Source organism: Carettochelys insculpta, chromosome 3, assembly GCF_033958435.1.
Source record: "Carettochelys insculpta isolate YL-2023 chromosome 3, ASM3395843v1, whole genome shotgun sequence".
In the NCBI taxonomy this organism is placed as follows: Eukaryota; Metazoa; Chordata; order Testudines; family Carettochelyidae; genus Carettochelys; species Carettochelys insculpta.
Window position 1 is genome coordinate 20,574,631 of NC_134139.1, and position 144,179 is coordinate 20,718,809.

The window sequence follows — 144,179 nt, forward strand, 5'->3', positions numbered from 1 at the left end:
TGTGGTGCCTATGGGTGTAATCACTGAGCACATTGCAACCCCTGTCAGTTTTGAAAATTGTCCCAACCTTACTGAGGTGTAACTTCATGGAATGCAGCAGAGGCAGAACCGAGCCCAGATTTCTCGAGTCCTATCTCAAAGCCTTAATTGTAGGAATATTCTTGCTTTGCAACAGACTCTATCTTGTTCACTCCGTGCTGTTGTCAGATTTTAGATCCACTTGGATTTAAGGTCAAACAGTCTTGTAACCTTTATTGTATACTTTGAGGCTACATCTACACTAGAGAGTTTTGTCAACAAACTCACAGGGCACCTACGCACAAAGAATTTTGTCAAGAGAAACTGTCAACAAAAAGCCATGTAGATGCCATGGTACACTTTACAGAGCAGGTCAAAAGACTGATCTATTTTTTTATGTGAAGATGTGATTTGTTGACAGAAGTTTTGTTGGAACATCTCTTCTGACAGTAACTTCTGTAGACAGATGCTTCTTGTGTAGATGTAACCTACGACAATGCTATTACCACCTGTGATTTTACATATATATGCAAAAACAGAGAAGGCAAGAAAAGTAAATGATCCAATTACCTTCCATGGGAACAGGATGGATCTTAAAAATCTGGTTTCTGATGTGCTTGTCTATTTTCTTTTCCTGTATTTTCTTCACTCTTCTTGACAATTATCTAGGGTTTTTTTTTTTCCTCTGTTTCCTAACTTTGTGCTTCTTCTGGAGTTTGTTTTTGCACATCTGGTGAAGATGTGGCAAAATCGTCAGAGCTTGGCCATCAGCCTCTGTACTCCATGCTATTGCATGAAGTAAGGGACGTAGACATGAGACTAAAGAGGCTCGGACTACACTAGGGAAGAAAGTCAATTCTGATTTGTCTATTCTAGCGACGTAAATGCCGTAGCTGGAATTGCATACCTGAAATCACCTGTTATGCCTAGTAAACCACAGTTTACTCAGCAACCTATTTTGTGCCTTAATCTATATTTTTCATTTTAAACTCCTAATTAAAATATTTTCATATACAATTCACAATAACTTACCTGATTAAATACATTTTTTTTCTATCCTTCTAATACTCTTATCTGCTTGATTCTAAAGACATTTGTATTCTGTTTTCAGCCCACTAGTTGTCCTCTTACAATTTTTACTGGCTTGTTTTTGTGGCAGTTTGATTTTTATTTGCCAGTGTGTCTTCCTGGGGAGTGAGCATGCATAGCTGATGGTCCATAGAGCTAATAATTTCCTCTTGGCTTTTGTTTTACTATGCTACTTGCACAGACCAAGAATTTTAGAGTTACAAGTCAGTTTTTTTTAGTTACAAACAGGATGCTGCTGCTTTGGCTGACAGTCAGCCAAAACACTTACAATAAGCAAACCTACCTTTATTTATGTATAAAAGTAGATTTGTTTTTTGGGTTTCTTCTGATTTCTTTTTTCCCTAATGAAATACATAATTCACAATAACTTATCTAATTTAATACATTTTTCCAAAGTCTGTATCTGACTAGCAATTCAAGAAGAAGGCCTGTGTAGCTCAGAAACGTGCTTCTCTAGCAGAAGTTAGTCAAATAAAAGATGCTGTCTTACTCACCCTGTCTCTACAGTATCATGGTTGCCATGTTGGTCCTGGGATACTGCAAACAATTCATTGCAGTTTTCTACTATTATACGACTTGTAGAATGAGGTCCTGATCCAATGCCTATTGCAGTCAATGGGAGAGTCTCAGCTGCCTTCAATGAGTATTGGAATTTAAAAGAGGAAGTGAATGTTAGTTTCACTAATAAACATTGAACACTTGCAGGATGAATCTACACTAGCAAGTACATTTGAAAGCGAGGTTGAAAGATGGATGTCTTTGGAAACAACCCGCAGAGTGTCTACACACACCCTATAAGAGAGGTAGCCATGTTTGTCTGTGTCTTCGAGAGCAACAAGAAGTCCTTTGGCTATAAGGTGCCACGGGACCTCTTGTTAAACACACCCTGTGAACGTTCGAAAGTACGGGGCTGTTCCTTCAAAGCTGGCCCTCTGTTCCCGTGGTGGGAAGAGCACTCCCTTTGGAAAAATGATTTTGAGAGAGTGAGTGTAGACGCTCCATGGCCTGCTGTTCCAAAAGGAGGAGTCCTCCATGGCAGCGATCAGCTGGCAGCCAGTGGTGCCTCTCGCAGCACAAGCAAAGCTCCATGGCTCCAGCGTCCACCTGTGTTTAGACTCAGGCTCCCACAAAGCCCCAGGCAGGAAGCTGAGTGCATGCAGGGAGCCCGCGTTGCTACACAGCCTGCTGCCAACCGCAACACCCCAGACACAACAGTGCCCTCCCCAGGGCCCCTGCCCGCACCAGGGCGCCCCCCCCCCAAGGAGACTGGGGAGCCCTCCCAGGAGGGGAGCCAGGCACCGAAGCACTGGGCCCCCTTGTGGATCGAGGGTGAGCTGCAGGACCTCCTCACCCTCCGGGAAGACGGAGGCCCTGCATCAGACAGGGGTCTGGCGGCAGAACGCTGTGGCATTGCAGCGCCTTGCCAAGGGCCTCACTGGTTGGGGTCACCCCACCTGCACCCCAGACCAGGTGAGGTCCAAGGTGAAGGAGCTCCAGGAGGGCTACTGCAGGGCCTGGGACATGGCTGGGCAGTCAGGGGCAGTGCCCACCAGCTGCCCATACTTTAAGAACTGGACCACCTCCTTGGGCCCAAGGAGGCGGGACCCCAGGCCATGAACCTTGACACGGCAGACCCCAGAACCAAGACGGGGACCAAGGGAGAGGACAGCCCTGAACCAGCAGCCAGCACCAGGCGCCTGCAGAGGCTCCAGGGCATAAGTGATGAGGGGGGGCTCTTATCATCGATGTCCCATCTGGCCCATCCAGCCTGGCCCCCTCTGATCTTGCATTGCCCAAGTTCCTGGAGGGACCCAGAGGTATGTGCCGTGCATGCCAGTTGCTGGGAGGGTAGGGGAGGGGATGTGCAGTCCTGCCTGGGGTGGCTGCAGCCCACCCACGCGGCTGTCAGCTCCGGGGCACAGGTAGGCCAGACAGCCGCACTCTCCTGGCCTCAGAAGGCTGATGCGCAGCACTCGGCACCATGGACTGCCCGGCTGTGGAGGGCCCAGGGAGCTGAGGAGAGCTAGCGCTCCCTGCACCCAGATGGGGTCCTTGGGATGTGGTCCGTGCAGGGCCCCCAGGATGGGGTAGGGAGGGGGAAGTTTTACGGGGGGCCTTTGCTGGGGACTAATGGCCTGTTCCTCTCCCCCTTATGTCTCCACAGCTCCAGCAGCTGGACCAGCCCCTCAGTGGTCCCAGGGAGCCAGACTACAGAGGGTGAGGCAGAGCGGCCTGGACCCCAACTGGGGACTGCATGGGGCCACCATCCAGCTATCTGCTGGTGCCACCAGGGCAGGGAGGAGGAGTCAGGGGATGCAGCCCGCATGGTGGCCCTGCAGGACCTGACGAGTGTACTGTGGGGAGTGGCTCACCATGGAGCGGCCGGCCTGGGACCAGGTGGTTGCCAGCCTGGACACCCTGACCCAGGCCGTAGTTGGCCACCTGGCCCTGGCCGCTGCCCCATTGCACATCACTCCCCCACTGTGCTCCCGTCACCTGCCTGTCCTGTCCCATCCCCGTCCCCCGATCTCCCATCTTGCTCTCCCCCCACAGTGGCACCCTCTCATGAGCCTGACCTTGAGTCTCTGCTCCCACTCCACCTCCCCCTGGCCAGCCTGATCTGCCTGGCCTACATGTTACTGGCCAGATGGAGGCCTCCCCCTGCATGTCCTCTGTGCTGACCCCAGTGACGCCACAGGACCGTGCCCCAGCTGTGCCTCTACCTCCCTGTGCTGCCAGGCCTGGCCTGACTGTGATGGGGCCGAAGACATGGGAGGAAGGGGTGGGTGCAGGCAATGGGGATCCTGGCCATTGATAAGTAAAGCCCTCTGCTTCAAACCCAGCCCCCTGGAGCCTGTAGGGTGCCCACTCAGGGCCACTATGCCCCTGCAAATAGTTCTCCCCCAGTGCCCTGTTAGCTGGTATATTTCCCCTCCCCCCATCTTTAAATATTTCCCCTTGGTCCGTTAGTTGTTCCCCCTCCTGCCTGTAAATAGCTCCCTCAATCATGGAGGGGCACAGTTAATGTTCAGTAAACAGTTTATTGTTGCATTTTACCGTGGGGGGTGTGTGTGTGCACGCGCTCAGGGTTGGGGGCGGGGGGGGGTGTCGCCATGGCCTCCACTAGAAGGCCTGGCGCAGGCCCTCCCATACCCGCAGCCTGTTCTGCTGGGCCTGGTGGCACGGTTCATACCTGTGCCCTGCCTCGGTGGCCCACCCCTGTATGAAGGGCTTGTGCTTCACCTCCACCAGGCTGTGCAGTGTGCAGCAGACCTCGACCACTGCCAGGATGCTGGGCAGGCCCACCTCCAGCTTGGTGTGGAGGCATCGAAAATGTCCCTTCAGGTGGCTGAATGTACGCTCTACTGTAGTCTGAACCTGGTTCAGCCGCTTATTAAAAGCATCCTGACTAGGCTGTGTGTGCTGTGTGTATGGCCTCATCAGCCAGGCCTGCAGGGGGTAGGCCGCATCCACTGTGATGCAGGGCTGCAATGTGGCGTCCCTGACGGGGAGCTCCCATCTGGGGATGACGGTCTTGTAGGCCATGCAGCGTTACAGCCCCGAGTTCTGGACAATGCTGGTGTTGGTGGCATGGCCAGACCAGCCCATACAGATGTCCTGGAAGTGACTGTTGGCATCAACAAGTGCCTTCAGGACCACAGAATGGTAGCCCTTGAGGCTTACGTAGGCCCTGCAGCAGTGCTCTGAAGCCCTGATGAAGATGCGTGTACTGTCCAGGGCCACAAAGCAGTTGGGGAAGCCCAACTCCTTGAAGCCCCAGATGGTGTCGTTCAGGTCCCTAACATGGACCAGCTGCTTCAGGAGCACCACGTTGATGGCCCAGATGACCTTCAGGGCATGGGGGGCATGCTCATGAGTGTGGGGTGAGATGCAGTGTGCCTGCCTGTCCCTGCCCTGTCCCTGGCAGGGGCTGCCTCCTCCAGTTCCCAAGGGTGCCCCCTGCCTGGGTGCCCCCAATTCCCCACCCATGCGGTCTAGGTGTGACCTGGACACAGCTTACCTCGTTGAGGATGGCCCTGACGATGGCCCTGCCCACCCCACACTGGTTGCTCATGGGTTGGTGACTGTCCGGGGTGGCCCGTTTCCAGAGGGCAATGGCCACTCTTTCCTGGAGCAGGAGCACCAGCCTCAGGTGGGTGTCGTGGGGCAAGCCAGCAGCACGCTCCAGGAATGTCCCCTTGGTCATCCTGAAGTTCTGTAGCCACCGATTGTTGCTTCAGTCCTCCAGCACCAGCTGACTGGGGGACTGGGTGGGGATGTAGCACCCTGAGGACAGCCTCTGTGAGGGTGGCTATTTAAGGTGACCACCCAGAGCTGCTGGCGCACAGCAGGCAGGACCATGGCCAGTACACCAGCCATGGTCTCAATGATGTGGCGGGGTGCGGGGGGGCCTGCTCAGGGTCCATGGGGGCCCAGGATGCCTCCTCTGCTCCTTCTCCCTGTGTGTCTGGGAACAGGTAGCTGGACCTTGGCGTGTGCAGGCTGGGGGAGCCCTTTAAAGGGACAGTGTGTGGTGGCCTGGAAGGGCTCGTCTGCCATAGGACTCTGCCTGTGGCACTTCCAGCTCGCTCTTCTGAAAGAGCGCCCTGAGATGTGTGGACACGCCTTCAAAAATGCACTGGGGGCCTTTTGAAAGGACGGTTGAACCTTCAGTCCCTGTTTGCACGTGTGGATGCTCCATTTCAAAGGGCCATCTTTCGACGTTCAATTTCGAAAGGCATCCTTTCAAAACGGGGCTGTAGTGTAGACACACCCACAGTGAATAAGGCTGAAATGCTGTCAGCAAGGGTTAACATTTTAAAAAAAAGAGGACAGCCCTGAAAGCATGTATCTGTACCCCTAGCTACCAACTCACATTGTGTTAATAGAGTGTATGTGTGTGACACATTAATACAATGTGAGTTGGTAGATAGGGATACAGATACATTCTCTCAAGGGTGTCTTTTTTTTTTTTTTTTGAGGTAATACTATGTCAGCTCTCATCCGATTCACCACACAGTGCTGCTTCATCCTTTCTCAGACTTGAAAATGAGGATTTCAGTGGGAAAAGTAAGTGTATGATCATGCAACAGAAGACTATATCCAGCCTATCCAAAGGCTAGGTAATTTCCTACCGACCACAGAAGGCAAGTCAGAAAATGAAAACTTCTTTCAAAACTTTTGACTGAAGTATTCAGAGTTTCTACCAGAATTCCAGAAAAGAAATTTCGTTCTGACTCTGAAAAGACCCTCCTCTGGAACCCCCACTCACACTCTTTTTGCCCACGAAAGCTTATGCTCAAAATATCTGTTAGCCTATAAGGTGCCATAGGACTTCGTGTTTCTATAAAGCTGGAATGCTTTCAAGGTAGAACTACTCCCACTGGTGCAATGACACGCCTCTGGTCTTTCATGCAAAGACCCGCTTCGTCATATGCGTGATTCGGGGTTCCAGAGGAGGGCCTAAATTTATAGGCTCATGAAAAGGAGGGAATCCCAGTCAAAAGGAGGGCTGGAGTTGACAATGTCAGTTTAGTCAGAAAGCATGTGGCCCACTAACAGTAGCTAATGTGGAGGTGTGAACATAGAGAGAGGAGAAACTGCTTTTGTAATTGGCCAGCCACTCCCAGTGTCTGTTCAGTCCTTGGTTGATAGTGTCAAATTTGCAAATGAATTGCAGCTCTGCAGTTTTTCTTTGGAGTCTGTTTTTGATTTTTTGTTGCAGGATGGCTACATTTAAATCTTTTACTGCAGAGCTGCAATTCGTTTGCGAATTTGACACCATCAACCAAGAATTGAGCAGAGACTTGGAGTGGGTGGCGAGTTACAAAACAGTTTCTCCTCTCTGTGTTCACACCTCCACATAAGCTACTGATAATGGGCCACACCCCCTCTGACTGAATTGACTTGGTATCTCTTCTTGATTTCACACTTCCATGTTAGCTGCTGATAATGGCCACATCCTCCATGACAAACCTGACCTTGTCAACTCTGGCCCTCCTCTTGACTGGGACTCCCTCCTTTTCATGAACCTATAAATTTAGACGCTCCTCTGGAACCCCCACTCATGCTTCTGACAAAGTGGGTCTTTGCCCACGAACGTTTATGCTCCAAAATATGTTAGCCTATAAGGTGCCACAGGACTTGTTTTTGAAGATACAGACTAACTCAGCTACTCCTCTGATAGATCTTTATAGACTGGTGAGAGATTCTTTCTTTTTCTTTGAAATCTTATTTAGCTTTGTAAAGTTTTAGGAAATACCTTCTGTGTTTGTTTAAAAAGAAAAAGTCTGACTTATATGCTTTAAGACATATAATCACTTGGTTGATCTTTCTTTAGTTCATAAATGTGACTTACTACTTCATCTACACAAGTGTGTTTTTTGAAGTGTTTGGGAAGTATTCACTCAGTCCAGTGGGGCTGAAGCATACTCATTGCCCTATGATTGTATGACTAACTTTATGAGCTTGTACTACTCAGTAGCCTGCTGCACTGTACAAGATTCACATTTACCAGAGTGCAAGGCTGGATCTAAGAACTTGCAGGGTTTACTCCTTTGTATGTAGTTAATGATTGGCTGGGAGAGTGTTCATTTAGCTTTGCTAGGAGTAACTGTATATGCTGGGACTGTGGCGCAAAGCCTGGAGAAGATACTTCTCACTAGCAAAGCAGTGTAAAAGACACTCTGGGTTGGAAAGTTTAGACACAGCATTTGAACAGTCCGGACTGTATCCCGGTAGATGTCACAGTAGTATAAAACTTTCCTAAGACGGTACACTCAGGTAGAACCAGGTTGTAATGTTACTCTATGAAATGTAACACACATGCATACTGGATATTGGAATAACCCACAACTTTGACAAATCATAATCCATTTTCACCAGAGTATTGACGGTCCCTACTCTTGCATATGTGGCGGTCTGAATCTTAAATATTTGAGAATCTATTGCTAACATACAGGAAACATTAAAAGCAGTTCAGGTTTTATTTATGTATTTGAAAAATTAAGTCAAAACAGACAATTCAAACTTTGGAAAACCATACAAAACAAACTTCTTCCTAGATTAAGGAAAACCTGCTGGAATATTTAGACAAAGTGTAATCAGCTCTCTCTTATAATATAAATATTCCTGCAACCTTTATTTAAATGAACTGATGTACCTTCCATCTATAATGTACGTGCATGGTGTGTATTCACAGCTCAGTAACCCCTGGCACACGTGCCAATAATGGCAGATGAGGCCGGGGCTCAACCCTGCCCCTCCTAGCTTGCTGAAAGCTAATTTGCTTGTGGATTAACAATAGACTAGGTAATGCTACCAACCATCACCTAAACAGTAAAGTTCTGCATCTTAATTTATAAATGAAGCAGTTGTAAGTAGGACTGTTAATGACTTTATGTATGGTCTGAGTGCCAGTGATGCTTTTTAGAGGTCAAAAAGTCAAATTTCAGCACTCTGTTTCAGAAAGTTTGCTGACCCCTTGTATACAGGGTAAAGAATTGGCTATTTTCATTAAATTCTACTAGTCTTTTATGTGAGCACAGCATATTAAGTCCACAATTTAAAAGGGGCACCATCCAGGAAATGTACACATTACACTTCTCACGCCAACGTTAAGTCAACCACAACAGATTAAGTGTAACTTTTTTTTTTTATTATTGGCTAAGCTGTTAAATGCGTATCTTAATACAATATTGCAAAACTGTAGTGCATTTTTCCAGCTGAGGTATAAAACCTACTCGCTACTTTAAAGTATTACTAATTTTTTCCATTAAACTCTTCACCTGCTAGAATACAAATCTATTCTTCTCAAGAAAATGTGTGACTAGGACTCTTGTGAGGGTGTAGTACTACATGCAGACTTTGAAATGTAAGTAAGTTAAAGCTGTGGTGTGAACTTTTTTGCTTTTCCCCAAGTTTTTAAACTTAAGTTCTGTGTTAATGACTCAAGATGGTTACATACAAATCTTATTTCATCCTACTTTCCTTCCAGTCCCATTCCACACAGGACATATTAACTGTCAGTTTGTCACTGAGCAGGTTGGCTTCAAAAAGAAAATTGTAAGGAAAGCAGCATTTTGCAGGCAGCTGCATGCATGTCAGAGAGAGATCACCAAATAAAAAAGGGCATCTGTGCTGTAGTGCCAGAAGTAGTTTATGGCATGGAACATCCCAGAGGGCATGAAAAAGCCAAACTGCCAGTATGCAACATGCTTGTTAGTTGTCTGACATCCGAAAATTAGGTCAGAGTATGCGATAGAGCAGGGGTCAGCAACCCCCAGCACGAGTGCAAGAGTGGCACCTGAGCCAATTTTCATCAGCGTGCAAAGTGGAAGCTCAGTCCCACTGCTCCTCCCTCACTCAGGCAGGAGCTTGCTCAAAGCCATGTCACCTTTGGATTAACAAAAGCCCAGCTATAGTGCTACCCATCGCCACCTAAACCGTAAAGCTCTGCATATTCACCAACGAAGCTGTTGTTAAGCAGAACTACTTGTGACTTTAAAAAGGATCAGCAGCACTTGGCCCTTACGCAGGGGTCAAAATGTCAAATTTCGGCACTCTGTCTCGGAAAGGTTGCTAAGCCCTGCTATAGAGATACTCATTCTGTTGTCTGGTGCATAGTGCCTAAGAAATGAACATTAGAACCATAGAATTGTGTTAATACTCCCAAGTTCTGTTCAAAACAGACCTTTGCTTGAATGACATGGCTTTGCAGGTTCTGTGCTTTGAACTTTAGTCCCATGGTCCAACTTCTTTGAAAACCCACTGTCCAGCCACCTAATCTAGCCAGTAACAGGTTTTGACTTCGTCCTCTGCAACCCTATGTGCCTCTCAGTGCTTTGCTGCTGTTGTAGCTCACAGCCTGGTCTGCTGGCAAACAGCCAACGGGATGCGGGTGCAGTGATGTTTGTGTACAACTGTAGCCTTTAGTTAGCAGCCTGTCCGCAACACTCAGTCCTACTCTAGCTCCCACCAGCCTTGGTTACTACAGGTCGAACTTCTCTAATCTGGAACTCTGTCATCAGGCATGATTTTATTTAGCTCGACAACTACTCGCCATGGGTGTGGCCAAGTGTCCCATGGTCCCATAAAGTTTGTTTACAGTCACCAGTCCTGTGCTGTAATTTACTCAAGTGTCTTTTAAAGAGCCCAGTAAGCAGCAGAAATGTTGAGAGGTCAATATTGTCTAGTACATTACCATCATCTGGAAAATTCTCTTGTCCATCAGTGGTTAGGCCCTGAGGGTGCTGGATGAGAGAGTTTTGACCTGTAGTTGCAGGAGGAATCCAACATGCTCCCAGTACTGGATTTTCCCAAAATATATGTAGTGCACTGTCCAGCCCTTGCCTTGACAGTTCAGATATTAAAGGGTAAATATTCAACATTTTGTTACTTTAACTGGAGGGACCAAACAAACCAATTTAAACACAATATTGGATTAGTTTTAGATTAAAATTAAAGCAAGCTTATTTTGCTCCAAGAAGTGACTACAAGGATAAGGTGTTTGAAGTCAGAAACCCATTGCTTTACATATAATTTGTAAACAGGGCCCTCTAGACAGCCAGGATAAGAAGTGGCAGGGGACAAAGCAAGATATGCCATCGTGTGCCAACAATGCCCAGATGCTTTGTATATTGGACAGACTTCAAACTCTCTGAGACAGAGTTAATGGGCACAAAACAGACACAAAAACACTCATGATCCACAAACCTGTTAGCTGGCATTGTAATGGAGTGGACCATTCTGTTAATAACTTAAGAGTTTGTGTGTACTGAAGAGGAATTTTCACAACACTCTTGAAAGAGAGACTGCTGAACTCCTCTTATATTCAAATTTGACATGTTAACATGCGGTTTGAACCGGGATGGGAATTTTCTAGGTCACTATAGGGGCTCGTTTGCATACTTGGCTTCATCTAATTCTTGACTCCCCTGCCCTTCTGCCCTTCTACTTTCTAATTTTTATTTCTGATTTGTCCACCTTGATTACTGTTTTTGGTTCTCTGTGCCTTAAATATTGAGTCTGTTCTGGTATGGCTATAGTCTGAAGAAGTGGGTCTGTCCCACAGAAACTCACCAAATAAATTATTCTGTTAGTCTTTAAAGTGCTACTTGACTGCTTTTTGTTAATCCAGTATTGTGTTTAAATTGGTCCGTTTGGTCACTCCAGTTAAAGTAACAAAAGCACACAGTGAACCTAACACTGTTTATATATGGGCATATGATGAAAGAGATGTGACTTCTGTCATGAAGCAGCCTCTTCAGTCTCTTACTGCATGGGAAGTGTGAAATATTCTTTGCACCTAAAAACGGCTCTTATTTTAGTCAGTGTCAGGACTGCAGAATCCACTTTCAGTATGCAATGGATCAGAAATGCTCCTTTTTGACTAAACACCCAATTTGGAAGGTTTCTTGATTTAATGAAGATGTTTGCTACCCTGGACCGAGGCTAGCTGTGTGCCACAAGATAGCAGCATCCACTGAATTATCATTTCTATGTGGAATCTTTTTTTAGTCTTGTTAAGAACTGCTCTTTTCTGCTATGTTTCATTCAGTGAATGACTAGCATAGAAATTCACTACTTATTCTCCTGTCCTGAATACCTGTTACTTCTGTGTATTGCTCCTCTGTGGCAAGTGGAAACAATGACTTTTAGACCTGCATTCTGCATCACCGAGGAACAGCCCCTACTAGCAGCCCTCTCCTTGGAAATTAATGCTGAGGTAGAAGAGTCATCGATGAGGCAAACGCTACATTAACCACATGTCAGCTGGAAACAGGAAATTAGGGCAAAGACTCATACATTCATCAGATACTCGTCAACCTCTTGGCAGCAATGCGTGACACTTCTCTTGGAGGACTGGAAGCTCATTGACTTCCCCACCTTAGTGCTGTGTGTGTGAGAGAGCTTATTGTCCCTGCCCTCCCCAGAAATAGAGTGGAAGTTCTCCCCATATTCATCTGTGTAGCCTTTTCCCTAGAGGAGGGAAGATAGTGGGGAGGATGGGTTTTCTGGAACTGCTGTTGAGAGAGGCTGAATGAATTATTGGACGAAGGTCTAGGGATGTGATTAGAAGTATGGTCAGAAGTGCTCAGTGATGAGAGAGGCATAAGGGTTTTTTGGGAGGTGGTGAGAGGCACCAAGAGAAGCTCAGCTTAGAGGTGTCTGAGATCATGGGAAGTTGGAATGCCTGGGCTATCCCAGGGAGGTTGTGTAGGAATTCCTGTTGGTGGAGATATCTTCTTCAGGTGTGAGAGTTGTTCCCATAGCTACCACCTCAACATTCTTGTTTGTTTGGTTTTTGTTTGCTCTTCTGGCTGGGAGTGGCAAGAGAGGAAGCTGAGAGGCCACCAAAAGAGTGCGCTCCTGCTCAGCTCTTTGCAAAATCAGGGTGGCAGAATGAGGTTTCAAAGTTCAGCTAATTCTAAGTTTTCAGACCCTTTCAAAATTTTTATTTAGTAGGTTTAATAGAGGAACAATTATTTTGCCTTTTCTTCATTGTTCATTGAATTTTATACTGGAATGTTAACATCCACCTTCTTTGTCTATTTTTATCTTGCCACTTAAAATCAAGTAAATACCCCAAATCTGTACTCACATTTTCTTTGTCCAACAACCCTGCTCTCCACCTCAGAAAATCTGAACTTTTTGTGTGTGGGGGGAGGGGGGAAATCACAAAGCCATTTGGCATAAACTTCTGAAAGAGAAATTTTGACTAGCTCTCCCCGAGTGTAGAGCTTCAGACCTTGTCTACAAATCAGTATTACTGGTGTAAGTAAACTACTGTAGTTAGCAGTACAATCCCATGGGGTCAACGTAGCTATATTGGTACAAGAAACCCATAGACCATTAGATCTATTCCTACTCAGAAAGGGGAATAAGCTATATTGGCATGAGGTATTGTTATACCTGTATAGCTACATCCAGGCTCAAGATTGTATATTTGATTTTTTTAAGGATCGCTCCCCTAATTGACATAGCTGTACCTGTGCAAAAACTGTGTGGTTATAGACTAGGCCTCAAATCACTGTGAAAGGCTGTAGGAATGAGATACTATACAGCTATTGGGAAAAGGGTAGAGATGGGTTGGAGTGGGCTGGATAAGGAGCAGGCAAGGAGGACTAATTTATGAAAATCAAGGCATTACGAGGGTGCAGAAGTTGTGCGCTAATTAGTCTGTGTTTACACACAGGCTAATTAGTGCACAACTTATTAGTGTTTTCCTTTCTCCTTCTCCCTAGTGTTAAGGCCCACGTTTTATGTCTTTAAAAGTGGGTTGGAAAACCTTGGGATCAGAGAGCGTGTTTTAGTTGCACAGAACTGATGCACTTTGCATGGCAAGGTCAGTCCTATGCTGTCCACCTCTGGTTGACCATGCCTGGCTTGCACTGCAGTAAAACTACTATTTACAGTCTGACAGCTAGCACGTGTGTGTGTGGTGGTGGTGGTTTTTTTTGTTTTTTTGTTTTTTGTTTTTTTTGAAGGAAAAGGAAGTTTGTCTCCCTGTTTCTACAGCAACTGGCACAATATGGCCCTTATCTTGAATAAAGATTCCAGCTGCTACTGTATGACAAATAATTGTACATGTATGCTGAGAGTAGTCAAGTTTTAAAGTGTTGTTGTAAAAACTTCTAGAAAACATGTATGCCCAATAACATGCCATGCCAAAGAACACTGTTGGACAGTATTAGTTACGGAAGTGACTATTGCACGTGGTAACTAAGTAAAAACTTTGAAGTGATCAGTATAATCTTAAAGACTATTTTTTTTAGTTAACTGTAAAAGTGAACAGATCTATTTTTTTAAAAGGATTGGCCTTAGTTGTAAGTACTAATTCTTATTTAATAGTAGAAGTATTGGATGCCTGAGGCCAGAACATCAGAGGGCATTTCAGCAATAAAAACCCTTTGTATTTTGAGGCCTAGGTTCTGTGTTACAATTGCTGATTTTTCCAATTTACTCACGATTCTTGCATTCTGTTGATATCCATAGCTTGTATAAGCCACACTGGAGCGTAAAGTCAGAGTACCCTAAGCAGGGTGAAAAGAGAGCCTGGTCCCAGTCAATGTTTGTTTTAAACTATTTTTCTTAATATTCTCATGCTATGCCATGTGAGAGGGAGAATGCAATTATTGAAAAATGCTCAATATGCACTGAAACTACTGGGTATGTTCAGAAAAGCTTGTGCAGCTTTGTTAAAAGCCATAGCCCCTATTACTGGGACAACACTTCTCTGCTCCATTGGGTGATTAGGGATCAAATATCCCTGGGAGTTAATGATAGTTTTCTTTGACATTGAAGGGCATAGGATCAGGCCCCCTTAAGGAAGCACACACCAGAATCAGTCTTCATAAAATATTGTAACACTTGTATTCACCTTCAAATTACAGTCTGTGTGAGAGAGTCCCATTCATCTAGGAGAACAATGAGAAGTTTTGTGGCACCTTATAGACTAACAGATATTTTGGAGCATAAGCTTTTGTGGGCAAACACCTGCTTCATATTTGCCCACAAAAGCTCATACTCCAAAATATCTGTTAGTCTATAAGGTGCCACAAGACTACTTGTTGTTCTTGAAGCTACAGCCTAACACGGCTACCTCTCAGATACCATTCATCTTGGCAATTATTTTGGAAGCACCCTCCAGCCCCAAAAAACTGAATTTGTATTAGCCACCACAATACAATTTTATATAAAATATGGAATGTATTTAATCCCCCAATATTGTTTGGGTTAGAGTGGCTCTGAAATTTGCTAAGAATGAAATAAAGTAGCAGATACATTTTTATTGTAGCAAGAAATCAAATTTCTGGTGCTCCAGGCGTCTTAGGAAATCTGTGTCCTTATGTACATTGCACCAAAGTTCATATGTTTGCCATAAATATTCAAGGTAGAGTCCTGTTTAGAAAGAAACTTGATGCTGCTCTGTTAGTTAATTGGAAAGGAACAATCGTTGTCCTTCAATTTTTACTTTTCTATTTGTCTTATACAAGAAATCTACAGTAGAACTTATAAGAGATGGGACATGAATGCAGTAAAAACATACCCCTTTTAAACTCAGTGCTAAAACTGTATCAGCCTCCAAATCAGCAGTGTTCAGTGGGAATTCAAAGATTGCCTCACTTGTGGTTGTCCTATATTCGCCACAGCTGCCCACTTGCTCTAAATAAATGACCTCCTCCAGAACCAGGCTCCCCCACCCCCTTCTCTTTTCTAATTTAATGCTGACAACTCATCAGAGCTTCTGCCATGGCTGGAACCAGCATGTGCTCCTCGTACTAAGTGGCGTGGCATGCATGGAGTGGGCAGACACTATTCCCTGGGTGTGGCTCTAGGAGGAGCCACATTTAAAGGCTCCAAGACCTGCATGGGGCTGCAGAGTGGCGTCCTGTTTGCCACACGCTGAGAGGCAACCATATTGGACACAGCAGCTCTAAATCATTGATCAATGTCTTTGGGACTGCAGTGAATTAATGCACTTAAATTCTGACCTCTATGCATTTCATTGCTAACACACATCACTTTCTTTGTAATCCTTTTGTAAGTTGTCAAGATATTTTATTACTAGGCTTGTCTTTCCTCCTTCTCCCCCACGTAACCAGTTAACTTAAAAAAAACCAACCAAACAAAAAACGCACCCTAGCAATACAAACTTAATTCTCTGTATTTTCAGCTTGTACTGTAGGTGATATTAGAGCTGCTTTCATCATGAAAGACTTTCCCAACCTAAAGCTAAAGGTCCATTCTGTTCTTTTGCTGTTTGTAAGCTGGAACATCCTGCAGTGCCTGTAAACTGGAAGAAATGGAACCTTGACAAATACTGAGCTCTCAAAAGACAGCATTTTTGTGGTAAAGGCTTCTTGTCTTCAGGTCCACCAACTACTAAAGGTTGTCAGGGTCAAGCTCTCATCCAACCCGTAAAGGAACTGTGAGGAGAGGATAAGGAAAAATGGATCTGTCTGGGGATTATGGTGAGGGACAATCAAAGGAATTTAGAATAGGCCTCTTGCTTTCAGGAGTCCTGAAGCATTGGTGAGTTGAATCTAGGCCCCATTAATTTGTCTGGATCTTCCATGGGCCTGATCCTCAATATAGTGGTGTCCCTGCTGGTCTCATTCTGGTCCCTCACTGTTGGTTGCCTCCTCTGTATTACATCCTCTGTCCAGACCTTTTTTCTTTGGACTGGACCAACTGTTTTCATACCTCACCCATTGTTTTGCTTGGCTCTCATTGTCAAGCATTTTACAAAACACCTGCATGGAAAATGCTGTTAGGGCTCATCTAAATACAGTTTCCAGACCATTCTAGTAATTTACAACCTGTGTGAGTAAGAATGACACACCCTCACCCTGCACAGTGCAATGTAATTATAAGCACCTTTATAATTGTACAAGAGGTTGTGACAACTGAACTACTTGTGTTTTTTGTTTTTTTTTTTTTTTTAAATCTATAATAGATACAGAAACTGCATAGACCCGGTGTACAAAAAAGTTTAAGAGGAGGTGGCTTGTTCCACTAGGCTTCTGCTCTTCTGTGCAGTCCCTTTTGTTTTTCATTCTCTCACTACTGCTTCTTTTCCATGAAGTCATATATCCTTTTCCTGAACCCACCTATATGAGGTCTTCTGACCTCCCCACTTCTCCCTTTTCCTAAAGAGTTCTCTAGCACTTCCTTCCTTACAAAGGTTGGATTCAAACAGAGAAAGTAAGGTGATACACTGAAATCTCTTCACACCAGGAGCAAACAGTGAGTGATATCAATGAGCTGGAGGCTGGGTGATGGTAAGAGGATGGATGAATTCCTTTGCCATTATACTTGGGATTTCTAGGTTTAAAAACTATGGCTAAAATGGCACCGGTGAGACACTAATCTGAATTAAGCCATAGTAAACCCAGACTGGTTATCCATATTAGTTTGAGGCAGTAAAACATTAAACTTAACTTTGATTTTGTTGCTATGAGTATGCATTAGGAGCAGCTCAGTGGACTAAGAAGGCAGCACTATAGAATGGTCCCTCTTCTGACCATAACCATAGTACAAGTGGAACTTGATGAAAAAGGTCACTGGAGGAATTCATATTGAGTTGTTTTGATACTCGGACTGTAGCCAACCCTATTTGATTCCCATCCATTTGGTGATTCTTTACCCGAGTGGACTCCTCACTGTCTCCAGGGTCCACTTCATATGAATTTTGAGTAAAACAAAAACAATTTGTAAGTTTTTGAATTTCTTCAAAAAGTGCATAATGAAAAGTCAATCCAAGACTTAGCATCTGTTTAACAGTACAGTAGATCTTGAAAAATAATTACATTGTATAGTTTATATCTAATTTAGGATTTTTTTTTTTTTTTTACAACAAGTTCTGATAAAGTGCAAAACAATAAACCTCTGGTTTTTTCAATGTAGTTTCCACTAGATATTTGCAAATGTCACTGGTGTAAATAGCTAAATATTTACAGTATAGTAGTCAGTTCTGTGCCATTCCTTGTTATTCAGATTGATGTCTGGTTTGTCATCTTTCCAGTTCTGCTTCCAGTATTTCTCCCCATGTATCAGCATCCATGGGATACATGCTTTTTTCTGGTAAGCCACGGCAAGAATGAATGTTGCTATATTTTCCACTAAGCCATTCATGCTTGACTTTGCTCTTCCAGTAGTTTCTCAGTAGAGTGACCTGATAAGAGTAAACAAGTTTAAAAAGCCTTGAAAAACCTGAATAAACTAAGCAGAAGTCAAAATAAAGATTGGAAGTTGAGAGAACTGAAGTTTTACACCACAAAATGTATCAACATTACAACACACTGTTTGGAACCTCAGTGCAATACATAAGTGTTCAAATGCCCTCTAGTGGACCAGGACTTCAACTTCATACTTTTCAGGGTAACAGGAGGATCATTCCTGCTTCTCAAATCATCTGCCTCTCACCCCCACCCTTTCAGAGTAAATATCCACCTTAAAGTAAAATCTTTCTGTTTCTTCTCTATCCTGCATGGTTACGACTCCTTTGGATAGGATAGGGTCAGAATGTAAAATGATCTGGACAAATCGGAGAAATGATCTGAGGCAAATAGGATGAAGTTCAATGAGGACACAAAGTGTTCCTCCCCAAGTGGAGTAATCTGTTTCACGCACAAATTGGGACGTGACTTTCTAGCACGGAATACTGCAGAAAGAGATCTAAGGGACCACAAGCTGTGTGTGAATCAACATGATTCTTAGCTGTATCAACAAGAGTGATTGTAAGCAAGACTGCTCTATTATGTACTTATCAGGCATCAGCTGGAGTACTGTGTCCAGTTCTGGGCACCACACTTTAGTAAAGATGTGGAGAAACTGAAGAGGGCTCAGAAAAGAGCAATTAAAATGATTAAAGGTCTAGCAAATATGACCTTTGATATAAGATTAAAAGAATTAGGTTTGTTTAGTTTGGAAAAGAGAAGGCTGAGGGGACATGATAGTAGCTTTCAAGTACGTAAAAGGGTACAAGAAAGAGGGAGAGAAATTATTTTTCTTGTCGTCTGATGATAGGATAAGAACCAATGGGCTTAAATAGTAGCAAGGGCGGCTTAGGTTGGACATTAGAAAAAAAATCTTGTCAGTGGTTAAGTACTAGAATAAATTGCCTAGGGTAGTTGTAAAATCTCCATCATTGGGAGATACTTAAGAGCAGGTTGGATAAATACCTAACAGGGATGATACAGAGAGTACTTGGTCCTGCTGTCAAGACAAGGGACTGGACTTGATGACCTCAAGTCCCTGCCTGTTCTAGTATTCTATGAAATACCCCAAACTATCTTGTGCTCTTGTAACAGAGTGGCTAGGTTCCTCTGCTCACTGCCTGGGCTGGGAACAACTACAGATTAGACCTCCCCTTGTCTGGCAACATCAGGACTCCACTAGTCCAAAAGTAGGCAGATTGCCAGACCAGGGGAGGTCAGTTCTGGCACCTCTGCTGGACTCCAGGTCCATCAGTAGACATTGCTAGACTCCCCTCCTGGCTGCTGGGCTCTCCAGCCAGCCCTCAGCTCTGCCACTGGGGCCTCAGGGCTGTCTGGTCCAGCAATATCCATGGTCCTATGTTGCTGGACTAGTGCTCTGGACAATGAGTGTTTCAATCTATAACATGTTGACTGTTTGACACACAGCTTGTTAGTTTAATGCTGAATGTAGAAGTAGCTGTCTGGGCGAGGGATCTTGATTAGAGGAGACTTTGGAAATGGCCGTATAATTTGAGACAGCCTGGAGTAGGATTTGTAATGTCCGCCTTGTTAGTAAAGTTGCATGGATTTCAGTATGTCTACTCTCGTCAGATCAGTTTGAGCAGATGGAGTACTCCAAAGTCCTGCCTTCATGTGAATTCTTGCCTCAGACTGAACTTCTAAAACACTTCAGGAAGAAAGTGAGTTAAACTGCTTACGTCTGCTCTACTGACCAGTGATGTACGGAAGTAGGTTGAAAGCCCCAAATGAGGAGGCTGTATCCTCTTTTCCTTTCGAACCTGTGCTGAGTCAGGGTTGTGGTAGCAATATCTGAATCCGTTTGGTCTGATCTGCTAACTCTTGTTTGCTGGATTCTATAAATACAAAGCTATAGCAGCCATAAGAATGGCAATACTGGGTTAGATTAGAGATCCATCTAGCCCAGCATCCTGTCTTCTGACAGTGACCAATGCCATGTGCTTCAGAGGGAATGAACAGTACAGGCAATGGAGTGGTCCATTCACTGTTGTCCATGCCCAGCTTCTTGCAAACAGAGGCTAGCGACACTTGGAACATGGTTTTGAATCCCTGCTGATGCACTTAATTAGCCACTGATAACTTATCCTCCCTGAACTTAACTAGTTTGTGTGTTTGCTTTTTCTTTCGACTCGTGATTTGTCTTGGCCTTTACAAAATCTCCCTGCAGAGACTTCCATAGGTTGACAGTACATTGTGGGAAGAAATACTTCCTTTTAGTTTTAAAACCTGCTATTCATTAATTTAACTGGGGGAGTCTTAGCTCTTGTGTTACAGAGAGTAAAGAACACTTTTTCTCCACACTAGCTGTGATTTTTGTAGACCTATATCGTATACCTCCCATTGTCTGTTTTCCAAAGCTGAAAAAAATCTGCTTTATTAATTTCTCTTCCTACACAGGTGACCAGTGTGGGGAGTGATGGGTGAGGCACTGGCAAAATGCCTCTACCCATTCCCTGGCCATCCTCCTTTCCTGTCTGCTGCTTCCAGTATGTGTGGGGCAGTTCCCCTGACCTCGGTAGCACCACTTCCTAGAGGTAGCCTGGGCTAGGAAGCTCATGTTGGTCTCAGGCTGTGCCACTCTGGGGGAAGACCCTGCACTCATTGAAAGTGAGGCACTGATGGGCGAGGGCAGGGCAGAGGTGATGTGGGTGCATGTGGCCCACCTATGCTCCTAGGCAGTACTTAATTGTTTTTTTAAACAAAAAGAAGAGGAACAGGTACTTGGCCAGCTCCCCACCCACTCTGCCATCCAGCCAGGCATCCTGTGGCTGAGGCTGCCCAGGTGCTGGTACTCAATACTGGCACAAAAAAAAAAACACTGCTCCTAGGGAAGTTGTTCTATATCCCAATCATGTTTGATACCTGTTTCTGAACTTCTTCCAGTTCTAATATGTTTTTTGAACTGGGATGACAACTTCTGCACAAGTGATTCCTCTAACTTTTTGACCACTATGCATCACTTCCATATAGATGCACATAAGTAAGTGACTCTGTACATGGATATGTAGCGAGGACTGGGGCTGAGGGATTTGGAGTATGGGAAGGAGCTCATGGCTGGGGCAGAGGATTGAGACGTGGGTTCTGGTCGTGGGTGTGTAATTGCTGGGGTGGAGCTTGGGCAGAGGGGTTTGGGACGCAGGAGAGCGCTCTGGGTATGTGGTAGCAAAATGGAACAACCCCTTTCCCTTGTCCCCCCCACCCCACCCCACCCCACCCCCAGGGCCAGATGAGGTGGCTCTCCACGGCTGTGGCAGATTGGATGGGGTGCCTGTCCCCTCTACCAGCTGTGGCAGGCCAGGACTGGGAGAGGACCACAGCACAGCTGGAGCTTGGGGAGAAGCCCTCAGCATCTAAGCAGTGCATAGTATTGCAACTGTGTGTCTGCACAGCTTAAAGGGAACTTAGATCTGCCCAATGTATTTCAGGATGTGGGATTTATATGTGGATTTATACAGAGGCAGAATATTTTCTGTCAGCTAGCCGCTTTCCTAGTGATTCCCAATATTTTTAAGCTTTTTTTTTAACTGCTGCTACACAGAGAGATGTTTTCAGCACTCTTATCTACAATGACTCCAAGCTCTTTTAAGTACTAAAAGCTAATTTATATCCCATACTTGTGTCTGAATAGTTAGGATTGTTTTCCAATAGCATTATTTTCCATTTTTCAATCCTGAATTCACTTGCAGTTTTGTTGTTTGGTTATGCAATTCTGTTAGATACTTTAGTTGCTCTTTGCAATCTGCTTTGGACTTCAGTTGTTTTGTATTGTCTGCAAATTTTGTCACCCTTTCTCCAGATCTCTTATGAATATGTTGACCAGCACTGGTCCCAGTACAGATCCTTGGGGAACACCACTATTTACCTCACTCCATTCTGAAAACTGACAGTTTATTTCTAGCCTTTGTTTCCTAAGTTTTAACCCATTACTGACCTAAGAGAGGACCCTCTTATCCCATGAGTGCTTATTTTGTTTAACAACGAAGGGTCCTGTGGCACCTTATAGACTAACAGAAAAGTTTAGAGCATGAGCTTTCGTGAGTTAACTCACTTCTTCAGATGCTGGTCTGTTTTGTTTTGTCTATTTTGTTTAAAAGGCTTTGGTGAGGTACACTGTACTGAACTCACCTGAAGTCTTTGACACTGTATCCACTGGACCACATTTGTCCATGTGCTTGCTGACTGCTTCAAAGAATTCTAGTAGACTGGTGAGGCATGATTTCCCTTTACAAAAAATATGTTGACCCTTCCCCAACAAATCACACTCATCTTTGTGACTTAGAATTCTGTTCTTTACTACAACTTCATCCAATTTGCCTGGTGCTGAAGTTAGGCTTACCAGCTTGTAATTGCTAGGACTGTCTCTACAGCCTTTTAAAAATTGGAATCACATTGGCTATACACCAGCATCTGGTACAGAAGCTGATTTAAATTAGAGGTTATCTACAGTTATTTATTCTGCAATTTCACAAGTTCCATTTGAACTCTTGGCTGAATACCATCTGGTCCTGGTGACTTCTTATTGTTTCATTTGTTCCAATACCAACTCTAATGACACTTGAGTCTGGGACAGTCAAATCTGTCACTAAAGAATGACTCAGGTTTGTGAATCTCCCTCACATCCTCAGCTGTGAAGACCAATCCCAAGAATTAATCTTGCTTCTCTTCAATGGTTGCATTATCCTTGAGCTCTCCTTTATTACCTTGACTGTTCATTGGCTCCAATGGTGGTTTAGCAAACTTCTTGCTTCTCATAGATGTAAGTGTGTGGTGTTTGCCGTTTATTTTTGAGTCTTTGGCTAGCTGTTTCTCAAACTTCTTGGGCCTTCCTAATCATGTATTAATGCTTCACTTGCCAGAGCTTATGCTCCTGTTTTCCTCCATAAGATTTTACTCAACATGTTCAGCTGCACTTCACTGTTTTTTGACTATCAGCTGCAATGGTGGTGATTAAGAGAGTTAGCTCTTTCAGACCCTTACGTGTGTACTAAAGAGGTGCACAAGGGCAAAAACCTATCAGCAGTTTCCAGGAATTCCTCTCTACACAGGAATATACCACAGAAGTAAAATAATTGGGAACATGTGTAGAGCTGTGCATGAATACAAAATTTGTTTTTGTGGCTGCAGATAGCATCTGCCAATAGCTGTATTCACATCCACACATGCAGATATCTTTTGATTTATAAAATGGATATCTGGGCACTTGTGTGTGTAAAACTGGTCCCGTTTCTCAGGGTGTTCAACTGATCACTGCTCAGGGATCAGAAGAGTTCATCTCTCTCTAGGACACTTTGCCCCCTGCCCCAGCATCTCTACAAAGACTGCCAGATGGTGGTGGTGGTTGTGACACCAGTTCACTAAGCCCTGTCTAGACTGTAGACTTATGTTGATGCCAGGTGGCCAATATTAACTTAATTATGTCAGTGTCTACATCCACCAAAGTAAGTCACTTGCTATGCCAAGGTAACTCTACCTCCATGAGAGGTATAGTGCTTATGTTGATAGCCTAATAGCTGTCAGCCTCAAGTGGGAGCTCTCTTCTCTAGTGGTGATAGTCTGACCTGTCAGTTGTGGGTGCTAGTTTGCAGCTGGTTCCACCATGACTGGTGCTGACAGCTGAGTGCCAAGTGTATCCTGTCAGCACTGGGATGGTGGCCTATCTGTGAGTGGCATGTAAGTGCCACCATGGGCTGGTGGGCTCCAGCTCTGTGTCCCATAAAGCCTGACTTCAGTTGGAAGCACTCTTGGGCTGTGTCTACATGGGCACAAGTCTTCAAAATAGCCATATTCCGAAGATTACTAAATGAGATGCTGAATTGAATATTCAGCACCTCATTAGCATTAGGACACTTCTGACTGGCGCTTCAAAAGCGCGTGGCTTGGCGCAGCTACATGGGGGTCCTTTTCAAAAGAACCCTGCACCTCTCTAAAAGGACTTCCATGTAGCCACGCTGAGCTGCATGCTTTCGAAAGTGGCGCTTTTGAAGCGCCACGGCTGGAAGCATCCTAATGCTAATGAGGTGCTGAATATTCAGTTTAGTGCCTCATTAGTAACCTTTGAAATGGCCATTGCATGGCTATTTCGAAGATTTGTGCCCGTGTAGACACACCCTTGGTGAGGATGTGCACTGCTGACTGAAAAAGCAAGTGTAGATGTGACCCACTTCTTTAATTACTATGGGTGGCTTGTACACCATCTTATTACAAAATCAAGTTAACTTATAGACAAGCCTTGAGATCTCTCAAGCTGTGGGTATTAGGTTCTAACAATTTTGAGTTGCTTTTCCCCTTGGATAGATCTGATTTACTGATCAGCAGTGAACCTATCTTATGAATGAACCCAAAAATTACCAAGGTTCCCAAAGCTAGATAGTCCATGCTCTTAAATTTACCTTCCATGAGTATCCATATCCTCGATCACAGTCTATTTCTCGCTGACATACAGCTCTTACACTTAAACAGTGATGTTTCCACAAATGGTCACTGTTCTCAATTGCCCGATTCCAGCTCTTGCAAGTCATTGCAGCTTTGCATAAGCTCTGAACGTCCAGTTCACTGAAAATTTTAAAAGTGACTTCTGGGGGCAGCAGCTCTACAAAGTCCTCCTGATTTTCCTCTTTCTGCTTGGATGGAGGAAGGATGGTCAGGTCCTTACATGAAGTAACTGCCTGTTTGTTCTTCTTTGAGGCTTTCTGCATAATTTAATGTCACACCACATCCACCAAGAGTAACCCTGGGGGTGAAGAATTGCAGGGATCACTAAACATCACTGATCTCCATTTACAGGCAGTTAACCCTCCCAGGGTTGTCCCCTTTTTTTGAAAGGTCAAATGTGGTAACCCTATGAAACTTTCCCCAAGCTAACAGTGAAGGTTAAGTGTGTTAACGTTGTGTTGTGTGTTTTATAGCAGGGGCTGACAATCCCTGGCATGGGTGCTGCTAGGCACATGCAATCCAATTTTTAAAGAGGGGACATGGTGGGGGATAGGGGTAGGGTCAGAGCCCCCATGCACTAGGGGAGGGGAGTATGGGGTCAGGCCAGAGCTGGAGCCCCTGTCAAGGACCTACAGTTCAGGGCCACAGCCCCAGTCCTGGGTATCCTGCTGTGGAGGTTGGAGCTGTCCTTCCCTACTGAAGCCCCTAGGGTGGGGCCATGGCCACCCCCCACATTGGTGCAGGGTCAGAGTCCCTGAATTAATTTGATCTCATTGTTCTGAATCCCTAATGATAATTGCATAACCTTCCATGGGCAAAGAGCAACTTTGTCAGATGCATAAGTGGGGGAGCAAGCAGAGTTCAGAGGAGGCTTTAAAGAGGGAGTCTGAAACCCCACCACCACCTCATGTTTCTGATTAAAAGTGGGTCTTTGCCCACAAAAGCTTATGCTCCAAAATGTTAGTCTATCACATGCCACAGGACTTCTTGTTTTTGAAGGTACTATCTCAGCAACATCTGATACTAATTATAATTGTGTATTTTTACAGCATTCATAAGAATTATAGAGCAACCAGACCTGTCACTGATGGGCTTTATTAATGCACCTGTTGGAAGTAGGACCATTAGTGACTTTTTAAAAGTGTCACCAGCACTCAGGTCCTACAGGGAGGTCACAAACTTGGTATTTGGCCTTGGAAAGGCTCCTGACCCCTGTGTATCTACAGCACAGTAATACAGTGGGAGGGGGTAGACAGCTTGTCACAGAGGTGTCCTCTTTTTCATATGGTCACCTTACAGTGATGTTCCGGGGCGCAGGCATTACATGGTGTGAGCATGAGGGCAGGAGGCCCCTTTGTGTTTTGTCCTGCTTTCCTCTGTCCCTGGAGCCTCGCCTCCAGAGCGCTGGGCTCAGACCGGGCTAGCCCAGGTACGAGGCAAGGGCGTGCCCAGGGCGGGGACCCTCCGGCGCATCTGCCTTCCGCTTGCTTTGCTCGGCCGCTCCAGGCTTCCTCTGCACTGGGGCGAGCCCGTGTTCCCACTCCAGCCCCCTGGCAGTTCTCCAAGCCTCGGCGCTCGCCCAGCTGCTGGGGGAGTCCCTGAAACGGGGGCACCCTGCCCCCTCCCCCCGAGGGCGGGAGTGTGAGCCGCGCCCGGAGCGGAAGCGAGGTGATGGTCGCTTGTGGGTGGGGCCTAGACTGGCTTTTCTGTGGGGTCAGCGTCATCGCCTCGCCGGCCGCTGCCAGACCGAACCGCAGCCCGTGTGCCTCTCTCTCAGCGCCCAGCCACGGACGGTGGTGACGCCCCCGCCCCTACCTGGCCTCGCGCTGTGGCGCCCAGGTGCCGCTTTCAACGTCTCCCCCATTCGAACGCGTTTGTTTACCCTCAGTGAGACGCCGGCTTCCTGGGCGGGGTGAGCGCACACTGCGCATGCGGAGCGGAGCGAGGTACGCCGGGACTTGTAGTTTCCCAGCGGCACGGCTCGAGCGCGGCCGCGCGGAGCGGGAGGGAGCTGGGGACTACGGTTTCCGGGATGGGCGGAGGGTTAAAGCCAAACAACGGTCGCCGAACCTGCCCACTCACCGCTAGGCCCACAGGGAAACGGAAGGGCGCAGCGCCCACTTGCCTGGCGGCGCTTGCGGACCCTCTAGCGGGCGCTTCTCAGAGAGTGACCCGTGCCCCGGCCGCGTCCATGTCGGGGTTCGAGCTGGCACCCGCGGACGGGGGTTGCACGGTGGCGCTGCCGCCCGGCCAGACAGTGCTGGGAAGAGGTCCCCTGCTGGGAGTAAGTCTGGCTCCTCTGGGGCTCCCTGACACCGCCGCCCAGCCCCCGCCTACTGCCAGCGAGCCCGAGCCCTGCTGCGCTGCTGGCCCGGGCCTGGCGCTCCCTCTGCGGGAGCTTGCCCGAGTCACAGCCCCAGAGCTTCGCGGGCTGGCCAGCTCCCCAGGCGGAGCTCTGGCACTGGGCGGCGTCTAGGCCACCGGTGAAAGGAAGCGGGGTGCGCCCTGGTGCGCAGCTCGGGCAAGAGCTGGCTGAGCTGCGGCAAAGGCCCGCAGGGAGCTCAGCGACCTGCTTGCAGTAGGACAGTACCTGTAAGTTACTTTCATCCCGGCCAGAAGGGACCATTGGCTCCTCAAGCCCTTGGTATAACCTGGTGCCCAGAGTTCACCCCGGACCTTTGTGCTGAGCTGGGGCTGGCAGAATCTGAGCCAGTCAGCTCCTTGCAAGGGTTTCTCTGCAATCCCATCCATAGACACTTTTATGTTAGTCACTGAGATTCTCCTTTAACGTGAGCCCGGGAGCTGGTGCTTTGAGAAACTCTATAAACATCCCCACTAATAAGTCTCCTGGCTTGGGAATGCTGCTTTGCACTGTCCTCTTTTGTGTAAACACCTCTATCCCGAGACTCCCAAATCAGACGAAATCAGGGGTCAGGCTACTGCTGCGGGCATTCTGTGGCAAAAAAGTTTTGCGTGTGGAGGAGCAACTCTGATCGTGATAGTCTAGAGTTCTATAAAAAATTCTGCTGGGTTTATTTGTCAAAATAACACAACATAATCATGCCAGTTCCAATTATTTTGGTTGTTTATGTAAACATACCTTTAAGCAAGTAAGTCTGTAACAATGCAGACACAAGCACACCTGTTCTGTGAAAAATTGTAAAGGACTAAAGAAACCCCTTAACAGCACAAGTTCCTGTTTTTTCTGCCCCCTTCCTCAATCACAACCCCTTACCCCCTGCCCAGTCCAGTTGTGCCCTGGGACCAGATACTTGTATCCTCCTCCATGTCCCTTCCCCCATCCATTCTTGCTTGAGCTCAGAGATCCAGAGGGAGAAACAGCTTGATGCTTGCATAACATGTCCTGCATGCCACCATCTCCTTCCCTCAAGGCATGCCAGGAACTCCAGCTGTTAGGGGGGCATATGTTCCTGGCTCTGGGGAAAGGGTGGGGGATTGCGTTATAGTGGGGAGCTGGGAGTGCCTGGTTCTGGAGGAGGGGAGAGGGATTAGGTTTTATATATAAAAGGGGTGTGCTATGAAATGAGTGCTGAATTGTGCCATGAGGTGATAAAGGTTGCTGAGCAGTGATTTAGAGCCTTGTATCATGAATTTTTGACTAAGGTGACTTACCAATTGCATTTTGTCTCTTTTGGAATTCCCGAAGTGTCCAAATTTGCATGTTTGCAGGACCCAAATTGTAGACTTGTGGTGTCATCAACTGCACGATGACTGAGCTGTCTAAGGTACTGGCTTTAGGCCACAATCGTCCATGGAGATATGGGTTCTTGCTCTTAGCAGCAGCTGCAGGTTTTTTGTGATCCTGGCTGGCTTAGTTGGTAGAACACCAGACTTCAAATTTGACGATCATGGGTTTAAGTCCTTGGTCAGGCAAGAGACTCTTTTCTCCTCTGCTGGGTGCCCTGGGCCTTCCAGAAAACCCTCTCCTCTACTATATTACTTTTGTGATTCATTGGAACTCAGTTCCAATGATCCCTTCTCTAAAAATGGGAGAGGAGCCTTGCTTTGCTGCACTGAGAGGGCACTGGCCACTTGCAATAGTAGAACATCACTAGAACATCTGACACTGCCTTGATACTTCACCCTTAATCTCAGCCTAGTGCAGAGAGGAGGCCTTGCCCTCAGAGGAAGTTAGAGAACAAGCCTGTGGCAGCAGTGATTCCAGTTCCATGGGGCAAGGCCTGGCTCCCTATTGTGGGTGTTGTGACCCAGTGCATTGGGTCACCACTTGGGTTTGGCCTGGCTACCTGGCTGTCCTAATGGCTGGATGAAATGGAGATACCACTTATGTTTCTTCTAATTTTTTAATGGACGGAATAATTGTATGTGCACCAAGGAATGTGCAGATGTACACGCCCTGTAGAAATGCATGCTGCTGGCTGTGGTGGGCACTCTGCTCAGCAGCTGAGTGGCATTTTCTGGGTGTCTTCCCAAGTGCTCAGCTTACAGGAAGCCCAGGACATGGATGAACTAGGGCAGGTGCCCCAGGCCCTGCAGTTTTGGAGTCCTACAGTGGCTGCCTCAACCATCCTAGCGATTGGGAGTAGAGGTATTACCTGGGACCAAGGATCTGGCAGTAGAAGCAGCAGAGATTTCTTTCCCTTCTTCTCCCCCAACTCCCCTCCGCACTCACTATGTGGGCTGTGGGAGCGGCAGCCTGCTTTGCACTGCTGCGCTGTGCTGTTCTCCCGGCCCACAGCACCTCACTTCTCCACAGGCAGCAGGAAGAGGAGCACCCCTCCAGTTCCTGCCTCTTGTGGAAAAATGAGGTGCCACAGGTATGAGGGCAGCACAGGCTGCTGCTGCTCCTCCTGCTACCGATTATGAATGGCAGGGGTTGGGGAGGAGAACCCTCTTGCCTCTGCCACTTGGCCCTAGGTATCCCTCCATCCATTCCCTGGGGGAAGGGAATAAGGGCAAGATTGGGGCACAAGAGGTGGAATGGGGCCTGCCATGAAGTGGGGATTGCCTTGAGCTCCACATGTGTGGCATTGGGGGTGTGGGGGCAGCGACCAAGGCCTTTTTCTGCCCCCTCTTCCTTCTGCTTTGGGACAGCATTGACACTGGTTGTCACCCATGTATTAGCTCTTAATGCTGAAGTGGGGAGTCAGACTTTTCCTATGAGAACAGGAGATGCTCCTGCTAATGAGAGCAAGATAGGCTCACTTTTCAAGCCTGCCCTCTCCTGTGGCTTCTTCTTTGCATTGGGCCCACACCACTACCCATCATTTGGGATATGCTGCTTTAGAGCACAAGAGGTAATGCTTGAGAAGAATCACGTCTCTGAAGCACTGCATACAAATTTAAAGTGTAACAATTTTCTCAACAGTAACTACATAGGTTGGTAATAGCATTTGAGATGTGACCTAAATTGACAGTATTCCTTCATGATCTCTATTGCAACAAATCAATCTTTTTTGCAGGTAGTTTGGAGGTGTTCGGTATGTCTATACTATGGGTGCTATAGTGATGCACCTGTACTGCTTTACCTCCATTGTGTAACTGTTTCCTTCATCTGAAGGGGTTTTCCCCATCAATGTGTATGTTCTGCTTCTCCTGGTGGCAGTAACTCAGTTAGCAGAAGAATTCTTATGGTTGGCTTAAAGGGTGTGAATTTCTTACACCTTGGAGCAAGGTGGTGGTCAGTCTAAATGTTAAGTTTAGACCAGGACTTGTACTCCACTTCACTTATGCATAGCTGTAATTAGTGCCTAATCACAAAGGTATCTTCCTGTAGTTGGCAAATATTGTGGCATTCATCAAAAGGTTTTGTACAAATCTGGTAAGTAGTTTTAGGTATGGGAGAGAGTTCAGAAGTCCTCAGTTACATTCTGCACAAGCCAGTGGATTTAGTCAGGGGCATATTTTGATCAGCTGCTTTCCGTGTTTTAATTTAGTTTTCTCTGGTGCTATTGCCCCAACACAGCAGAATAGATGCCCAAAGGTGAAAAGGATGAAATTGACTTAAAAAAAAAAAAAAAAAAGGGTTGTGAAACTGATCAGTGTGTTTTTCATTTTACTAGTTGTAGAATGGAAAAGGTATAAAAAATGGAAAATAAATACCATTTCAGTTTTCTGTACATTCTAATATACTAAATTACTTAATACTCCCTCTCAGAGCTGAAGAAAAAGGGTACATGTCCACATAATCCCAATCCAGAGGGCTAAGCACCATATTAAGTACCTGGCTGGAGATATAAAAATGCATTGGCTGTTTGCAGTGGTGGGAAGGATGTAGTCAGGGAGGGAGTTGGGCTTTTTAAAATATCATCTGGTTGCATTGAAATGACACCTTTTTCATGTTTAGACTGCTATTATCACCTTGGGGTTTTTGCACTGAACCATTATTTTGTATTTGTCTCTTTAACGGGTCTTTACTTCTATCCCATTGACCGCTCTTCCTCTGAAGAGGTCAGGTACATTTTTTTTCCCCCCACTTGGCATGGTGGCTCTTTCATGGTCGGCATAGTTAACATTACATTAAAACGAACAAGGTGGCCTATTCTAGGTTTCTGTCTAGCAATTTGGCTCTATAAGAAGTGTGAGCTTCCTGAACTTCGTGTTTAGCTTGTCCAACTCTGCTGACCAAACTTCAAAGATTGCTTGGAGAAAATCAAGCAGGGGTGTGTGTGTGTGTGTGTGTGTGTGTGTGTGTGGGTACAGTACACAAACAATCTGTGTAGTCTTCGTGTCAGTGGACTAGTTTTAAGATGATTTCTTGGCCAGTTCAAAGAGTTGTGTATAGGACAATGTTGTTTTATGGGATAAACAGTATTTCAGAATTGGAGCAATGTTGTTTGATTTGTGCTGTTGAGTTGTGTTTGACTTTAGTGTAACTGAGGTATTTTTTTCATTTTGTAATGTTTTATGGCTTGAATATATTCATTGCTAATTCATAGAATATCTGCTAGCTGACTTCTAATATATTTTGTTAGCATTTTCTTTAATGAGAACTCCTTCATTTGCAATTGTTTTTCAATGATTAAGCTGGGAGCTATAGAGTGGAGGAGGACTACTTCATGAGGCTTACAGAGCTGATGTTGAAATACATTGGACTTGACTGCTGTACAGTCTTTAGATTTCTAAAGAGCCAGGAATGTTAACTGAGGAAGGCTTTATTTGGGAGAGGCAGCTTATAAGATCTTTGCATGCGATGCTTTCTTTATTTAAAGCGGGGATAGGAAAGTTGTAAAACTACCACATATGCTATCCATTGGAACATCTGAACACTGTGGGCACCTGGAAAATTAGAGCTGCTTCAGAAGGAGATGGAGAGGTACCGATGCGATATACTTGGACTGGCAGAGATGCATTGGACGGCATCAGGAGAGATGTGGTTACAAAGTCTTTTGGTCAGGAAATGAACCGAAGCATGAAGCAGGAGTCAGATTCCTTCTTAGCAAAACAGCTAGAAGAGCATTATTAGGATACAAACCAGTGAGTGCAAGCATGATGGTAGCAAGATTCGAAGCAAAACCGTTTAACATCTCAGTCATTCAGGTGTATGCACCCACGTCGGACAGTACGGAGGAAGGGATTGGGCTGTTCTATAAAGATTTAACAAAGATGGTAGAGGAGACATTGAAGAAAGATGTTTTGATCATTGGAGAAGATAGGAATGTGAAGGTTGGAACAGATAACGAAGATTGGGAGAGAGTTATGGGAAGGTTTGATATGGAGAAAGAAAAGAACAAGGTGAGAAACTACTAGAGCACGAGATGGTATCCTGCAAAACCAGATTCCAACGAAAGGACTGTAGGAAGTGGACATGGCGATCGAATGACGGGAAGTCCAAGAACATGATAGATATGATTTTGATAAGAAGATGGATAACATCCGTACAGCAGTGCTGAACTTTCCAAGGAGTGGATATAGACTCAGACCACAGTCTAGTGATCTGAAACATCAAGATAAAACTCAAAAGAAAATGTAAGACACAGTTTAAGAAGAGACATGGCGAGGCTACATGAGGAGGAAACAGGGAATGCATACAGAGCAGTGTTCGAGGAGAAGATTAAGAATATCACCACAGAGAAAGACATAGACAAGAGAGTGGCAGGGATAGCCACCGCTATAGAAGAGGCAATTGAGCAGACTGTTCCAGAAGAAGAGATCATCAATAAGTGGATTACTCAGGAGACACTGAAGTTGGATCAAGAGAAGAGAGCGTTGAAGATCAGAAGAGGGGTCTCTGAGATGGCAGAACAGCAATATAGGGTGAAATGTAATGAGGTAAGGAAAGCAGCCAGAAAGGATAAGGAGAAATGGTTAGAGAAGCAATGTGAAGATATATGGAGGTATTACGGCAAATGCAAGACCAGGGAGGCGTATAAGTCTACAGAAACTAAGCCACTCTGTACTGGACAGGGAAAGATGGAAGGAAATAGTGGGAGAGGCATCAGACACCAACGGGCACTGAGCCCATGGTTATTGATGATGATGAAATATGAAAGATTGTTTGTTTGGCTCTTTCTCTGGCACTAGAAATGGTCAGTGAGGTATGAATAGACCATTAACAGAGGAAACACTTCTTGCAATATTGTCCTTCTCTGGAAAGAGATGAAATTATGTCCATTATGTCAAAACCTCATTTGTAGAACTGGAGTATGGCTAAAAAAAGATCAGTAGGAAACATAATGGTCAGGGAGTTTGAGAGGCTCAAAGGCAACATTCTGACAATTCTAGTCATCATACTCACTATTTAGGGTAGAGGAACAGGTATTGGGATTTCTATCCACAGGCTTCTCCACCAATTTTTGTATTGGCTTCTGCCTAGTGGGAGTTGGAAAATCAAAACCATGCCAGCAGCCTCAGTCATGTAATGTCTGTAAGCGCCTAAAATTATAAACCTTATTAATTATAAAAAGTCTAATTTTTCAACTGAATTTATATTGGTCAGATTAATGAGTTTTCCCTTCAGTAATCTTTCAGATACTTTTTGCACAATAATCTCATATACTGCACCTGTATTTTCTCTTATGAACTTTTTTTGTTTAAGTGAAGTAACATAGGTCCTCACTAGAGGTCACAACATACACTTGTAATGCTGGTAGCAGTTTTCTGCCAGTCTGAATAAAGATCATTAAATCTAATAAACAGTGTGAAAGTGCATTATAGTTTCCTTCAAATATTTAATTGGATCTTCTTGTTTTGAATGCCACTGTAACACGTCCAAAGACGCCCAGCCCCTTGGCCTAGGGCGGGCGGCAGCAAAAAGGGGTTAGAGCACCCGCCAGTACTCAGTTCGGGTGGTCAGCGGCTCACCGCTACAACACCATACAGGCCCCAGCCCTTAACCTGGGGCGGGGCCGCAGTTCACAAGAGTAGTATAGTTCTGGGCCCAGCCCTCAGTCCAGGGCAGGGCAGCAGTTCACGAGTGATAGTACAGTTCTAGGCCTGGCCCTCAGTTCAGGGTAGGGCAGCAGTCCAAGTACTAGCACAGTTCTGGGCCCAGCCCTCAGTTTGGAGCGGGGCAGAAACACAAGGTTTAAACACAAGCCCAGCCCCAGTTTGGGGCAGGGCAGCAACACAAGGTGTAACCACAGGCCCAGCCCTCAGTTTGGGGCGGGGCAGCAACCCAAGGGTTTAAGTGCAGGCCCAGCACAGGCTGGCCCTGTCAAGGAAGGAGGGGGTAGGGGGTCGCAGGCCCTCCCACTCCACTGCGACCCGGCCCGGGGCCCTAGGGGTCGCTCACACGCAACCCCAGCAGTGGGGATCCAGACCGCAACACACCGCCATTGGTTCGTGAGCGTCGTTCCCCGGGCCACTTCCTACCTCACCCTCTGCTGGTGGAAGGTCCCAGTCCATCTGGTCGAGGGGTCCCCCTAGGTCGGTCTCCTCCGGGTCATCCACCTCCGGGGGCTCCGGCCAGTCATCCATAACAATGTCGTTAGGGTAGTCGGGCGGCGGTAATACAGGAGACGCAAGGCGATCCTGGGTCTGAGTGCTGTAAGGATCCGCCGGGACTCTGGGGCAGCCCGCTCCTGGGGCATCTTCCAAGGCAGGGGGTCTCCGCCGGCGGGAAGGTCATGGTAGGTCCGGGTAGTCCCCTTGGGGCATATGGACCCGGGATTGCTTGGAGCCTCTGGGGGCCTGCTCCTCTGGCCTGGCCGGGCGGCTGCAGGCCCTCTCCCTTTGTTGCCGAGGAGCTCGTGCAGGCACGTCCTCCCTGCCCGGAGGCCCAGGCCCGAATGGGTCCTGAGTCCCGCCTTTGGCTCTTCTAGCCCTTGGCCCTGCCCTCTGAGGGGCGGGCCTCTGGTCTCCTGGCTCCGGCCCCGCTCACCAGGGCCTCTGCATAGTCTCCCCTGCCTCCGGGTCTGCAGGAGGCCATACTGACTCACTACAGCCACCCTTAAAGGAAACACAAGAACAGGGGAAACTTGCAAATAATAGCAGGTGTCTAGTTTAAGCCTCTTGGTATTTTTTTTTTTTTTTTTTTTTGTTACACATACAGAAAAGCAAGCTCTTTTGCGGTTATAAAATAACTAAAACAGATGATTGCAGCAAAATCTCATTAGCACTCCAAATGAAAAAACAAGAATTAGTATCTGTAATGTTGGATTAAAAATTACCTCAGTTTTTGTAATTTGTGTGTCTCACAAAATGTTCCTTTTAATGCCAGTCCTTAGAGACTAATGGCTTCCGTAAGTTTTTTCCTAAGTTTTGTAAGCCTTTGTGTAAGTTGTTTCTATTTCAGTTTTTGTATCAAGTGTTTTTTGGTTTAATTGTCTGTCTGCTGTCATGATTTTGGTTATAAGTATTGGAGTTACCCAGCAACTTCCTTTATAGAAAACATGATTTCCTGCTCTCTGCATACCAATAGCTTTGAGACAAAGTTTAGCATTCCAGTATGTCAAAACATGCTACTGTCTCTTATAGTAATAGTATTGTGAGGCCTTGAAATATCATGAGATTTTGATAAATGGTAAATTCTGAGTTTTTTCTGCTTGCAGGACTCATGGCTTTTATTGGTCACCCGCCCCCCCCCCAACAGTGAGTCTGGAAAGTTAAGGTTTGAATTTAAAACCATATAATTTCAGGCAACTACTTCTGAAAATTTTGACCTTAGTTATTTAATCTAGTTCTAATACAAAATTTGTTTACTTTTATTTTTTGAAAGTTGTTTGTTGTGTGGAATTACTTACAAGGCATCAGAAATCTACAGCCTGCATAAACTGCACTCAGTGAGACCTGCGTAATCTGCTTATTAATTTATCTTGATTTTGATTTTTCTGTTTGTTTTCTATAATGATTCCAGAGATACAAGTGCCATAGTTTGCTTTTTATCTCAAGTGTCTTCTTCCCCCCACAGATTACTGATAAGAGAGTATCCAGAAGACATGCCATATTGGAAGTGGTGGGTGACCAGCTTCGCATCAAACCGGTAATTTGATTTTTTTTGATTGCTTCTCTAACAGTCCATCTGCAACCGGGGGGACACCCTACTTTGATATCAGATTCTGATGCAGCTCAGTAATTCTTAATGAAATCTACATAAGAAGTAGAAATTGGTCAGGAGTGTCCAAAAAAAAAAAGCAACTGCCCCATAGCGTCAAAAATGTCTTTTCTAAAGGGTGATTGTGGAGCAAACCTCCAAGGATGGGAAGGTGCTTTACAAATATCAAGATATTCATGATACCTATTTAGTATTATCCCTGTTTTTTAGAGACTGAAAGTTGCATCAGTTCACTGGAAGAAAGGAAAAAGATGGTAGAGTAATTAACAGGTGCCAGTTCTCTGGAACTTCTATTCTACACAGATCATCCCTTTTTTTCATTGGCATATCTGTATTCTGCCACCATATGATTTTCAATAATTTGCTTTTATTTTTATCTGTTACAACACTGTAGCACTGGAAATATAAAGAAATATATAGCAATTATGTGACTCCCACAGTTAGTTAAATTCTGCTTTTAAAGTAGGCAACTTCTTCAGTTTGAAACAGTGTACCCTCCCCAAATCTGCAGAAGATACTGAGTACAGAATGAGTTTTGTGAGAGGGTATGATAATTGTTGGAAAATTAAATTTGAGTCCTTTAAGAAAATTACTTTCTTTTCTTTTGACCTCCATGATCTTAATGGAGTAACAGATTCTAAAGAACATGATTATACACATAAGACCATAGACTTATAAATGGCCATGCTGGATCCAGCATGTGGTCCATTGAGCTCAATATCCTGCCTTCCCAAATTGGCTGGTGGTGCTAGGGTATGAACAGTACAGGGCAGTTTTATTGAGTAATTCAATTCAAACCATTATCCTGTTCCAGTGTCTGGCATCGCAGATTGAAGAGATTTATTTCCTTATTTGTTCTCAACCTTCTGTTCATTAAACATATGCACGATGGGGTCATCCAGTAAAATTAGTGTTATTGATCTCGTCACATACTTTCTCAAAACCATTCATGATTTTATCGATCTTTCAGATCCTCCCTCAGCTGTGACTTTTCAGCTTGGAAAAGAGAACCTTTTTTTTGATCTTTCCTCATATAGAAACTATTTTATACCCTTTTCATTTTTGTTGCCATCCTCTATACTTTTCCCAATTCTAATAAATTTTTTTCAGATGGGGTGAACAGAACTGCATGCTTCGTTCAAGCTGAGGATGTACTATGGATTTGTGTGTATATTAACGTTATGATGTGTACTGTCTATGCCTTTCCTAATAGCTCTGTTTAGTATTCTCGTAACTTTTTTGACTGCCAGTGCACATTTAGTGGATGTTTTCAGAGAACTGCATTTGATGACTCCAAGATCTTTCTTGGTGGGGTCTAAATTAGCTCTTAATCAATGAAATTGCTTGCTGGATGTTGATTAAGGAGTATGATAATCAGCGGCACTCCAAAGGATGCTGTGAAGGCCAAAATTATAACAGGGTTTTAAAAAAAGAAAATTGGTGGAACTAATCTACTATTTGTCAGGATGGGCTGGGGTGAGGTCTGTAACCTTTGTTTTTCAGAAGCTGGGAAGGGGCAACAGGGAATGAATAACTGGATGATTTTGTTCTGTTTATTCCCTCTGGGTTACCTGGCATTGGCCGCTATCGGAAAACCATATACTGGGATAGATGGACCTTTTGGTTTGACCCAGTTAGGGTTATTATGTTCTTATGCAGCTGACTGGGGCACTCTGACTGTTTTTTTGCATTGCTTTAATGTACTGATGATTCTACCCTTAAGAGTTAAAATATAATAAAAGTTGATACTAGCTAACATCAAATCATTAGAAGCATTGTGTGATAGTATTTTCCTCTGTACTTCTTGCTTAGTGTTAGTATGTGATGTGTTTGCAATTTAAATAAAGGAAACTCTGATACCTCCATATTTATGTAGGCTTTTTAAAGTTAAATGTATGTGTCAATTTAAGGATAAAAACCAAAGGGATGTTTTAATTATCCCAATTCCAAGCATTGTAAGCTCAGGAAATTTCAAAGAAAAATGTATATTAAAGTAAGAACTGCCCTCCTATGGTAGGGCAGGAATTAATTTTTTCAAATCTTTAAAAAACAATTGTTTTTAATATGGGACCACAAAAACGAAAATGGTGTTGGCATAATCATATGATTAGTATATGGTGTTGCTGTAAGCCAGCGTTAAGGTGGTTTGAATGCCGCAAAGGTGGATTTCTAACTTTAATGTGCTAGGATTAGTTTAACATCGATTCTAAGGTATTAATGCTTCGCTTTGGCATAATTACAACATCCTTGTAAATGTGTTCTATCCTTAAATAATTAATAGTCTCAACCGTAATCTATTTTTTTTTTTATTTGGGGATATAAATGAGACCCAAGATAATTGATCCAGTTTCTTAAAATAAGATGCAATTTATTTTTATCCTCAGTACCTTTAGCTCACTGGTTTTATTTACACAGTTTCTTTTGTATGCTGTACTATTAAAGCATGTTCTGCATACTTCTATTTATTTTTGGAATGACAATTTTATGAAGTCTCCTTTAAAAATGGAAATAGACTTGTTTTTTTTCCCCAATAAGTTTTATATAATGTGTAGAATTCTTCTGACTAGTTTACAGAACAATTGTTGGAGCTGTCTTATGTGGAAGTTCTATAGGATTTAACAGTAAATAGGTAAGCCAGCAAATCTTCTTTTGCTGATCGTGGAAGAAGTCAAAATGGGTAAAAATTAATTACCATGATCTTGGTGTTTCCCAGCAGCAACAGTTCATCTCAGAAAGAAAATGAGCAAATGGCTGGGGAAATTCTAATGAATATTCTTCTGCTTCACAATATCCTGTAGAATTGCTAATAAATTTACTTATTGTAGCAATCAATAAGTAAATAAAGTAAGTTCTCCAGCCATTTTATTTTCTAGAAACTTCTGTTACCTGCACTCAAATATAATTTTGTGTTCCAGGTAAAGTTCCAAGCTTCACTTCTTTCATATTCATAAATGTATCGCTGGATAAAATAGGCTTTGTTGACCCAAATGATAGCAAAATGGTGACCTTGAGAGATGCTCCAGTATGTTTACTGGACCACAGAAATGTGAGATATTCATCATAGCATAACTGTGGAGACCTGATGGTTAAGTCAGGTGTCACTCTCCCTCCCTTCCCTTGGTAGAAGCTGCATAACTCTATTTAAAACTGTCCTGTTGATAGGACTGGCATCGTATCTCACCCGTTCTAAATACTGCATAAATAGGTTGTAGCTCAATGAAGATGGGACATGGCCAGTGTGAAATCCCTACGTTCTCCAATACTTGAAATAAGAAGGAGCAAATGAAGCTCTAGGCAGAAATGCAGTTACTATTGTCCAGGCCTGCTGACACTGGGAGAAAAAAGGGGGACAATTGCATAGAAGTCTAGTGTTTCACAAGGGCCTGGGCTTCTGTCATTGCTGCTGCTCCTGTGGCAGTGACCCGAGCACTGGGCCCCTTTGAACTGCTGTGAGAATGCTGGTGACTGTCAGCCTCGCTGGTACTGTGTCAAATTACTTGAGCCTCTTCAACTAGAGCAATGAAACTCCATATTGACTAACAGCTATGGGTCTCTAAAATGTACTGCATGAATACCCACACAGCACTGAATTCCAGATGTCCTTACCTGCCTACAAAAGTACTCAGGGAAGATTCTCAAATGAACTTCTGAGCAGAAGGAAAAGGCTGCTCCATGAAGTCTCGAGGACAGATTCTGGCCAGAATATTTCAAGATGTGTCCCCCAACTGCTGTAATGATTTGGAATTTTATAGCAGGGAAGGAACTTGGTATATGAGATTGACCTAAAGCATAAATTGTGATGGTCTCTTTATTTATTTTTAGATGTAACCACTTGAAAAATGAATGGCATGGCCAGCAAAAGATTGCAATCAAAGTGTTAATTTTCTTTAAATAATCGTGATGCTTACAAAAAAAAAATAAATCCAAACATACGAGTTTAAAGCTTGTCAACAACTCATGCTGCAGGATAAACAAAATAATAGCCCTGTGGACTTGGAGAATGCATATGTTGTTTGTTGTTGTTACTTAGACTCCAAAACAGGATTTCTCAGACCTGTAGTAAACACCAAGCAAGCAGTTTTGTAGAGGTAACACACCTTAAAACCTAATTATGTAGTATAGCTCAATTTAGTTTGCAATCAAGTAAATTGTTACATTCTCCTTCGAGTGATTTGTTCATGCGCATACAAGTTGGGTGTGTGCAGACGCGTGCCCAGTTGCCAAAAACTTTTTGACCTAGCCATAGGGTTGGTGCAGCTCCTCCCTCCCTCCCCCCCCCCCCAGAGTGGTGCCCATAGGGTGACCAGTATATGTACCGCCCAGCTCACCCCCTGCTCAGTTCCTTCTCACCATGCTTTCAGTTGCTGGATTTCTCTTTTTTCTCTTAGTTCGGTTGGTAGCCATTACCTGTAAATTAGTTAGTAACTGTTAGTGTAAATAGTTTAGATAGTTTTCACTTAGTTGTTAGAGGGTCAGGGCAGGACTTTAACCTCTCTCAGTGCTTCAGTGCCAGGGAATGTCTGGCTCTCCAAGTTTCAAAACTTGTTCAAAATGTGGCAAATGAATGCCCAAGAGTGACCCACACAGGACTTGTTTAACTTGCCTCAGTGATGTACACCTTTGTGAACGTTGCTCCATCTGTAAGGCCTTCAAGCCTAGGACGCTAAAGGACAGAGTGCAACGTTTAAAAGTCTTACTAATGGAAGTGGCTTTTCACCTGGACCTTTCCCTGTGGGGGAGCTCAGAGCGGTGCATCGCCAGTGCAGAGCGCTCCAGCACTGTCAATGTGGTCAGAAAGCTCCCGGTGTCGGGACCAGGCGTCGGCGTTTAGTGCTGCAAGGCGATACAGAAGTCAGTCGCTGGTGCCTTGCAAGGAAGAGAGGCATGAATAGGGCTGGTCCCCGGAGAGGGTAAAGCCCCAAGAATCCTCCAAGGCATCTGCCAGATTGCACCATAAATTGAGTCGTGAAGTGTAGGCATTGACACCAGTGTGAGCCCATGCTCTCGGAGGCTGCCCTCAACATCGGAGGTGTTCAGTGCGGTGCAGGGCCTGTTACAGCTCATGGTTTTGGGGCCGTGAAATGCAGGAGCAGGCTGTGGGACTCCCACCTAGGGCACCTGGCACTCCCAAGGTGCCGAGGGCGGCACTGTCTGTGTCATTGGGGGCATCTCCACCAGAACAGTCACAGGGTCTGACTGTGCTGGAGGCCCATTCGATGGGCTCAACATCGATGTCTGCACCATTGCAGACGGCACCAACCCAATTCTGGGCACTGCCCACCCAGGCACCGCCCACCCAGGCACCAGGACCTACAGCTCTGGTGGTGCTGTCCCAGGTGCCAAGTTACTCCAATGTGCCCCTCACACAGTCTGCATTATATTTGGATGGTCTACCCCAGGCACTGAGCACGGCAGTGCAGGTCATGGTGCCGGGGACTCAAGGGAATTAGGATCCCTCTTGCCAGTGGGCATGGAAGGGGCAGGTACATCTTCCTTGTCCTCCCCAGATGAGGCCTTGGCTGGGTCCTCGGCATCCCCAGTCATGGAGGACGGTAGTGCCTATCAGCAGGAGCTGTGCAGGGTAGCCCAGGGCCTGGGTATACAAATGGAGGGAGTTGGGGATGAAATGTACCCAATGGCAGATATCCTCTCAGCATCAGGGTCCACAGGGGTAGCACTGCCTGTTGTTAAAACAATTGCCAGTATGGCAAAGCCAGTGTGGCAGGCTCCAGCCTCTGCCCTACCTATGGCCAAAAGGAACGAACATTGGTACTTTGTTCTTGCCCAGAGCAATGAGCACCTGTTCACCTACCTTCCCCCTGACTCCCCTGTTGTCAATGCAGCGAATCATAGGGAGAGACAGTCATATGGAGTGGAAACCACAAATTATATTGTGTTGCACTTTCTATGAAGATCTGCACACTTCAAGCTCATAAAAATTCGCCCTCTCCTCCCAATGTGGAGAGAGATGGACAGCTTTTCCCCTCCTTCCCCAAATACGAATTGCACAGACTGGGTTTTGAAGTAAACGAGAAATAAGTTAGCTACAAAAAGTAAACTTCAAGTGATTATAAGCATAACAAACAGCAAAACAGATTACTGAGCAAATAAAACAAAACATTCAAACTAAGCTTAATACGCTCAAACTGATCTGATGAAGTGGGTCTGTCCCACAAAAGCTCATCACCGAATAAATCATTTTGTTAGTCTTTAAAGTGATACATTTATGCTGCTTTGTTTTGTTTGAGTAAGACTAACACAGGTACCTCTCCGTTACACTCAAACTGGTTACACGTAATAAATGCTTACTCTATATGTGGTTTGGACAAGTTTCAGAGGTTTTTATAGCTTAGTTTATTTCTCTTTACAGTCTGGATCCTGTCTCAGCCTACGCCCTTCTTTGCCTATCCTTTGTTCCTTCATGTGTTCTTAGCAGCCTTTCTTATTGGCCAGATAGGCAATGGAGAAGAGTCCTACTTGTCTTGCTTCCCAGTCTTAAATATTTGAACAGGCTGTACATCAGACATTCCTTGCAGTGTTTTTCTTCCAGAGCATTAGTTGTATGGCTGCTATGCAGTGCACCCATAGGTTTCCATCTCAGACTGGTGATTCCTTTTTACTGTTCTTTTCTGCCACTCTTCCTTCAGCCTCTTCTTCTCTCTGATTAGTAGCTCATTGCTGCTGTGCTTGATGGCCTTCAGGATTTGTCTACACTCCAGTAAAATAGAGAAAAAAAGGCATTTCAATAACTTTATTTAAAAAATGTCAGATGTTGCAGTTCTTTTCAAGCAGGGTAATTGTGGAGGACCAGTAATTGACAGAAGACAGAGTATGATTATTGTTTTCAATTCCTTAGATATGTCAAAGACAAAGAGCACATTACCTTTTCTCTTTTTAGTGCCTTTCAGAAGGGTACACTCTTCCTAATATAGGATCAGGGTAGGGATTTCAAATTCTGCACTGTGTTCCTTCGATTTTCTTTTGAAAAGAAAATATTTTGTGTATAGATGCTTCTTGTGTTCTTTCGAAAGAGCCAGATGTTTCAAATGTACTTGCACATGTAGACTCAGCTCTCGTGTTTAACATGCAAACAATTATTCAAAGGTTGCTTTAATATGTGAAATTGTTAGTAACTGAGTCAGTGCTTCATTGTGTGATATAAGCTACTGTGATTGCTATAGTTATCATGTGATGTACCAGTATTCTTTGTTAAATTGACAGGTCCATGTAAATCCTTGTTTTTATCAATCACCTGAGAACAGCAATTTGTTACCATTGGAAACAGATGAATGGCACTCTTTGAGCCCAGGTGATAGCTTTTCCCTGCTGATAGACAAATACGTTTTCAAGGTCCTCTCTCCTCGCTCAGATATGGAAAGCACACTAAGGTAACAACATCTAATATGGAAAAACAGTAGTTATATTATTTGTAATATAAACTTTAATGATAGTTTTTCTAAGGCACAATAGACCTTGAATGAACAATAAATACATCCAAATAAACATCTGCTTAAAGTCAAGTTATATTATTTTATCTCTCTATTAAGAAGATTGGTGTAGGTACTTCATACTGCCCATCCTTTATCAACCTCTGCTAGACTCAGAAGTCCCAGTCCTGAAGCCCAGTCAGTGGATTGTTGTAGCATCTGGCAGGGAAGGAGAGGGGAATGAGAAACCTGTAAGTTTTTGTGCGTTTGTTTTTCACAGGTAAAATTTTTAAAGGCAAGGCACCCAACTCCCATTGAAAACTTTTGTCTTAGAAATTGTGGGAAAATTGAACACAGTTTTCCTCTTGAAATGTTTAACAATGTATTTAAGTAATTTTAATTTAAAAAGCAACTTTTGTTTAGCAATCACTAAAAAGATTCTACCTCCACAGGTAGAGCTCTTATTTTTAAGACATTTTAGATGTTAACTCTTTAGATCTAACTTTTTTTTCCCTGATAGAGGAACAGAAAAATGACCACAAACAGCATCCCTCAGGGGGAGAGAGGGTGAGCTACTGATGTAAAAGATTTAAACAGTTACACTGCTAATAGTAACTGCTGCATAAAAGATGGTTCTTGGAGTAACAAAAAATAATGCAGATCTTTATATTTTTCAATTAATTGTGTACTTTCTTTGATACTACACATTTTCCAAGTTGTGGAGAGGAGAGAGCTTGTCGATGGGCAAATGTTAAAGTGCAATTGAAGATCCTGAATCCTACCTTAAACCCTCAGAAATATGCTTCAGAATTTTTTTTAGAATACAAACACCTACTTTTCCTAAGGGCAATATTGCTGTCCACAAGCCTCACTGGAACAGTTTTTTAAAGCAATACCTATGTAAAGTTTCAAAAACATAGGTATCAAATTTCAGCCCAGCACAAACGTTTGTCACAAATTTCAGCCCAGCACAAACATTTGTCAGTTACCTGCTGTTTTGAGACAAAATAATGTCTGTTGAATTATACAAACATGAAAGTAGAATTTAGACCTATGCTCAAATAACTTGCTGAATTTGGGTCCAAATAAAGTGCATTATGTATACACAGCTCTACTTTACAGACCAATAACAATCTGTATTTTCTATTGGGAATAAGCTAAAATGACTGAAGGAAAAATAAGCTACTGCTATCGGGAATGATAAATACATATTTGTTTTAGATATGAGAGCTGGGAATGAAAGCTTTGGTTTTCTCTTCTCATTTTGTATTTAAAGCTTCTGATTACTACTATAATATTTTGTAGTGTATAGAATTTGAATAGCACATTTCAAAAACTGCATTCATTTTATGATAAAACTATCAGTTTCAGTTACACAGTGCTAGTATTATAAGTTCATAGTTCCTGCAGTTGAACGAAGGCACAAACCAGTTTTTTATGGTTGGTGAAGCTAATCTAATTTCACCTTGTCATATTGGTGTTTTGTATGGTGGTACCCTTAACCTCGGATTTTTCAGCCGTCCTAACTGATCATTTTGTTACTTTTTGGCAGGCATATAGTTGTTCCCTAGACGACACGTAGTGGGGAAAAAAAAATATCAAGAGGCACAATAGAGTTTATTTTAACACCACTAACGTGTAGTACATGTAATAAAGTAGAAGCTTTTATTAGTCTCTTAATATCTAAAACTTTGAGATTTGCTTCTAAGCTATGGCATTTCAGTGAAAGCAAACATTTAGAGTGCAAATAAACCTGTGTTTAAGTCAAAGGAAGATTTTGATTTTTTTTTCTCACTAAAAGATCAATTTTTATTATACTATAGGAAAAATAGCAAGATTGCAGATGAAACAGCAAATACATCCTCTTCAAGTGGTTACCCTACCAAGATGTCTTGTGAGTCATCTTTAACAGAAGTAACATCCTGTTCAAATAATAACATACAAGTGAAAGTGCATTCCCTATTAGAAAGGACAGCAGAAATTCCAAAAAATAAGACTTCATCTAAAAGTTCGGTGGGTTAAATATTTGATTTGAATATTGGAACATATCTGTATTTTTGAAGAGTGGGCTAAGAGTTGGGTAACAAAAAATTTTTGTTCTTGTCTCTACATCTCTTAAAGCTGTTCGTGGGGAGTAGGTTCTTACAAATGAAGATGCTGTTTGGAAATACAGTATCCAAAAGTGTTACTGTTATCACAAATCCCTTCAAAGTCTTTTATTTTCTTAGTTTCTGTGTCCTAAAACTAGAAGAAATAATGTGGTACTTATCAACATATATTATTTCAGCCCTTTTCTGTTAATTGTAAGGAAAATGAAGAATTAAAACCTGTCGGAAGGAAAAGGATGCTTCCATCTTGGATGTTGCAAGGAGACCTCATGGTTCAAAGTCTTTCAACTCCAGTCACTAAAAGAGGTAAGTTTGTCATACAGTACAAAGCACTTTCCTTATGATTATATGCATGTTCTCTGCATTGATCTCTTCTGTCACTATTGGAAAGTTGGGATAGAAGTTGATTATTCCTCCCCCCAGAATCTGCTGTATGTCTTCTCTGTATATTTTGACAGGTGACTAAACATATTTGCTTCTGTTGCCTCCTTTGTCTCATGTTATGGTCTCTGCAGCATGCCTCCAATGCGAATCTCACTAACAGTAATTCAGGGAAGAAGTGCTTGGATGCTAATTGCTGAGAATTTTCCTCTCTCATGGGTTGTATGTGTAAACTGAATGGTATTCACCAAATAGTGCTCCTGTGTGCACTCCACTTATTCACAGCCTGTACCTCTGATCAGAGATTTTTAGGTAGCGGTGGGTGTTTGGTCTACATATGCTCATGCTCTCTAGCTTCCTCTCCCTCCATCTTGTGTTCTGCTTTAGTGCTAAATAGTACAGCATGGGCAGCCATCCTCGGTTCCTTCTGAATTACCTTTGGCCTGAGAGGGAGCCTGAGCAGAGTCCAAGTTCAGAGTTCCTTCCCTGTATCTTAGTTTTTTCCCTCAGTTACACTGGTATTGAGTACTTCGGTCCTGCAAAACACCAGGACAACATCTAATAGTCATTCATTGCAGCTTATGTCAGTGGTATGGACCACTGTGCTAACGCACCACAAATTTTGTTTCACTAAAGATGTACTAGTTTTGAAGGTGCCTGGCTTGTCTCTGTTCAGCACTGACAAGATCTGAGTACTGGTCGCATCAGGGTCCCCTGACTTACATGTGATACCATGGCAATCTTCCCCTGGCGTCAGTGATTGTACAACCTCTGTCAAACAGTGAAGAAGGGGAGGTGGATGATGATTTATATTTAGTGTCTATGAAAGGCTCTCCATTAAAATATCATAAAACTTGCCACGCAAAAACTGCTACAGCTCCACTTTTACCACCAGGGATGCTCTCTGCCCTGTTGGTATGGACACCCTTGCACCAGCTCAGTGGCTGTGAAGACCAATTCTTGAGGACCTTGAGTGCTACTCAAACGGATAGAAGACAGTAGTCTCCTTCAGCTCAGTTATCCAGGCCTTCTGATCCTCAAGAGGAGCTGTTTGAGGAAGTGGAAGAAGGACTAGACAAGAAAGCTATTCCTGCGGCCAACATCTTGTCATCCTCTTCTGATGTAGCCATTATGCCTTCCCCACCAATTCTGGCATGCAGCTTCAAACAGCTTAAAGATCTCCTTAAGAGTTAATCCACTACTTTATAAATACTGCTTGAAGTAAGGGAGTCCAAACACAAGCAACTAGACAGATACTGCACCTGTGAAGTTTAGTAACTAGTGTGGTGCTATAGATTGATGCAGCAGTTCTATACCTTCAGGCGATGATAAAGAAGACTGTAAGCTACTCGAGGGGTCAGCATTTGCGCCTAAATCTGGCTAATTCCAAGATGTTAGACTTTATGATTGTGATCTAGAGCCAGTGGGAAGAAATCCTATTTTATTTCCAGGAATTTTTCTGAATAAAACACATCTTGTTCATTTAAAAAAATTTTTTTCATTGACGATTCAGTATAAAATACACTTAATCTTTCTTCCATTGTTCCTAAAAACCCTACTTTTCCTTTCTTCTCATTTACTTTCTCCCTGTTTTTTCTAACTTGCTGTGCCTGCTACGTTGCACTCATTGTGTGGGCTGGTGCATCACAGCAGGACCATATTAGCCCTGTTTTCCTCTCTTCTGTCTCCCTTTTAGGGTACTGCATACCTCAGAAGTCATGTATGCCAAGCTTCTTATTTTATCAAGCAGTTATTCTCACAACATTGTTTGAGGGTCTGAAGCCTGGACAACCTACAGACGTTTGGAAGTCATTGTGAGGCATCAATAATTCTGCCTCCACAACGTCTTGAAGGTCAAATGAGAAGACAAGTGCTCCAGCATTAGTGTTCCAAAAGAGACTAAGACCATCCACAATTCCACTGAACTGTTGTCCTGATGCCAGAGCATTACCTCCCTAAATAGGTCCTGTTTTCTCCACTGAAAGAAGGGTCTGTAATCTAGAAGGACAATTGAAGGATTAGGAGGACTAGCTGAAAGGTAAACTTGAAGTGCAGTATTGACATTGACACTTTGGAGACATTTGCTCAGGATCGCTCAAAATGGGAAGAAGTGCTGTGTGATGGACCCCTGCATTTTGAACTTACCTGCTGACAAGATGAGGAGAACAAGAGGTGTAGCAGAAAGGAGAGACTTGTCTCCAGGTATGACAGGAGGCTGCTGACCATGCCTGGAAGCATCTGTCCTCACTGTAATGGAACTTGTGGTTCACAGATAGGCCTTATCAACCACCTGAGCATCCACAGCTCCCATGGAAGATGATCATATTCTGTAGCAAGTGATTTCTTGTTGTCATCGTTGTTAAGCTACAATATCAGCCAAATGAGAGTCCAATATATTCTGTATTCTTTAGTCATTCATATGAAGCCCTCCTTTCAAATTATGTATTCATAGAGATTAATTTTGTACATTCAAATTTAAGAGGGAAAACAGCAAGTAAAGATAAAAACTGCAGCAGAGGTATAGGTAGTATGTAACTACTTGACTTGGCCAGGATACTAAGCTCAACACCCCTTGTGTTAGGAAAACTGTTGACCATAGTCAGAATTTTTCATCTTAGAACCCTAGACTTACAGTGACCACAAAGTTCATCTAATCTAACCCCCTGCCAAGATGCAAGATTTGTTGTGTCTAAACCATCCAAGACAGATGGCTACCCAGCCTTCCTTTTAAAACTTCCAGTGAAGGAGCTTCCCAAGATAGTCTGTTCCATTGTCCTACCGTTCTTATAGTTAGGAACCTTTTTCCTGATAGAGCAGCAGCGAAGGGCCCTGTGTCACCTTATAGACTAACAGAAAAGTTTTGAGCGTGAGCTTTCGTGAGCACAGACTCACTTCGTCAGATGCTGGTCTTGGAAATCTAACTAAGTAACTGAGTCACACTAACTCAGGGACCCATCCATGCAACAAACCTCATTGCCAGCTCTGCCCACATATCTGCATCAGCAACACCATTACAGGTCCTAACCAGATCAGCCACACCATAGTGGGTTCATTCAGCTGCACATCTACCAATATAATTTATGCCATCATGTGCCAGCAATGCCCCTCTGCTATATACATCGGACAAACTGGACAGTCTCTACATAAAAGAATAAACGCGCACAAATCAGATATCAGAAATGGCAATATACAAAAAACAATCTCCCGGGCCACACAGTAGCAGACTTAAAAGTAGCTATCCTACAGCAAAAAAATTTCAAGACCAGACTCCAAAGAGAAATTTCTGAGCTACAATTCATCTGCAAATTTGACACCCTCAGCTCAGGCTTAAACAAAGACTGTGAATGGCTGGCTAAATACAAAAGCAGCTTCACCTCCCAGATCGACTGCTGGTAGTAAGCCTCACCCTTGCTGACTGAGCTAACCCTGTTATCCCCAGCCTTGCTCTGGCTTATTTATACCTGGCCCTGCAGATTTCTAAGACCATCATCTGATGAAGTGAGTCTGTGCTCACGAAAGCTCACGCTCAAAACTTTTCTGTTAGTCTATAAGGTGCCACAGGACCCTTTTGTTGCTGTTACAGATCCAGACTAACACGGCTACCCCTCCGATACTTTTTCCTGATAGTTAATCAAAATGTGTGATGATGTAATTTGGACCCATTGTCTCTTGTTTTGCCCTCTGTGGCAAAAGTGAATAACTTGTCTCCATCTTACAAGTATCTGAGGACCATCATATTCTCTCTCTTGCCCCCCATCCCTACCTCCCCCAATCTTTTCTTTTGCTAACTAAACATACTTAGTTCCTTCAGCCTTTGCTCGTATGGCTTGCATTCCATCACTTTGGTCATCTTTGTTGCTTGCTTCTGGGTCCTTTCCAATTTCTCTTCATGCTTTTGATATTTTGGTGACTGTAGTATGAAGACAGCCTGAGACATGACCCTTTGCATTCAAGTCGTAATGTGAATCAGGACCTGCTTATATAATTTAACAAGAATAGGGCTGATAATGCAGAAATACACATTCCTAAGAAGTACTAGTCACAGAGTATTCATGCAAATACAGCCCAATATTAAGTGGGACCAAAACCTCCTGATTTCAAGGATGGTACAAAAATATTTCGCAAGGATAACAGGACAGACCCCTCCCACCCGACCGATAACACTGACCCCTCCACCCAAAAAATATACTGTCATCCTGACCTTATGTAATAGAGATGTTTCAGTCAAACAGCATGTACAAGGTGATGCATGATAAACATTTAAGGGGGCATTAATGATGTCAAAGGAGTATAAAGATGTATCTCAGAGGGAGTGTCTTTATCTAGTCTAGGAATAAATGGAAGTTCTGCCATTCTCTGAGCTGGTCCATTGCTTGTATTAGTGGTCCAGAATCTGTGGGATATTAGTGCTGTGCTTCTTTAACAGTAAACCTGGCCACGTGTCTCTTTCCCTTAACAGAGCTTGTAGTCATTGGATGATTCACTTGAGGTCTGCTGTGCCAGTTGTCCACACAGGGATGAGGTAGCACATAGAGGCTGTGTCTACACTACAGAATAACTTCAAAATTGCTTACTCTGAAGTAGAGCATCCACACACAAAATGCACGTTCCCTTACTTCAAAGTAGGCTTTCCCCTACTTCGAAGTTAACATCCACACGCAAATACTCCCTACTTTGAAGTAAGGGGACAGGAAATGATGAAGGCATGGGGTCACATGGATGACAAGCCTTTCCAGGCTCCCAGCACCCACAGCCTTCACATGCTCAAGGCTGACAGGCTGAAGACAGCAGCAGCATGTACCCAGGGGAACAGCTGGAGACCATGCCAGCTCCCCCCAACCCCATGAGGACGATGCCCTCACAATCCTGTTCAGCCTGCTGGCCGTGTTGCTCACCATGCAGCACCAGCAGCTCAGGCGGCTCGCTCGCTTGGGACCCAGCCTTGAGACCCTTACCACCCTCATGGTGCTTCAGCCCTGCCCCCGCCCCCCAAGCTGGCGCTGGTGGGTATATGCCACCAGCACCAATTGGTGGGACCAGCTGGTGCTGGAGGACTGGGATGATGAGTGGTGGCTGAGGAATTTCAGGATGACCTGACAGACATTCCAGGACCTCTGCCACTGGCTCACCCCAGTCCTCCAGCACTGAGACACCTGTATGCATCCAGCGCTCCAGGGGAAGAAGAGGGTGGCCATCGTGCTATGGCGTCTGGCCACCCCCAACAGCCACAGATCCGTCGGCCACCAGTTTGGTGCAAGCAAGACAATCATTGCAGCAGTGCTGAAGGAGGTATGGCCAGCCCTCACCATGGACCCACGTTGGGGAGGGGATGACTGGGCAGGGGGCACCTGGTGGGGGGTGTGGGTCTCCCAGTCTGGTGGTTATGGATGCCGCCCCCCCGGCCCTTCCCCTACAGGTCGTTCAAGCCATCAACACAGTGCTGCTGCGATGAGTCATGACCCTGGGGGACCTGGACACTGCCCTTGCTGGGTTCATGGACCTGGGCTTCCCTAGCTGTTTTGGAGCCCTGGACAGGACTCATATTGGGATCTGGGCTCTGGACCACAGCGGGGACGCCTACATAAACAGGAAGGGGCACCACTCAGTGGTACTCCAGGCCCTGGTAGATGCAAGGGGCCATTTCCTGGAAGTGTGTGTGGGGCGGCTGGGCAGGGCCCACGATGCCCAGGTGTTATGGAGTTCATGGCTGGGACGCCGGATGCAGAAGAGCATGTATGTCCCCCCACAGGAGCTCCCACTCAGGGACATCACGATGCCCCCCTGTATCGTGGCTGACGCCGCGTACCCACTGCATCCGTGGCTTATGTGGCCCTATACTGGATACACCACACCGGCCCAGGGCATCTGTAATGGTCGCATCAACCATGCCAGGGGCACAGTTGAGTGGGTGTTCGGGAGGCTGAAGGGGAGGTTTTGCTGCCTCCTGAATGTCCCCGCAGTCATTGCTGCCTGCTGTGCCCTCCACAACTTTGTGGAGGGCCACTGGGAGTCCTTCATGCAGGGCTGGGCCACGGAACAGCCGCCCGCTGCCCTGTTCCATGAGGCACAGTAGGATGGGGTCAGGGTCTGGGATGCCCTGTGCCGAGCCTTCACACAGGGCCAGCCCTGACACCCCCACACTCCACCACACCACCCTGCAGCCCTCACCACACACCCAGCCACACACCACACCACACCACCCTGCACCCACACCCCCTAGGAAGCACCAGGTACATGGGCTAGGGTGGGAACGGTAAGCTTTAATGGGGGAAATAAAGTAACATACCATACAGAATGGAACGTGGAAACCTTCGTGTGCACGGGGGGACTGGTTGGCAGTGGTGGAGGTGGGGGCTTGAGAGGGGGACCAGGATGGGGGACCGAACTGGGAGGGGGCTTGGGTGTGGCCTGGACTGGAGAGGGGGGCCAGGAGGCGGGTTGGGTCAGATGGTTTGTGGCGTGGGGGGTGGGGAGCCGCGTTGGCCACAGCTGCCCCGGGACCAGGATCCCCTGCGGGGCCGTGACAGGGTCAGGACCACAGGGAGGTAGGACTGTGGAGGACGAGCCACTGGGGCTGTGCCCCCACGGGGTCTGCAGGAGGAGCCACTGGGGCTGGGCCAGGAGTGCCTGCCTCCATCAGCAGCCACTGGGCCAGCTCAAGGCACTCAGCTGGTGACAGGTTTGCCACACGTTGGGCAGCGGCTGGAGGGGTGGCTGTGGGATGGGCTGGTGAGGGGGCGGGAGACTGGGCGAGGTGACAAGCCAAGGCCTGGACCACAGCATCCATGCTGTTGGCCAGCCTCATCCTCACATCTCTCACTCCATCACCAGCCTTTCCCACAGCATGCTGGTCAGCTCCTGCACGACCGCCTGGTTGGCGGCCACCTCTTCATCTCTCCACCGCTGTCTCTGAGGGCCCCGTCCATGGCCGTGGGGGGATGTGGGCTGGGGTGATGGGGTGGCCCCCCAGCCTTCCGCAACCGTGGCCCGCTCAGGACTGCAGGGATGGCCAGCTGGCAAGGGATCTGTTGGAGATAGGAGGGGACCGGGGGACGGACCGTGAGTGCTGGCTCCTGACCTGGGGCGGGGGGCTGGGTCTCCCACTCCCTTGCCCCCCCGCCCCGCCCCGCCCCGCCCCCCTGCTGCCTGCTGGCCCCTGGGATCCTGGATGCCCAGGGGTTCTCGCTTGGCAAGGATCTGCCTGTGCTCCCACCCCACCTCAGGTGTGTGGACTGTGGGGCTATTCTTGGGGGGGCTGTCCCCATCCCTTGCAATGTCCCATTCACCCCAAATGTACCGGCTGTGACCTCTTGGGGCTGGGGTTGGGGTGAGGCCTGGCTGGATGATGCCTGGCTCAGTGTTCTGGAGGGGAGGGCAATGACGAGTGTCCCATTGCTGGAGCCCCTGTCATTGCCCTTGGTCTCAGCAGGACAGTCTCCATGCGGGGGACTGATGGTGCCAGAGGGGCCCGCCTCCTCGCTGCTGTCCACAGAAGGTGGGAACAGTGGTGTCCACAAGGTGCTCTGGGCTGGCCACCTCCCTTGGCCCCAGGAGCCTGTGCAGCTCCTGGTAGTGGGGGCAGTGCACGGGCTGGGCCCCCGACAGGCTGGCAGTGTCACGGGCCCTGATATATGCCTGGCGCAGTTGCTTGACTTTAGTTTGGATGCTGCTACCAGGGCAGCCAGGATGTTCTCGGGTGGCGAGACCGCTGGCCAGCCAGTCAAATGCATCAGCATTGCTCTGGTGGGTTCCGGTTTGCTGCAGGACCTCCTCCTCCCACCACAGATCTAGGAGGTCTTTCTGCTCTGCTTCTGTCCGGGGGGGCGTCTCCTCCTGGCGCCACCCTTGCCTGGGCCCTGTGAGTCCTGGGACCCCTTCTCTGGAGTCCCCGGAGGGGGAGGGGGATCCTGCCGTGCAGCAATGGTGGGTAGGGGCTGCCGAGGCTGGCAGGTGCTTCAAGCAGGGTCAGTCCAGGGCAGAGCTCATGCTTCCCTGCTTATGGCATGCTCTCAGCTCCCTGCCTGAGGTTGCCAGGGAGCTGCTTCCTTTAAGGCAGCCTGCAGGGACCATAGAGCCCTGCCTGGGCTGGCCAGCCTGTCTCCATCCTCTGGGGAAGTGGGGGGGCCTTCTTGGAGGACTCCTTACTTCGAAGTAAGCAGTGCAGAGTGTCTATGCACATTAACTTTGAAGTTACAGGTCAAAGGAAGCCACTACTCCATTCCCAGGATGTTACGAAGTAAGGAAAAGCAGGTGTAGACGCTCTGCAGTCTACTTCAAAGTAGCCCCTTACTTCGAAGTTGATTTGTAGTGTAGACACAGCCAGAGAGAACATACGCATGCAGCTAAATATCTGTCAACATCTGATGACGGTGACCAAAACTGGACAATACTTCAGTTGAGGCCAAACCAGCTCAGGATAGAATGTCTCCATCACCTCTTGTGGTTTTCATTCTGCTGGTTAATGCAAACAAAAATAGTTTGATTATTTTTTTTAACAGTGACTCATGAATGCAATATGTTGAGGACTGTGATCCACTACAGCTCCTAGATCCTTTTCAGCCATACTGCTGCTTAGTCAGTTTCCTCCTAATTTGCATTTGATCTTTCATCCTTAAGTTTAGCATCTTACCTATGTCTTTGTTGAATTCATTTTGTCTGTCATCCAGGTCTCCAGTTTATCAAGTTGTCTTTTGAATTTTCATTCTATCTTCCTAAGTGTTTGCAACCCCCAGCTTTGTCTTGTCTGCAAATCAGATCAGTATACTTTTCATTCCTACATCCAAGTAATTAATAAAGATTTTAAACAACACCAGATTCAGAAGACCAGATCTCTCTAGTACCCCACTTGAGCCCAACCTCCGATTTAAGCATAATCCATTCATAGTTATTTGTGAACTGTGTAATCAGTTATGTACCCACTTGGTGGTCACACCACCGAGCCTGTATTTCTCCAGCTTTGTTATCAGAATGTGATGTGGGACTGTCAAAAGCTTCGCTGAAGTCCAGGTATATTATGTTCACTGCATTTCACTCCATTCACCAGCCCAGTTATTCTGTCTAAAAAAGAAATCAAGCTGGTGTGCATAATTTGTTCTTAGTAAATCTCTGCTGTCTTCTCGTAATTATCCTTTCATCCTCCAGGTATTTGCAGACTGAATGTTTTATATCTTGTGCTAATAGCCTTTCAGATATTGAAGTCAGACTGATTAGTCTGTAGTTTCCCAACTCCTCCTATTTTAAAGATGGGCACTGCTTTTAGATCTCCTCCATTCTTCTAGGACCTCTCTGGAGGGCTTAAAGGTTGCATTCAAGGTTGGATCCCATAAATGTTCCCTTTTCTTTAAGGTGGTGGAGTAACAAGAGGGAGAGGAAAAAGCAGCATGGAACAGTCAAGAGCAAATGGAGAGGAGAGAAAACGGTCATCTTCTGAAGAGCATTCAGGGGATTTCAAAGAGATCAAACAAGATCAAATTAAAAAATGCAAAACTACTGAAGAGGAAACCATGATTTCCCCCATCAAAGGTAATGTTTGTGTGTGTTGCTAAGCCCCATTATTTCAAGGGTTATTGAAATGCAGTTAGCAGCTCTCATGCCTTATAATTGGTTCATCTCTTGTATTATAACCTTCAGCTTTTTATCTCATGATAAAAAGTTTTTCCCAGATAAAACTTGCCTTATTGGTGTTGTACAAACTAGAAACAGGAATTACCATGTTTAAAGTAAAACGAGGAACCTAAACTAATCAAGTACTGTTAATGTGGTTTTATTGATAGGCTGTCACCCCTACAGCTAACTGCGCTATCTGTATCAACATTTTGGTGTTTTTTGCCAGAGTGTTGTGGGGAAAAATGCACCACAGGTGGCCGTGGGTGTGTGATGTTATCTCAAAGTACACTATCCTCTTTCCCCACCCCACTTCCACCCCCGCTGCCATTGAAAACAAACATCCATTTTTTCCAAAGCCTGCCCTTGAATCAGGAAACTATGATTGCTACCATCAGCGATGGCTATTTGTGCCAGTCCGCCCAGAGCACAGTAGACTGGCAAAGTTGAGGAAGCAGTAGAAGATAATAAAGTTGAGGAAAGTGAAACCCTTGAGAGTATTGTCAATCCCACATATCGAGCTGACTGTGCCCTGTTAACAGGTACCTCAGTTTTCCCCTGGTAAAAACACCTTTCACGGGGCAGGGCAGCACACCAGGGAGCTGTTTTCTCCTGGTAAAAATGCAGCAAACAGGCCACTTGTGAGACCACACGCCTTGGGAAGGAAGAGTACTGTAGCAGTGTGCGTAGGCAGGGGGGCTAGCCCAGAATAATGATGTCCAGGGCTGGCCCCCCGCCCCTGCAAACTCAGCTGGCAGGGAGACCAGTCCAAAATCGTGATGTGGCTGGGGTCAGTCTCCCAAAGCTCAGCTGGTAGGGGCCAGGTGAGGCACCTGTTAACATGGTCCAATCAGCCAAATATAGCTGCTGAGGGAGCCTTCCCACATGTTGCCTTACAGGGGCCAGCCAGCCCCAGAAAATCTTTGCTGTAGCAGGAGCCTTCCCCCGGTGACAGTCCCTGAAAATATTTCCTGCAGAGAAACCTTCACCCCTCGCAGGCCAGGACATGGTGCTGTCTGGAAAGCGTAGTCTGCTCTGAGCCACCACCATGGCAGTGGCTAGCCACGTGGTGTGGTTGGGTGGGAGATAGACCACCCACCTATGACTGCGTTGTGCCTATGGGGGAGAAGGGCTACCCCATACAAATTGGAACCAGAGCACCATCCCTTCCACCTCAGTTTTGTAAGTGGTCTCTCAGTCCCTTCATGAATCTAGCCCAACAAATTCAAAAGTTTAATTTTGGAGATGTTGAATAAAATAGTTTCAGCATTTCTGTGTGTGGTGGTTTTTTTGTTTTGTTTTTTGTTTCCCCCCACCCACCTGAAACCATTTGTCAAAATCTGTGATTTATGAATGTTTTGATTTGACCCAAATCTGCATTTTGGACTGAAAAGTTTTTCAGCTACCTTTTTTTTTTTTTTTTTTTTTGGTGTGCTGTAGTCTAGATAGCAAACAGGGGAGCACATGTTTTACTCACCGGATACCATAAAAGTTACTGAGATGAAAAGGCTATACTATGTGTATACAGATGAGTGTATTTATATCTGAGACACAAAGATATTACAAAATTAAAAGGAAGAGTTTGTTAGCCAAAGATTCTGGCTCTGATCACAATAGCCATTGACGAACTCTAATCCCTTTCTTGATATAGGGTCTTGCACTCCAGGATCCGATTTTAAATTTTTATTAAAAACACAGGAAAGACTTTCTCTTCCTCTGTAGGAGCATACATCCTGAATGCTTATGATGACAGAATTTGAAACCTGATTACATTTAGAAGTACACTACTCATTAGTGGGCCACAGCATTGGTTGCACAGTGAGGCACTCTAAGGCTTATTGTAATCTTTTATTTTCTATTTTGCAGGATGCATCTAGAATATCTCTTACTAGAGCTGTTGGAAAAGTGGAAGAGAATGAAAGTAAGACTCAGTCACAAGGGATTGAAAGTTCTGTTGAGAAAAGTGATTGTCAGCTCCACAGCAAGAAGTCTGATCACAGGCTAGATGCAGAAAGCCAGCTCTCCACTGAAGCAAATAAAATGAATGAAAGAGAAACCACAGAGAAGATTATCCATTCAGCAAGCCAACAGACTCACCAGGACATGCCATCCTGCTCTCATGTTTCCCTAGCTGAGACTCGAGCATTTGATTTAAATGAGGATCCTAAAGCTGAAGATTTTAATTCAGCCAGAAGCATGGATGCTCAAAAGGCTTCTAACCAAAGCAAGCAGAAGAGGACACCCTGTATGTATGGGACAGACTGCTACAGGTAAAGTGGAATTGTAACTAGGTTAGATTCAAAGTGCTGCTAGCAAGTCACTGCTTACTCCAAATGGGAAATAATGGCAAAATCGTTAGCCTAACTTTTTAAAATGTATAAAAGCAAAGTATTAGTAAAGATAAAATAGAGTAGCCATCTTTTTTGAAGAATAAACAGGGTTATTCAGAAAATTCTACTGACCAGTCCATATAACAGCAGGAGGTGAAATAGTTCAGCAAATTAGAAGGCACAGTTCAATAAACAGTAGAACAGCTTGCACCCAGCAGTCTAGTTCAGTAGGGAAAATAAACTGAGTTGGAGAGAATTGCCAGTATGTATTTTATTCACAATTTTTTGAAGAAATTGTGATATTTTGTGTGTTCATTTATTGAAGCAACTGCATGTTCTGCTTTCCCCTACAGTTGATTTTTCTATGAGGAATATGCTGATGGGAGCACCACTCTAGGTGTACTTGCACTCTTGATGAGAGATTTCTCATAGACATGTCTGTTTTGGGTGGTCAGCTCAGTGTGTTGCTGGTGGTGTATAGCCCTGCACATGTGAACTGCTCTTGGTTTCTTCCCTACCTCCTGAACCCAAGATGGAACTCTGGCATTTGTCTTCATTGACTGTGTTCGCAGTTCTCCGTATCAGCTATCTGCCCCCAAAAAGCTTCTGTTCTTGGTGCCTTCAGCTACTTCAGAATTATCCTCCAATCCAATACCCATAAAGCTGCTGGTTCCTCAGGTATGGAGGGCACCACTAGACCAAAGGACAGCAAAGTGGCAGATCTGGAGAAATGATCAGTACTTTCAGCAGATGAGGGCAACAAGAGGAACTCTGTTTGTTTGCTTTCTTGGTACTGTAGAAGGCTGCTCAGGCCCCTACTGCACTTCCCTTAGAGCATCCAAGACTCATTGTATTGTCAGCTCTGTTGGCCACTATTATATCCGTGGAGACCAGGGACTTGATACTTCAGGAATTCTGTTTTTCTCAAGACCTGGGTGTATTTTTGGATGCATGATTCTCTGCTGTTAAGCTGTGGCATATTTTCATAACCAAGAATACTGAAAATTCACCCAGTACTGATGGTTTCACCACACTTCTCTGGGCTCTTCATCATTCTGTAGTGAGTTTGAGGAAGAGAGTCTGATGATCTTGCCTCATTAGCTCAAATATGAGTCCAAGACTGCTCTCCGCATGCTTATAGGGGGTCCTTTTCAGAAGTCTGAGACTATGACCATTTGTGCCCCAAGGTTGTAGCCTTCATCATGCTAGTTTGAGCACCCATTGGTGCCCTTTCTATGCCATACTGTGATCCTTGGATGGCCTGTTACTAGAGGGTTTTTTTTTTTTTGCAGGATTTCAAGCACCACCCATCACAGAGAGAGGCAGCATTCATTGCCTGTCCTCTTTAGGAGTCCTGATCCTCAAGAAGACACTTTTGAGGAGCTGTAAGTTAAAACCTCCTCCACCCAATATCTTCTGAGGTAGCAGTTTGGTTGCCTCCTCCGTCCTTGTTAGATGACTTTAATCAGTTTCATGAGCTGATCAAGAGAATTGCTATCTCCTTGCATGTCCCAGTCAAGGAAGTGAAACAACCTCTGCTTAAGATGCTTAACATCCTTCATGCAGCCTCATCGTCTGGCATAGTCTTAACAGTCAACGAGGTCCTTCTGAACCCTGTAAAGATTGTTCAGGTCATCTGAGCTATTAATCCATCTGCCGGCAAAAGAGCATATGAAAAATACTACATTTCAGCAAAGGACTGAGTTTCCTAGTTCATTGGTGGTTAATGCAGTTCAACTAGGAAGGCAGCCCCATCCACAAATCAATGTCACATGATAAAGATCATCTGCATCTAGGGCCTGCTTGGTAGAAAAATTTGTCAGCCTCCTTACAATTTAAAATTGTGAACTACAAAGTGTTAATGGTGAAATGTAATCATATATAAACTGAACTCTTGTTGATGACCTACTGGTGGAGCATAGAGAGCAATTCCAGGCAATTGGGCAAGGTCAGCTTGAGAGAATATCATCACAAGCAGCTCTGGTGATGTTGTCACCTGTTTGATTTCTACACTGGCAGTTCTGAAAAGGGCTTCTTGATTCCAGGTTTCCAGATTTTTTTAAAGAAGACTTTTATACATCAAAAGGGAGGCCTTTCACTGTATCTATCTGCAGACCATGCATATAATTCCCTTTGTGCCTAACTAAAGAACTCTAAGGCTACTTTTGCATTTGTTGGGATATCTACGCCTGCCTATAAGGGAATATTCAGCAAGTTCCAGATAGCTGAGAGATCCCATTCTACCCAATTCCCAACCTCCGAGATGTTGTATGTACCACATCGGAGTCACTAGAGTAGGAAACCATTCCCTTCTCAGCCTTTGCTGCTTGAAAGTGAAAAGGTGAGAGGTCAATCTCTTTACATTAGTCAAGCATCATACTGTGGTTTGGGACTACAGTCTGGTTCTTAAATGTTTTATAAGACCATCATTTAAACTGATGATTACCTGTTCACTCCTCCATTTATCAATGAAAACTGCATTCCTGACAGCCACCATGTAGGCAAGCCCCCTTTAACAGTATTTTTACCTAAAATCTCCAAGTTCCATATCAATCTACCCCACTTACTTGCCAGTCTTCCTCCCTAAACTTCACCTAGGCAAACAAGAGGCACTGTTGCATACCATTCTTTCTGGATAGGACTAAGCCCTTAAGAAAGACTCCCTAATCGTTTCTCACTCAGATGTATCAAAAGGGTCTGCAGTCTCTAATCAAAGACTTTCCAGTTGGATGTCTGACTGCATTAATTTTTGCTATGAATCTTGTGTTCAAGTACCTTTGCACATATGAACTCAATCTACAACATCCATTTATATCTCTCTAGCATTTCTTAAAAACCTGATATTTATTGAATTAGGTAGAGCTGCTACTTGGACATATATTCATGTTTGCTGAATACTTTGCAGGAACTTATGGCTGCTTCGAATACTGTTTGTCTTTGGTTTTTTCACTATGTACTCTTTTTTTTTTTTTTTTCTGACACCCCTTCCACCTTTAAAGGGAACTGATCAGTAGGTACCTGTCAGGGAGCACCCCTATGGAGGGGACGCATTTCAAGCAATCACAGTGACTGCAGAGGTCTTCATGTACTCTGACATGCTTTTGTTTTACTATATTTGGTGTATATTTGTTATTAACAATCTTAAATTAAAATGGTTTGCATGTTAGTTCTTGCTTAGAAAATAAAATGGAACAATGCAGAATTTAGAAACTCTGAATCATCTCTGGGCTCTCTTTATCTCTTCTGCAATACCAAGCCAAAGACAGCTTCAGGACCTTTCTAAGACTTGTTTAGTCCTGGAAAGCGTATGAGCTGTGCAAAATGTTGGAGTACTTCCTGTTTATGAATGTCTTGAGAAGCCTTTATTAGTGATTCCTTTGGTCCCCCTCGTCCTCTTCTTGCCCAGCTGAGAACCACAGCTTCGTTTTCCTTTATTTCTGCTGCCACCTGCCTTACAATGCCTTAGGAATTGCCCCATGGTGTTCCTTTGTGCAGGGCAAAGAGAAGTAGAGGGCAGAGACTTAACAGTAACAAAAGGCTTGTTCAGCCATGACTATTGTTAAGTTAGACGACAAAGTTGACAACCAAATAGGAATAAGGGAATTTCGAAATGTGCAGCATCCTTTCGAAAAGGACCCCGTGTAGATGAGCCACATGTGAACGAAAATGGCACTTTTGAAGTGCCACGGCTGCCATTATGCTAATGAGGCGCTGCATATTCATTGCAGCACCTCACTAGCATATCCCAAAGTGTCTCATCAGCATCCCCCTTTTGAAGGAGCGGGGCTAGTGTAGATATAGCCTCTGAGGAACTCCCTCAATTCAGTCTTTTAACGTTGCTGCTGACAATAAGAACTAAAGAAAAAAACTTGTCTGTACGACACACTTGTTCTTCCTATGCCTTTGGCCGTTCCTTTTCATGTTAAAAACCACAAACAAGGCAGTTTCTTTACCTAGAGAGCTGGAGGCACTTCAGCTAGAGGGAAAAGCCTGGTGATCAACTCTCATCCCACCCATCATATAATCAGGCTTTGAGATACTATCTTCAGATTCAGGACCAGTGATACTGCATGACCTCTTGTTTGCAATGCATTAGTGCTCAGAAGTGGCAAACGAGGCTCTGTACAAAATATTTTATGTAAATAGTACAAAACTCCCAGTTTCAAGGCGCTATTCTGTAAATAGACAGCAGATAGTGGAAAAGCTGTATATCTTCATTTTCCAGGTAAGGAATGTTCCAAGGTCCAAGTGTATGTGTGCTACACCCAAGTAACTGAACGCTGATCTCCAAAGTCCCACGTCAGTGCTTTTAACAGAGTACCATCCTTTGTCTTGTAAGAGAGTAAGCCGTGCTAGTCCTATACACTATCAAAACAAAAAGCAGTCAAGTAGCGCTTTAAAGACAAGCATAAACTACTTTGCTAGTCTATAAAGTGCTACTTGACTGCTTTTTGTTTTGATCCTTTATCTTAAGTAATCTCCTCTGTTAATTTACTGAGTGGGAGTCTAGAAGCTGTTGCACCCTTTCCTTTATATAGGGACAACAGCCTCACCAATGGTCTGGTATTTCCTGTCTGTGCTTGTTAGAAGGGACAGATATGGAACATGTGGCCTGATTTGACAGACCAGAACCCCAGAACCCTCATTAGCATATTTCGGGCTATGTATTACCATGCCACTTTCAAAGAAAGTGGCCTGTGTAGAAGCGGTCTTTGAGTTCTCTCTTTTAGTAAGCAACCCACACACTGAGGTGTGATTCAATGTCCCACGTATGGCCCCTAGAGTACGCACAGAGAGAGAGAATGTTTTTCCTCTGCAGCCTTAGTTGAGCACAAGGAGGCGTTTATCTCAAACTGTTGAGACACCTGTACTAAGCTGCGGAGGTCCAAGGTTCTAGTCTGCATGTTGGCAGTTACACAATGATGGAATGTATTTTAATAGGTTCATGCTAATATGTCAGAACTTTACTCAATTGCTTCAGGTTTACAATCAATATTGTAATAGCTGTAATAGGAATGACTTTGACTGCATTTTTGTTAATGTGATTTCATCAGTGGTGATTGTGTAACAGCAAAATCATCTTTAAAAAATGTTAGAAATGAGTTTGCTTGCATACCTATCAGATGCCTTCTAGGAAATAAATGATAATGAAAATCCAGTCTACTGACTGAAATCAGCTATATTCAGTTTATAATTGGTTCCGTTAAAGAACATCTAGCTAGTCAGGAATTTTAAAAAACTGTAGCAAATAGTTTATTGTCACAGCAGGAGGGTTTTGCTGATGGTTAATTCCAGTGATTTTTGGTAACTTTGTCAAGTTTGTTCATATGTTGGTTTTGTTTTTCAGCAAATGGGTCTATAATAACTAAATTCTGAAAATGACCATAAAACTTCAGTTACATTAAGTGTAATTTAAAGCTTTTGTAAGACATAGCTTGAGAGTTTTTTGTAAGGTATATAAAATATTCTTGTAAATAATGATTCAGTTTACAAACTCCAAAAAAAAAAATGTAGCTTTGGTCAACTGAACATTAGAGTTCCCCACTGTCCCGAACTTTTTAGAATTCTCATATCTCAACAATATACCCTCCAGGTCATTCTCTGGTGTAATGAATGTGGTGTTCCTTTACTTTTGTCTGAATTTCCTGTGCCTTAGAAAAGTAGAAGGTTAATTGTTAGTAAAGCAAAAGGGAGAATAAATAGGTTGTTCTTTTGCTATGAAGAAGGGAAACATTGGCCTATATATGGTATATAATTTGATGCTTTCACTAGAGCCCTTCATGTATAGAAAATTTGTATCTGTATCTTAATCTGAAAAAAAATATGATCCATGCATATCTGCATCTGTATTAGTGGGTGTAGATGCCCATGGATATAAAGTGACCATCCATGGATTTGCAGGGCTCGAGCTCACAGTATGCATGCTGGGTAATGTTGGGCAGAGCGTGAAACAAAAACAGAAAAACTAGGACTCGATCAGACACAACATGTAACTGCTTCGCACATAGTATGCAATTTGGTAGTCAGTTAAATCAGCCAGTGCGCCAAACTGATGGAACAAAAAATTATCAGAAAAATCTGCTCTAGTAAAAGGCCTATTATTCATTATCCTCATGTTTTGCATAAAGTATCTAGAAAAAAAATCCCTGACATCTCTTAAAATACTGCAATTTCTACAAATGACTACTTTTGTTGTTGATGTATTGGATAGAAACCTACTGTTCTCCAAATCTTGTAGCAGAAATGGACATTGATAGAAATTCAAGAGCATTCATTTTCTTGTGGACCACTATGTAAACTATGGTAATTATAACTTGATGGTCTTCAGTTCACCTTGCTTACCTTGCTAACAAATTGAACCAAATGCCTCTAGAAAGGTTTGCTTTCATCTTATTTTTTTGTTTAAGAATAATTAAGTTGATTCCCTGAAACAACGTCAGTTTGGTAGCTCTGAATGTGACAGAAGGATTAGTGATGATCTCTGAAGATTTTGGTTATAGTTTTAAAAATTAAAATAACTTAAGTGCAACCTAGAGTGTCTTTTTGCAGATTGTCACTTGTAAAGTCTGTATGCACTGTGTGCCAAGTGGGTAGAGGAGACAACTAAAGATGAATAGTAACAGAGAGATGACCGTGCTAGTCTATATACTATCAAAACAAAAAAGCAGTACAGTAGCACTTTAAACACTAACCAAATAACTTATTAGGTGATGTGCTTTTTTGGGACAGACCCACTTCTTCAAGTCATAGCCATACCAGAACAGACTGGATGGACTTTTTCATTCCTGTGGTATAGCTGACAATAACTTACTGTGTGACTTGACAGATCCCTTGTCAGTTAACCCATTTATAGTACAGATACATTTGCATTCTTTTAAAGTCCTTGTATAACATAAATATAATATACCGTTTTAACTTCTGGTCTCAGATGTAGTAGGAGCTTACCAGGTTCAAACTTTTGAATTTCTACTAATGCTTGAGTCCTGGGGCTGGCCTACGATGAGTTTAATATGATAGAATAGAGCATTTGCAGAAGTTACAGCTGAAATCTTCAGATTTCTCAGTATGACAGCATTGATGCACTGAGGTTGATAGTATCCAGTGGCTGTCGTGGTTGTGTAGATCAGCAATTCTCACACTAGGGCTACGTCTACACGTGCAGCCAACATCGAAATAGTCTATTTCGATGAATAACGTCTACACGTCCTCCAGGGCCGGCAACGTCGATGTTCAACTTCGACATTGCTCAGCCCAACATCGAAATAGGCGCAGCGAGGGAACGTCTACACGTCAAAGTAGCACACATCGAAATAGGGATGCCAGGCACAGCTGCAGACAGGGTCACAGGGCGGACTCAACAGCCAGCCGCTCCCTTAAAGGGCCCCTCCCAGACACAGTTGCACTAAACAACACAAGATACACAGAGCTGACAACTGGTTGCAGACCCTGTGCCTGCAGCATAGATCCCCAGCTGCCGCAGAAGCAGCCAGAAGCCCTGGGCTAAGGGCTGCTGCCCACGGTGACCATAGAGCCCCGCAGGGGCTGGAGAGAGAGCATCTCTCAACCCCCCAGCTGATGGCCGCCATGGAGGACCCAGCAATTTCGACGTTGCGGGATGCGGATCGTCTACACGGTCCCTACTTCGACGTTGAACGTTGAAGTAGGGCGCTATTCCTATCTCCTCATGAGGTTAGCGACTTCGACGTCTCGCCGCCTAACGTCGAAGTTAACTTCGAAATAGCGCCCGGCACGTGTAGACGTGACGGACGCTATTTCAAAGTTGGTGCCGCTACTTCGAAGTAGCGTGCACGTGTAGACGCAGCCTAGGGGTCAAAACCTCAAAGTGGGTCATGACCCCATTTTATTGGAGCTGCCAAGTTTAGCATCTGATGTGCTGCAACCCAGGGCTGAAGCTTAAGCTCCTCTGCCTAGGGCCTAAGCCTGAGACCACCTCCTCAGGGCTGCAGCCTGAGGCCTTTGGCTGTGGGTGATTGGGCTCAGGTTATAGGTCCTTTGCCGGTGTTGAAGGCCTTGGACTTTGGCCTCTCACACTGAGTGGAGGGGCTTGGGCAGGCCCAGTCTTAGTTCTTCCCCAACCCCCTTTCCTGGTACCATGTAGTGATTTTTCTTGTCAGAAGTGGCTTGTGGTCCAATGAAGTTTGAGAACCTGATACAGACAGTTCTTCTTAAGAGATCATGACCATTTTGAAAAACATAGAGTTGTTTGTATGGCTTCATGGCTATGTCAATCCTACTCTGTGAATTATGGGCAATTACCATGGAATCTGGCATTTCAGAGGGGTCTGGAGCTCCGGCTGCTGCCTAAGTTACTTTGGCAGTGGTGGTGCCCAGAACTTTAGGCCCCCTTTTGAAGTGCTATGGTAGCACTGCTATGCATGGTGGAGGCAGTGTGTGTGTCCAGTGCCACTGTCTGGGTGGCATTGAGGACTGACTGCCCTAGGCCCCTTTCTGCCTTTGGCCCTGCCCCTTCTGCTGCATGGATCTGGGCTCCCCTCCCCCCTTGCCGCAGGGCCCACTGCACCTGTTGGCCCCACTTCAGATGATGGCCCTAATCATACTATCCTGTAATTTGGGATTTGGGCACTCCTTTTTAGTCAGGGAACAGAGTCTGACTATATGGATTGGTCTGGTAGACTGAGGAAGACGGATTTTTGGCATCTTATATTCCTGTCAGAGAGAGGGAGAGAGAATGAGCTGTGTGAATACGCTTACAGGTGTTTGCATTTATGTATGGGTTTCAGAAGACAAAAATTGCAAATAGGCAACTATGAAAGAGGGTGCAATTTAACTAGTTAAGTAGGGTAACTGCACAGAATTCCGCATCCCCATATGTAGGAGTGGTGAATGTCATGTTAATTACTTTTACTTATGTTCCTCAATTTGACAGGAAGAATCCAGTTCATTTTCAGCAATTCAGTCACCCTGGTGACAGTGACTATCATGAGGTGGAGGTCATAAGTCAAGATGATGATGATGACAGGCCTGAATGTCCATATGGAATTACTTGTTATAGGTAAGAAATATGATCCAATAAAGTTGTCTGTTTATATTTGTCAAGCAAGATATATTTTGACTGAGAGCTGTGCAAGCAAGGTGATACAACAGCGAGTAGCTCTTGAAATTAAATCTTGCATATGGTATACTGTCATGGCATTCTTTTGACAAGATTATGTTTTATTGCCTTCTGAAGCTGGGCTTGAATAGTCTTATTGTATTGTTGTCACTAATGCTGTTTGTTGTAAAGATACCTCTGACAGTGACCTGATTTAACAAGCATGTCAAAAGGATAAAACTTATATTCACAATGGAAATGTCATTGAATAAGTTTCTGAAATTATGGGGATTGGAGATCTATTTATTTATCTAATATCCCTTATTTAAAAGAGAGAGTGATTTATCTGTTCACTACAGCTGATCTTACTAGTTGCTTTTTTTGCATGCAATGTTGTGGCAGTCATGTTGACCCCACGATATTAGAAAAGATGAGTAAAGTAACATCTTTTATTGTCTTGAGTTTTGTGGGGAAAAAGACAAGAGACAGCACTCTTCAGCTCTGAAGAAAAACTAGTCAATCTTTTTGGCTGGCGTAGTCAGCGTCCTGACTTCTTATAGACAATTTTTACATCTAACGAGTCACAACAAATATAAATGTCCAACATTTAGGAGTTTTTTGGTTTGGTTTGTTTGTTTTTAAGAATAACATACATGTAACTTCAATTCATTCAGTGTCCCACTCCTGGTTTTCAAGGACTGCTACACAATTAGCTTTTTCTAATGTTCCAAAGAAGCAATTGCAATGAGGCCACGTCTACACTAGAGATATATATCTAAAGGCCATTGAAATCACTGCAAAGTGTCTCTGTTAGCAGAAAATTCAGTGAAGACTGGGCTACATCATTTAAGTATATTGATGAACAAAGAACTGTAGAAACTATGCTTTTATTACTGACTGTAGATCGAATATCCTACATTAAACAGATTTCATGAAAAGTTGCTGATTTCAAAGATGTACTTTTGAACCAATACAAAAAAGTAGTCATGTAGCACTTCAAAGACTAAGAAAGTAATTATCTCCTAATAAATTATTTTGTTAGTCATTATTCTATCAAAACAAAAAAAGTAGTCATGTATCACTTGTGATACTAACACAGCTGTCTGTCAATTTTGAACCAATATGCTGTTGTAGACTGTATGCTAGTATTCTATATCTCACACTGTTGTCTGGATAAACTTTGTGGCTTCACACTGTTTTAATTCTGACAGGTATCAGAGGGGTAACCATGTTAGTCTGTATCCACACAAATAATAAGTAGTCCTGTAGTACCTTTATAGACTAACAGATTTATTGTTGCATAAGCTTTTGTGGGCAAAGACCCACTTCATCAGATGCATCTGACGAAGTGAGCCTTTGCTCACAAAATCTTATGCAGACGCGCTGACCTTCCCAGCCCATCAGTTACTCCTCTCCCAGTCTTCCCCTCACACCTCCATCTCCCTCTCCCAATTCCCGGGAGAGGAGCTGCATGCTGGCCTGGCTCCTTCCACCTCTAGAGGCTCTCTGTGCACTCCGCACTGCGACTCCTCTGGCTTCCACCTCCAAGGCAGAGTGCAGCTACTACTCCCAGCCTGCCAAAGGGCAGCAGCCTCCATCCCTGCAGCTGCTGATCAGTGCCATTGCATCATTAAGCAGATGCAGCTGATGAAGTGGGTCTTTACCCACAAAAACGTATGCTTCAATAAATCTGTTAGTCTATAATGTGTCACAGGACTTCTTGTTGTTTTAATTCTGTTATTAAAAATAAACACCATCGTCTAAGTACAGGATCCCTTGTGATTCATGGTGCAGGCGTTCAGGATCTTACACAATACTTTTTTTTCTGCAGGGAAAAAGCTTTTGTGTGGAAGCTTTGTGGCACCTGTATTACAAATTCCAGTCAATTGCATGAGTTGGCCATGCTTTATTCTCCTGTTTCTCAGTGTGCATGTTGAGCAAATTATTGCCCCTTCTCATGGTTTCAAAAAAGATCACTAACTTGTAGGCAAAGATTTGAGATGAAGGCAGGGAAAGAAAGAATCATGTTTTTATTTTTTTGAACGTAAGAGGTGACATTTTATCTATTGAAACCTTTCTACATAGAGCTAATGAACCATCTTCTTCCTCCATTTCATTGATCTGTTATTAACACTCTAAATTATGCGTTACTGATGTTAATGGGATTTATAAACAACCTCAAGGGAAAGTTGAGAGCACTTTAGGGAAATTAAATTCTGAACAAAATATATTTCTTAATGTTTTTAGCATCTTGCAGGAATGATCCTTAATTAGCAGAGCACTCTAGTGCTTGTCGAGCAAAGTACATGAACCCAAGTGGTCTCATTGACTTCAAGTTATTGCTGGTGACTAGAAAAAACAATAACCTACCTTCGCTGATTCATGGGGCTGGTGACTGAGATGAAAAAAATTTGTTTTTACAATAAACCCTCGATTGAATGGACCCCAATTTAACAGACTTCAGAAATGATGGGCACTCCAGCTCTCTTCTCCCCTCCCCCCCCACCAAATAAATGCTGGTGACTCATCAGAGCTGGAGGAACCATCTGTGGTTGGGGGGGAAGAAGGGGATATAGGAGATCTCCTCCCACAGCCCAATGTGCACAGTGTGTGTCTGCACCTGGCCACTGCTGCCTGCAGTGGCCATGAGCAGCAGCCACAGCAATGGAGGCTGCTGCCCTCTGACAGGCTGTGGGTGATAGCCACGCTCTGTCTTCATGCGGGCAGCTCGGAGCCGGGAGCTGGAGGAGCCGCAGTGCTGAGTGCACCGAGAGCCTCCAGAGCTGGAAGGAGCAAGGCTGGCATGCAGCTCCTCTCCCAGTGATTGGGAGAGGGAGAGGGAGGTGTGAGGGGAAGAATGGAACAAGAAGTGGGAAGGGAAGATGTGGGGCAGAGAATAGGAGTGACTGATGGACTGGAAAAGTCAGTGCATTTTCATACAGTGTAACCATTTGAGTTTAACTTACTTTTGGCATGGACAGATGCACCGTCCCCCCATTAGTCCATTAAATTGAGGGTTTACTGTGCTTGTAAGTGGAGCATATTTGCATAGAAATCTGTGACAGATTACAAACGTAAAACCTGTGATAGCGTTTTTAGAGTCTGTTGCCAGAATGCACATCCAGTTTTATGGAGAATTCTTTTCCCCTGGTGTGTGCACTTGTGTACTCTCTGAAATCTATAGTAATAGAAATCAATATATTTGGAAATGTAAACAAACATCCAAAATATTTAATACATTTCAACTAGTTTTCTATTGTCTAACAGTGTAATCATGATTAATTTTGAGTTAATCACGTGAGTAAACTGTGATTACTCAACAGCCTTCATTGTAATTGTGTCACAGTGATGAATATGGGGGATACAGGATGCTGCTTTGAGGTACAGACCACCACAAACATGGACATACTCTGCATTTGAGTATGGTGAATGAACTGTGCTGAACAAATGAGATGTGTAGGGGAAGGATGGTGCTGTGGTTAGGGCATCAACCAAAGACTAGACAGAAAACTGACCCCAGGCCTCCCATGTCAGATTTTCTGGATGACCTTGGGAATTCACTTAATTTCTGTGTGTCAGTTCTCTATCTGTAAAATAGGTGTGATAAGACCACCCTCTGAAATAGGACATACTAAATTATTAAAGATTGAGGCACAGTAACGGGGCCGGTAAGTGCTATAGGTAAGCCTATATGAGACCAATTCTAGAGAGCTCTAGTCAGTTATGTTTCTTAAAAAGAAAAGGTTTTGGAAAAGCTGTTTTGTTTTCACGGTTGTTTTGAGAGAGCTTTAGATAGGCGAATTAAAACTACATAGTGATTAACTGAAACTTCATTCACAGAAGCTGGATGATTACTTCCATTGTGCAATGAATAATTCTTGAATGATAAAGTGTGGAATGCAAGGGCAGGAAATTACTTTATTGCATTGTTTCTTATTTTGGCAGGAAGAATCCACAGCACAAGCTTGAATACAAGCACACTGCACCTCCAGGTGAGGACACTTATTCAAAACTTTTAAAAGCAGAAACTGTGACATACCCTTAAAAGAGGTATGAAATGGTTTGTGCTTCTGTTAAGCTTTACTCATGTGTATTTGAAACTTATCATATAACTCTAAAGTTGTCATTCCTAATGATTCATTCACTTCTTTCACTGCAGTTGTCCACAGCAAAGGTGATTTTTCTACTCAAGATTTATTTAGTTGCTAACAATTCTAGATGTATTTTGATCTGAATAACATCACCAGGTAGTTCAAACACTAGCAGTGTGAGATGTACGTGACACTGAAATACCAAGAAGTAATAGATATTGTAATCAGTTGGTGGGTTTTCTTATGCCAAACTGTTGACATTTTCATTATTCTATAATATGAAACACTTGCATTTTTAAAATAGGGCATTCTCAATAAAATGAAACAACTGATGTTCCATGCTATTAACTTTACCATAGTATTTGCTACTAACTTGTGTAGTATGTAGCCCTCAGTACTATGTCCCACCTATATTTTGCTTAGGATTTCACAGTTCCTCTTGGTTTTGTTTTTGACAAGGTATCTGATGAAAATAGCACACATAAAAGAGGAGTTTAAAAGTGCAGAATATAGAGCTTGTGATTTTTCAAGAACTTCTCTATTTTCTACATTAGTGGTTCTCTGCATCTAAGATACCAAGTAGTTGCATGTTTTGTTTGGGGTGGGGTTGGATAGAGTTTAATGAGGACAGAGTCTAAGCTTTTATTAGAAAGCTATATTTTTGTGCTTTTTCATGTTAAAGTAATTAGATTTAGTAAACAACTAGCCTTGGAATAATATTGTCATTCCTGACATTTTTTTTTTGAAGAATGTTATCAAATCTACTTTGATTTTTTTTTAAAGTTTGGTAAGCTTTTTCAAAAGAAAATAAAAATCATCCATCAGCCGCATACTACATTTTAAATATAGTCAGTTATACAAATGTAATACCACTCTGCAGAGTTTCGCAAGACTTAGGAATTATGACAGTGTTACCTAAGAAGGAAAAATGGTAGATATTTCAATAACCCAGACCTGAAAGATAGAGCCTTGTAACAAAAAAGCTTGTCTTTCATCAATAGAAGGTCCAATAAAATATATTACCCTGTCTGCTGTTTGAATAATATAATCATCTAAAAACTAATGCAATCACCCAAGCATATTGCTATATTTTAACCTTTTATAATATGATAACTTCAGTTCTAATGTGTCCCTGAATGATAAACCGGTGTTGCCCACAGCTGGAGCTCTGGGAAGGAGTGTACCTAAGCAACTGGGAATTATGAGGAGCTAGCACTAGTTATGAGCGTCTAGGCAGTTGGAATGTAGGGTCTCAGCTCTCAGAATAGCTGTCAGAGAGAGGACAGTATCATGAGGGTGTGCCCAGAAACCCAGAGCCAGAAATGGTGTCTGGCCACTGTCCAGACTCAGGAAGATTAAAGCTCAGAGAACGCTGAGAAGTGGGACCAAAAAACAGTAAACTGGTGAGCTCTAACAGGGCTGTATTAAGTCATATATACACTTTGCTGGCAAGAAAACATGTGGGATCAAGCCTGGAAAAGATGTTCATGAGAGGGCTACTCTTTAGAGAAGTGGTCAGTAATGTGAAAAAGAAAAGTTATCTCATATATGCATAAATGTACATAGTAAATACTGTATAGTCATCCAGCACTTTGTTGAAATGTGGGAATGTGTATTTTGTGCACTCATTTATTTATAAGTCAAAGATTTCTGCTGTGATTTCCCCAGTAATGGCATTTTTTTTTCATTTAGAAGTTGAAACAAGAAGAACCAGAGGGAAAACTACTAAAAGAGGTTAGAATGTCCTAATTTTCTAAAAGGATCAAAGTTAATGTTGTGATTTTTTTTAAATCATGCACATGAAAGACAAAGCAGGTTAAATGTATTGGTTTCCTTTAGAAAAAGTGTAATCTTGGAGCACTTTGCCATGACTGTTACTTGCTAGTCTCTAGTTGAGGAGAGTGCATTGTTTTCTTGCATATTCAGTAACAAGTGGGGTATTTGTTGACAGTTCTAAAGTTGGGTGATCTATGCAAATATGTTCCAGATAAGCAGACCTAGTTTTACTCTGGAAATGGCAAAGTATCTTTTTAACTTTAAAGATGAATATTGAGTGGTTTAAACCAATTAGTTTAGCAATATTGCCTAGAGGTATAAGACAATAAAATAAGAGTATTTCAGCTCTACCTCCTGGTCCATTCCTTGGTGTGGTGAGGTGACTTGTGTGTCTGAAGGACCCAGAGAGCTATGTCAGCAGGAGCTACAGCTCCTGGAAGGGTAACCCAAACTGGACAGGTCAAAGGGTAGAGACTAGACAAATTTGGATCACCTCTTCCCAAGGTAAAAGGGGTTGGCTTAGGGTTAACAACCCTGTCTGTTTAAAAAAAATGGTTACAGAAACATCTACAAAGAAACCTATGACTACACAAGTCTTGGGAGGAGTTGACAATCAACTCAGATTGAATATGAAGCAAGGCAGGGAAAGCTGAAAGGAAGCTGCCCCGCAGATGATTCTTCTCTCACCCAGAACAACCACCCAGTTGGGTATGTGGGGTATTTGGACCATTATCAACTGGGGAAGATAGAACAAATTGCAGCAGAGATGAAACAGTACAAGCATGTAGTTTTGGGCTTGTGTGAGACAAGAGGGACACAATCTGGGCAGCCATGCCTGGCAACAGGTGAAATTCTCATCTACTCAGGACATGAAGAGGGTCTACCACACACAGGAAGTGTGGGGTTTATGTTATCAAGAGAGGCATCTGGTGCTTTAATGGAGTGAACAACAGGGTCATCACGCATCATCACAGCCAGATTCTACACCAAAGTGCAAAAGGTACTAATTGTGCAATGTTATGCATTAACCAATGAAGCAGCTGAGGAATGTAAAACAGACTTCTGTGAGAAACTACAAAATGTGAACCAGAAAGCAAAGAAGTATAAGTTGAGTTTGATGGGCAGCTTCAATACAAAAATTGGAAGCATAAATACAAGCAGAGAACAGACTATGGGAAAAGAAGGCTGAGGCAATATGAATGAAAATGGAGAGCGCATCAGTGACTTTTGTTCCTTCAGCAGATTGGTGATAGGTGTTAATGCATTCCTACACAAAAAGATCCATAAAGTCATTTAAATTTCACCAGTCCATCAGTTAGAAAACCAGATTGCCTGTATCAGCAGGTCTTTCAGAAGATCGAGGCAGGACGTCCATGCTAGAAGAGGAGCAGATGTAGTTTCAGACCACTGTTTGGTCACAGTAAAACTCAAGTTCAAGCTCAAGAAGTACACCACAAAAGTGACCAAGCTGGGATTGAGATTCAGCACAGAACAGCTGAAGGGTTTGGAGACAAGAGCCGATTCTGAAGTGGAGCTGTCCAACAGATATGCACTTCTGACAAACCTCATCTGAAAGATGCTACCATGGAACAAATTTTGAACACACCAAAACAGCTTGGAAAGAAACCTGCGATAAAATATTGGGAAAGAGGACAAGGCATCACAAAGAATGGATCACAGCAGAAACTCTGAGAAAGGTGAAGGAACAAAAGGACAGAAAAGCAGCAGTCAACAACAGCAAAACAAGAGCAGCCAAGATGGAAGCTCAGAGACTGTATTCAGAAACCAACAAAGAAGTTAAAAAGGCTGTAAAACGGGACCAGAAGAACTTTGTGGAAAAGCTTGCACAGCAAACCAAACAAACTGCGGAAGAGAGGAACTTGAAAGAGCTTTATAATATCACACAGAAGCTAGATGGCTCACAGATTACAGTGCTTCAGCCAATACAGGATAAAGAGGGGCGTGTACTAACAAACCCAAGTGAGCAGCTCAGTAGATGGAAGGAACGCTTTGAAGAGCTACTGAACCGCCCTACCCACATGGAACCTCAGGAGTTACCACCTGCAAATATACCACTGCAAAACAGCAGCAGACCTACAAAAAAAGAAATCCAGAAAAGCCATTGCCTATCTGAAAAGCAGAAAAGCACCTGGTCCACACAACATCCCCATAGAAGCAATCATGGCAAGCAGTGAGACATCAGTCAATATGGTGCATAATCTGTTTTGGACACCAAAGAGATCCCACAAGACTAGAAATGTGGCTACCTTATCAAGCTTCCAAAGAAAGGCAGCCTGAAGGAATGCAAGAATTGAAGAGGCATCACATTCGTGTCTATTCCAGGAAAAGCGTTCAATAGGATTCTCTTGGACAGAATGCAGACAAAAAATTGCTAGACAGCTCAGGGAAGAAAAGGCTGGCTTCTGAAGCGAGAAATCCTGTACTGACCAAATAGTAACCAAGTGATCATAGAACAGTCGCTCAAGCGGAACTCCCCCCGTGCATAATGGACTTTTTGAAAAAGCCTGTGACAGCAGTGATAGACACTTTGTGGAAACTGATGCAGTACCAGGGCATCCCCTTTAAAATTATTAACTTGATTTGTTCATTGTAGGAACCCACAACATGCCAGGTTGTTCACAATGGTGTCTTGACAGAACCCTTCAGCATACTGTCAGTAGTGCCACAAATGTGTCTATTGTCACCTTTCGGCTACGTCTACATGAGCCCCAAACTTTGAAATGGACACGCAAATGGCCATTTCGACGTTTACTAATGAAGCGCTGAAATGCATATGCAGTGCTTCATTAGCATGCGGGCGGCCGCAGCACTTCAAAATTGACGCGCCTCGCCGCTGCGCGTCTTGTCCAGATGGGGCTCCTTTTCGAAAGGACCCCGCCTACTTCGAAGTCCCCTTATTCCCATGAGCTGATGTACAAAAGGTACAAAACACGTCTGTATTTCTTAAAACACTAGGGCTACTGTCAAGGGCATCTTCTTTGAGTAGTGTCCCTCTGTATGCTACACTGTAGGTATATCTGCACCCCTGTACCTCTACTGGAAGATTTAAGGTGGTGGTGTATGTTCAGCCTGGTGGTTTGACTGGAGGCTGTCTACTGCTGCTTCACTGGTGAACTCCCCTCAGTTCCTTCTCTACAACCTTTGCTTCCAAAGGAGCAAGCAATTGATGTAACTCCAGACTGTTCTCAAAGAACAGATGACCTTTGTGGTTCAATATGTTAAAATTGCAGGAAGTTGGAAGGCTTCAGTTGAAGAATGATTCCTCTTCTTTGATAATTTCACAAAAAATCTGGAGTTACAGCAATAGTAATTGAAAAATCCTTTGCATGTCATATTGTTTCAAGAATTTTTGTTTGCCCAGATGTCCCACACTGCTCAACAAATAGTTTTGTATTCTGGTAGGCATATCATGGACTTGAGTGCATTTTCAGCTCTGTCTTGAGTCATGAATATGCTTAATATGACCAGATAGAAGTGGGTCATACTTGCTAAGAAGCTCATGTATACCAAGAATGTTTGTTTCTGTTTGTAGGGTCACCAGTATGTTGACTGGAACCAAACAAAGCCAATCCCTGTTCAGAAAGAAAAAGTGACATTCAATATGCGCTCAAGAAGCTTTTTCCAGATATCAGTTTCTGTGTTTATTTCACTCAGGAGTAAGTTTTCAGTCAGCTAGTGCTGCTCCATTAGTTGATTTCCATGTAACATAGTTATATTTGTGTGATACAGAAGTTTCATATGCAGATATTCAGTCTTTCAACTTCCTTCAACCTCTATTGATGCACCAACTGGATGTATCAGGCAGTACCGATGCATTTGAGGTATTACTGCTAAAAATGGAACAGGGTACCACACTATGGAACCTGCTCTTTCAAGTTCCAGCAAAGCCAGTTTCTTGTGTAGATCTCTTCATTTTTGTCAGCAAACGAGAGGGAAAACTTGATTTTTTTTTGGCATCTTTCAGTGTATAACTTGGAATCCGAAAACAACTAATTTTGCGAAAAGACTGCATCTGAGCAACATTGTTCTTAGCAAGAATTCCAATATCAGGTTCTGATGCCACTGTTATACTGTATCCTGCATTAGTCATAAGTTCTTGCTCTTGCTGTGCAGCATCTCTGAGATCATTTTTTGCCTGCACAGTCTCTAAACCAGGGGTTAGCAATCTTGCAAAGGTGGAGTGCAAGAGAGACCTTTTGACCTCTGTGTACAGTTGGAGTGCCAGTGATACTTTTTGAAATCACTAATACTGCTACTTAAAACAGCTTCTTTAATAAATAAACAAAGATGCAGAGCTTTACAATTTAGGTGGTAGTGGGTAGCATTATCTGGTCTTTTGTTAATCCACAGAAGGCATGGCTTTGAGCAAACTCCCGGCTGCATAGGGGAGGAGGGATGTGTCTGAGCTTCCACGTCACATGCTGTAACTACTGCTTCGCTCGGTTGCTTTCTCCAGCTCTTTCTTACACCACTTTCAGATCTTCACTTCATTTTTATAAGGGGCTTCTTATAAAACACAGTGACAACCTTTAGTGAATTAATTTGTCTTCGGGTTATACAACATTTTAATTGTACGTATTTAGCAGTGCATATTTTATAATAATGTTTTGAGGGTGTTATTTACTATGGATCTTAATAACCTTATTTCAGAGTCTGGAAATTTGACGTACTAACTTGTTCCCATTATTAAATTCATCTAATAATTATTTTCGTGAACATGTGAACCTTTGTCAGTCTAATGGGGAGATATTAGCACCCAGAGCAGAGAAACTACCTTTGTAAGCCTTGAGCCACTCCCAGTCTCTGTTTTTAATCCATGGTTAATGGAGTCAAATTTGCAAATAAATTGCAGCTTAGAGATTTCTCTCTCCATTTGATTTTTAAAATTTTTTTTTCAAGACTGAAACAAAAAATTTAAACAAAAATTTAAAAAAAAATCTTAAAATATTTTAAAAATCAAATGGAGAGAGAAATCTCTGACCTGCAATTTATTTGCAAATTTGACTCCATTAACCATGGTTTAAACAGAGACTGGGAGTGGCTTGCAGCTTACAAAGGCAGTTTCTCTGCTCTGGGTGCTAATATCTCCCCATAAGACTCTGACAAAGGTTCACATCCTGCTGTCTGATCTGACAAGTACTGTTGATACCAGGCCATTTCCACCTTGCTGAATAGACCTTGTCAGCTCTGGCCCTCCCTCTTACTGGGACCTCTTACAGCTTAAATACCCCTCTGAAACCACCCCCCCCACTCACACATCTGATGAAGCGGGTCTTTGCCCATGAAAGCTTATGCTCCAAAATATCTGTTTAGTCTGTAAGGTGCCACAAGACTTCTTGTTGCTCTCGAAGCTACAGACTAACACAGCTACCTCTCTGATACTTGTCATCTAATTTAAAGGCTATACTCACCCTCAGAGCGAGCAAAATCACTTGTCAGTAACAGAATTAATTACAACTTTCAAAACATCTAACATATGCAAGGACTTTAAACAGAATTTCGTAATATAGAATCACTAATCACAGAAGTTACTTCAGTCTCCAGTCACACAGATGAAAACTCAGATGTGAGTGAAAAATTGGCAAAGGCTCAGGTCCCACAGTGATTTAAATGGATATTTTGCAGGTGTGTATGTATACTTTTGTCGCTGTCGTAACTGCAAGGTGTATAATAAATGGTAGCAAAATGTCACAATTTTAGGCCCCTTTGTCTCCTGAGGGCTGGGCCCATGGCTCTCCTGTAGCCCCCTGTGCTGTCCCCCCGCCACCCTGGCAGGGCCTAGGTGTTGGTCTAACTCAGTTATTGTGGAGGTTCTACATATTAAAGATGCAAGGCACTTTCAGCACGCATAAACTCATGTTTTATTTCTTTGTGTTCATATGTCTGTCTCTTACTCGTATTTTGGGTAACACCACTTAATTAAAATGCTGTTGATCATTGTTCTAGGCAAGGTCTACACTAGGCATGAAAGTTGATTGTAGATACGCAATTCTAGCTACAGCAATCACATAGCTAGAATTTACTTCTCTACAATGGACTTACCTGGCTGTCCTCACAGAGTGTTCAATGGGAGAAATTTTCCTGTCACTTCCTGACTGAGAAGTATGGGTCAATGGTTGACCCAGATAGTTCAATATTGTGCATCTCTACTTGGCCTGCAAAATTGAACCCTGGAAGATCGACCCTGACAGGGTGGTGAAGATACACCCTGAGTGGGAAAGAGAACATATTTCATTGTGTCCACTGCTTTTGCTGTGAAGCTCAAAAGCTTGTGTCTTGCCCCTGCTCATTGGTACAATAACAGATATTCTCTTGTCTCACTCAGACTTGGGGACCAACACAGCTGCAGTATTACAAACAGCAATGTTTAGTAGTTGCTAACTCTAAGACTGCCCTGGCTGAGGTTTCCAGTGACTCCTCCCAAGAGTCAAAGCTTGGATCAGCTAGGATCAGCAAGGTCATATTTGAGACAGTCCTAGTTAGCTTTGTGTACTGTATCTGGCAGACAGGGCTCCATTAACCTTTAGTCCATGTTGTGTGGCACAGCTGCAGTGTAAAACAGAGTAGAGCTGACATTTCCATAGACATATATTTAAACTCTGACAAGTAGGAGGAGAAGGGTACTAACTAGATGACATTTGTCGTGTTTAGTTCTTAGTCATTAACCTAATTGCCAGCAGAGGGACTGCTAATTGCTTAGTGCCTGTAGGAGCCAGGGTTTGAAACTTTATCTAAGGTTAGAAGTGTGAGAAGAGCAAAATGGATCAGTAAGGCTACATATATTCTTATCTCTTTATTGCAAATTGTGCCTGTCCATTCTACCCAGATGAGTGATCTGTTTTGGCTGTCAGCTATGTGCAATCCTCTTACAAGCAATTTCTGTGCTATCACAAACAAGCAAATTATCTCATTCCCAGGAATAGCTTTTTTTTTTTTTAAGAGGATGTGCTGCATCCTCTTGTAGCTTCTTTTGTGTATACACATCTTTAAATAAAAAAACCAAAAAACAAAGCCTTCAGGTCATATGGATAAATGGTGCCTGTATTTTATCAGGACAGCTTGCTTAATGAGCTGTCTTAAAAGCCAAGAAGTTGAATACATTTCCTAGAGAGGAGAGAAACACCTATGCTATTCTCTGCTGGAGTCTGAAAACAAAGTGAGATTACAAGACGTCCTTTTTATAATCACTTTAACCATTTACAGGACAGTGGCATGATATCAACAGGCTGATGAATAGGCAGCAGCTACTCACTACACTTCACTCAAAATAAAACAGCTACAAGCAGTGCAGCAAAGTGAAAGGATTTTTCTGTTTCTGGGCTTATTACATCCAAGAGGGCGATCTGCCATCTTTACTCATACTGAACAGCATGCTAATCTGTAAAGATCCCGTAGGTTTCAATGGGACATCTTGAGTATAGACAACAGGTTTAAGAAGCAGCAGAATGTGGCCTATAGCAAGTTAATCAGATAATCAGAAACCTTCATTTTCATTCTTGCCAAATACTCATTAATCAGATAGTTTTCTTACTTGGGCAGGGTATGGGCTGGTTGATGGACAATTGCAAGAGCTTCTTCAGAAATGCTTGAACAATTGCAACTTTTACTAAAATAATTGGGTGTTGCAGGTAGTTAATACTTATGAAAATGATTCCCTTGAGAAGACTTGAGCCTTTCAATGAGAGGGACACAGTGGAATCACTATGTTCTTTTCTTCAGTTTTCTGCTGCTTTCCTTTTTCTCCTCTTCTCTACCCTCCCCTTTGTCCAGTCCTGCATGTCTGCTTATTTCCAATTTTTTCTTCATTTGTCTTGTGCCTTTAAAGGATGAGTGAAAAATACATTAATTGTTTTTTGTGAAATGGTAGTGATTTTGTTTTTACCATATTTAGGGCACCTTCCACTTCTTTGTGCTCCTTAATGAATCAGCTACTCCATAGGCCATCAGTGACTTTTGTAACAATTGATACCATTTTCAGCAGTGAAGTTAGATGGGTTGAATGGAAATGATTTAGTTGTTCCTTTTAGAGCTGGTACTAGGTAGTAAAACAGCAAACAAGATGGTAAATTTATAACCCAGATTGGCAGAGTTGGAAAATATTGGACTCCTTTCTAGGTATAGGTATGATAACTGGATTGTCCAAATCAAATTAGAAGTAGTTAGATCCCGAGGGCTGGGAATTAGGTTTTCTTGGATTATATTCTTTTCTCCTTCACAGGTTGCCACGTGTCTTCCAGGTAGTCTTTTGACTTTCCTATGTCACAGTTCATCCATCTGAAATATGGAAGTCATATTTTGATGGGTTTCAGTATTCTCCCCAGGGTGCAACCTGGAGTTCTGCTTTCCGTTATCTCTCTACGCTCGGATGCCTTTTTACTCTGCTTGGCTAGCAAACAGTAAACCCTTCTGTTCGCTGTAGCCACCAGCATGTAAAGATCCTCCCAGATGAACACATGAATCCTATGCCCATCAGTCTGTTACCCAGAACAACAGCATATTTCAGTAACAGTCATATAGCAAGATCTTGTAGCTTTATATACAGTATTGATATGTACATTTTCAACAGGATAGTCATGTCCAGTAGTTTTCAAATGATAGCTCATAAGGCATACTTAGTACAAAATGTGTCATAATTGAATAAAATGTTGAACATGGGGTGCAGAATGTTAGGGTACAACGTGTCACAGTGATGAGAAGCTTATTCAACACTAGTAAATGTTTTGGGATCCTGGGATGCGAATTGCTGTAAATATAACAAAGTGCAAACTACAATATGTATAGAACAGCTAAGTAAACCTGTAAATAGTTTTGTAATACTTATAATCATTTCTGGTTTTCAAAAAAGTGAAATTACTTGTAACTCTTGAGCTAACTGCATTATAATAAGCCACCTCCGGTGCTGCAGAAAAATTTTGATCCATGAAGTCTATTCATTAACCTCTCTACGTTTTGGCCCAAACAGGAGAAAGTGTTTTGGAGGAAGACAGAGAGAACTACGATGAGCCGAATGAATATGACCTGAATGACAGCTTTATAGATGATGAGGAGAAAGAGGAGTATGACCCCACCGATGAGGATTCTGATTGGGAGCCAGATCCTGAAGACAAAAATAACGAGGATGTTGAAACACTTTTGAAAGAAGCACAAAAATTTATTAAAACCAAGAAGTAGTTTTGGCCAAATGATTTTTTGTGAAGTCCTTCCTATGTACCTGTTTACAAGATTGGTGGGGACTTAGGGAATGACGAAAGCTAACTTTACCCAGGCTTGAGACACTACAAACAGGAGTTTTTGATAGGGAAGAATGAGCACCGGCTTCCTTTTTTTGGTTTTGTTTTGTTTGTTTGACACACATTGTTTTCCCTTTTATTTTTTGTTAAAGATAGTGAAATCAAATGATAAAATTGGGATTATATTGTGGTTTAACTGAAGGCATTTTTAAAAAAATACCTTGTTTTGGAGTCTTTACCAAATTCACAGCTCTTTGCATCAGAGGGAAGATTAATGTGATGGAATGTAGCTGTTAACATTCCTCATGAATATCTTTCTATGCTTGCAAAAAAAAAATAGTAGACCTACCTTAGGGAGGTTTGTACTTTTGTGACATAGTATAGTCTATGCTAAATAAAGACGTAACATTGAATAACTTTTTTTTTATGGCAGATCAGACTATTCTCAGCTCAGGAAGGGAGATTTGTTAAACCAATTATTTTGGTCCGTTTGCTATTCAGCAATTCTCCACTGTCATATTAAGTTTTACCAGGCTGTTAATAGTGGGTGTCTTCACCTAATAATTGTACTCCTCTCTCTGACATTTCTAGTATAAATTGCTAATTTTGCAAACTCCCTGTATAACTTGTGGAAAACCATATTTTAGGAAGTGTGCGCTGAATTTGAAATTGTCTGCAAATCATTCCTTGCACATAGTTCTAGTAACACTCAAGGTTTTTTCGAAGCTGCACAACTCTCTAATAAGCCCCACACTGGGGCTCAAGCCTGCAGCTTCCTGCTGCGCCTGGGGAGTGCATCTCCCAGCCCCAGTAGGGAGCTGCCCTGACTGTGGGGGAGGCATAGTTCTGTAGTCCCTGCAGCAGGGCTGGATTAAGAAAGATTTAGGAGCTGCAATCTGTAAACCCCTTGTGTTCTGGGCCAGCCCTTCCTGGCTTGGGTGTGGGGTGCTGCCATCCTTCCTGCCACTCCTGGCTGGAGCCCTATCACCATAAGCTGTCCTTGCAGTTCCCATTGGCAAGGAATCCTGGACAATGGCATCTGAGGGGACTGGTGCTTAGTTCCCTCTCCCCCACAAATGAGAGCTGCCCCATGTAAGTCCCCTGCACTCAAAGCTTGCTCCACCACCCAATCTCTCGCTAGATCTCACACTCCAACTCTGAACCCCCTACTGCACCCAATTCTTTGCTAGACCTTGCACCCCCACTCTAGCCTCCTTCCCTAAACTTGTTCCTGCACTCCAAACCCCTTGGTCTCAGCCTGGAGCCCTCTCTTACACTCCAAACACCTCATCCCCAGCCTTGCCCCAGAGCCCACATCCCCAGACAAAGCCATTATCCCCCCCCTCCAACCCTGAACCTGCTGCCACAGTCGAATCCCTCAGCCGCACCCGCACCACTGATCATCCATGGGCAGAATCATTTTTTTTATGTACGCCAGTATTGAGATGAGCTTTTCTTTAAACATAGCTTATAGTGTGTTAAAGTTTACACAATTCTTCCCATTAAGACCCTGTTTTCAAATGACTTGTAACTTTTCCCTTAACTTTTAACCTCTTCAGGCTGAAATTTATGATGCCAAGTGCCTGCCTCAGACCTGAATGTGTTTGAAAGTTTCAGCAAAAATGGTTCAGCCATTACTGAGTACGAGGTTAAGAGAAGATACGTTATTTTGCCCATGTTTTCTTTAGGGAAAAAAAGGCATTTTGCCAAGAAGATCCAACATATCCATACTTTGAGCAGGGATTTGAAATTTAGCAGAAGTGTTTTCCTGGTCACAAGGATGTGCCTTTTGCTGTCCCCATGAAAATCTGCTCTAACTTAGTTAAGAACCTTCAAACATCAGACTTTGCACATGCTCAATAGAAGTTTGTTAGACTTTGGCAGCTGAATTTTCTGAAGACAGTATTTGCACTAAGTATGTCCCATTCCCTCACAGTTCATGCATTTGATATGGCTGCTCAAGTGCCATCACCACAGAAGTGACTGAGCATACTCTCTTCTTCAGGGTCTCTGCAAGGCACTCTGCAGTTTCTTTTCCTAGATGCCATGGGTTACTGTGGTGTTGGATACAAGAACTGAGAGCAGAGAATGTTCTGTGCTCCTGCTAACCTTTCTGCAGATGACTAGACAGTGAGGAGAAAGAGGAAGTGGTGACAATTAGGGGTGAGATGCAAAGGGGTTTACAGGGCAGCCCCATGGAGTTCATTATGGCTCCACATGTTAGAGTTGTCTTTTTTGTTTCCTTTTTTAAAAATATCTGTAATCATGTAATAAAGGATTGTATAATCGTGTGTATGACCAATGAGGCTGAATTAAGGTTGTGTGGGCATTCTTTATGCAGCCATTTACTGACTTGGGAAGGCTTGGCTTTGTAAATACAAGGATCTTGCAACCTTGGAGGTTCTTGTGTGTAGTACAATATTTGCATTGGTTTGTATCTCAGTGTCTGCAGAGGTGCTAAGGTTAGTCAGCAATGCTCTCAACCTTTTATAATTTGACAATTTTATCTAATTTTTAAAGGGCTTCAGAGGAGTTCAGCTAACCTGCTGATCTTTGATCTATTGAGGTGTATTGGGAACAACATAATATTTTCAAAAATAGTGCCTTAGAAATCTGCCTCAAGACTTTTTAAAGGTTGAGTATGAATGATCACACGTATTGAGAGTGCAGGAATCTTTTGCTTATTGTTAGTTTTGCTTTACTTGACAATGATTCTAGTCATAGATGAGTTTTCTGAGGTATCTCATTTCATATGTGACCTTAGCAACCTTCATCAAGCAGAAAGAGTCTATTCAGCAGTGTCACTATATGAATGGCCTACTGAGCTGCACCAAAGAGCTGAATTAGAATTTTCTATTAAAATAAAAGTAGATATTTTCATCAGTGGAGGTTATCAAGGTCATCCATATTATCACAAAAACTAATCTAGAAATAACTTCTAGCTTTACACAGTCTGTTAGCTTTTGTTATTAAATCATAGAATCTAGGGCTGAAAGGGACCTTAGGAGGTCATCTAGTCCAGCTCCCTGGCTGAAACAAGATCAATATAATCCCTCCAGGACTGAAACAAATTATATGGAGAGGATAACCAAACCACTGTCTTTAAGAGCCTTCACAGTTGTTATATTATAGTAATCTCTTTCATATCCAGCAGTCCTGGAACTGGGAGGTTGCTGGATAATCAAATTTTCTGGATAATAGAGAGGTATACCTAGCATTGCATAATACTGAAGGAAAACAAGATTAGATATTAAGAAGTAAAATCTATGCAGAGTATTTTTATTTACCAACAACACTAGTATTTTACACTATAAAGTTTTATTTGCTGTATTTATTTGCATTTACTCTCACTATACCGTACTTATGGAAAATGTAACTAAAATTTACTTATAAAGTGCTGGTTATTTGAGAGTTCTGGATAATAGAATGCCGGATATGTAAGAGTTTACTGTATACACTCCAGTTTTGTCTGCTTAAGTCAAGGCTGAGTGCCAATATTTTTTCCTCTTTGTGTCTCTCCCTTTGAAAAGCAAAGTAACTTTTCCATTCTTCCAGTCTGATGTGGGATGGATTTGTTGACTCCAGTGTGTCCAAAAATCAAATAGTTTCTTCCCAACATTCCTGATGTTTAAATGAGATTCCCCAACATAGTTTTATTCCTTTCCCCACAAGCTTTCCAAACACTGTCTACTAGTGAGCTAGATCTAGTCAGTCTGGTGACTGCCTCAGGTTAATAAATGTGTTCACTGTTAACCTAGTAGAGGGTTAGCTAGGGTTCAGTTACTCTTTAAAACTCATTACCATCCTCTGAGCCCCCTCTTATTTGTTTTAAAATCATTAACAGGAGTTGGGTGCATGTGCAGTGGCAGGAGCAGAATTCAGCTTTATGTCTAATTTCCTGATTATCTTCTAAATTTTTTGGAGAGGAGCCTCTGGGAAAGTGGGAGAATGGCTGTACAACATAAGCCATTTTAATGTCCACACTGGGTCAGACCAAAGGCCCATCTAGCCTAGGATCCTGTCTGCTGACAGTGGCACAGGCTGAGTGCTTCAGAGGCAATGAGTAGAACAGGAAATTGTGACCTATTTCCTGTAGTCCACACCCAGCTTCTGGCAAACACAAGTTACAGAGACACCACTTCTTGTTTTAACAGTTGTAACACGTGAACTTTAAAACTTTGCACAATAAAACCATTTGTCAGCATACGAGATGGATGCTAGACTGATTTGCTGTTAAACTTTACAAGTCAAAAAGTTTTGTCCTCTGAAATGTCATGGAATACTTGCTGATGGCAAATGCGCTTGGCTCAAGACTGTGTGGGCCAGAAATATGCAAGAGTATCTCTGGTGTACAATGTGTTGATGTAATCTCAGAACTAATATGGTGTGCAAGTTGTGCCATGTAAAACTACCCATTGAACAGACAGGGCAAGGGCTATAAAGAAGGCTTCTGGCAACATCTTTCATACCAGCCAGGATTTTGCCCTTTGGTACACAAGGACTCATATTTAACTGTGACCTCTCTAGCTATCAAAGGAGCTACAGTCTGGGGCTGTGTCTACACTAGCAACTTCTTTCCAAATATGTTTGGAAAGAAGGGGCCCTTTTGAAATATCCAGCGGAGTGTCTACACACAAAAAAACCTTTCAAAATTAAATCAAAACCACAGTGCTCTTCCACTCCGGTTTCAGGAAGAGCATCCCCTTTCAAAAGAAAACATGTAGATGCTCTGGGGGCCCTTTTTTTCTTTTTTGAAAAGAGCAGTCCTCATGGCACCTGATTTTTTTCGATCCCTGGCCCATTCTTTTGAAAGAGCAGGGCCTGTGTGGATGCTCTCTTTCAAAAGAGCAGATCACTCTTTTGATCTGCTTTCTTGCATGTGGACGTACTCTTTTGAATAACATTTGTTCAGAAGAGATCTTTCAGAAGAACTTTCAAAAGATGGCTGTAGTGTAGACGTAGTGTGAGAGTTGACTGATTTGTGAAAACAAAACGTGTGTATAGTGTTATGCTCTGATTGTGTCATGACCATTAACTGCTAAGAAAATCACAATGGGGGAAAATGTTAAATTTTCTGGGTAAGGACACTGTAATCATGACCAGGAATACTGGAATATTTCTGTACCCCCTTCTAGATATTATACTGTAGCATACATGTTCTCACTGTATCGTGACTTAATTGTTCATAATATAAGACATTTGCAATGGGATTCAATTTGTGTGGTAGGGAGAAAACACAAATTGAATCTTACATATGGAGATGTCTTGGCATCACACGCTTTAGTCCTAGCTTATTAATTTGTCATACTCTAAAGTTAAATATGTAGACTAATACAATCCAGTATTGCACTGAAAAATACTAGCTTACTTACTCAAGGTTTTGTTTGCCTGGGTGAGATACAAAAGAATAGCTCAAATAAGTAATGAAAACGATCAATATTAAAATTATGGGATGCGATGATATTTCTGAAATAATATTTGAAAAGAACTACTTAACAGGGAGCATGGGTTACAGCACATCTGAGGGCCTGAAATCATCTTTTCTGCGGATCTTGCTATCTCTGGGTGATTGTATGATAGCTAACATAATGCTGATTTAAAAAAAAAAAAAAAAAAGGCTAAAGAGGTGATATTGGCAGTTACAGGTCATTTATGGACCACTGAGTCTAACTTCAGTACGAGGCAAATTAATTGAAGCTATAATCAAGAACACTTATTAGACACAGGAGTAGACACACTGTGTTGGAGAAGAGTTAGGATGGCTTTTGTAAAGGGTGAATTTCACCCATAATATTCATATGCAATATATTCCCTATAATATTAATTTCTAATCAATGAGATACCTGTGTGCTAGTGTGCAAATCTTACTAACTCGGGTAAGCATAGTTAGTCCTGGTTTTTAAAACTTGATTACTTGGCAGGATATCTCTTTTTGGAAATTGTAATTACCAGGAAAAAAGTAGTAATCTCCCACGCTGCTGGCTCTTTGTCCTGTGTGTGAAAATGCACTAATTGCCATGTCATTGGACTCTAATCAAGCCCATGCTGGCAATAAATAAAATGGCCCAAGTACTTTGGCAGCTCTGCTTACAGAAGTTCACAATAAGAACAAAAAGCAATAGTAGATTTATGATTCAAATAAATGAGCAACTAGATAATTGTCTAATACTTGGTATAATGAGACCTCAGTCTTGTTTGGGGCCATTAGTACAATATAAATAATACTTGAAAATAATGGCTAAAGCTCAAACATTTGAATGTGTCTAACAGAAACTTTAGAGAAATGCATTTCATAGAAGTATTACAGTCCATTTTCCTAGTAGGTAGAGCTGAGACCATTCAGGTTATTGAACGAGTGGCATAAGCAGACAGACTTCTGGTTAAGTCAGGCAGCTAGTTGTGATTAACAGCCAGGGACACAATCCCATCTCCCGGGTTTTTCTAAACTTCCTTGACTGCCATAAGACAGGACTGGACCACAAGGGGTGATGGATTACCTGACAAATTGCCCTAGTCTATTCATTTTCTCCAAAGCACCTGGCATTGACTGCTGGCAAAAGAGAGGAGCTTGCGTTAGCTGGACCACTGGTATGACTCAATATGGCCAGTCTTCTGTTCTTAAGATGAAAACAGAGGTAATGCTCAGTGTTTTGGACACATCAGATAACTGTAGACATGGAGATGATCTGGCAGACAGGTAGCATGGTAGTGAAGGCACTTGCTTACCATATGTTAAAAAGTATTGGGGCATCTTCTTTAGTGTTCAGAAAGTAGCAAACCACCAGCATAATGTACATAAATGGCATATTCACATGGAAAAGAGTTAAATAGGATTCCTGGGTTATATCAACTCATCTGCTTAATGTTGTAACTGTGACTAAAAAGCTAATTTAAAAAGGATTTTTCTTTCAGCCTAAAACGTTCTGTTTTCTTGAGCTTCGATACAAAGTTTTATATTTAAGCCCGGCTGCAAACAAAGAGCAAACCATTTTAATTACTGGGGCTAGCTACACAAATGCTTAGATAAGGAGACCTTGAAAAGACTAAGCAAAAATCTGAACTACAGTCACACTTTGGTAAATGGAAACCATTTATGCTAATGGACTTTTATTAAGTGAACCACAGAAAGCAATTACTGTTCATATCTGAAGGGATGAATCAGTGACACTTCTTTGTGACTTGTTAGCAGTTGTTTTTCTTGAATTTAGGTAGAAACAAGAAATTAATAACAAATTAGTTCCAATATTTAAATAAATGGCCCTGCACATGTTGATCTGGTGAGCAGGGTTTCTCTATAACTTAATAAATAACTTTCTACAACCAGTGTCCAGTTTTGGCACAATGTCCCTTTTTTATTTCTAATATTACTAGCAGTAGTACGACTAATATTAACCACTTCCTGTAGTCACCCGCTTGGCAGTAGCAGCAGGATCACAGTTTTCTGATGGAAGGCATTTGCATGACTTGCAAGGGTATTGGCATTAGAGAGGGAGGGAGAGGGGGAGAGAGTCATCAGCTGTCATCCAGTTCTGGCTCAACAATGTGATCTGCCAGTGAAAACAAAAAACCCAGGTGCTCTTTTGACTGGAAGAAAAACTCACTGTTCACTGATGCTCTCAAAACCATATATATATATATATAAAAAACAGGGAAAGGTATCCTGCACCTGCATTTCCACAACTCAGACACCTTCGAGAACTGGGCACGTAATGCCCGATATTCAGGTAAATTAGGGATATGGACTTCCCTAATTTATTTATTTACACACACACACACACACACACACACACACACACACACACACACACACACACACACACACACACACACACACAAATGTTTTGTTGTGTGTATTTAGGGCTAAATCTTCAGCCTGGCTTTAAGCAGACCTTGTTTATAAGCACAATTTTGGGTGGTTTCATTTAGATTGCATAGAAGTCCATATCCCTAATTTACCTGAATATCGGGCATTAAGTGCACAGTTCTTGAAGGTGTCTGAGTTGTGGAAATGCAGGTGCAGGATACCTTTGCCAGTAATTTGATCTCTGTGGTGGTCCACTGGAACCAGAATATAGCATAACCCAGGAATGCTGCCTTCTGTTTAGTGGTACTGCTGTAGATGGTGAAGGTTGGAGATCCGTCTTTAAAAAGGAGCGTAGTTTGTGGCTGGCACCCATCTGGAAATACAGGTTATATCTCCCTAGTCCGGCATGCAGGGGATTTGCCAGACCTGGGGAGGTCAATGCTGGCCCCTCTTGCCACTGGCTGCAGGGCTCACTGTGGTGGTAGCAGAGAAGCCATTGACTGAGTGAGGGGTGGGGGCTGGAGTAGGCACTTGGGAGAAGAGGCAGGATGTATTCATAGTGCCTAGAACACAGCCATGTGGAAGTGCACAGAGTCCTATGGCAGCTGGCCTGTGCTCTTACTCTATCCCTGCTTCTCCTCCCTCCCGCCCTGAGCTTGTGACACTGGAAGTTCTGGGAGGGTGGGGAGGGGGAATTGCCAAGTGGAGAACTGGCTTTTCCCACGGATGCTCCAGCCTCAGAGCACCCACGGATTGCTGAACTGCAAATGGTACCAAATCACAGAGCTGGATGGGACCACAGGAGGTCATCTAGTCCAGCCCCCTGCCTAAAGCAGGATCAACCCCAACTAAGTCATCCCAGCCAGGATCTTGTCGAGCCGGGACTTAAAACCCTTTAGGGACAGAGAATCCACCACCTCTCTGGGCAACGCATTCCTGGGCTTCACCACCCCCTGGTGAAGTAGTTTTTCCTAATATCCAACCTACTCCTCTCCTTCTGTAACTTCAGATCATTGCTCCTTGTTCTGCTGGCTGTCACCACAGAGAACAGTTTCTCTCCATCCTCTTTAGACCTCCCCTTCAGTAAGTTGAAGGCTGCTATTAAATCACCCTTCAGTTTACTCTTCTGTAAACTAAATAAGCCCAAATCCCTCAGCCTATCCTCAAAGGTCATGTGTTCCAGCCCCTTAATCATTTTTGTTGCCCTCTGCTGAACCTGCTCCAGCACATCCACATTCTTTTTATACTGGGGGGGCCCAAAACTGGACACAATATTCCAGATGTGGTCTCACCAGTGCTGAATAGAGGGGACCCACCACTTCCCCAGATCTGCTTGAAATGCTCCTCCTAATGCACCCTAATATACCATTAACCTTGGCTACAAGGCCACATTGTTTACTCAGATACAGACTTTCATTCATCATAACCCTTAGATCCCTTTCCGCTGTACTGCTGTTTAGCCAGTCAGTCCCCAGCCTATAACAATGCCTGGGATTCTCCCATCCCACATGCAGGACTCTACACTTCTCCTTGTTGAACTGTATCAGCTTTATTTTGGCCCAATCCTCCAATTTATCCAGGTCACTGTGGATCCTATCTCTACCCTCCAATGCATCTACCTCTACCGCTAGCTTAGTGTCGTCTGCAGCTTGCTGAGGGTGCAATTCAGTCCCTCATCCAGGTAATTAATAAAGATGTTGAACAACTCTGGCCCCAGAACTGAGCCTTGGGGCACTCCACTTGAAACCAGCTGCCATCCAGATATTGAGCCATTGACCACTGCCCGTTGGGCTGAGCTTTCACAATTTGCACACAATGCCTAAAGTACTACAGGCACCCCCTTTACTTCTCTGCATTTGCCTGTCATGCCAGATTTGGATCAGATGCACCCCATTTACCCACACTTATTCATCTCTGTTCCTCATATTCCTCCATTAATATTCAAGGGTTCAACTTTGCACATAGGATGAGGGATCAAAGCTAATGATCTTATCAGCCAGAAACATGCAGGTAACAGACTGGGGTCATTATTTTTGATACTTTCTTTACTAGAAAACGTTCTGAGAGATCTCCCTTTTGAGAAGCTGCTTGCTCACTTTAACCTTCATTGTAGGACTCACAATGAGAAGACAGCTGGCAGTTAACACTGACTCCAGCAAATGCAAAAGGTTCATTTCAGTTTTGCTTATCTAAATGCCACCTTTAATCAGGCAGCATTTGCACCACCTCAGATAGAATCTTTGATAATTTAATTTCCTGGAAATCCCACATGGTTTGCTGCAATGGAAATGCTCTGGGAGATCCAAAATTCTCAAAAGTGATTTGTGATTGAGGCATCTCAGTTTTGTGGTGCCCACCAGCCTGATTTTCAGGAAACGTTGAACCACCCAGCTACTGAAAATAAGGCTTTGTTGAAGTCTCTCTACTTGGACGGTTGTGCAAGTTGAGTACCCCAGATCACTTGTCAGTTTTGAAAATGTTGGCCTGTGGTTGTAACTTGCTTTTCTTTGGTTGAAAAGGGTAATATAACAGACCACACAGATTAACTTCAGATGTAACCCTTCTAACAGACACAACATCTTATTCAGATTCAGCCCCTGTGCACAGAAAGCCAGGGTACTTTGAATTTTGCAATTAGTGCATCAGTTTTCAACTATTCACCCACAGCCATGGCTTTGAGCATTTGCAATTCACTGTTCACCTGGATTTTAGCATTGAATTCACCTGGCTCTTACTCTCTGAAAGTATTGATCTAAAACACACACACAAACTCTCTCTCTTTCTCTCTCTTTTCTAAGATAATGGTGTGATCATTCCTGGTCCATTCTCATTCACATGGGTATTCACAGTATTTTCTCTTTCTGTGAATATGCTGGAATAACATTTGATTGGACTATAAGTATCATCTCAAAAACACATTTTTGAGAACCCCCTTTCCACCTAGCTCGCTGTGTATGAAGTCAGTGGGTGTGATAGTGGGGGAAGACAGTGTCTTTTGGGACAAATTACAGGCTGTCTGCATTGGTATATAGACAGTGGAGCAGGTGATGTAAGTGGAAATTGAAACAGATATAAGTGAGACACTGTAACCTACTCAGTTTGTCATTAAATGGCTACTTGAAAGGGACCCAATGCATTATGGACTAACATTTGTTTTATGATGATGTAATTCAATTGACTTGTTACATTGGCAGGCTTGGGGATCAGACCAGGCGTATTTTGTGACATACCCTTATCTGTTTTCCGACATACTTCAAAGAGCTACTTGTCTCACTGCTCAAGGCACAGTGACTTTATCCAGGGTGAATTTGGTGAGCTGACACCATCGAATAATGTGACTGCGGTGCAACAAATGCTGTCAGTCACTATGCACAACATAATAGTAGATTCTGTTTTCAGCTACACCCACTATAAATCTGGATTAACTGCTGCCTATGACGTTCAATGACGATATTATGGGCTTATACCTGGGCAGAAACTCCATTTTGGTCAGTGGAATTACTTCACTTTTCTGCATGGTGTAGTACAGAGTGGAACCTGCTCCATTCAATTCACCATAGTGGGGGGAAAAACTGTTTGGGGGAAAAAGTGTATAATACAGATTTCTTTAGCTAGACAACCCAACTCATGTGTTTCTCAATAGATGTCACTTTATTTCTTGTCAGCTAGCATGACCAACTTCCATGAGCTCATGAAATATCACCCAGAGCACTAGTGCTTTTGTTATTGGGCCAAAATCCTCAGTTAGTGTAAATTGGCGTAATCCCATTGATTTATACCAGCTGAAGAACTGGCCTAGCTAAATTCTTATATTTGTACTCATGGAAATATTTCCTGTTTGTTTCTTGAAATGCTTGCTGTAATGAAGATCAGAAAACACAATCGCTCCATAGTGGTTGGTTTTTTTTTTTAAATACATAAAGTAACTATGACCCAGTGGCCATTTTGTTGTCACCAGTAGGTTATTGAGTAGGAGATGCTCCACTAATGAATGATACATCTATAATGGAAAGTGAAAGCTTAAGAACGCTTTTCTTTTAAGGAAACACACTCTAGATCTCAATTGTTCTTTCATAGAACAAGGAAGGAAATTACTATTGTTTGGTCACTGTAGCCTTTTAGTGTTAGAGAGGCACCAGCAGGCAGCCAGCAGTTAAAATCCCAGCTGTTTCTTTTAATGCATTGAAAGGCCAGCCTCTTGCATTGTGATTTGTCACGCAATAACCACAGCTGGAAACAATAGAATACACTACTATTTTACAGTTCACTGAAGTTGTGAAGGCTGATTCTTTTCTGCTTATAGCAGCTGCCACTGCTGCCTGTGAAACTCTGGCTTGCGTGCTGTTGCTGATCTTTAAAAGCTACTAAATGTTCTCTCCACTACTGCCGAACAGAGATACGTGGGTTGTGCATTCATCTGTATTGGCTGGCAGTGTAGATAAATACAGAGCAAAAGTAAAGGGCACATGAAGAGTCCTGACTCTGTAATGAATCTTGTAAATCATCATGGCAGTCACATCCCTACCAATTTTAACTTCTCCTCCACATGTATTAATATCAGCATCCATAGCACCTGAAAGGGTAATTTGAATGAACTGGGGCTGAGTTTTGAATGAAAGAGGTTCAGGCAAACCTGGGCTTGATGTATGGTTTTAATTTCCAAACTGTCAGAAATTCATGGTCTTGCTTTCAATGCAAATTTAAGTGCATTTGGTTTGGCTAAGATTAGCTCTAAGTTTTGGGGTCTTTTGGAACTTGAACCTTCGGGGGTTTGGGAATCTCTTTAGGGCAGTTAGAGATGTGGTATGTCTAAGACCTCATCAGTAAACTGCTGAGTTTCACACATAGATGGAAACGAATGATTAGTGGTTCTATTCAAAAGTTTTTTAAAAAGTTTGTTTCAAACAATTAGAACATTTTTTGTTCTCACCAAAATGAAAAGCCAAAATAAATTTTGCTTGGGTTGAACCAAATATTCTGAATGTCAGATTGAACTAACATCTAATGTAGTATCCTGTTTCTCACTGGCTGGTTTTGATAGTTTCTTTTTGGCGGAAACAAGTCACTGAATTGACTTGAATTTCTGAATGGTTGGTGCCCCTTCTCTTCCCTCTCCCCTCTTCACAGAAAAGAAAAAAAAAAGCCTGGGTTCTAATCACATAACTTCACTAGAAATACAAACCAGACAGATGTCAGCTGTGCCTTTTGAGGCCCTGGAAGGCCCCTAAGGTAAGAGAACTGGGTGGAGCTGAGCAGCTTCTGATAGACAGGGAGGGGCTAGATGTGGAGAGTGCACAGGGACCCGCCACTTCCTGCATCATGTGGAGGCAAGTTCTGGGTGGGGGATAGCATCCTATGTATCCTGGTGCAACAGAGCTTGGGGATTGGATGACGGGATGGGCGGGACAAGAAGGAAAAGATCTCGTCAGGCTCAGCATCTCCACTGCTATATAGACACTACAGCCTGCACAACAGGGGTGTGGCAGCTTCAAAGTTGCAGGAGTGGCTGTGCAGCAGCTGCATGGCCTGGTGGTGAGGATTCCTTCCCCTCATCCCTGCGGAAATCCCTTGTACCATACTCAGCATGATGTAGTCGGAGTAAAGGGGGAGTAAGTGCACTGCAATGCATGCTGTGCAGTGATGTTTTCAGTGCATTGATCACACAATGTGAACTCAGTCAAAAATCCCCTGACTAAGGGAACATTAAAAACTTGTGTTAGGGGGTAGCCGTGTTACTCTGTATCTGCACAATGAAAAGCACCTCCCTAGACAGCACCAGTGGCACCTTATAGACTGATTGATGGATTTTCTGGAGCATAAGCTTTCATGGATGCTTCAGACATGCATCATGGATGCTTTTGCCCCCAAAAGCTTATGCCCCAATATATCTGTTAGTCTATCAGGTGGTGCCACAGGACTTCTGGTTTTATTAAAATCTTGCTTGATGCCCCCTGGAAATTAATCCTGCCTGCCATCTCTGTCTTTCTCGTGTGACCATGCTATTCCTAAGTGCAGACAAAAAGCCCATTTTTGTTATGTGCGCTTGTCCTGGACCTGAGCTGTAGCTTGTCTAGATTAGGAACTGATTCTGAGTTTCCCAACTGCTGAAGTGGTTTGGATACTGTAACAGGGTGGACTCATTGCCCCACCGCCTCCTGCTGGTCACACCAGGAATTAGCTCAATTGTCCATGAAGTGCACTGACCTGTGGCCAGTGTCTTGCCTTTTGTCCACATTCCGCTCTGTTGTCTCCACGATCTGGACCCATGTGGCTCCCCAGACAGCAGTATCCTTTTTGGGTCAGCATCCCCCAGCAGTGCCCACTACTCTATTCTCCCCTGGGGGGCGGTGGTAATGGCAGCCCTCAGGCTCACACCTGTCACAGTTGGCAACTGCAACCTGAAGTCCAAACCCTCTCCTCCAGGGCAACTTGAGGTCCATATTGGCCATGCTCTAGTGGGGCAAGGTGCAGTTCAAAGGGGAAGGGTGGGACCCACGCACTATTCTGAGTCCTGAGCCAGGGACCCTCTAGTGGCAGCCTCCCTCTGCTCCCCTTTGTTCCACTTTACTCCCTGTATTCCCTGGGCCACTTCCCCATAGCCCTTATAATCCTCTCTGCCCCTTTTATTAGGAGACAGTCTGGTAGGGGTCAGGCTGGAGCTCTCCCACTGCTGTTCCCCTGACCTTGCCCAGCACTGCTCTGTCCAAGGTGCTGCTGGCCCTCTCCCCTAGTGGGACCCAGTTCCATGAGAGTAGGGCAGCTGCCCTGCTACAGATACTCTGCATAATCAAAGTCCTGTGAAAGAACTTCAGTGGGGTTATGTGAGATATCTATGGGCAGACTTAGGTTTGGAATGGGGAGCTGTATTAATAAATAAGACTTTATGTTTTCAAAGGATTTGATCACAACTGGTTGCTAGCTAGTCTGGGAACTGATGATGTACATTTTTTTGTGTCTAAGCATAGAATGTGTTCCCAGGACAGAGAAACCATAGTCCTTCCTAATAGATTGCCCAGAATATTCAACCTTGACAATAAGAAGAAATTCTATTAGAATTGTGCCTGGGCTGGGTCACTAGGCAGGCTATCATTGCTGCTCTGCAATATCCTGCTGCGGTAAAGTGCTTAAATACAGGCATAACTACACAAGTAGTCCTAGTGAAATCAGTGAGACACATTTACATGCTCAAATATATACTTAAGGGCTTTGCAGGATTGGAGCTTTTGTCAAAGAGTCCTACGGGAGACAATGAATTTGTGTACTCATGACATATTATCATCCTGACAGATTATATTTCTTTTTTTTCCTGTTGGTGCAATCATGGTTTTGATTAGATTTATTTTACCTTGCAAAAGAAATAAGATTATAAATGATTCATGATTGTTTCTTACTGGGTATGTAGCAAAGTATTTATTAAAGTTCTTATCAAAGATGAAACAGTATGCTTCATACTGAAGGATGACTATGGGGTGCTTCGTAACAACAATTCAAAAAAACCCCTAAAATAAAACTTTGGATATGATTGAGAGCTCTTGGTAAGCTCTGCAAATAGTGGGCTAGTCCTTAGCTCATGTAATCAGCAATGTTCCAGTAACTGCAGTGTTTTTATATCAACTTACATAAGGACTTACAGGTTGCGTCTGCTGGTGGCTTTGAAACCATGATTATGTTTCAATTTTATTTTCACTCCATTAATGAAAGAAAGAAAGACTGACTATTCAGCCAGGCTGTGTCTAGACTAGAGAATTTTGCAGACAAACCTGGGATTTTGTCAACAAAACTCATGGAGTGTCTACACACCAAATGCATTTTGTTGACAGTTTCTGTCGACAAAAAAAAAGCTGTGTAGATGCTCTGGGGGGCCCTTTTGTCAACAAAGCAGACCAAAAGATTGATCTGCTCTCATGTGCAGAAGCAATCTGTCGACAGAAGTTTTGTCAGAACATCTCTTCCGACGGTAACTTCTGTAGACATACGCTTCTAGGTGTAGACATAGCCTCAGAGTAGAAAGTTCAGAGACATGACTATGTTATGAACAACATCTTATTGAACTTGAATGAAAACTGGGTATTAATTGAGAACTGCAGTAAATATGAATTTAGCAAAATAACAGTGGAAAAATGGGCAGTATTTTCTAGGGAACCAGGGCTTTGTTTTAATAAAGGAATTTAGTCTGTTCATAATTGAAATGATGTCCTTCACAGTCTTGCATTGTGTTTAATGTGTAAGAAGTTCTCCATACATATTGTGCAATCAATGATTAGAGTAATATATTGTAATCCACTCCAAATGGGAAGAAAGGTGATAGACAGGACTTAACGCTGCCAAATCTTTAAATGCTTTTGGCACAGTGTAGTGGAGAACTTTGGCATTTAATAGTATTACAGGGAAGGGAAAATCAGTACTTCAAGGGGAGGCCTTGTAAGCTGTTAGGATTCTGACTGAGTTCAGTGCCTGGTTAGGTGTTTATGGAAGTACACTGGATGCTTCAATGGTAAAATGATATACTGGAAACTATTATACATCTGAGGCCATTACTCCATTTGCTATAAAAACTGATATGGCTCTTTATTTGGAGAACATGTAAATATATGAGGGAAGTAAAGGTAGATTCTTAAACGTAAACAATAAAGACCGCTCTTTCGTAGGAAAAACCCTGGCTCTCTTCCGTTACATCATCTTCCCCCTCCTATTCCCATGTATCTGTTTCCTCCATCTACTGTCTCTTGTCCTAAGCCTAGAAGAACAGCCATATTGAGTCAGACCAATGATCCATCCTGCCTTCCAATAGTGATCAATGCCAGGGGCTTCAGAGGGAATGGATGGAATAGGTAGTCGTCAACTGATCCTCCATGCCCAGCTTGGACCTGCCCTCCATGGACTTATCTAATTCTTTTTTCTGTCTGTCTGTGGTTTTGGTCTTCACAGCATCCCCGGGCAATGAGTGCCACAGGCCAACACTGCAACTGCCTCAGGAAATACTTCCTTGTGTTTCTCTGAGCCTGCTGCCTATTAATTTCATTCTGGTTCTTGTGTTATATGAAGGCTCAAATAACACTTTCACTCCCATAGTCATGATTTTATAGGCCTCTATCCTATCCCATTTCAGTTGTGTCTGTTCCAAAGCTGAAAAGTTCCCGTCTTTTTTTAATCTCTCTTCAGTCATTTTATTATCCTCTGTACCTTTTTCAGTTCTAATACATCTTTTTTTTTCCTTAGCTGGGTGACCAGAACCATTTACAGTATTGAAGGCGAGAGTGTACCCTCTGTGTGCACATAGGTGACATAATGATATTTTATTTCTTCTTAGCTATCTCTTTTTCCTAATGGTTCGTAACATTCTGTGAGCTTTTTTCTGTGGCAGAACGTGGAGTGGATGTGTGCAGAGCCAAGATTTTTCTTGGGTGATAACAAGTTATTGGTATTCCATCATCTTGTGTGTGTAGCTGAGATTGCTTTCCAGTATGTATTACTTTGCATTTATCAAAATTGGATTTCACCTGCCATGTTATCACTTGATCACCCAATTCTGTGAGATCCTTTTGTAACTCTTCAGTCTGCTTTGGACATAATTGTTGAATAATTTTGTAGCATCTGCAAATTTTGCCATCTCATTTTTTCACTCCTTTTTCTAGATAATTTATGAATATGTTGAACACTATTGTGGTCCCACTATGGATCTATGGGGCACATCTCTGTCTACTCCTCTCCTTTCAGACAAGGGACCATTAATTCCTACCATTTCCCCTCTCCTTTAACTCATTGTTGATGTATGAGAAGGACTGTCTTTCCTATGACTCCTTAAGAGCCTTTGGTGTTAATGTTTGAATTTTTCTAATTGCGCTTCATTTTCTTTTGTTGGCCTGTCTGATTACACTTCTATGCTTTATATAGCTTAGTAAACAGGGATTTTTGTGTGGGAATCTCCAGATGAAGGAGGAACAATTATGGGACCATGGTGCTACGTGGTTGTCTGAAGTGTGTGTGTTTGGGGGATACTTGCTGGTTGCCTGAAAGATACTATGTGCTGACCTTGTGTTTGTCAGCTGCTTGGAGATCCATGTGCTGAGCTGTGTGGTGGAAGAGCTGGGAGCTGAGGCTAGCTGTTGGAAGCTGTGAGCTTCGAATGAGACTTTGACCCCCTAACCCTTTGTTCATCCATCAAGCTTTAGCAGGGGACAGGGCTGTACGGAGACTGCTGGTAAGCACCCAGGGACCTTAGTGAACAAGAGCAGCCAACAGAGTTTTGTGGTAGAGGGGGGAGTTTGGAGGGAGCTCGGTACACTTGGTTTTCTGTAACACTTCATGTATACAGTAAACCCCCAAAACACATGGCTTCAAGTTGCGCGTGACTCACTGTGATGTGAGTTAAGCACAACCTGAAGCTGCTCAGTGGCTGTCAGCCTGCTTAGCTCTCTGCAGCTGTGAGAAGCTGGGCAAGCTAAGATCCCCTTCTCCCTGCCTTTCCCCAGCCATGTGGCTGTCAGAAGGCAGGGAGAAGGGGCTCTTAGCCTGGTTCCAGGCTCCCCTATTCTGGCAGGAACCCAGAAACTGACCAGTCATGAGCTGGTCAGCTTCCTGGTTCCTGCAAGGGGCTGGGAACCAAGCAGCAACCTGGTTCCTGGCTCCCCTGTGCTGGTGGGACCTGTGAAACTGACCAGTCATGAGCTGGTCAGTTTCCCAGCTCCTGCAAGTGGCAGGCAGACTGGAACCAGGCTGCCCCCTGGTTCCCAGCTCCCTTCCACTCTGAGAGCCAGGACACTGACCAGCCCCTGCAAGCTTCTCCAACTTGTGCAAAACTTTGAGATACAGGGGGGTTGCAGTACTGTACTACACACCACCTGATGTAGGATTTAAAAACCCTGTTAAGAAACTAATTATCTGTGAGAGAGAATTCAGACAGAAGCCCAGAAGCAGAGTGGGTGTTTATTGCACCCATGTAGCAATTACCTGTTGTATGGACTTGTAGTATGTATGCGCATTCGGTGCAAGGAGCTCCTGGTCCTTAGAGAGCACATACAGACTTTGGCTGAATTGGAGGAGCTAAGGGAGGCAGACAGGTACATAAATGAGATTTTCTGGGACATTGTAGAACAGTCTCACCTCCAGTCAGCCAGCCTTTGTGCTGTTGAAGAGGGTGAAAATCCCACGGAAGAAGAACGTTCAACAGAAGCAGAGCTAAACCATCCCATAGTTGGGACCCTCCTTCTAGATGATGATGTGGTATCCTCTCTCACTGAGAATACTCTCCTGGGGAGGGAACTCTAGTCTTTAGGGAAAGACAGGTGTTAGTAATGGGGTATTCAGTCATTAGAAACAGACAACTGGGTTTGCAACGATCATTGAAACCATAGGGTGACTAGCCTGCTTGGTGCGAAGCTTGCAAACCTCTCGAAACATCTAAATAGACTTCTGTGTTGTGCTGGAAGGAGACAGTGTTTGTTGTACATGTAGGTACCAAAGACATAGGGAAGTATAGGAGAGAGGTCCTGGAGGTCAGATTTAGGTTTGAGATTGAAATCCAAGACCTCAATGATAGGTTCCAGATCCACACTCAGGGCCAGGTAGACAGGCAGAACTGCAGCGTCCAATGTATGGACAAGACAATTGTGTGTGGATGTGGGGTTTAGATTTATTAGGACATGGGGAAACTTCTGGAGAAGAGGGAGACTATACAGGAAGGATGGGTCCCACGTAAGCCAAAACTGGAACCAGGTTGAAGGCATGTAACATGATAAAGATTTTTCACTAAGGGCTGGGAGAAAGCTGACAGGTGCAGCAGTGATAGCTCTTTGGGGAGGATCTATAAAAAGAGATTCTCCATGGTCTAGTATAGAGGGCAGTCTGGAAGGTGATAAAATATTGGTAAATTTAGATGGAAAGCAGTCAAATGAAAAAGTTCCATTCAAACACATCAAGAAATGGCAGACAGCTAAATAGTGATGAATCTATACACAAATGGTGGTAGTCTAATGAAATGAGTGAACTAGAGTGCCTTGTAGTAAAGGAGGCATCACAGAAACTTGGTGGAATGAGGACAGTCAATGGGATGCTGTCCTATCAGTGCACAAAAAATATATCTGAAGGATGGAACAGGTCATTCTGGTAGGGGGAGTGGCACTATAAGTGAAAGAAAATGCATTATCAAATGAAGTAACAATCTTTGATGAACCAGAATGTTCCATAGAATCTATCTGGATAGTAATTCCTTGCTCTAATAATAAGAGTATAGCAGTAGGGATATATTAATGACCACCTGACCAGGATAGTGATAATGACTATGAAACACTACAGGAGATTAGACAGGCGATAACGGGGGCGGGGGGGGGGCGTTCAGCAGATGGCTTAGGGCTGGGGCCTACAGAGAGAAACAAAGTGTGTGAGTATGAAGGAGAAAGATTGTGTGAGACACTGTGTGCTGTAGTTTACAGTAATCCCTCAAAATGCGGGATTTCAAGTTGTGCTTAACTCGCATTAACATGAGTTACATGCAACTCACAATCCTACTCCCCCCGGTCCTATCTCAATCCTACCCCCTCCTACCGCCTGTGCAGCCTCAGTTCAACTCCCCCTGGCCCTAGTTCACCCCTGTGTGGCTCTGGCTCTGGCTTCAGCTCACCCCCCCACCCAGCCCCAACTTACCCCCCACCCCAAAGGGCCGCACAGCCCCAGCTCACCATCCACCCACCCCTTCTGCAGCCCTATCTCCCCCCTCCTGCCCCACTCCCATGGCTCCAACCCCCAGCCAGGCTTAACCCTCCACAACTCCTCCTGGGCCACCCCCGCAGGATTTATCTTTCCAAAGGAGCTCCAGTGCTTCTGCTGCTTCCCCAGCTGGAGAACATGTGTTCTGGTGGGGAAAAAAGCCGCTCCCTAACTCATGCAAAATTCGAGTTATGTGAGGGTACGTGGGAATGGAACCCTTGCAAAACTCCAGGGACTGCTGTATATGTGACAGTGACTTTGTATGCGTGGTACGGGTAGGTATGTATGACAGTCACACAGCAGCAGCCAACACACACTCTGCATAAGATTGAGAGCAGCCGCTCTCTGTCTCTTTAGGGGAAATCTGTCCTGCTGTATGTCCCCCCCCCTCTGCTTTGCACCACTGAATGAGTCACTTTTTATCCATGCTTCAGACTTGAGCAGCTCTGCTGTGACTGTCTCTCTGAACCCTGCTCTGTGAGAGAGAAAAAGGCATCGTTTTGAAAGGGGAAGTTAAATCCTAGTGAGGAAGACAGAGAGGAGTATCAAATCTGTCAAATTAAGTATAAAAATGTAATAGACAAAAAGGAGTTTGAAGAAAAGCTAGCCAAAAATTCAAAAAGTAATAACAAAATGTTTAAATACATCGATCTCTGGAGTTTTGCAAGGGTTCTGTTCCCATGTGGCCTGCGAAACAACCAGCGGGGCCACGAGCCGGGTGAAATGCTAAAGTAGCACTCAAAGATAAGGTCATTGTAGAGAAACTAAATTCTTCGCTTCTGTCTTCATGGCTGCGGATGTTTGGCTCAGGCTTGGAGACCTCCCTTTCCCTTTAGGTGACAAATCTAAGGAACTGTCCCAAATTGATGTGTCAATAGAGGAGATTTTGGACCAAACTGATAAACTTAACAGTTACAAGTCACTGAAACCAGATGGCATTCACTCGAGTTTTGAAAGAACTCACATATGACATTGTGGAACTATAAACTGTGGTTGGTAACCAATCCTTCAAATCATCTTCTGAGCCTAATGACCAGAAGATAATGAATGTGATGCCAATATTTAAAAAGGGCTCAAGGTGATCATGGTAATTACAGACTGGTTAAGTCTAACATCATTACCAGACAAATTAGTTGAAATTACAGTAAAGAATAGAATTTTCAGACAGGCAGATGAACATATTTGTTGAGGAAAAAAATAACATGGTTTCTGTAAAGGGAAATCATGTCTCACTAATCTGCTAGAGTTCTTCCAGGGGGTCAACTAGCATGTGGACAAGGGGGATATAGTGCACTTAGATTTCCAGAGAGTCTTCGATATGGTCCCGCACCAAAGGCTCTTATGTAAAGTAAGTTGTCATGGGATAAGAGGGAAGGTCCTCTCATGGATTTGATAACCGTTTAAGAGATAAGAAATAAAGATTAAGAATAAATGGTCCATTTTCAAAATGGGAAGAGGTAACTAGTGGTGTCCCTCAAGGGTCTGTAACTGGGACCAATTCTATTCAACATATTTATAAATAATTTGGAGAAAGGGGTAAACAGTGAGGTGGCAAAATTGTAGATGGTACTAACCTTCTCAAGACAGTTTAGGACACAGCAGACTGAAGAGCTTCAAGAGAATCCCACAAAACTAAGTGATTTGGCAACAAACTGGTAAAAGAATTTTATCATTGATGAATGTAAAGTAATGCACATTGGAAAATATAATCCCACCTATACATACTGTGGCAGGATTTGTGTATCTCCTGGGCCCCAGTCCTCTGCTCAGGCCATGGTTCAACAGCATGGAGCCCAGTTGCTTTTGCCAGGGTCTGGGCTTTGGCCCTGGAACTCAAAGGGTAGCAGGTAGGAGCTCTGTGATTTGATCAGGCTTCGTACCCAGTCCCCTCAGCCTTTGGCTGAGATCTCAGGTTAGCTCACCACCTCTGGTGTTACTGTTAGTTGTCTGCACCACCCTCTAACTCCCTCCTTACTTGTTTGAATCTCCAACCTCCTCCTACACGCTCTCTCCCCTGGCTTCCTGTGGGGAAGGTTTTCAAAAGGCAGCCTGAAGTGGGGTCAGCTGGCCCTAATTGATTTAGGACAGCCTCTTCCCATGCTGTTCCCACTCTGCCGGATTGCCAGGGCTGTGTTCTGATTTTTGAAGCTGCTTTTGCCCTTGTGAGTTGCTCCACTGGCCTTGCCCTGTTGCAATACAAAATGATGGGGACTAATTTAGCCATAACCACTCAAGACAGAGACCCTGAAGTCATTGGCTGGGTCTACATGGAGATGTCCTGCCAGCAGCTTCGTGCTAATGAGCAGTCTCACTATTGGGGCTGGTGACAGACGGGGTTTTGCTGGAAGATGCACATCTACATGGCCTGTTTACTGCTGGCAGCACCCTCTGCCATCAGCGAGCTCTTGCGCAGCAATGCTAATGAACTGTGGGAACATGCTAATGAGCAGCCATTTGCAATTCTGAGACCGCTTATTAGCATGAAGTTGCGAGCAAGATGTCTCCCTGTAGACCCAGCCATTGCGGAAAGTTCTCTGGAAACATCCACTCTGTATCCAGCAGCAGTCAAAAAAACAAACACAATGCTAGGAAACATAAAAGAGAGAGAGAATACGACAGAGACAATCTTAATGCCTCTATATAAATCCTGGGTATGCCAATATCTTGAATACTGCCAACAGATGTGGTTGCCTCATGTAAAAAAGATATCTTGGCATTGGAAAAGGTTCAGAAAAGGGTAACAAAAATGATTAGGCTGCTCTTGGGTATCTCCCTTGGCTTCGGTTAGCTCAGCCCTCTCCTCCCCACATGGGCTGTCTCTGAAGGCAGCACAGACACGAGGGTGGCAACCTCATGACCCCCGTGCAACTGGTTTGTGACCCCTCCACACAATCCCCTTTTATGTGGGGACCCCCACAAGCCTAACACTGTCGAATTTCAGATTTAAACATCTGAAAATGTAAAACGTACCTCTTTTCCATTCCTACGGCCATGACCTTGACCACAATGGACACTGAATTTGGTAGTGCCCGACTTATAGAAGGTTCTTGAGATGAGCACATGGTAATGTATTGTGGCACGGTTTCGTTAAACTTAATTCAGGAGGCTCACTAGAGGGCTCCATCATGGTGGGTGGCAGACTTGGTGCAGAGAAACTCAGAACTTGCATCCTCAGAATCTGTAGGAGCCCCCTAGTTATATAACTAGAAAGCGGGCTCTGTTGTGAACTTCATATCCTTGGGCTCCCTCAAGCTCCCACGTAGTCATGAGGAAGATACTGTCAGCTGCCTGACTGTGTCAGACAGCACGACACACATAAGGGATAGAAAGGGAGGAGGCTTCACAAAGTACTTAGCAGGCACAAAACAGCAAGATTTAAAATTAAACCAGAAAATTGTCAACTGCTTTTACACTGTGTGACATTATTGGGCCAGGTTATATTTATCGGCAGGGACAGACCCGACCTTGCAGAAACACACTGCAAACTTGAGCCCACAAATCTGATGAAGTTGGAGAGCTGTTATTTTTTTTTCAGCTTGATGAAATTTCAAAAACTCTTGCCCTCCTGTAGAAAAAAAGGCAAACATTTCAAACACAATTCAGAAGGCAAACAGGCGCAGTTTTGCCTTCATGCGCAGTTTTGGTAGCAGTCCATCCCAGACTGGACAAAGACTTTGTTGGTACCTGGCACACACATCCCCTTATCTCCTGTTGTTCAAACCTTGATGAAGGCAGGCAGAAGCTACAGAGGACACCTTGCTAGACTCCACACACTATGTGGTAATAAACACATTTGACATTACGAGTGCAGCTCTTATGAATAATTGAAAATCACCTACTGCCCTGTGCTTAACAACCTTCAGAGAATTTGGCCACTTGCTCAGCAGCCTGTCAGTGCAATTAGATGTGTTTTCATGAATGTGATATTCATTTAGTAGAGCAACTTGAGGTAAAGTGTTCCCTTACTGACCTGGTACAAAGTAAAGCCTTTACAGAGAGGCATTTCTGTACTGATCACCTGGTGCTGGAAAGCCATTTGGCTCCTCTCAAAAAGGCATTATTATATAGGAATCACTGGATGAGATTCTGTGGCCTGTGTTATTCAGGAGGTCACAGGTGATGATTGTAATGTTGCCTTTAATATTGTAACTGTTTTCATTATAAGCTCAATTCACCTCTCATCCCTATTCTGGAACCCACAAAATTTTCCAGAAGACTAATTTCCAGTCTATGGGTCCTAGGAAGTATTCACTTAACAATCTTTCCTGTAGAAGTTAGGCAGCTGGGAGGGGCTCTTGGCTTATTTTTAGAGCCCAGGGTGGATACAGACTTTATATCTGCCACTGCAAACTGAGCCACAGATATCCACATCCACAGATGCAGACAACTGTGGACATAAAGTGATTCTCCACAGATTTGCAGGGCTCTACTTATTTTCCTCTCTAGCCACATGTGAGTATTAAAAAATTGGAAATTTCCTCTTCTACTTCCACAGTCACTGAGATTAAATGACGTTTCAGTGGCGTGACTGTGTGTTGCCTTTAAGAATATTAGAATTCAAAGAAAGATGTGCCAGACTTTAACAACCCAGACAATGCAGTAGGCCAACACAACGAATGGGGAGGGAACATGAATTACTTATTCCTTCCTCCAGGAAGGGCCAGGTTGAGGCACATTCACAGACCATTGTAAGGTGGCCTGCATGCTGATCGGTTCTGGGGCAGTTCTCAAACAAGGTGAGACAAACAGGTGGCAGTGGGTCACAACCATCTTCTTCTTCCCATCTCACTCAATGGCAGATTCCCAGCTAGAGCTTGTCTAGTCAGCAGAAGAATTTTGGAGGACAAATATGGGAAAAAATGAATTTGGACTGCAGGTGCTGATTGAACCTCTGAAATCTGGGACTCTGTGGTCTGGCAATGCGTGTGGCCCTGCTGGGAGCAGAGGCCAGCCGGTGAGCATTGACCTATCCCGATCAGGGATTGCTCGGGTCCCCAGCATGCTGGACCAGGGAGATGCAACCTGTATGTAAAAGCACAGATCCACTGCAGAGAGGACTTCTGTGTCCCAGGCTATCAGCCAAATACTTTTCAGGAGCATTACATTCACATGCAGAGAAACAAAAGGAAACAAATTTAGGGTATGTCTACACTTACCAGGTCGAAGGATTGATTTCCCAGAGTTCGGTATTGTGCGTCTGGTAAAGATGTGCGAAATTGATCTCTCTAGGGTCTGCAGTCCACCCCCTCTACTCTTGTTCTCGCAAGGCGTAAGGGAGGTTGACTGAAGAAACACTCCCTTCAAGCTCTCTCAGTGAGGCCAGACCTTCCAGTCGACTGCCGGTGAGTTGATTCTAGCTACGCAATTGCCAAAGTTAGAATTGCATAGCTGCAGTCGACAGTAAGGTCTAGTGCAGACCAAGCCTTAAAAGAAACAAATGAAATTATTTGAACTATGTAACATCTCTGGGTAAAACAGTCTTTTATCCCTAACACCATCAAAATAAGCAGCAGCCATCCTAATGAATAATATCGTGTTTGTGGCAAATTGCTTGTTGTGGGCAATATTTGGGAACACAGTTTCAGGCAGTGGGGGACTTCGACTACCTTTTGCAGCAGTGCGTGGCAATCCTGTGGTGTGATTCAAAGCTTAGACATTGCTGAGGTGATCTCTGAAACTACTGCATATCAGCAATATTTCTCCCACTGAGCCAACAGGAGATGCTAGTCTCATTTTCCAATAGTATTTGCTCAAGAACTATTTTTATTTTTTGGTTTTCTTTAAATGTCTGGTCTGTTGAACAAGTGCAGAGAGGCTGGCACTTTGGCCATTACTTCTTGAAGTCGAGTGCCTTCTTTGCACAGTCAGTTACTTTATGTAACCCTTCTGCCAGGCTTTGACTACAGCAAAAGAGGCTGAATTCAGTTTCTTAGGAATTTCCTTAAGACTTAGTACTAGCTCAAGCCCCACCAGACACCTGAGAACTAACTGAATATCCTGGTTGCTTTTGAGGGGCAGTGCTTCCTCACCGGCAAGTCTGGAACCCAGGGGTTAAAAATGAAGAACTTACAGTGTGGGGAATTGCAAAAAACTCAGGAAAACCAGCAATTAATACCTCAACAAGGTTGTGCCATAAGACTCCCACCCTGTCCTGCGCTGGAGAAGTTGAAGGGGACCAGCAGCCATGTGCTGCTGTTGGGGCTCTACCACTTGTTCTAACTGGGTTAATTTGAGCTTTAATTGCTGAGCAGGGCAGCTCAGAACAGAGTCTGCTAGGTAGGCTGCTGCACGCTCTGCTTCTTCAGCCCAAGCTGCCTCAGCTTTGCTCCAGGTGTCTCTCTGTGCCATCCATCACCTCAGAGCCACCACTGCTGTTCTGTGCCACCCATCCCCTTGGAGCTGTCACCACAACTGTGCTCCATCGGTGGCCTCGGGGCTGCTGCCCTCCACTCTGCAGTGCCCACTGCTTTTCAGCAGTCTCTGCGCTTGAGAGAGGAATAAGTGGAATTAGTGGCCTTAGCACCAGAACACAAACATGCTCAGCAAAAGCCAAGAACCCTTTTACCCCTTCCTCCTTACTTGAGTTCTGTCTAGGCTCCCTTACCGGCTGCTGCATAACAGCAGTGTCTGTCGTTGCCCCAGGGCAGTTGATATTAATGGCTTGTCCTCATACTTCTCATCAGTAGTAGTAGGCATCCTTCGGTCCAGAGGGATCAGGGGTTTGCGCCCCAGTTGGACTGATTTGAGCAGCGTCTTCTGTAGCTGTGCAATCCAATGCGGGAGTGGCAGTCCTCTCCGCACTGTGAGCGGCAGTAGGCAGATGTCGCTCTGGTATCACGGGCACGGATCTTCCTGAGGGCTCTCCTGTCTTCCACTTCCTTCACCAAGGTAGTTTCATACATAGCAAGAGCTTCCTTCACTCCCTGTTTCCAGGCATGCCTGTCTGAGGAGAGTGAATGTCAGGTGTTCACACTGCTAGAGAGAGCGCTGAGGTCATGCTTGCATGTGTCCTTGTAGTGCATTTTAGGTCGCCCTTTTGGCCTCTTTCCAGATGCCAGTTCGCCAAAAAGGACGTCCTTCGGTATTCGGCCATCTGTCATGCGTGAGACATGGCCCAGCCAGCGCATACGCCTCTGTTTGAGAAGGGTGAACATGGAGGCAGTGCCTGCCCTCTCAAGCACTGCGCTATTGGGGACCTTGTCCTGCCACGAGATACTGAGTATGCGCCTAAGGCAGCGCATGTGGAATGTGTTGAGCCGCTGCTCTTGTTTTGAGCGCAAAGTCCATGTTTCACTGGCATACAGCAGTGTGCTCAAAACACAGGCTGTGTAGACCTGCACCTCGGTGTGTACAGTGAGCTTATTGTTAGCCCATTCTGTCTTTGTCAGCCTGGAGAACGTTGTGGTGGCTTTTCCAATGCGCTTGTTGATCTTGCTATCAAGTGACAAGTTGTCTGAGATCGTCGAGCCTAGGTACACGAACTCATGGATGACTTCCAGTTCGTAGTCTAGCATGTTGATAGATGGCTCGTTACCCACATTTTGGCCCATCACCTGGGTCTTCTTTAAGCTGATTGTGAGGCAAATTCTATACGTGCATCCGCAAAGCGAGTTATGAGTGACTGCAGTTCCTGCTGAGTGTGAGCAGCAATAGCTGCATCGTCAGCAAAAAGGAACTCCTTTAGACTCTTCATGAGCACCCTGGCCTTGGCTCTAAGCCTGGACAGTTTGAAGAGGTTGCCGTCCGTTCTCGTGTGGAGAGAGATGCCCTCTGTAGCAGTTCCAAAGGCATATTTGAGCAAAACTGCAAAGAAGATGCCATACAGTGTTGGAGCCAGCACACACCCCTGCTTCACTCTGCTGAGAATCTCAAAGGGCTCAGATGTGGATCCGTTGTATATGACGGTCCCCTTCATGCCTTCATGGAAGGCCCTAATAATGCTGAGCAGAGTTGGGGGACAGCTGATCTTAGCCAGAATCACAAACAGACCTTTTCTGCTGACGAGGTCAAATGCCTTGGTCAGGTCGATGAAGGCAATATACAGAGGTTTGTTCTGCTCCCTGCACTTTTCTTGTGGTTGCCTAACAGAGAAATCCATGTCTATGGTGAACCTTTCAGCTCTGAACCCACACTGAGACTCAGGGTAGACTCTCTCCGCAAGAACATTGAGCCTCTTCAGAACAACATGTGCAAATAGCTTCCCCACGGTACTGAGAAGGGAGATGCTGCGATAGTTGTTACAATTGCTTTTGTCACCCTTTTTCTGTAGACAGTAACGATGTTAGCGTCCCTCATATCTTGCGGTACGCTGCCTTCTCTCCAGCATTGGCAAAGTATTCCATGCAGCTCTGAAACTAGGGTACCATTGGCACATTTGAGGATTTCTGAGGGAATACTGTCTTTCCCTGGGGCTTTTCCAAAAGAGAGTGCTTTTAGCACGTCGCTGAGTTCCTCCAAGGTGGGCTCAGCATTGAGTTCAGTCATGGTGGCCAAAGGCTCGATGGCATTCGGGGCTCTCTCTGTAACTACGGTCTCTCTGGCGTACAACTGTGAGTAGTGTTCCACCCAGCGTTCCATCGGCTTGGTTCTGTCCTTCAAGACCTCGCCTGTGGCTGACTTAAGTTGGGCAGTCTTTCTTTGTGATGGACCGATGGCCTGCTTGATCCCATCCTACATTCCTCGCATGTTACCAGTATCCACGGCCTGCTGAATCTTGGAGTAGAGTTGGAGCCAGTAATCGTTGGCACACTGCTGAGCAACCTGCTGCACTTGACTCCGAGCAGACCGGAGCGCCTGCAGGTTCACCTCACTGGGAGAAGACCTGTATGCAGCCAGTGCCTGTCTCTTCTTCTCAATCAGGGGTGTCAGCACTTCAGTGTGGGCTTCAAACCAATCAGCAGACTTGACTGTCTTCTTCCCAAAGGTAGATGTCGCAGTATTATAGATAGCGCCCCGTAGTTGTTCCCATCTCTTGCTGATATCAGTGTTGTCTGGGCGGGGCAAGGCCTCTTCAAGTGCTTGGACAAACGCACATACTTCTGAAGGGTCACGAGTCTTGCCAGTGTCAATGTGCGGCATGCCTCCCTTTCTGGAGCGAAAGAATCTTCACAGCTGGATGTGCACCTTACTACACACGAGCAAATGGTCAGTGTCACAGTCTGCGCTGTGGTAGCTACGTGTCACCCTGACATTACCTAAACGGCTGCGTTTGGTGAGGACGAGGTCAAGCTGGTGCCAATGTTTCGATCTTGGGTGTCGCCATGAAACTCTGTGCTGGGGTTTGATGTTGAAGAAGGTATTGGTTATGCAGAGGTCATGTTGGGAGCAGAGTTGAAGGAGACACTGTCCATTTTCATTCAGCTTCCCTGTTCCAAACAGTCCCAGACAGGATGGCCAGCTGTGGTGGTCGCTGCCAGCTCTGGCATTGAAGTTGCCAAGGATGAATAGCAGCTCATGGGAAGGTACCTCACTGATGGCAATGCTAAGTTCATCACAGAACTTGTCCTTAACTTCCTGGGAAGCAGCTAAAGTAGGCGCATAGACGCTGAAGATGTTGACCATGCCCACTGCTGTTTGAAGCTGGATTTTCAGCATTCTCTCAGTTCCCACATTTGGTGGTATGACTGAGCCAACTAGGCTCTTTCTGATTGCGAAGCCAACATCATGTTCCCTGGTCTCTTCTGGAGGCTTCCCATGCCAGAAAAAGGAAAAGTCCTTCTCTCTGAGACATCCAGAGGATGATAGCCTTGTTTCCTGGAGGGCCACAATGTCCATCTGCAGTCTTCTCAGCTCGTTGTTAATGATTGCTGTCTTTCGGGGGTTACTAATGCTCTGTAGGTCTTCTGTAAGGCCCGGAGTCATGGTCCTTACATTCCATGTGCCCAGTCTGAAGGCTGGATTATTTTGTTGTTTGTTTGCTTTGCCTGGTGTAAGGTTAACGATCCACCTGTCGGTGATTCCCTAAGCCCCACACACCCAGCGGAGCAAGTGGACTGTGGCGAGGCAGCACCTACTTGGCTGGGGGCTGCCCAGCTTGAGGAGGATGGTAGCTGCCCAATGAGCTCTGAAGACTTCTCCCACCATCGGAAGCAACCCCTGGCGCCTCACTCTACGCCAATCGAGTGCAGTGGCTTAATACGGGTAACTGCTGCTTCTTGTGTTGTGTCACTGCTCAGAAAGCGATGCCGAAGTGTCCTCTCCAGGGCGCAGGCCTGGGCAAGTAAGTTTGAAGAACCAGCTGATGCCCAGCAGCAGGTTTCCCCTCTCCACGCCACTGATGTAATCCAAGAGAAAGGAGGAAGCCAGTACAGCTTGGCACCAATGTCATCGCAGGAGCTGCCAGAGTGAGATTGAACACAACCTCAAACTGCCTTAGGGGCTCCCTCTCTGGATTTTTCCTCGGGGTTTACTCCTGAAGCCTTTCCCATGACTAGGTATCACCGCAAGGCAGAGGAGGTTTTAAATCAGAGTTGCCTTTTCCTAGGTGGGCGGCCTTCCCAGGCTGACGAGCCCCATCTGCCCGAAGCAGCTGGTTTGAAGGCGCCAGTCACCCGCCTTTGCTCCTTCTACTGTCAGTGCAAATGGTTTCGCCGGGCTTAGAAACTAAGCCACACGTGAAGGCCAGGAGCTGGACTTCAGTTGTCAGAGGCTATTGGAGACGCACGCCATGGGAGCATTTTATAGATAGGGGGAGATTATCCCCGCTACCACCCCCGGCTATGACAACCCTTGAAACCACTTCTCATCAAGGCCAATAGCATTTCACTGCCTCCCACTCAAAAAAACCTCCCAACAACAAAAAACCCAAAACAGCATTTTAAACGGAACACCTCAGCTCTCCCATAACTGCTCTGTAAATGAGGCATGGCCCATATAGTCAGTTCTCCTCACTCTCCAACAGATGTCAGCAGTGCTCTCCCTTGCGAGTGGAGCCCTGCCTCACCTTCACATTCTTCAGTGGCTCTGAGCTGCACCTCTCTGATTTCACCAGCAGGTGAACACTTGAACACTTCTGGCCAGGGGATTTACATGTTTGCATTCTGACATCTAGAGCAGAAGCTAGGACCTGTATTAAAATATGGCGGTACACAGATCTTGTAGAACTGGAAGGGACCTCGGGAGGTCATCAAGTCCAGTCCCCTGCCCTCTTGGTAGGACCAAGCACCATCCCTTTTTTTTTTTCAAATCTATTTGCCTCAGATCCCTAACTGGCCCCTCAACGACTGAGCTCACAAGGCCTGGGTTTAGCAGGCCAATGCACAAACCACTGAGCTAGCTTAGCCTTTGTAATGTTCCTTTATTTCAAATCCTTTTACAGAAGAGCTCAGAGTCTCTCTTGGGACTACGTTTATACTACTGCAATCTGTCAACAGAAGTTACTGTTGGAAGAGATCTTCCAATAAAACTTGTTGACAGATTACACCCATGCAAGAAAGCAGATCACTCTCTCCATCTGCTCTGACGACAGAGAGCGAGCGGCCTGACCCCTCAACAGAAGAGCCAGCCAGAAGCACAGCAGACAGGGCAGTCTGGTGACCCGGAAGCCCCGTGTTGACAGAGGGTCCCCTGGACTGTCCCTGCAGCTTTTTCGTCGACGGATTCCATCAAAAAAGTCCTTCTGCTGCTATCTAGAATGCCCTGAATCACAGTCAAGGAGCTTTGAATCAGATGGCTGGGGCGGGGGTTCCTCCCAGGACACAGTTTTATTGTTTTTTTTCTCTCTAAATCTTCTATTTTTCCACACAGTGGGCCAGATCCTTAGCTGGCCTAAACTGACAGAACTCCGGCAAGTGGAACAGAACAAGGCCGACTTACAGCGCCTGACCCTGCAGAAGTAAGAATTATAATACTAGAATAACTATATTTCCACAACAAAAAACTATATATATATAAAAATATATATAATATATATTAAAATTATATATATATATATATATATATATATATATATATATATATCTATATATATATATATCTATATATAAAATAACTATATTTCCGGAACAAAAAACATGTTCCTTTTCTTTATATACCTTTCCTAGAGGGTTTGTTTGAGTTCTCCCTGCTTTGAGGATAAGAGGAGCAATTAGGCACAATTTCTTCCCTTTCATTCTGTAGTGGGAAAATAGGCACAATAATTCAAGAAAAGAGGTGGTTTCCTTAGTAACATTCATCTTTCTCCTTGTGTGCTTTACAGATGACAACTCATTTACTGCCAGATTAAGCTCTGGTTGGAGGGTGCCTGGACTCAACATAGCAACGAAGGGTCCTGTGGCACCTTATAGACTAACAGAAAAGTTTTGAGCATGAGCTTTCGTGAGCACAGACTCACTTCATCTGATGAAGTGAGTCTGTGCTCACGAAAGCTCATGCTCAAAACTTTTCTGTTAGTCTATAAGGTGCCACAGGACCCTTCGTTGCTGTTACAGATCCGGACTAACACGGCTACCCCTCCGATACTGGACTCAACATGTAAACTGTTTTAACAGCAGAACCTACCTTAGCCCCACTCAATATGATTTGGTTGTCTACCATAATGTTCCCATAACTATCTGCAGCAGGCGATGAAAAACTAAGGGTCTGTCTAGATAAGGGAAATTTGAACCACTATAGCTTCATCTGTATAACTCTCCTGGGGCACAATCTACTGGACATATATTGCACCAATGCAACATGATGCTTTGTACTGACATGACTTCACCTGCTAACTGTTCTTCTGGATTTGTTTTACACTGATGCCAACATGTACATGGGGAGTTTGCAGCAGCAGACCTATGTAGGTACAAAGAACCCTAGTGGAGACAAGGTGTTAGAGGAAAAGATGCCAAGGTTTTCTGACTGGTAGTTACGGGGGAGGGGTAAGGATTTCACGCTCATGTACACAACTCATAGGCCCCAACTTCCTGTTTCTAATGGTAGGAGCTTTTGAAGAGGGTTGTGTGTGCTTGTGGGAGGCTATTTGCAGCATATTTATGCACTTCCGTCATTCTAGTTATTGAATGTCTATCATTGATTTCTTTACTGTTTGAATAATGTTATGAATTACATAAATGCATTATCATGAATTACAAAATATTAAAATTATTGCAATCACCTCCAAGTTGTCTTCACTAATATCCCAATTTAAAGACATTCTGTCTCACTGTAGCTTTGTGGATGAAACTGTCAACTATCTTGTTTACATCTCAGTTCCCATGTATTGGGCTGATGTGCATGAACAGCAGCTACATTATTCAGTTGCATCTGTCCCTTTGATGATAATTTTTGTCTGCTGAAGCTGGAGAATGAATTCAGGATCATACTGCCACAATGAGAAGAAATTTATGTCACTGTAGTACTCTGGAATACTGCAAATGACTCTAAGGCTATGTCTACACTTGGCTAAGTACTGGAATAAATTTCCTAGAGAAGTTGTAGAATCTCCATCACTAGAGATATTTAAGAGCAAGTTAGATAGACATCTCCCAGGGATGATCCAGATGGTGCCTGGTTCTGCTGTAAGAGCAGGGGAATGGACTTGATGACAACTGTAGAAATTTGATTCATTATCTTGTGTAATTTTTTCACCATCTGCAAATTTTGACACCTCACTGTTTACCCAGCTTATTTATGAATATATGCAGCAGCACTGGCCCCACTACAGACCCCGGTGGACACCATTAGTTACCACTCTCTTTTCTGGAAAAGGTACAAATAAATGGTCCTTTTTCTGTCTTCTAACTAAAGTGCCTGGGAATGGTTCCAGGATCATCTAAGGATCCTTAATTGAATTGAATGACAAAAGTTTTGTAATTATAATCTCCTGTCTATGTTTATAAACAAACTTCCAGCCTCAAGGTTACACACTCAAGCTCTTCTCCTGGGTGCTGAGTACCCATGATTTTTTTTCTGTTGGTGTTTGAGCCCTGGAACACCTCTGGAGTTAGCTTCTAAGTGTGTTGTACCTTATTAGAATTCAGGCAGAGGTGCAACTTACCACCGCCAATGAATTGCAGAAAAAGGAAAGCCGATCACCTGAACAGCTCTGCCTTAGAGGACAGAGGAAAATTTCAAGTACCGAATAACCATAGGAAAAGGCTTGTACTGAACCCGCCACCATCCCATGCAACTGCTCCACTTTTTTTTAATATGACTCAACTGAAGAGAACAACAAGCTTGCCTGACTTCCCACTAGTATATCAAAACAGGGGCAAAGGAGTGGATCTACTGCTATCCTTAGCTAGACTTCAATACATGGGCCAAACACACAAGCCTTCTCCTATGTTCATTAGCTTCCTAGGACTTTTAGGCTGTGTCTACACTGAGCTGTTGTGCTGGCAAATGGGTGTCGAGAAGCTTATAGCAAGGCACAAAGCATGGCTAATTTGCACATGTGTGCGAGATCATCCTGCTGGCAGACAACAAGCAGTCTAGATGTGGTTCTGCCAGCAAAAAACCCCTTTTGTTGGCAACCCCTCATCCCTGATTTTTCTATGCATATGGGGCTGCCAACAGAGGGGTTTTTGCTGGCAGAACCACATCTACATTGCTTGTTTTCTGCCAGCAGGACAATCTCCTGAATATGCAAATCAGCTGTGTGAATATGCAAATAAGCAATCTTTGCATTTTCGAGACTGCCCATTTGCGTCAAGCTGCCAGCCTAAGGGCTCAGTGTAGATGCAGGCTTTGTGATGAATTTTATAACTAACCAATGTATAGCACCAGATCCTCTGCTGGTGAAAACTGGTACTGCACCACTGGCTCCAATTATGGCTCTGACTTACAACTTGATAGGCTTTTAAAACTCCCACCTGTGCTAGTTTTATACTTGTGTCGGTAATAAAAGCTCAGCTTTTAAAGTTCAAGTTCAGTTTCTGATCAGTCTTCCTGAGTTCTGATGAACTGGAAATCCATTATTATTAGAATTTTCAGTATACTATAATGCTAATGACTTTCTTTACTTGAAATTTTAAACAGGCGCAGACTTTGCTGGATAAAGATCTCAGAGGATAAAGAGTCTCATTGCAACAGCCACAAGTTTAAGATTGAAGGACAGAATGATGTTAGCTTGAACTGAGCACCTTGGGCCGAAGACAGGAGTGAGGATGGAAGGGTAGGTAAGTTAGAGTCCCTGGGACAGGTTTTCTGCTGCTGTAAATTGCCCCAGCTTGATTGGCTCTGGTGAAGCACTGCAGACTTACACTACTGGAGGATGTGGCCTGAAGTGAAAAGGCATCTTGAGCTAATTCAATAAGCATGCTAGCTGTGGTGTGTCCAGTGATGATCATGATGGTGGTTGTGATTAATGAAGGAGGAGGACGATGAGGAGGAAAATACATTCAGCCTTTGGACACTTGCACTGAGTGTATTCTGATAGGAATGGTGGAAAAAGAGGAAATTAACTGTTACCTTACACTCCTGCTCAGCTGGGAGATGATTTATTAGTTGATCTGTGTTGTGCTGCCAATGCCTTTACAGGCAGCACTAAAACCCTCCTTCCTCAGCTGGTCTCCCTCCCACTGTGGGGCAAGGCCCACCACTCATTTCCCCCTTGACCTCCCAGCCCATCACTCTCTCTCTCCCTTTAGTGTAACCATGCACCACATTCCACCCTCACGGGCACTCTCAAATGGATTTTGCTTTTCTCCGATCAAAACCCATTTTTACAGGTCTAACATCTCGAAAGTGTCTTTTGTTTCCAGCTCAAGATACCTTTCCTTCTGCATTTCCTGCTTTGTGCCTTGCCACAAGCTTCTTTTGCTACCTTAGACTCTACCATATTGTATGTAAAATCAATAATGAAAAAGGCTTTTTGTTCTCTGTGAGACTGTGTAATGTGCACGCTCCTCTTGTGCCAGTGCTTTCTCTAGAGCTTTTATGTATCACATGACAAATGGGTGTATCCACTATGTTGTTATGTGCATGACTGCCTGTGCTATTTATTTATTCCCAGATATAGTTCCCATTCTCCCTGATGTTTAAAGGGATCTTTAAGTGAATTAGTGAGACTAATAGAGAAAGGAGACAAAACCTTCATTCTTCTCTCTTAAGATTTAATCCACTGGAGAGGGAACATAATCAGAATAATTTTCATGCTGTTTCTGCTGCTGGGCAAATCTTCCAAATGAAAACAAGGTAGAAGCAACTTTTCAGGCCCCAGCTCTTATAAGAGCCATTCTTCTTGAAAACAGCATTAATTATACGTCGGGAATCACAACAGCTACCAAGAGTGTCACTATGGAATTGGAGAGATCCTCTGCCTGCCAAATAAAAAAGGATCTAAATGTGATTGATTTTTTTTTAAAGCAGCAAAAGCGCTAGGGCTTCAATAATACCCTGATCCAAAGCACACCAGTATCAATGGGAGTTGGGAAGTTTTAGAGGAGTAAGTACTGTACATGGAGGTAATTTTAATATATCAGTTACCCATCCTTTGATTCACAGCCAACAGAACTCTGTGGGCATTGCAGCCTGCCAGCTTATAAGCCCTATCAGTTTAATTAAAGCATCTCAATATGTATTAACCCAGTACAATTAATTCAATGCATAGTTGGCTTGACCTAGAAAATGGCAAACTTATTTTCTTGTTATACTCCCATTTTGCAATAACCACGAGAGACCTGCAGAGTATTCTGCTATGCAAGGATTCGCTTGTTGCAAAGTTTTTTCTGTTTTCCCCTTGTGACAAAGTCTGGAGGAATGTCTTGTGGGCCTTGCTCTTCGTGGCAGTTAAAGAGATGCCTCAGAGGCACACTGTGTCCATTTACTTGGCCTCCTGGTTACCCAGAGGCAGGGGCACAGCCTATTGAGCCATTCTTACCATTGGCGCAGTCAAAATGGGAGGAAGCCCCCATTTGGGTGCTGGGTCTCCTCCTGCTCCTTCTGAGCTGTTCTGGGGAATGTGGGTGGTCTGCGGGGAACCTGGTCCCCTCCCACTCATTCTGGGTTCCGACCCAGGGACCCCATAAAGCTGCTGCTAGAGGGGCTGTCTCCCTCAGCCCTAAGTGCAGCAGCTCCCTCCCTGGGCCACTTCCCCAGATGCTTTGCCCCAGTCCCTTCCCTGGGTAGCTGCAGCAAGCCTTCCTCCTTCCTTACATGGGGGAAGCTTTTGAAAGGTTTCTGCTGGCTTTAACTGGCCGCAGGTGCCGAATTGGTAGCAGGTGCTGGATTAGCCTGTGGCTGCAGACTGACCCTTGGTGAGCCTCAGGCCCTAGGAAACATAAACACATAGACCCAATTGCCCACATATTTGCCCTCCATGTGACTACTGTAGTTTGCTGCAGGCTGTGGTCAACTACACCCTATATTTTACCTCTAGATACAAAGCATAAAGGTGATTCGTATCAGTGCCTGTCTGACCTAGGCCCTATATCTAACTGTAGAGTCATACTCTTAACCACATGCCAACTCAAAAAGGGATGGTTGCCGTGAAGGGCATGTGTCAGACAACCATAACATCAAGCCCATGGGTTGTGCCCATCCTGTTATAGAGAAAAAGTAATGCAAGGGTCTGCAAGGTGGTATTTCTGGGTATTTTTGCCTTTTTCTTGGAACTTACACATGAGGCCATGACATCACCCCTCATGCATATTCAGGATGACGCCTCAAATGAACGTCACCAATTACATCTGAGTAGTCCATAAATTCCTGGGGTGCCAATGCCTAATTTGGTATTGGAAAGGTTGTGTTAAGGTGATGTAAAAAGATTATAATACCCTATGGCAAGTGGGAAAAGGTGGCTCAAAAGTGGCTCTTCAAAGGGTTGCTAAGATTCTTGCCTGTTTCATTTCTTTTCTCCAGTACTGGTTCTCTTTTTCTAATCTCATCCACCTTGTTTACTATCATATGATCTCCCCTCGCCATCTGGGGAGCAGAACAGGTCTCAACTCCTAGGATCCAGGGGAAGGAGGGAATATCGTACTTTACCGTAATGCAAACTGCAGAATCAGTATACTGTGCAAAAAAAAGTGAAAAAGTATAGAGTCTGCAAGTCTATATTGTCTCTCTCTATTATTCAATATCACTGAGTTTGTACTTTTATATTAATTCAACTATTTTGTTTGTAATCAACCTGCTGTGAAAGAAAAATAAAGAAAAGTCTTGTTAAATTTACTTGTGTAGTCATTGGAAACACCAAGGACTACCTGTAACCCAGGAGCATTTCTAGCTCCGTGATGTTTAAAGTGATTGGGGTGTAGGTACAGGCCTTTAATCTTTGTTAAATTAGCAAATCTAATCTAAATTAGTAACTCCTTCCGATTATCCTTAAAGCCCCCATTACAGCATGTCTACCTGCAGTAGGGAATGAGCCTGCCAGCCCAGGCCCAGAGATTTGGGTTGTTGGGACTCACACAAATGTAGCTTTTGAGTACTGGGCTCTCAGAGGCAGCGAGCACGTGAACTGATTTTTGCTTGATATTCGGACTACATTTGTAACTTTACAGGCTTCGTATTCACAGAAGACTCCTTGGGATATCCCCTGATGTGCTGATCATGCCACTGATACCCACCTTCTTGCTCTCTGGGGCTCCCCCAACACTCTGTCATGCTGAGCCAGATCTTCTGGTCTCCCCCAGCCAAAGCACAGAGTTGGAGTTACTGGCTCTGCAGAGCAAGGCACTGTTTACCCACAGCTCTGGGTAGATGCAGTTCTAGGGCACAGCACCCAGGGAATCAGCCCCAAGAAGGGATCAAAACCCCAAATAAATTTGTCTATATCTGCAAGAGATTTGCACAGGGAGGGCTCATTAGGTAAGCCCCCTTTTCTCAATGAAAGGGCTCCCAGGTAGCCCTCCCCAGCTAATAACAATTTACACTTGACTTGATTAAAAACAAAAGTTTTTATTAAGCAAAGGAGAAGGATTTAAGTGGTTACAGGTAGGAACAAACAGATCAAAGTGAGTTACTAAATCAAACAATAGAGAAAACACACACCTAATTCTATTCCCCTAAAAGTCTAGTTACTTGTGAGTTCTTGCCCTAAACAGCTATCCTTATGGCAGATGAAATCTTCAGGTCAGAAATTATCTTATTTTGACCTGGCTCTCCAGTAAAGTTCTCTGTTTTTCTTATGGTGTGTCAGGCAATTTCCAAGGTAGGCTGAAGACAAAAGATGGAGGAACCCCAAGCTCCTCTTTGTACCTTTCCCCTGTGAAGGGAATTCCATAGCTCACTGTGTAAGAGTATATTCCAAGATGGAAACTGTCATGTGGCCAGGTCACCTGTCCAAATCCTTCTTAGGCAAGTCCTTCTTAGGCAATTTTCTGCTGGATTTCATGTTTTCCGCCAAGTTCCTCGGTGGATTGGCCCCAATAAGGCCCTTTGTCTACTAAGTACTGCTATCGCTTCACAAGCTGTACTCTAACAATAGGGTAGCCATGCCTCCTATTGAGGTCGTCATATTTGGAACATAAACATGTAAACAATGTAAACTACAAAAATGATACATGCACAAAAATAGGATTTACAGATCCAGCAGATCGTAACATTGAAAATAATAGGCTGCAAGCCATATTTCAAGACAGATGTGGTGAAACTAGAGAAGGGCCAGAGAAGAGCAAAAAGAATGATTAAAGGTTTAGAAAACTTGAGCTATAAGGAAAGACTGAAAGAACTGGGCTTATTTAGTTTAGAAAAGAGAAGACTGAGAGGTGACATGAGAGGGGCTTTCAAGTACTTAAAAGAGTGATACAAAGAGGAGGGAGAAAATTTTTTTCTCCTTGTCCTCGGAGGACAAGACAAGAAGCAATGGGCTTAAACTTCAGCAAGGGACGTCCAGGTTGGACATTAGGAAAAACTGTCAGGGTGGTTAAACTCTGAAATAAATTACCTACGGAGGTTGTAGAATCTCCATCATTGGAGAAATTTAGCACAACTTAGATAGGTGCCTATCAGGAATGGTTAAGAGACAGTCTAGACAGAGCTTGGTCCTGCTGTGAGGAGAGGGGACTAGACTCGGTGACCTCGTGAGTTCCCTTCCAGTTCTAGCATTCTATGATTCTATATCTTGTTCAAACCATCTCTGAGTTATTCATGTTTATATTTATAATTTTTTTCCATACAGCATGGGGAGGCAGGGTCCATCACAATGCCATATGTCAAGTATCTCATAGGAATGTGTGTTTTTAAATACTAGCCCTGCTCTTGACAGGTTCTTTGAGTTTGCATACTAATAAAGCATGAGGTCAGACCTGTGCCTTATATTAGTAGGCCCTGACTACTGCTCGCATTCAGGCCTCAGTTCTCATACCAGGCCTCATGTCTCCAGCTCTCTACTAAAGGCCAAATTTCTGAGTTAGGTGCCCAAAGTCAGTCTTCAAAGTCACTACTGAAGCTCTTAAAAATTACCTGAATTTCAGAATGCTGGGCACCACTAGCTTCTACTGAAGTCAGTAGAGATGCACTAGGACAAAATCAAGCCCAAGGGAGAGGAGAATCAGGATTACTTTAACTATAGGCTGTGACACTCTAAGTAAATTTCCTAGCTCTGAAGAAGAGCTTTGTGTGGTGAGAGAGACGAGCTTTCAAGCCAAAGGGAGATGGTTCATTAAACAATAGTAGTTCACCCACCTTGTCTCCCTAAACTGGTTAGTTACTTAAGTCTCATTAAAAATCAATGAGTGTTTGGCTCCTAATTAGCTAAAGCATTTCTGTAAATCAATTTCAGTGACTCTCGTCACCCTTAGGTTGCTAAATGTGTTTGAAAATATGTCCCTAATCCTTAAGTTACTTTTGAAACTGGGACCGCTCTTACCCAGTCCCCATCCCTCCAGACCTGCTGAAAACTTTGGGGAGCCATGGGAAAAGGGAAGTGCATATATTTTAAGCTTCATGATTTCCCCAGAGCATTCCTGATTTCTGTTGTCCTCTCCTGGGCTTCTAAGGGGCTGTCAGAATTACCTGCTTGTGTAGATTTGCTAGCGGAGAGGAAGAGTGGATTTGGCAAGGGTGGGTTTATACAAATGAGATAATGTCTATTCATCAAATGTACATATCAGGGCATTGGCTCATTTGCATATAATTTCCACTTTTTTAGACCCTTATCAGGTCAGGTGGTGAGTGGAGAAGGAGGAATTTTGTGGATGAGGTTTTCAGGAAAAGGTGCTAAGTGGATCAAGGGGAGGGTTGTCATCTCCCATTGGTTTCAGTGGACATTCAGGAAGCTTCAAGCCTTGCAAAGTCAGCCTCACATAAAGACAGAACAAGTGAACAATTGGACTGGTAATGCCTCTGAGTTGCATTTTGTTTATGTAACTTGTTTTGAAACCAGAACCAGACTCAGTGATTGCTGGGGTGGGGAGGGAGGAATTGACATTTATATTGATTCAGTATATTCCTCAGATATTTACTGGCTCCTAAATTAAAATGGTAAACTGGTCCCACTGGCTTCTTTAATTCCATGACAGAACAGTGTGCAGACTAATAGCAATTCCCCATGTCTATTAGATGAGATTTGTGCAGCTGTTTCACCAGACATCAGTGTTTTCTCAAGGAACCATCTGCTGCTATTTGAGTTGCTGAACACCAGATCTCTCTGCTGATCCAGCAGAGTTATCGTGCATACACAGCACCTTGTGCAGGACCTCGCAGAGGTTGCTGAGGATCTGGAGCAAAACCTGAAAACAAGGGCCCCACCCTTCCAAAAATGTACCATTAGGTGGATGCATGGGGCCTGGGCAAATGGAGGGAGTGAAGTGCAACCCTGCCCTTTCGGGAGGCCATGGGAGGTGGTGGCGTAGAAAAGTCTTTTCTGACAAACAGGCTTAGGCAACTTTCTTACTTACTATCCGGCTGGTCTGTTTCCCAGTACCTTGCTGCGTTTCCCTGAGCCCTTTCCTTGCCTACTCGCTCTTCCTTTTCCCTCTGGGTCTGCCATTTTCACCGCACCCTCTTCTTAGTGAGCAGCTGCAGCCTACCTGTCTCTACAGCCTCCAAACACTTTGTCCTCTTTCCAGGGAATGACAACAGCCTTTCCCAACAGCCCCTGCTCCTGCCAACTTCCTGGCTAATAAAGTCCTTGCCTGTTCCTGCACAGGTGAGCTTCTCAGTAAGGTTTCTCTCCCAGTCGTAGATCCCCCCAGCTTACCATCTAATAGCCTAATTGGCCCTTCTGACCCGCTTTAACCCTTTCAGGACAAGTGTAGAAGAATCACCCCATTGCAAGAGTCACTTAAAACATTAGCACTCTGCTGCTGATCCCATTACCCCAAACTGTACGTGCACATCCCAAACAGCTAAAAGCTCCAGTTGCTTCCTACTGTCAAACCCTCAAGTTTCCCCCTTGGCCAAATCACCTCCAGCTTTCCAGAGGCTGTCAGAAGAGAACTTCCACACTGCCCTAGGAGCTAAGGCACACCCAGTGGACTGGCAAGCAGAGAGATGCAGTGGATGGGTGTTTTTTAAATGAAGAGGCTGATCTGAAAAAATCAATATTCAGCAATATGAGAGCAAAAAAAAGTAGAAAAATATTCAGCTTGAATACCACTAAAATCTTTTAATCCCTCTCCAAAGAATTTGTCCTTCACTTCCTTACCATCTTTCAAGTCACAAGAAATATTAAAAGACACCAAACAAAAGGCAGCACATCCACAATCTGAATTAAAATGATTATTTTGCTTTCTGGGAATAAAACTGCAAAGACAGACATCATCTCATTGTATGAATAATGCAATTAGAGTCTCTCTGAATTCCCAGTTGCATCAGGAGTTTATGGGGTTTTTTTTCTTGATCTAGAAGTCAACCCTGAGTAGCCCCGATATTACAGTGGAACACTGAGCAGCTAAATTTGCCCAGGAAGAGACCATCTTCAAAGAAAAATGTGATCTGGTCTTTTTTTTTTTTTTAATTATTTTTAATTGCTTGCTGAAAAGACAAATACCTGTCATGAATAATAAATCAAGTCAAAGTTAGGAATCAGGAGAACCTAAAACTTACTCAGAGTTTGTGTTCTGTCATTAATGAAAAGTCCTGAGGTAAAAGCCAATTTTGTATTTACCTCAACTTTCATATTTTGCTTGATGCTGTGAAAGAACAAAGGATTCGTATCACCTACAAGTATGTTAAAGAGGAGAACAGGCTATACTAGAATGAAAAATGAATCTAACATGAATACTGTGAGCCAACCTGTGTGTCCTGAGCCTGTATTTTCTGGTGGCTCATCGTCCTCTGGTCTTAGGTTCTGTGGCCCAAGGACACCTTGTTGCCAACAGGTGGAAATCACAGATAGACCATTGGTTTACAGGGAGTCTCTGAGTTAGATATATGCATAGTACTTCTCCAAAGGTTCTTGCCTACTGGTTGTTATAGGCAGTGCAAAATTAACGTATGGACAACATTTATGGAGTTGTCTTTAAAATAAAATTATGGTGTAGTGGGGACAATTCACCTCTGTGGAGCCTCCTGCTGGTCACGCTGGGAAGTAGCTCAGTTTGTGGATGTGCTGCCTTTTGTTTGGTGTCTTGCAAATTATTTGTTCCTTTTTCCAGTGTCTCCGTGCATTGCTCCCTGGACCATAAGGTCCTCTTCAGGACACTGCTCTGGGGCAGTGCCCACCTCTCCATTCTTGCCCCCTTTCAGGGGTATCAGAAGTCCTCCATTCTTACACCTGCTGCACAGACAGCTGCCACCCTGAAGTCTAATCCCTTGACTCAGGGACAACCGGCAGTCTGTATAGGTCTCACTTCAGTGTGGCGTGGAGTTTGTTACCTCCTTAGTATTGCCTAAACAAGCACGTTTATCTGTCTATTTATGGGAGTGAATAGAGAGAAGCGTTTGAATGGGGTTTACGTAATGAGATAAAAGTGTGGATGTAAATTGTCAGACAATCTAAAGGATGCTTTTGGTGCACACTGTCTAAAGAACACATGTGCATTGAATTAGCACAAGCTGAATAAAATTCAACTCACTATTGATGAACAGTGTTCTGCCAGAAAGGAGAAAACACCTCCCCAAGTGGTATCTGTCATGTCAGTAGGCTAATTATTTCTGTCAAGAACTCATCTTTCCACTTTATAGGAAACGTCTGTGGTTTAATGGCTAGAAAAATAGTTTCTCATCAAAATGACGTGACAGGCGTTGACAGAATACTGAATTATGTCTGGTGCTAATCAGTTTGCCTGGACACTTTGAAATGCTATCTATTTACAGCAGGGCCCAGGAAGTGTTGTGTATGACAAACAATATCGCTATAGAGGGCCAGGACAGAAGGTGTGAAATGGAAGCTGCAAAATATGAAGTGTACTGCACATGGCTGACCCTTGTTTTAGCAGTATAGCACACACCGACAGCCAGTCGTGGAAACATGGGTGTCAACAAAAGGTGATGCAATCTACTTTCCAATGCCAAACAGCACGCTATCTGGAAAATGTGAGGTCTGACGGTGAGGTTAGCTGCTATTATCTGATGAACATCTCTTCTCTTCCCATTCTGCAAGTGGAATCTGGACAATTATCATTATGGAGTTCACAGGTTTTGTGTTTGATTTTTCTCACATGATCATTATTAAACCAAGAACTTGAACTTCATGGTGGGTTTCTATATAAAAATCCCTCTTTATGTAGTGTTGCTGGGTCCTGAATTCCTTTCACTTTCATGTGAGGGTTAGCATCATGAAGAGCATTGCTTTAGTTGTGAGTGTTCAGTGATATTATTCGGGGAGGCTGCTAGTGGGTATTTACTAAGGAGGTCAGAGTCTTCTGAGAACAGAAATTCAGACTGTCACGGGGGAAGATGCTATAGGAGCAAACAGGACTTTGAGAGGAAATTTTGCAAGCTCATATATGTGAATAGATCTTTGTACCTGTATAGAGCCTCCCCCATGATCAGCCTGCAGAGATCCCAGTACAGGATTAGAGCGTGGGAAATCACTGTACTTAAGTACATTGGAAAGAATGATTACCCTTGTCAATGACTGAATGGAAGTTGGGACAAAGTTGGGGAGAGAAAGCTGTCCCAGCTGGGCAAGTGAGGTTGTTGGTAATGTTCATGAGAGCATCGGGGTGTGAAGAAGGCCACATAAAGTGAAGTGTGAGGAGAACCAGAGGAAAGGCATTCAAGAGTGCAGGAACAGACCATGTAAGAAATGTGGAGGCAGAAAGTAGAAGAGCTGGGACCTTGGTTAGAGAGTCAGGTGGGGTAAAAGGACAGTTTTCTCAGGAAGCAGGGGGTGTTTAAATGAGACTGCTCAAGGAAAGGGAGGGAACTGTGTGAGCACACAAGGAAAATCCAAGTGGTGGGAGTGAATGGGATGAAAAGTGTCTGTGGACTTAGCGAAGCACAGCAAAACAGGGAGAGAAAGATGAGAGTACCATGGATGGGGAAAATAATTATAGTGAGGAAGGAAGAGAAGGATAATTGCTGCCAAATTATATTGATTTGACTCTTAAAAAGTCAAGCTACTCAGCAGAAGAATAGAGAATTTGAAATGAATCTGGACCATACTGTCCATTGTTAAGAAAATACTGTCCTGCAGGTATCATAACAGATTTTAGCATGAAAAGCCTCTACTCCATATTAATAAAGTTAATGGCCAAACTGAGGTTTTAAGCCATTATGCGTGCTGTGATGGAGCTGAGCCACGGGAGTCTTGGGCAGGATTCTAGCTGATTCAGGCGTACTTCTTCTGGAACTCACATGCAGAAGGTGGAGTTCCAGAACTACGTTACAGTGTGACGAAGGTTTCTCAAGACTAGTTCAATGCTATTGGCAGAAGCAAAAGGTAAAGCTAGGATTGTGATGTCATGCTCATGCTAACTCTTCCAGGAAGTCCAGGAAGCTGGTACCACAGTTGGTGCTGGCCAAGCATGGTTCCTGGGCACTCCAGTTGATTTTTGTATGGGAAAGGCAAGAAGAGGAAGAGAGAATCCTCGCAACAAATCTCCTTGCTTCTTTTCAGTGATAAAAGAAAGCATTTTGAAATCTTCCTTGTGTAATACCACATGGCTAATGTCAATGGAGTTGTCATTGTAAGACACTGTGTAATCCTGACCACTGGAGGATTTTAAAAACAGGCTTAGAGTTTAGACAAATACCTGTCAGGGTTGATCAAGATATGCTTGGCCCTGCCTGAGCACAAGAGCCTGGGCAAAGCTGACTTTTCACAGTCCTTCCTAGCCCTACATTTCTATGATTCTATGGCTATATTAGAAAGGTAGCTGAGTTAGTCTGTATCTTCAAAAACAACAAGAATTCCTGTGGCACCTTATAGACTATAGACCTGCTTGGGTCTTTGCCCATGAAAGCTTATTCTCCAAAATACATGTTAGTCTATAAGGTGCCGCAGGACTTCTTGTCGTTATGGCTATATTATACATTTGATACAGAGATTTGTTAGAAACCAAGTTCTGCTTTCAATGATATGGGATTTCTAAGAGCCTCATTCTGCCCTTCCTCTTATCCAAACTGAATGGTTTCTTATTGTGCATATGGGCCCACTAATTTTAATGGGACAACTCTCAGAGAAAGGTGCTACTTCTCAGCATTATTAAAGGTGGCAAATATTAACCTGGAATATAAACAGTTCCATTCTGAACAATGCTATAAATATACTGAGAAGAGTTGTTATAGTTATTTATCCATCTTACTCACTGTGAGCAGTTTTTGATGCTTACAGTAAATATGGCACAGACATACAGTAGCTGACCTTCAACCTTCATTGCTAATTAAGTTGTTTAATTTTGAACTGAATTGATTTTTTTTTCAGGGCACAAAGTTATGATCTGACCTATGGAGATTACATATTTCTTTTCCAGGCCAATGACTTCAGCATTTTTGGTTGTGCTGTTTTTGTTGTTGTGCATGGGACAGCAATCTTTGAGTTTAGTAAATTAAATCATGGGACATTAAGGAAAATTGACTGAATCACTGGGCAGGGTGAAACCACATGATACTATATTAAAAAGATTTTCATTGTTTAGATTTAAAGAAAAAGGTCTCATTTGGATGGTTCTATAATGGACGACATTCATAAACAGAAGACTGCAGTGGTATTTTATCATTAATATTCTGTTAAAGGAATCCACTTTTTCATACAAGAATCAAAAACAGAGTTGCTAAGAATGGGCCACATCCTGAGTTGACTTCAGTGGAGCTACACTAGTTTACAGTCATTGAAAATCTGGTCCATTCGAGGTCAGTATACTGGAAGCAAAATTTGAATCAATCTAGTCTGTGATTTTTCAAATTAGCCCAAGGAATTAGTCACCCAAAGCTCCCTGGATTTCAGTGGAAATTAATGCCAACCCTCTTAGCCTCCTTTGAAAATTTCAGGCAATAGCGTTTGGGTTGCCTGATTTGCTGAGTGGTTGTTGATTGTAATGACTGTTAAGACTTTCCAGTTAGTCAATGATTACATTTCTGAGGTGTGATATGTTCTATTTCCAGGGTCAGGCACAACAGGATGCAGGTCATTAAGTTCAATGTTTGTGTAGGAACCCAGACTTGCACAATGGTGCCACACTACCCACGGCAAACAAGCTTTTATTAGCACAATGGTGAAAACACAAATGTTCCATACCAATGAGAGATTCACCATAGTGTAGTACCAGGATGATGTCCCGCACCACCTCTCACACACACTCAGGTCATTCTTGTGGAGACCTAGTAGTAGGAGGCAGACTGTGATCCTAGAGGGTTTTATATTCCTGTCTCATGAAAGAAGTACAATAGTCAAAATCCTGAGGCTTGATGGTGGTTTGACATCTTACAGTGTTTGGTTACTGCTGTGAACATTCGTATAAATGCCCAGCCTCTCTTGTCCACAGCTGACTTCCTCATCCTAATGATGTCAGGATGTTCTTATTTTAAAAATCAGTGTATTAATTATCTCAACTTATCATATATATAAATTTGTTGCCAAGACAAGTTTGAGATTATGCATTTGTGGATGTTCTTATCCTAAAATATCCAAAGTTGGTAACGGTTTGATTTCCTGCAGTATAGCCTGATGCCATTTCAAACAAGCTTTCAGCAAAAATCACTTAAGCAAATATATGCCCAATACCTCTGGGTTATCACTGAGTAACTCACTTACGGTAAGAACTTAAAAACTGCCACACTGGGTCAGACCAATGGTCCAGCTAGTCCACTAGCCTGTTTGCAAAGAGTGGACAATGACAAGCACTTCAGAGGGAATAAACAGACTACATAATCATTATGTGATACATTCCCTGTCACCCATGCCCAGCAAACTGAGGCAACGGACATCATCTCTGCATATATTAGATAATAACTATTGATGGACCTCTATACTCCACGAACTCATCTAGTTTCTCTTTGATCCCTGTTGGTATCCATGAGATCCTCTGGCAATGTGAAGGAGTAATTCCTTTTTGTTTGTTTGTTTGAAACCAGTTGTCCCTAGTTCTAGTATTGTGAGAAGGAGTAAAACAACATTTCCTTATTTACACTCTTCACACAAGTCATAATTTTATGGACCTCTGTCATATCCCCCACTTAGTCATCTCTTTTCTAAGCTGAACGCTTCCAGACATATTAATCTCTCCTCATAGGGAAGCTGTTCCTTACCCAATTTTTGTTGCCCTTTTCTGTATCTTGTCTAATACCAGTATTTTTAATGGTGGGTGACTGGATCTGTGCACGATATTCAAATGTAGGTGAATCTCAGATTTATATAGCGGATATAGGATATTTTCTCTCATTTTCTATCCCTTTCCTTATGATTTCTAAGATTCTATTAATATTTTTTGACTGCTGCTGTGCACTGAATGGATGTTTCCAGAGAACTACACACAGTGACTCCAAGATCTCTCTCTTTTTTGGTTGTGGCTAAATTAGTCCCTATCATTTTGCATGTATATTTGGGATTATGTTTTCCACTGTGAACTATAGTAGAATCCCAAGATATGTGCACTCAAGTTGAGCGAATCTCGGGTTAACGCAACTCTGAGTGGCAGGGAGCTGGCGCCTGGCTCTGGGCTACCTGCCACTCAGGGGAGCTGGACGACTGACCAGTACAGCAGCGCTGGTCAGTTTCCCAATTTCTGTGAGTGGCAGACAGTTAGGAACCAAGCACAAGCTCCCGGCCACTCACAAGTGTGGGAAAACTGACCAGCATTGCTGCTCTGGTCAGTTTGCCTGCTCCTGTCAGTGACAGCAGCTGAGAGTTGGCTGCCACCACTCACAGGAACAGGGAAACCACTCATGTCAGGAGCAACAGCCTGACTCTCACTGTCCCTGGCAGGAATGGTTTCCCCGCGCCTGTCCGGGGCAGTGAGAGTCAGGCTGCCACCCCTGACAATAGCGGTTTTGCAGCTCCTGTCAGGGTGGCAGCCTGGCTCTCTGCTACTGCCACTGACAGGAGCTGGGAAACTGACCAGTGCAGCAGTGTTGATCAGTTTCCTGTCTCCTGTGTGCATCAGGGAGCTGAGAGCCTGTCTCCAGCTCCCTGCCACTCACTGGAGCAGGGAAACTGACCAGTGCATCAGCACTGCTCAGTTTCCCTTCTCCTGTGAGTGGCAAGGAGCTGGAGCCAGGCATCCAGCTCCGCGCTGCTCACAGGAGACAGAAAACTGTCCAGCGCTGCTCCAAATGAGTAACGCAAAATTTGGAACAGGAAAGCAACCGCCGCATAAGTCAGGGGTCGACTGCACTTTGCCTAGTCACTCAGTTTTGTGAAATTTCTTTGTAACTCTTTGCAGTCTGCTTTGGACTTAGCAATCTTGAGTAGTTTTGTAACATCTGTAAATTTTGCCACTTCACTGTTTACTCTTTTTACCAGATCATTTATGAATATGTTTAATAACACTGGTCCCAGTACAGACTCCTGGGGGATACTACTATTTATCTTTCTCCATTCTGAAAACTGCCCATTTATTCCTATCCTTTGCTTTCTATCTTATAAACAGTTAGTGAGCCAGGAGAGTAACTTCCCTCTTATCCCATGAGGGCTTACTTTAAGAACCTTTGATGAGGGATCTTAAGAAAGGCTTTCTGAAAATTACTATATCCACTGGATCTCCATTGGCCCCATGCTTGCTGATTCCCTCAATGAATTCTAATGGAATGGTGAGGCATGATTTCCTTTATAAAAGCCATGTTGACTCTTTCTCAACAAATCTATAACTTGTCTGATAATTCTTTAATAAGGCACACAGATCTTAAAGCCCAATGATAATTACTTAAATTAATGTCTTACAGCATGTTGACCTGTAGGTTTCTTGTGCTCATGCTAATCAAAATACATTTAAACTAGCTCTGAGAACGACAGTCTTAGCCGGGGCATTGCAAAGAGCTGAGTAATGACATCAGTCTCCTGAAAGCAGGAATTTCTCTTCTCGGTTTGAATCCTTTGCAGTCTCACAAGTGTTAATGTGATCTGCCAGGATCTGCATCATTTAAACATAAAACAAAATTCAAAGAGAGATGCAGGAAAAAGATTAATAAACTTTGCTGCTGCCAAAATCCCTTCTCCTGTGCCTGCTTCCACAGTAGGGGTCGCGAATATAAAAACAACTCCTCTTCCTAAAGTCATTGCTGCTACTGTCCACCAAAAATGGGAGGAAGGGTTTAGTTACACAGGTCTTCCTTGAAAGCCAGCTCTCAAGTTGCATCTCCTCATCAACTCAACGCTGAGAATCAGTTGGAAAGGGAGTTCACAATACCAACACTCTGTATGCCATGGCTGTGCCATACATCCACCTTTCCCCAGTATGTCATTGCTACCTGGGAGCCAGAACTAGATTTCAGAAATTTGATGGATTTTATATGAAAGTCAGTGAGAGTTTTGCCATTGATTATTATTTTTTTTTACCAGATACAGGATCAGACCCCAGAAATGGGCAGGAATCTGATGTTAGTAAATACAGTGGATTTCACTGGTTTTATTGTGTTGTATTGTATTGTTAAAATTGTGATCTATCTCTTTAATATCTCAGGGGGTTTCCTGCTCCTGCTTGCAGGCTAGTGGGCTCTGAAGGAACCATCCAGCCAGAGTCAGTTCAGCAGATGAACATCTTAGAGCAGGACACTGAATCTGGCCCATGAGGCTCAGGGCTCAGCATCCCTTCACAACAGGAGTCTTGGCTGGCACTCCAACTCCATGGGCCCCCATGAGCTTGGTGTACTCGCGCCAGCTCCTCACTTGTGGGGTTGGGGGGTGGGGAACAGTGAGCCTTGAGGCCACAGCCAGGCAAAATGGCCCCAGATCAGGGCCAGGGGCTCTGGCTGGCTGGAAGAGGAAGACCCGCGTATGCTCCTGTGCCATCCCCCACTCCCCTGCTGCTCCCATTGGCCAGTTGTGGGGTGGTGCCTGGGAGTGGTGAGGAGGGACACTGAACCGTGTGCCCTTAGGGAGCTGTGCCAGGTACAAGCCCCCTCATCACCCGCTTGCACCGCCTCCTGCCTAGGCTCCCCTGCACCCATACCACTCCTGCACCCTCACTGCCTCCCAAATGCCACACACCTAACCCAACCTGCTCTTGTACCCTCCCTCCTGCCCAGATCCCATCCCCCCATCCTGCTTCCTGGCAGCTCCCTCCCACTGAGCCCTGAACCCCTCACTTTTTGCTTCTGCCTGGGCCCCCAGAGGAGTTAATCTGGCCGTGGGGAAGCCCTGAACCTTGGTACCCCCTTCTCTAACTCCTGCTTGTAACACTGGAGCATGAGGGGAGTGAGGTGTCTCAGTCCGGGGCCACGTCAGTGAGAGGATTTTTTTTGCTTCTCACTTTTATGTGGCTCCTGACTAATTCTTCTTTGGGTCAGTGGCCTCTGACCCAAAAAAGGTTCCCCACCCCTCCCATAGGGTAAGGTAGGGTGAGTTTTGTCTGTGTTTTAGGAAGCAGTCTGCTTTCTATCTCTGGTCTGAGGCTCTTGTGTGTTATTGGTCTGAATCTATGAAATGCACCTTCCAGGAAGAATACTTTTTTATCTAATTTATTTGTGTGTGTCATTACTGTAGGAGTTATTAATTTGGTTGTTTAAAAGTTCCAATCCTTTTGTGTGGTGGTACCAGATTGTTGCTGGAGTCTTATGTGTACAAGGCATGGCTTTTCTTCTTCTATCTAAGCATCTGCTCTATTGGCTTTTTTCACTTTGAGCTCTGATGTTTGAAATGGTTGTTAAAGCCTGGAATGGTTTAACTACTGGACGTAACATTTCACTTATATTGAAATATTTGTGGCATTTATGATGAGGCGCCAAAGAAAGCCAAAATAACACAGAAGTGAAAGCAAGGAATTGTGTGGCACAGTCATTCCTACCTGGGAACCTAGCACAGACCTAAAAGGAGAGACAATCACTAAGGAGATTCCGTGCCTTCCCCAGTATAAGTTGTTTTGAAAACCTGGGCTACAAGAGGGGTCAGTCTCTCTCGGGATCACCGCAAACAGTAACTCTTGTTAAGTTTCTCCTTGCAATGCTACTTCAGAATACTAAAGCACTTGAGAATCTAAAAATAGCAAAGCTGGAATGTAAACAAGCTGCTCTAGCTCCTCATCTGAATGAAATAAATTTAAAAGAAAAGTGTTCAAAGAGCAAATAGAAATACTCCTGACAGTATTAATATTCATGAGTCTGAGACTGCAAGCACTTCTCTGCTGCTGCCTTGATTAAAGGTGATGATTTGCCTCATAGGAAGTTTGAAGTCTTTGAAAAAATTTATGGGAAAGCTCTTTCCTTATGATATAAGGGCCTCATGGAGAAGCTTTCCTGTATAGGGTTCATTTATACCCTTATGGAAACAAGCATTACTTCACTGAAACTTATTACAGGTTTTTAAAATTATACCTCTACACTGTAATAATCCTGTGCTTTTTTCTTTTAGGTGTGTCATTCTTTAGGTTTGAGCTGTCTTCTGGTATATGGGAGGCCCACCTATGTAAGGTAATAGATACCTCTGAGAGGAACTGAATGGCCAAAACTTCTATTGACATGAGTGAGAGTTCAGAGACCTTCAGGAGGCTCTGAGAACCTTGTAGGATTGAACTCTAATTGTGTCTCATGTTTGTGCTTGAGATGGGGAATATGATCAGGACCTGCTCCTGCTCTCTTTGAAGTCAGTAGAAAAAGTCCAACTGACTATCAGCCCCTCAAAAACAGAAGGCTCAAGCCACAGATTTGGAGAACTGGGTCCAGAGGAAGAAGTGTTCAGATCTGTACGGTGCTTACATGGACAAGAGTTATGCATCTGACATTAAATTGTACATTGGACCCAACTTGACCACTCAGTGAAGAAGTGGACTCTTGTTGTTATCACATGCCTAACAGAAAGGGTGCCTTACATGGCAAGACCTTTTCAAGAATATCTTTGCCTTTCAGGTTCTCAAAGACTTCTCCAGTAATTTGTGGCCATCCAGCACAAAAACAAGCATGACCGTGGTTTATCCTAGAATTCACACAATGATCTTTGGTGCAAATGTAATCATTTTTAGATCTGAACACTCTCTTGTCAGTGGGAATATTTGTGTAAGTGTTTTGAAAATTTTACTGTTTCAATCATTGGAGCAGAGTATTAGTATTTGATTTGGGGCAAAATAGCATGTAATCAGCTGTAAAACTTGATATGTGTGAAGATCCTTAACAACACTTTTGCACTGAGATACTTTTAATTTGCTACAGCTGTAAAGAGGACAGATGGAGATGCTACATTTACCCCCAACTAGATTATTCTGAATATCGTCAGACTTCATTAATGTGCCATTGCTTTATCCAGATGTCTGGGTATATGGAAGATTTACAGTATGCATGAATTGTTGCCTAGTTGAAGGGAAACTGTGTCACAGCTATTTTAGTCCTAGAATTTAAACGGCTTAGTGTTTTTTCTTTCTTGTAAGATTTTAGTTTCCTAGGCTATGTCCACACTTCCATTCCTCTGTCAAAAGAGGGATGCAAATGAGGAAAATTGAAAATGCAAATGAAGTGCCAGTTTACATATCTCATGCATCATTCGCATAATCTCTTTTTGGAAGAGATTCTTTCAAAATTAAAAAAGCAGCGTAGACAGGGCTGTTTTGAAAATAAACCCCATCTTCGAAAAAACCCTTCTTCCTCTTTTGTTTCAGGAAGAAGGTTTCTTTCAAAAATGGGGTTTATTTTTGAAAGAGCTGTGCCTACACTGCTTTTTTTCATTAGAAAGAATCTCTTCTGAAATGAGATTACGCCAGTGAAGTACAAGATACGTAAATTGGCACTTCATTCGCATTTTCAAGTTTCCTCATTTGCATTCCTCTTTCGAAAGAGAAATGCAAGTGTAGACATAGCCTTATTGCCTGCCTGCCCCCGCACTCTCTTTCTCTTTAACTAATCCTCAGAGTACATCCAAACTTTTTTCTTAATGCACATGGACCATGCTAACAAAAGCATTTGATGATCAATTTTGTACAACTGAATTAGAGCTGACACAAACTGTACAGATGATTAGAAAGAGAATTTGTTTCTTGTTGCTTTTCTGTGGTCAAATCAGAACAATGAAGGCCCAGTGGTGTGATACTATACTCCAGAGCTCCAGGATGATATTTGCCATAGTGGTGGGGCTGAGTTTAACTTAACAAGATTCTGAAGGGACCATTCAAAATTGGAAATCCAGAAAATGGTGGCAAATTCTCTGCATGAAAATTACCAGTCAAAACATATCGCTGGTGGTCACAAGAATTAACATTTCCTTCCATTCTAAAATCTTCCAGTTTATTATGCCAGCCTAGATCTTACCAGACCCCATATCAGTTATGTAATCTCAGATCCATTCAGTTCATACCAGTCTTACTTCTACAAAACTTTGCTGATGTAAGGAATGTGCCAGCAGGAGCTCAATACTGTTGAAGGAGGGTTACACTTATTTTATCAAGAATTTTATATGATAGGCTTTTGTTGCATTTCACCCACTTTGCATAACAGGACATCATAGGCACAGGACTAAACAGAGAGCTGAGGGGAGTTAGGGAGGAAAGGCCTGGAAGGATGGAGGAGACTTGCAAAGAGTCAATGTTTAACAGCTACAGCACTCTAAGAATCGTTCAATTCGAATACATACTTTTCCATGTCATCTTCTTTCCTACAGTTGCGCCAATGGGAGAGAGAATAATTGGATCCTACAGCCATCTTAAACTATTACTTTCTGCTCATCCACCAGTGTGACTGACTACAAAGACTTGGCAGTGTTATAGTGGGCTTTTATAAAATGTATTAAAGGTATGTCACGTAGATACTTTCTGTCATCTCATGACACATTTTTATTTATTTATTTATTTTTTACTTCCACCAAATAGAGGTTTCCTTAGTGCATGTATCATGAAGACACAAGATCCAATATTACATTGTAGAAATTCACAGTCTAGCTTCTCAAATGACAAGGAATCAGAGTTATCTTTTTAAACAATCTGTAATTCAGTTTTGGTCTGGTCTGTAGAGTGTTCTTGAGATATCTTTTTGGAACCCACACTGGAAAAACTGTGGGTTGAGAAATTGATCTGTTCTGTTGTAACTACTTAACAATGGAGGTTGAAGCTAGCTTCTGATATATGCCAAATTTTCAGCTCCATCTGCTCCAATTTATGCCAGGAATCGGATAAATAATTTGGGAGTGGGCTTTTGGCTCCAGACCTCACTGATTAAACTGCACCACTTGAGTAACACCTTAAAGAACCAGGGCCAGAGATTCCAAATTACCCCTCCTATGATTGTTTCCTCCTTGGCAAGGGTAAGTATGGACACAGCTTGGATTTTCTGGAGTGTTTCCAGTGCAGGTCCCCCAGAAGAGTGTCAGTAGTAGTCTTGGTAGAAGGTTCCTGGAGCCCAGTCAGGAATTCCTAGAATTCACTGCCGTTGTCAGGTCTAGTGGTCAGGTGCAGGGTAGTGGTGTTGGCCTATGACATACAAGAGGTTAGACTAGATCAGTGATATTCAGAGTGAGATTTATGAGGTGCATCTCCTGTGGCTCTTTGCAGCATATAACAAAACACTGTGGCTGTATCTACACATGCCCCTCCCTTTTGGAAGGGGCATGTTAATGAGACACTTCAGAACAGGTTAATGAGATGCTGGCATGAATATTCAGCACCTCATTAGCATAATGGCAGCCAGTCATGCTTTAAAAGTGCTGCTTTCAAAATGCAGACTGGCTGTATAGACACGGGCACTTCAAAATAAACCCCACACTTCAAAATTCACTTATCCAAAACGAATTTGGAATAAGGGAATTTTGAAGTGTGGGGTTTATTTCAAAGCACCTGTGTCTATACAGCTAGTCTGCATTTTGAAAGCAGCACTTTCAAAGTGCAACTGGCCACCACTATGCTAATGAGGCACTGAATATGCATGTCAGCTGCTCATTAACTTGTTCTGAAGTGCCTCATTAACATGCCCCTTCGGCAAAAGTAGGGGCATGTGTAGACATGGCCTGAGTGATTTAATTATTAACCAGTCAGCATGCTTTTACTACACTGACCAATTATAGTTGATATAATAACTATATTTGGACAGTCATTTTGCTGTAAAAATATTATATACTAAACCCTAAATCCTTCCTGCTATATTATGTTTAAATATGACTGTATAGTACTATAGCGAATAAAATGATAAATTCACACTACTGTGGCTCTTTTGGCTAATGTTGAAGATTGTTTTAGTTTCTGAACCCACTGAGGTCTCACTATCACTGGACTAGATGATCAGGTGATCCTTCCTCACCTTGTTGTCTGAGTCGACAAACAAAAGATGGTAGTCATGAAGCTCTTTAGTTAGGTAGTTATTTGGTAAATAATCCCCATCCCTTCAGATTTTGGTGCAGGTCTGTGAAATAAATGGATTTAATGTATTCCTAAACCATAAACTGTATTCTAAAAAGTGTGCTTAGCAAATTTTGATACTGAAAGCATGTCAATATGGCTCTAAGGCCGCCTATACTACTCAGGCTTTAATAAGTGTAGATAATTACAGAAGAATTTGAATACTCTTGGTATTTTTTGCCTTTCTCTGATGTATGACATATGGGTCATTTCCTGAGATTATATGGCTATGTCTCACTTTATCAATTCCTTACCATTGCCAGAGTTTCAAGGATGTTGACCCCTCCTAGGCTCTGTAGGTACACAGTTTATTCATCTGTGGGCCATAACACTTTGGTCTAGTAGTGGTTTTTGGGTATAGTACATTGATGCTAGGGAGTGTTGGTAGCCTGGGATAGAGGAAGTCAGATCAGGGCCATACAAGAACTAACAGTGTGAATGTGGCCCACATAACACATTGTGAACCACAGCTGAAGCCCACAGTGGTAAATAGGTTGAGAACCACTGCTCTAACAATGTCTTTCAGTTCCTTGGGCCACTTTCCCATGGCCCCAGCCTTTACTGGTACATCACCTTTACCTCAGAGCTCTTCTGTGTTGAGGCCTGCTGAAGTTCCCTTTGGCCAGCCAGGAGCACCATTTGCCCTTCTCTGGTTCTGGGAGAGAACTGACTCTGGTCTAGTTGGCAAGTCCTCTTACACTAGCCTAGAAACCTCTGATGGGCTAGCCCCTTGAAGCCTCCCAGCAGATGACAGCTTTCCATGCAGTCTCTCAAAGCAGCTTGGGTAATTTAGCTCCACTGCTCCTTTCTTGGGATGCATATGGCAGGACCTAGCAACCTCCAGCAGGGGCCTCTGGGCTTACTCCACACCCTCAAGACACCATTGATCTTTGCTACCAAAATGAACATTTTTATCCATTCTTTGATGTCAAAATAATTTTGAGTGGAAAAAAAAAAACAATTTTCTGAACAAATACTCTGAAATGTTGCTCAGATTCCCACATTTATTGACCTATCAAGTAATGAACATTTTGCTCACTTGGAATTCACAAATAGAGAAATTATTTACAAAAGCAGTTTACTTCACAGGGAGGCCGTATCATGCAGGCACAAACGACAAGTCTTCTGCAGCTCAGTTGACAAGCCTTGATTTCAATACATGAAAATGCATGACGTGTAAGGACTGGGCTTTAATGTAATTCACTGACATTAACTAAAAACTGTAATTATACAGATAAATGAAACACCTCTTTTTGTGCTGCACAAAAACTGAATGATAAAGATGGAATTAAAGGAGATCACACAGGATTCATCTGGACATGGTGCATGACTGTGCTACATTTAAACAGACGTGACAGTCAAGCAGCAAATCAGTGACAGGTTCATAGAGGGCTAGGTTCTGTCTCCCTTACTCATGGAGGGAGAAGAATTCACCGTTGTGAAAACACCCATTACAAGCCCTATATGCTATATATATATATATATATATATGTCACACTTGAAGCCTATTTTAAGAGCCTGCATGGAACTTAAGGGATGGCTCAGCCAAGAGCACAGGGGTGCATTTTGACATTAACAAGCTCCTTACATGGAAAGTAGTCCCATTGAAGTGAATGGGCTTACATTTGGGGGTAAGACGTTCATAGCATTGGTGAGGATGTCAGAATCTGGTCCAAAGCAGATGTGGAGGAACTCTTCCATTCCAGGGGCAAAATGGAGCCAGGCCATTGTCAAATACACAAAGTGATATTCTGCATCAATGTACAAAAGGGATTGAGATCAAAGTGTTCCGCACAGGATGGCACAGTAAGGGACTCAGGGTCTTTGCTAGAGCGATAAATGATAGAAAACTGGTCTGGTGGCAGGGCATGCTGTGGATCAGAGGCTGTGTGGGGCTGAAATGGCTTAGATTGGGCACTTGAAGTAGCTGGGGAAGTTTGAGAGGGTAAGGGGTACCATAAAGCAGTGAAGGCTTGCTACTCGCCTTAGCTAAGCAGGGAGGATGAGTGCAGGGAAGGATGAGTGCCTTGAAGGCAAGGGTTATGGGCTAGAAGAGGTCAAAAGTTACACCCAGAGTTAAGGAGAAAGGGAGGGAAATCTCAGCATCATTGCTAAAAGAGACCAGCGTATTTTAGACCCAGACAATATAACCTTGCCTGTATGTAGAGCTTGCCATTCCTAAATCTCAAAGGGTTTACAAAAAATAAGTGTCACTTTTTTCTAGTTTTACATATGGGGAAACTGAGGCAAAGAGTGCCAGGACAGCAGGTCAGTGGGAGAGTCAGGAACAGATCCTTGATCTATTGACTCTGAGTCCAGTGTTCTCTCAATTAGCAACCATCACTACAGGAAAAAAAAAGAAGTTTCTGGGGCAACTCCACCACCCTAGATACACACATATCATGACCATGGAGTCACAAGACATTACTTTAATTTTATGCAGTCTACTTCTTCTGTGACAGGTATTGCACTGGTCTTAATGTCTAAATCGACACTAGATTTGCTGCTTTTGTAAGTAGACCTCCACCTGAGCAAAATGATCTTCTTCAAATACTTCATGGTGTTATTTTTGACAGTTACAAAGCACATGGTGTTGATCATGCTGTTGCTCATGGCGATGCATTCAACTATGTAAAAGGCTGTAAGGTAATGCTTCTCTTTCACGAAGACTGTGGGGAAAAAGTCTCGGACAATTGTGAATCCATAGAATGGGGCCCAGCAGAGGACATAAGCTGTTAGAATACACATCAGTACCATGACTGTTTTTCTTCTGCACCGGAGCCTCTTTCTGATCTGTTCCGTCTGGAACCCTGGGACAGTTTTAAACCAAAGTTCTCTGGAGATCCTGGCATAACACAGAGTCATTGTGAGGACAGGTCCAACAAATTCAATGCCAAAGATGAAGAGGAAGTAGGATTTATAATACATTTGCTGGTCAACTGGCCAAATCTGGCCACAAAAAATTTTCTCCTGACTTTTTACTATGAATATTACAGTTTCAGTAGCAAAATATGCAGATGGTATCGCAATGAATATGGAGACTATCCAGACCAAGGCAATTAGGAAAGTAGCTGTTTGATAATTCATACGTGGCTTGAGTGGGTGGACAATAGCCAGATACCTACAAAAGATAAATAATACACTCAGAACAAAGCCAAGAAAGCCTATTAACTAAAGCATGTCTCTGAATGCAAGCAGGGTGATTTGTGAAGTTCTTCAATGAACAAGATGCACATACATCTGTGTGAGTGCTGAAAGCACGCATAACACATCTTTCAGGGACTAAGGCAGCCAGTCCTTGGCCGAGAAGTTCTTGAATGTGTAGGATTAGAGAAGATATGGTTACCACAACTGACTCTCTATGTAAAGCCATTTATAATACTGGAAATACAAATATTTTATAGGGTAATAGGAGTTTTGAATTGAACTCAGACCAACAGATGGTTTTAAATATTTACCTTTCAGGATGCTTTCTGGTAATTGACAAAGGGCTTTATATCTAAAGCCTGGCATTTTATTTGGAATTTTTGTTTAGTGCGTAGCAAGAGACCATGGGCAATAGGAGCGTCAATTTTCGATGCACACGTAGCTTCCGTGCTTCTTACCATGTCGACTGCTTGCACTCACTAATTATTACAAGACTGCAGCCAATTTCCTGCGGCCATTTACCACCGAGTAGTTAACAAAAAGCGAAGGAGAAAGCTTAGTATTTATATTCAAGATGAATCAATTTCTATTAACTTAATTATGTTAAAAAGGCACAAGAGACCAAATTACACTGTCTGTTTTCACTCAGATCTTGACGCGGAGTTCTGCTCAATGGAGGACATGATTTGGCACAAAAGAAATTTGCACCTCCTTTTCCCCGTAAAGAACACTTTGATCAAATATACTCACAGAATGTGTCTACCCCCACCCTATAGTCTTGTATTCCACATCAAGGTGTAACAGCTGTTTCAAAAAGTACAATTTATTATTCAGTAGAACAATTTTTATGCCCATATGTTATTGGAGTACTCATTTATAAATAAGTGTATTGTTGTTCAAGTTATTTGGGTGCCCCATCTGAGGTCAAATTCACACCTCAAAGTTCTTGGTACAGAGCAGATACCATGGAATGGAAAAAGTACTCAATTCCATAACAAAACAAAGGAACTGTCAACTGACTATGTTTTTATTAATGGAATTTGCTCCTCTTTCCACCAGCCCAGCTTCTCAGTGCTAACTGAAATGTGCTTGGCAGAACAAAGGAGGAACAGGTAAAAGGTGACTTAAGTCACCTTCCTGTTCCCCGATCCAGAGGCTTCTTTGCAGTAGTTCCTCTCCTGAAACATGTTAGAGCACTCTTAGGCGGCTCTTAATTGCACTAGGTGATCATGGCTGCCATGACAGGAGCTGGAGATATAAGGAAGCTCTAACATTCTGCTGCACTGGCTGTAGCTAGGGAGTTAGGGGAACGTAGGAGCAGCTATGACAGCTCTACATTACCTGAGGATCCGTCTGTTTCAGGGGGGAATCCACCTGTGTCCAGCTAAGTTATGCTTAGGGCAGCATTGCACCAGCAGAGGGTAAAAAAACTGCCCTGACATGTCTCAACCCATCATACCATGTTTGAATTATTTCCATTTATGTGTTCCAGGGTTGTAGGACTGGGATCAAAATATTGGCCAGATATATGGAGAGGTCACCCTAGCATATTGCCAAGTCCTCAGCTTGCTGGTGTATTTTATATTCTTTATGAAAATATACTAATAAGTATGGCAGGTAACAGATCACTGGAAAGCTTATGTGAATATACTATTTGTATATTCCACATCTATATCTGAAATTGATAATAATTCTACAGTCAATATTCTTAATGTGTTCATTTTGAAAAACCTATGTCCAGCCCATCAGGAACAAGAATGAAGAGGCCAGACACAGAGCTAATAGCCCATTAGCAAGAGACAGTGGGGGTGAGGGGGATGAGAAATAGCTTGCTACAAAGACATGCTTAGGTCACCTGTTGCTGGAATCCATCTTGAATTTTTTACTTTTCTCTAAGGGTGTGGGGAATTGGACACAGGCTCCACCTAGCTTCCCAGGGAAATTCTATATAAGTGAAGGGAATTAAACAATAACAGTTTTCAGCTGACTTTACAGATGGCCTTTCCCATCCCA

The 144,179-nt window shown here is 43.6% G+C and overlaps 3 protein-coding genes across 3 annotated transcripts in view; 1 reads left to right on the plus strand and 2 right to left on the minus strand.

Moving 5' to 3' along the window:
• Nucleotides 1-14,932: 14,932 nt before the first annotated feature.
• FBXO48 (F-box protein 48) lies at nucleotides 14,933-26,220 on the minus strand. Its single transcript, XM_074988489.1, has 3 exons — nucleotides 26,097-26,220; nucleotides 24,239-24,579; nucleotides 14,933-17,785 (listed from the first exon to the last, which is right to left on the minus strand). The coding sequence occupies exons 2-3, from the start codon at nucleotides 24,542-24,544 to the stop codon at nucleotides 17,624-17,626; spliced, it is 468 nt and encodes a 155-aa protein (XP_074844590.1). The 5' UTR covers nucleotides 24,545-24,579; nucleotides 26,097-26,220; the 3' UTR covers nucleotides 14,933-17,623.
• Nucleotides 26,221-26,397: 177 nt separating this feature from the next.
• Nucleotides 26,398-86,334, plus strand: APLF (aprataxin and PNKP like factor). Its single transcript, XM_074989444.1, has 11 exons — nucleotides 26,398-26,565; nucleotides 35,614-35,685; nucleotides 42,979-43,145; nucleotides 45,008-45,197; nucleotides 45,472-45,598; nucleotides 55,019-55,200; nucleotides 57,143-57,546; nucleotides 66,515-66,640; nucleotides 70,625-70,671; nucleotides 72,463-72,504; nucleotides 81,530-86,334. The coding sequence occupies exons 1-11, from the start codon at nucleotides 26,473-26,475 to the stop codon at nucleotides 81,736-81,738; spliced, it is 1,659 nt and encodes a 552-aa protein (XP_074845545.1). The 5' UTR covers nucleotides 26,398-26,472; the 3' UTR covers nucleotides 81,739-86,334.
• Nucleotides 86,335-141,443: 55,109 nt separating this feature from the next.
• The window catches only part of PROKR1 (prokineticin receptor 1), a 10,301-nt gene continuing 7,565 nt past the window's right edge, over nucleotides 141,444-144,179 (minus strand). The window contains exon 2 of the mRNA XM_074988490.1: nucleotides 141,444-142,140. Within this exon, the coding sequence (XP_074844591.1) occupies nucleotides 141,444-142,140 (697 nt within the window). The remainder of the gene's footprint in view (nucleotides 142,141-144,179) is intronic.

Excerpts from the sequence above, each read along its gene's own strand:
- APLF (XM_074989444.1), top strand. The coding sequence starts at position 26,473 with ATGTCGGGGTTCGAGCTGGCACCCGCGGACGGGGGTTGCACGGTGGCG. Across the intron at positions 26,566-35,613 it reads GAAGAGGTCCCCTGCTGGGA|ATTACTGATAAGAGAGTATC; the intron begins GTAAGTCTGGCT and ends TTCCCCCCACAG. Across the intron at positions 43,146-45,007 it reads GATATGGAAAGCACACTAAG|GAAAAATAGCAAGATTGCAG; the intron begins GTAACAACATCT and ends ATTATACTATAG.
- FBXO48 (XM_074988489.1), bottom strand. The coding sequence starts at position 24,544 with ATGCAGAAAGCCTCAAAGAAGAACAAACAGGCAGTTACTTCATGTAAG. Across the intron at positions 17,786-24,238 it reads GATATGGATACTCATGGAAG|GTCACTCTACTGAGAAACTA; the intron begins GTAAATTTAAGA and ends TACTCTTATCAG.